This window comes from Ovis canadensis, chromosome 17 (assembly GCF_042477335.2).
Source record: "Ovis canadensis isolate MfBH-ARS-UI-01 breed Bighorn chromosome 17, ARS-UI_OviCan_v2, whole genome shotgun sequence".
Lineage (NCBI taxonomy): Eukaryota > Metazoa > Chordata > Mammalia > Artiodactyla > Bovidae > Ovis > Ovis canadensis.
The window spans coordinates 23028146-23172324 of record NC_091261.1 but is presented as its reverse complement, the minus strand read 5'-3'; the positions used below and the strand labels follow the sequence as shown (position 1 = coordinate 23172324).

The 144179-nt window shown below is 42.6% G+C and overlaps 1 protein-coding gene across 12 annotated transcripts; it reads left to right on the top strand.

Annotated features, from left to right (window-relative positions):
- The first annotated feature begins 36178 nt into the window (after positions 1-36178).
- Positions 36179-118711, top strand: SMAD1 (SMAD family member 1). 12 transcript variants are annotated; one of them, XM_069556766.1, is made up of 8 exons: positions 36655-38066; positions 40132-40205; positions 71982-72558; positions 98791-99048; positions 101796-101912; positions 107054-107275; positions 113079-113335; positions 117344-118711. In XM_069556766.1, exons 3-8 carry the CDS (start codon positions 72159-72161, stop codon positions 117485-117487), a joined length of 1398 nt encoding a protein of 465 aa, XP_069412867.1. In that variant the 5' UTR covers positions 36655-38066; positions 40132-40205; positions 71982-72158; the 3' UTR covers positions 117488-118711. The 12 variants fall into 12 exon arrangements, with proteins under 12 accessions (XP_069412866.1, XP_069412875.1, XP_069412867.1 ...); XM_069556769.1 differs by having other exon boundaries at positions 37344-37402; XM_069556776.1 differs by having other exon boundaries at positions 37367-37402; positions 101799-101912.
- Positions 118712-144179: the final 25468 nt, after the last annotated feature.

Sequence of the window (144179 nt, the reverse complement as noted above, 5' to 3'; positions counted from 1 at the left end):
GCCTGACGATGCCCCATCAGTCAGGACAAACTGCACTATAGTCCAAGGCTCTTCTTCTCTTCCCTCCCCTCCATTTCCTTCCTACCCTCGCTCCTTCCACAGATGCCAAACCCAAAGCATGGTCTGAAGGCTCTCCCTGCCTTCTCCTTCTCCCTCCCCCATAAATCTCATGTACATTTCATCTTAGCATCTGCTTCCTGGTGGACCTATACTAAGGCAAGTGTCATGAGAACGGTCCAAAAACCAGGCAGGAAGGTGAAGATTTGAGGGGCTGATTTACCTACTGCCCAGAACGGCAATCCACTCTAGTATTCTTGCCTAGAGAATCCCCATGGATAGAGGAGTCCAGCAGGCTACAGATCATGGGGTCACACAGAATTAGACACAACTGAAATGACTTAGCATGCACACACAGCAGGCAATGAGCGTAACATCCCAAATGATAAAGTGAGGCACCCTGCCACCCAAGGTGGCAGCTCAGTGGTTAAAGATTTTAGTGGTGATGACCTGGGGAAATGTTCTGAATGAGGAAAACAAACGTGCAGGGCAGTGAATCAGCCAGACATGGAATCTGACAGAGCACAGCATACACGCCAGAGGCCCTGTTCACGGGGCAGGATGAGAGTGGGCCCACAGCCACGGGGTTCAGTGGTCTGTAAGGTGCCATCATTCAGACAGAGACAGCCTCATGGAACAGTGGAATAACCTTTCCAGGTTATTCAATGCCAGCTCTAAGACTATTCTCTGGAAGGGTTAGGTACTCCTCTCCAGGAGATATCATATGTACCTAATCAAAGAGCCTGCTATGTCCCCATGAGGAAGAAGACACGGTCCTAGAAACCAAGGGGTGGAAGCATAATGACCCCACTTACCATGCTTCCCATGACCCAACTGAAAATCATCTTTCTGTTAATTTTACTCAACAAAAGGAAGCTCTGGACAACTACAACCTGCTGTTGAACAACAGCCACTGTCAGGCTTAGGACAACACTCCTGTTGCGGCGGTGAGGGCTGAGGGATGTGAGTGTGACTGTGTCCCTTATGTTAATATATCTGCATGTATGTCACGTAAGGCTCATTCCTTTCATAGGAGTCATGTTTTGCACAGTGATATCTTTCCAGCTTGCCCCAAACATGGACTATTCTAGACACAGAGGCTTTCATGGGCTGAACTGTGGCCCCTCCAAAATTCACACACTGAAGTCCCAAACCCTCAGTACCTCAGAATGGGGCTGCATTTGGAAACAGGGCTGGAGTGAAAAAGTTGGCTTAAAGCTCAACATTCAGAAAACGAAGATCATGGCATCCGGTCCCATCACTTCATGGGAAACAGTAGAAACAGTGTCAGACTTTATTTTGGGGGGCTCCAAAATCACTGCACATGGTGACTGCAGCCATGAAATTAAAAGACGCTTACTCCTTGGAAGAAAAGTTATGACCAACCTAGATAGCATATTCAAAAGCAGAGACATTACTTTGCCGACTAAGGTCCATCTGGTCAAGGCTATGGTTTTTCCAGTAGTCATGTATGGATGTGAGAGTTGGACTGTGAAGAAGGCTGAGTGCCGAAAAATTGATGCTTTAGAACTGTGGTGTTGGAGAAGACTCTTGAGAGTCCCTTGGACTGCAAGGAGATCCAACCAGTCCATTCTGAAGGAGATCAGACCTGGGATTTCTTTGGAAGGAATGATGCTAAAGTTGAAGCTCCAGTACTTTGGCCACCTCATGCGAACAGTTGACTCATTGGAAAAGACTCTGATGCTGGGAGGGATTGGAGGCAGGAGGAGAAGGGGATGACAGAGGATGAGTTGGCTGGATAGCATCACTGACTTGATGGACGTGAGTCTGAGTGAACTCCAGGAGTTGGTGATGGACAGGGAGGCCTGGCGTGCTGCGATCCATGGGGTCGCAAAGAGTCAGACGCAACTGAACTGAACTGAAGTTAAAGTGAGGCTGTTAGAGGGGGTCCTAACTCCACTGGCTTTCTAAGAAGAGGCCATTAGGATACCAATGCACAGAGCAGGGATTAGGCAAGGACACAGGAGAAGACGCCATCTACAAGGCAAGAGGAGAGGTCTCATCAGAAACCAACCTTGCCAACAGCTTGATCTTAGACTCCAATACTGAGAGAAAGTTAATTTCTTTTCTTCAAGTCTAATCTGTGGGACCTTGTTATGGCACCACGAGCACACTAATGTATGTGCTAACCTAGATTTTTCTGTAAAGAAACTAAATGTAACCTCAAGGTCTACCTCCTGTAAGGTTGTTCAAGGCTTACTTTTTTTTTGGCCACACTGCATGGCATATGGAATTTTAGTTTTCCAACCAAGGATCAATCCTGTGCCCTCTGCAATGGAAGCATGGAGTCTTCACCATTGGACTGCCAGGGAATTTCCAAGACTAGCATTTTAAGGAAAACCTATATTTTTAAAGATTTGGACAAGAAACCCAAATCCATTTTCCTTTTTGCAAAATATTTACACAATATATTGATACAGTAAATTATGTCATTTTAACTACAATTTGTACACACATATGGAACATTAAAAATGCCTGATCTGGACATATATGAAGGGCATTTTCTTTTGTCATCTATAAATTTATATATTCAACACTAGAAGTAAAACTCAAACTTACTAGAATGTGAAAGTGATAAAGATAATTGATTAAATCAATAGGAATTATTTTGACATAAAACAAATCAATGGCAACCCACTCCAGTACTCTTGCCTGGAAAATCCCATGGATGGAGGAGCCTGGTGGGCTGCAGTCCATGGGGTCACTAAGAGTCGGGCACAATTGAGCGACTTCACTTTCAGTTTTCACTTTCATGCATTGGAGAAGGAAATGGCAACCCACTCCAGTGTTCTTGCCTGGAGAATCCCAGGGACAGTGGAGCCTGGTGGGCTGCCGTCTATGGGGTCACACAGAGTCGGACACGACTGAGGTGACTTAGCAGCAGCAGCAGCAGCAAAGCAAATTACAACCAAAACCTTTTCAGATCACACCAAAAACCATAATGCATTGAGACTTACAGATCCATTTGCATGTCTCCCTTGGGAAACTGTCTATTCAGCTTCTCTGCCCATTTTTAAATATGGTTGTTGGAGTGGAGGTTGTTGTTGAGTTGGATGAGTTCTTTGTATATTTTGGATATTCACCCTTTATCAGATATTTTGCCAAAGAAGACATACAGATAGCCAACAGGCACATGAAAAGACGTTCAACATCACTAATTCTTAGGGAAATGCAAATTGAAACCGCAACGAGATGTCACCTCATGCCTATTAGAATGGCTATTATCAAAAAAGCAAGAAATACCAAGTGATGGCAAGGATATGAAGAACAGAGAATCTTCATACACTGTTGGTGGGAATGTAACTTGGTACAGCTACCATGAAAAACAGTATGCAGATTTCTCAAAAAATTAAGAAGAGAACTATTATATGATCTGGCTATCCCATTTACGGGTATTTGTTCCAAAGAATACAAAAACACTAATTCAAAAAAAGATATGTACCTCTGTGTTCACTGCCACATTATTTACAATATGCAGCCAAGACATGGAAACAACCAAAGCGCCCGTTAATAAGTGGATAAAGAAGATAGGATATTCATATTTAATATGCATATTATAAAAGATACATTATATATGGGCTTCCCAGGTGGTGCTAGCGGTAAAGAATCTGTCTGCCAATGCAGAGACACAAGAGTTGCAGATTCAATCCCTGGGTCGGGAAGATTCCCTGGAGTAGGATATGGCAACTCACTCCAGGATTCTTGGCTGGAAAATTCCATGGACAGAGGAGCCTGGGAGCTACAGTCTGTGAAGAGTTGAATACAAATAAGCAACTGAGAATATTATATATGCACACACAATGGAATATTACTCAGCCTTTAAAAAAGAATGAAATCTTGCCATTTGTAACAATACGGATAGAGCTCTAGTCTATTAGGCTAAAGTGAAATAAGTCAGATAGAGGGAAACAAATATATTATTTCACTCATATATAGAGTATAAAAACAAACTAAATGAACAACCAAACAAAAACTAGACACATAGATACAGAGAACAGAGTAGTAGTTACCAGAGGGTAAGTGTTGGTGGGAGACCAAAATGGATAATGGGGATCAACTGTATGGTGACAGATGGAAACTAAATTTTTGGTGGTGAGTACATCATAGTTTATACAGCAGTAGAAACATAATGTTATACACATAAAGTGTTACCTCAATAAAAAATAAATTTAAAAAAATTTAAAGAAAGAAAAATAGATCCATCTCAAACAGAAATAATGAATAAGTTCTCTGATTATTTGGTAATAAATTAATTAAAATAATGATATATACAAATACATGGGAGAGATATAAATTGCTGCTGATTTAACAAAATTCTGATTCCATCCAAGACACTAACAGAAAATCTGTATTGCTCTGCCTAAACAAGTGATCACTTTTCAGTGACAAACTACCTACTGAGTGCTATCAATTCAAAGATTATTTAAAAGTTGACCTGCACTAGAAACCTTGAACTACTCTGTTTATCTTATAGCCCATACATGAAAGAAACCAGATTAAGGTTTTCCCTCAATAATCATAAAAATAATCAATAAAATCATTAAAAAAGAGATGAGACCATATTGAAAAAAAGAAAAGAAAAATAAAATCCACATATACTTAGAAATTAACAGACTATTAAATCATAGTTCGAAAATAAATAAATAAATTTAAAACACTTAGAAATGAATAAAGCTTGAACATATAACTTGCAGAGTGAGGTGAAAATGGCACTTCCAATGAGGGAGTAGAAACGAATAGAGATTGAAAATGAATGTGTTAAATGTCCAACTAATAAGTTAGAGAAAACAGGATAAGTCTGCAGGAAGGAGATAACAATGACAAGAGCAGAAATGAACAGAATAGAAAAAAATTACCAAAGAGAAAAATCAATAAAACCAAAGTTGGTTCTTTAAAAATACTTACTAAAAGGTTAATCTCTCGTAAAAGTGATCAAGGAAGAGAAGGCGAGAGACAGCATGATCAATACTAGCATCGAAAAGGGATGTATCGTTTATCTCTGTTGTATCCATGGTTATAATATTAACAGTACTATGAACAAACATATTAATATAATTGAAAATAAAGACAAAACACAGAAATCCTTGGGAAATACATCCCAAAAGTAACTCAAAATAAATATCTATTATATATGCAGTAGGCAAATTCTACGAAATTTTATGAAATGAGTAATTCTAATCTCACAGAAGCTTAGAATTGTAAAAAGGGGGAAAACTCAGGAATATATTCTCTGGGGCATTTTTAACTTTGATACAAAAACTCAAAAAGATTGGTACAAGAAAAGTACAGGTCAATCTATTTTGGGAACATGATGCAAAAATTTTAAATGAAATATTAGCAAACTGAATCTCACATGTACAGAAAAACAAAATATACCATAACCAAGTTGCCTGTTTATCCCAAGATTGAAAGACTGCTTTAATATTAGAAAATCTACATATGTCAGTTACCACATAAAATAAAGGAGAAAAACTGTGATCTCAACAGATATAGAATAAAAATTGTATAACTTATTTTTGATAAAAACAACAAATTAGAAACAGAAGAGAATTTTCTCACCCTAATAAAGGATAGCTACCAAAAACTTACATAAACTATCATTTTAAGTGTGGAACATTGAAAATATTCCCTTTAAAAGTGGGGACAACACAAAAAGTTCCACTGATAGTAAACACTGTGATATATATCCAAGCCAGTGAAATAAAGAAATGAGACACAAGGAATGGAAAGGAAGAAAAACAGTCATTTTTCACAAATGCTGTATATATAGACATAGAAAACCCAAAGAAACCTATAGATAACACAATGGCTGATTTTATGTGGCCCAGATTTCGTGAAATGTATCCAAAAATTATTCCAAATTTAATCAAACTACCTGCAATTCAAGACACTCAGTGTCTAGGAATGAATGAATGGATAAACAAAATGTGGTGTATTTATACAATGGAATTTTATTCAGCCGTGAAGAAAAAGGAAATCTTACCATTTATGACAACATGGACAAACCTTTAGGATATTATGCTAGGCGAACTAAGACAAAGACAAATACCCCACGGAATCACTTGTACATGGAATCTGAAAGAAACTCAAAAAATGAACTCGCAAACACAGAGATTGGTGGAGGTGGGGAGTGAGCAAAATGGGTGAAGGCGGTCAAAAGGTACACAGCTTCACTTGCTTTCAAAGGACAAAAATAGGCTATGTTTCAAAATTTAGGTCCTGGGAATATAATGTACAGTACAGTGACTATAGTTAATAGTATATTGTATATCTGAAAGTTGATCAGAGTAAATCTTAGAAGTGCTCATCATAAGAAAAAAATTGTAATCGTGTGGTGATGGACAGTAACTAAATTGTGATGGTCATTTTGCAATACACGCAAATATTGAAGCATGTAGAACATATGAAACTAGTGTAACTGTATCTGTCCATTATATCTCAATATAAAGAAAGAAATTCAACAGAAGTTCCAGCGGGTTCTTTCTTGAAGCCCTTCAAGACAATTACTAGAAACTGCCAACACAGAGAACCTGACTTTTATGCATTCGTAAGAAGACGGCAGTTTATAGTTAACTGAGGGTGGGGATACACAGAAATGGCAGGTGTTTCCTACTTCTTCAAAACAGACTGCAGGTGATTTGATTCCAAATCACTGATGATTTTAGCCTGGGAACAACTGCCAGACATTGTCTTACCTATTTCCTCTGGTTTCACGTATACATACGAGAACTAAGAACCAAGCTGTTAGCCAAGTAAAATGACTTGTCCAACGTGATGTAAAGTGTTACAGAATTGCCACTGGCAATTCCTTAATGCCCAGTCTTGAAGACTTCCCAGTAAGTCAGAGGAAAAACTTTTTTTCCCCACTAATTCCCTGTACCCTGGTAAATCACAGGGTACTCACAACAAAGAGAATTGACCCAAAAACTTCTTTCGGAGAAGAGCCAAGAAAATGTGAATCTGGTTTGGGGGTAAAGAAGAGTTTAACTGGAGTGTGAGGATTCGTTGAAGAGACATGAGGGAGAAGGCATAGCATGGTTCTCAACTCATGGTCTGGGGACCTGGAACACTTTTCGTAGAGTCTGTGAGGTCAAAGCCATTTCCCATTTATACTGAGATGTGGTTTCCCTTTTCACTCTCCTTCTCTCTAAGCATACAGTGGAATTTTCCAAAGGGCTACATGACCTGTGATATCACAACAGACTCAGTGCAGAATCAGATAGGAGAATATAGCTGTTTTTCTACTAAATCAGACACTGGAGAGATTTACAAAAATGTGAAATGATGCCTGTCTTCTAATTTTTTTGAAAAATAGTTATCTTTTCATAAAATGTGTTAGTTAACATTATGCTAACATACACTTGTTATTGTTATTTTTAAATATATGTCAATATTTTTGAAATTTCTTCAGTCTTAACTTCCAATACAGTAAATGGTGACAAATGTTGCCTGTCTAAATGAAGGCTCTTTGAAGTTCTCAAGAACTTTTAAGAGGGAAAAGGGATCCTAAAACAAAAATGTTTGAGAATCACTGTCCTAGATTTCTAAAACTATGCTGAAGAATTTATCTTTCTTGTCACTGGAGGGGAGGGTTTTGATCAGGGAAGTGCAAGGTCAGAGGCAGGCTTTTGGGAAGACTTATCTGACTTACTTGTGGGTAGATGGACAATGAAGTGGGGGATAAAGATAAAACTATTAAGAGGCCATAAGAATGCAGTTGAAAAGCAGTGACACGGTGGGACGAGACAGAAGTAGGCAAAAGGATACAGTGGTAGGATTCATGGGTGAGGCAACCGATGGGACTCAAGGGGTTCTGCAGGGAACCTGATGGATGTGCTCCCAAGTTGACCAAGATTATGGTGGCATCCTTAACGGAAGTAGGGAAACGGAAGTAGATGTGTTTCACGGTGTTGAGTTTTACGCTCTGACACGTTCACCTCGAGGCAAAACTGTGACTCTGACGAGCAGATAGCTGGAAACGTGTAAGAGGAATTTGAGAGAGGTTTGTTCACGCTGGACATATGGAGTTGAATGGGTTTGAGATGAAGACATTCCCCAGTGAGACACGGGGGAAAATAAAGATGGGGAGCAAAAAACCCAGAGGGGCAGCAGCGGCGTGGTGAGGGAAGCTCGGATCCTAAAGGCAGAGAAGAGACTGGACTTTGCAATGTCTCAGAAGACAGGGAGGAACACTTCTAAAAGAGTAAATGGAACCCAGAAATCCATAGGGTTGAGGGGCTAAGAGAACTGGAAGACCCCCTGGAGGAGGGCATGGCAACCCACTCCAGTATTCTTGCCTGGAGAATCCCCAAGGACAGAGGAGCCCGGCGATCTACAGTCCTTGGGGTAGAGAGTCGAACACGACTGGAGTGACAGCATACACGCACAGGGAATTCGATATGTAATTTTATTGGAGAGGTGGCTGTGAGTCAGACCACAAGGGGCAGAGGAATGAGTATAGGTCGAGAAAGCCTAAAAAGAAGTATGGCAGCAAGAGAAGAGAGAAGGTGGTAGCCTGCTCAGAGAATGGAAAAACTCTCTGAGGATGAAGATATTCAGAGAAAAGAGCAGAGGTACCAAAGAAATTCTCTCTTTGGATGCAGTAAGAGGATGTCTGAAAAAAAGGAGAAAGACTGATTAGTATTGTAGAAAATGAGTGGACAGAATGTGAAAGAAAGAAAAAGAAGGTATGACAGTGTTAAAGGTAGCAGAAATGTAGGGCCACCTGAACTGGGAGAGATCAGCGCATGCCAGGATTCTACGCCTGCCAACAAAACACAAAAAGGTTCTCGTTCCAGCAAACTCCCGGAGCTTTGGCAACAAGAAACATTCAACTCAGTTTCCTCTGAAAAGTAGAACTCGGGGAGGTCTTATTTTTTGCATATTCTTCTTTATAACTGGAAAGTTATCAATTTTTTGATCACGAGTTTGTATTTCCTTTATAATTAAAAACATTCATACTTTTTAACACTGTGTCAAGGCCACAGTTTTATTTTTTATTTTTTTTAAGGCTGCACTGCTCAGCATTCGACTTCCCTGGTGGCTCAGATGGTAAAGCGTCTGCCTACAATGCGGGAGATCTGGGTTCGATCCCTGGGTTGGGAAGATCCTCCGGAGAAGGAAATGGCAACCCACTCTAGTACTCTTGCCTGGGAAATCCCATGGATGGAGGAGCCTGGTAGGCTACAGTCCTTGGGGTCACAAAGAGTCAGACACAACTGAGTGACTTCCTGATCATTCACAATCTCAGTTCCGCAACCAAGAATCAAACCCGTGCCCCCCACATTAGGAGCATAAAGTCTTTAGCCACTGGACTGCCAGGGAAGCATCAGGGCCACGGTTTTAAACAATCTATCCCTGAGGAATAGGAAGGAAATATTATTACTTACTACTCTATATATTACTTATTACTCTATACATATATTCTCACTTACTACTATATATATTTATACTTTAGAATTTCAAATGTGCATGAAATTAAAACATTTTAAGACTTTCAAAACACTGTCATAAAAGAGGAGAAACAAATAGTTGATGTTGCATTCTCTGATGTTCAGCATTAAGTGCCAGGCACAAGGATATAAAGTCCTTGCCCTTGGAGTGTAAAGAGATGAGACATAATGCAAAATCATTTCTAAGTGCTAACCCCGTGTACAAAGTAAAAATGTCATGGCACACGTTATAAGGCCCTTGGGACTGATAAGAAACAAAGTAATTTGATACTTTCTAGAGCAGTGTCAGTGGGCTTCTGGGGACAGGTTTTAGAAATTAAGGAAAGATTGAATGATGGTAAAAAGAGGGCATCAAGTGTAAACCACTCACCTGAAATCACTACTGGGACAAAACGCACTTTATAGTAAAGTGCTTAGGAGTCCATGCTCTAAAGTCATTAACATATGGGTATGAATCCTGTCTCTGTCTCTTCACATTGTGTAGTCTTCGGTAAATCACTTAATCTTAAAAGGGGATAACGGTAATATTTGCTACATAAAGTCTCACAAGAATTAACTGTGATGCTACATGTAAAACATTTAGTTGGGTACCTGGCATATTGTCAGTGTTCAATAAATACTTGTTATTTTCACTTGTCAAGTTGCATTTATGTCTGTTATAAAATATAAATGTAGCAAACATGGGCCTCCATAAATTCAATTAATATTTACAGTCTACTCCTAGTTGTTTATGCTAATATAAAATAACATAGCATGAAAATATTCATTACAATAAATGCGTTGAGAACACCATGCCTGCAGATATGCTACAAAATGTATGAGATATTATTCCTGCCTTAAACACTAATTTGCAAACAAGATTTTAAAAGATATGTAACAATACAGGTCAGCTAATGCCGCGTTCCAAACGCGTGATTTGGATCAAAGTGGTTCTGGAGTTCGAGGGTTAAAGAAATCACTGAGCACAGAAAGAACTAGGAAAGATGTTTCAGGAATAAGATTTGAATTGATCTGAAGAATAGGTAGGACTTACGAAAGTCAAGAAAGGAAAAGGGCATCCGGGGGAGGGAAAATGTGATAAACAGAGCTAGAAACAAAAAAATGCACCTCATCTAAATGAACATGGTGTCCTGGACTGTATCCTAGGAGAGCCAAAGGACATCAGCAGGGAAACGGGTGTTTAGTTAAGAGTAACATATTGATGTTGTTTTGTTAGTTTGGGAAAATGGCACATGATAATGTAAGATGTCAACATTTAGAGAAACATTTAGGTGAGGAGTACAGTCTATTCATCAGTATCCCAGGGAGACTGGTTCCCGAACAGTATTCCTGTGGCTACCAAAATCTGGGGATGCTCAAGTCCCCTATATAAAATAATGTAATATTTGCCTAGAACATAGGTACAGCCTCCTGTATACTTTAAATCACCTCTAGGTTATTTGTAATACCTAATCCAGTGGAAGTACTATGCAATTACAATTGCTGGCTTGTGAGAAGTTTTGCTTTGGGGAATTCTTTGGAATTGTTTTAAAAAGTATTTCCATTCATAGTGGTTGAAATCTACAGTTGCAAAACCCCCAGATTCAACGGGTGAACCATATGTAGAAACTCTCTCTACCATCTCCTTCTCTATAAATCTAAAATTACTCCAAATTAAAGCTTATCTTTAAAAATGAGTTTGTGGAAAAGTAAACAAATATAACCAAAGCTCAGAATTTGGTTAGGAAAATACTGGTGAATTTAAATGAATGGGTGGGATAAGGGACCAAATAGCAGATGACTATGCAAGCCTGGCGGGAGATTTTGGACTTCCGCAGTCCTTGGTCACTGAATGGAGAAGGATGGTCACGTGTCTGAAGGAGAAAGGAGCAGAGCCAGCCTTGAAACGGGCGCTCTGTCCCCATAGAGGCTTGAATGTCATCGTTATTAGTTTGTACTTGTTCAATCCCACACTCCCTGAAAAACAAATAACACACATTTTCGCTTTCATATTTTCCCTGGTTATTAAAATCCTAACGCTGGGTTAAATGGAACCAGAACTCACAGAACCTTTCAGAGTTCATAGAACAAACTCTAAATCAAAACGGAACCAGGACACACAGATCCTTCTGGAGTCCATGCCAAGACGTACAGATCCTTCCAGCAAACAACTGAACAAATTGATTAAATGGAACCGGAACTCACAGAACTTTCCAGGGCCCACTGAGCAAACTCAATTCAATCACAACTCACAGAATCTTCCAGAATCCACTGAGCCAACTCAGAATTAGATGGAACCAGAGCTCACACAACCGTCGGAAGCCCACTGAGCAAGCTCAGAATTCAACCGCACCAGAACACACAAAATCGTCAAGAGAACTTTAAATTAAACAAGCAGAACTCACTCGGAAGCTCTGGGCTCGCAGAACCTTCGGCACGCGGCCAGGCATCCCTCCGCATCCGCTGTGAGCTGCGCTGTGCTCGCCAGTCCCAGCAGCCCAGCTGCTTTGACTCCTACGGCCCCCGGAGACAGCACACACCGCACTGCTTTGCGTCGCTGCCTCTCACTGAAGTGGGGTCGGGGGCTGAATGCTCCTCCTCCTTGTGGACCACAAGCCCACCCATTGGCATCACCTGAACCTTGTTAAAGTCCTGCATCCTAGGCCTTTGGCAGCAGATGGTTAGAGAATCTGCATTTGACAAGGTTTCTCAATTATCTGTAGCTATATAACAAACCACTCCAAAACGGAGATGTTAAACCAGCAAACATTTACGATCTCACACCTTTGCCAAGGGTCAGGGAACACCTTCATTGGAGGGCTCCTGCTGAGTGCTTCCTAAGGCTGCAGTGGTGGTGCGTTAGTTGCTCAGTCATGCCTGCCTCTTGCGACCCCGTGGACGGTAGCCCGCCAGACTACTGTCTCCCTGGAATTTTCCAGGCAAGAATACTGGCGTGGGTTGCCATTTCCTTCTCCAGGGGATCTTCCCGACGCAGGAATCCAACCTAGGTCTCCTGCATTGCAGGCGGATTTTTTACCACCTGAACTAGGAGGGAAGCCCCTGCAGTAGGCCGTGGCCAAGGTTTTCCTCGGTGGCGGGGGGAAAGTCCACTCACTGCCTGGCCAGTTAATACTGGTGTGAGCAGAGACGACAGCTCTTCATCGCGGGGCCTCTCCTCCCAACAGGACAACGTGGCAGGTGGGGTCCCACGGCAATGGTCCAAGAGGGAGCCAGGAGGACATCCCAGCGCCTCTGAAGTCGCCTGTGTCGTTACACAGGTCATGTGTAATGACATGACCTGCCTCACTCAGCCTGGGAGGGACATCCAGGGCCGGGACTCCCAACCAGCAGGCTCACTGGGGCCGACCTGAGGCTACCGACCCTGCCCGGTATAGTCGGGGAAGCACCAGTTTCACCCAGAGCTCACAGCCCTGATGCGTGGGGGCTGGGAAGGCTTTTGAGATTCCTTGGCGCTGGCAGGATGCAGGGCCTCCTTCAGAGTAATGGGCTCCTCACACTGTCCAGTCTGGAAAAGCCTCACCCGGCCCTTGCTGCAGATGCCAGAAGGATGGACGCATCGAGACTCACTGACCTGCTGACACGAGGGCTAATTGAACACCATGGTGGCTTGTGAGCACCACTGTCTTCCCAAGGAGCCTAGGTGACCTGCTCTCCCACTGGCATCTCCATCCCTCTGCCTCCCATCAACACAATTTCTATGTTTTCCGTTTTGGTGGGTGTGAAATGGATCTCATAGTTATCATGTGAATTCTCAAGAGTAGTTACTAAGGCTTACTAGCCATTTAGAGTTCCTTTGTGTGACATGCCCATTTTTCTACTATGGGGTTTCTTTCTTGACCATTGACATCTTTTATATATTTTGGATACTAATCTTTAGCAGTTACATGTGTTACAAACAAATAACAATTCTGATCCTGGGGTAAACTCCCAGAGGCTGGGGAGATGCAGGTAACTGATTGACTCCTCCCCCGCCCCACCCCCCAACCCTAATCATTCAAGCCTTCATGACTTGGCCTCACTCAATAGCCATAGTCTTGGAGCGGACTTTTCCTTTATGAAAAATTAGTATTGGAATGAGGTGCCACTTCTGCTGTATAGCCAAGAACAACCCCTTGGAGGATACTGCTTCCTTGTAAAGAAGGATTCAAAATCAACAAAGCCCTAAGTTATGGAAATGTGAGGCAAACAGGCAGTCCTGCCAGTGAAAGTTTATGTGTAGATGTAGGCATGTAAAATGACTGTATTTGTTGCTTACCAACATTTGACTTTCTCCTTTAGGCGCAAGGGGAAGATCCCTTGTTGGGAGGAGTCGAGGTGGTCCCATCCTGAAGGAGTGAAGCTGGCTCTATGGGGAAGATTTATTTCAACACCTCAGGATGCTGGGGCTGGGTTTTTTCCAACATGGCCCGCCTGGCACTGTGCTAAGCGTTAAGGGGAAATGGCTGGGCGTGTGACTATGATGTTAAAGAGAAGTGTCCTCAGGGTTCAGGGGGACGCTACTGGGGTGATGGAAAGAACAGAGCTGAATCAATAGGAGTCTCTTAGCAAGCATGAACAGGTTTCCTGCCATCAGAGTGTGCAGGACCACCTGTAACCTCACATGGCAGAGACCCAAGGCCTGGCGTTCGTGGACTGGTCACGCTTCCTGGTTTTCTCTCTCTTCCTGGCTTCTTGCTGCAGAACCGATCCGCTTTGAACTAAGTTCTAGTGTCCCAACCCAAGTAAGGTGGTTGGGGGAGGCTTTGGGAAATAAGGAGACTTCCTGTCACTGAGGGCAGGTGGGTGCTCAAGCAATACACTGAATAAATAAAAGGTGAGGTGTTTATACTTCAAGCTAGTATGTGGATCATTCCAGATACACTACTGACACAGATTTCTACCCAGTGAGTCATTTCCCTTACGGTCTTTCTCTAAGTTTCTTAAGTGTATTCCCATAACACCTGCAGTTAAGCTCAGTGTTTCTGGGAATGTAAGAAGCAAAACAGATCTCTGAGAAAAATGGACCCACAGGGTAATAATGAGGGCTTTGAGAACGGGAAATCTGCATGTTCTGGTCTGGTTCTTTATGCTTCTTCTTGCTCACCTCCCAGCAGGCTGCCTGTCTGAATCCATCTGTAAGGACACTTGCAGGGTCCTCTAGGTTAGCCATTCCATGAAAGCAAGAGTTCTGTGCTCCTTAGTGACCTACAGGAGGGCCAGTTAGAAGCTCAGTAAATATTTATTTAAAAAGATGAATCTAGAGAGCTAAGAGACATGAAAGTATCTAAATACTACCATGTAGGATTGAAGATGAATGATGGTTCATTTCTGCCCATTGAAAACCCTATAGGGAGGGACCAGTTTCCTCAGAGAAGATTTGGTGCAAGGAAGGAACACATTAATACAGATACCCTGGGGAGAAAGCTTGTGTGATGGAAGGCTTCAGTCTAGGTCTCTCGGAGTTAAAATGAGCCAAAGAACATTTGCTTACTGACAAGTATCCATATCAAGAGGAAATAGAGAGCTTCAAAGAAAGGGAAGTAAACCTCAATATTCTGGGCCTGATGCCAGATATTCTAGCACATGAAAGATGACCGACAAAGGAGACAACACCTCGAGACCTATTCCAGACTGTATATTTTCCTCCCTTTGTGGGTCAGCCGCTGTTGAGTAATGTGTGTCCAGGAAGTAATAGAGAATGTGAGGAAAGATGTTTTCTGCCGCTCTCTCTGTAACTCTAGGAGCCACACTGTCAGGAAGGCTTGAGGTCCAAGTCATGTTGTGATGTCTAGACTATGTGAGAAGAAACAGGATGATGGTAAGATGTAGCTTATCCAAGGATACTTGTGGCTGAACGTGTATTAATAGTTTGATTCCCCTCCCCCCAGAGTGACTGGAAAGGCCAAGGCAGCCTCCGTGCTGTGCTGTGCTCAGTTGCTCAGTCCTGTCCGACTCTTTGCAACCCCATGAACGGTAGCCCGCCAGGCCTCTCTGTCCATGGGATTCTCAAGGCAAGAATACTGGAGTGGGTTGCCATGCCCTCCTCCAGGGAATCTTCCCAACCCAGGGATCGGAACCCAGGTCTCCCGCATTGCAGATGGATTGTTTACTGTCTGAGCCACCAGGGAAGCCCCAAGGTAGCCTCTACTTACTGGGAAAGAGGAATATTTTATCTTTTTTTTTTAAATTGTTGCCAGTTTAGGAAACTATTGTTGCAGGTTTTCTGGGACTTTGTACCATGTTTTTCTCCTTAGGCTAATATAGAGAATGATCTAGTAAATCACCTGTATCTTGCTACTTGTTCAGGTTTCCCTGGTGGCTCAGAGTCAGACATGACTGAGTGATTAATACTAGCTCTTGCTACTTGTAGCAGGGGAAGAGTTCTGAAAAATGTAGAATTTTGAAAAGGCACAGGGTTTATCTGATCTGAAAGGTTTATACCTAATTCAGGCAAAGTGGGGAGGCTTTCTACAAAGATGAGAATTGCAAAGCATGGGAGTCTGAAAGACTGAAAGAGCTACGGGCTCTAAAAATCTTGAGTAGAAAAATAAACACATTTAGGGAATGCAAACTAGGATAGCCACTATGGAGAACAGTGTGGAGATTCCTTAAAAAACTGGAAATAGAACTGCCATACAACCCAACAATCCCATTGCTGGGCATACACACCAAGCAAACCAGAACTGAAAGAGACACGTGTACCCCAATGTTCATCACAGCACTGTTTACAATAGCCAGGACATGGAAGCAACCTAGATGTCCATCAGCAGACGAATGGATAAGAAAGCTGTGGTACATATACACAATGGAGTATTATTCAGCTATTAAAAAGAATGCATTTGAATCAGTTCTAATAAGGTGGATGAAACTGGAGCCTATTATACAGAGTGAAGTAAGCCAGAAAGAAAAACACCAATACAGTATACTAACGCATATATATGGAATTTAGAAAGATGGTAATGATAACCCTGTATTCGAGACAGCAAAAGAGACACAGATGTATAGAACTGTATTTTGGACTCTGTGGGAGAGGGCGAGGGTGGGATGATTTGGGAGAATAGCATTGAAACATGTATATTATCATATATGAAACGATTTGCCAGTCCAGGTTCGATACAGGATACAGGATGCTTGGGGCTGGTGCACTGGGATGACCCAGAGGGATGGGATGGGGAGGGCGGGGGGAGGGAGGTTCAGGATGGGGAACAAGTGTACACCTGTGGCGAATTCATGTCAATGTATGGCAAAACCAATACAATATTGTAAAGAAATTAGCCTCCAATTAAAATAAATAAATTTATATTTAAAAAAGAGAAAATAAGAAAAAGAAACACATTTAGAAAATTTATTCATGCGGACTGGGTTCTCACTACTGTAAAAGTAGAGGTAAGATTTAGCAAGCCACAACATTTTTACAATTTATATGCTTTTCCTTATTAGTGAAAGGACCGTTTAAGAAAAGCAATTTTGGCAAAAGAATTCGTAGTGAAGCTGTTTTACACAATTAGCATTATTGACATTTAGGAAACCTAAGTAGAATAAAGTTAATAAAATTATAACAGGTATTCATCATGTTCTTCAGTTTTGGTTCAGTGTATTCCCTTATTAAATAAATATTTCAGCATAAATAGTGTATTGATCACTTACGAAAGGAAACCCAGAGCACAAACATCTGAGTTTAAAGTAACACTTGGGGAGTTGCTTCCTTTGCAAATGTGTGCTGAGCGCCTGTGATGGGGCCGACCCTGTAGCGGGTCTCTTGAACATGTGGCTGAGCGACATCCAGGCACTTGCCTCATGAGCGGCTCATATAATCCAGGCAGGAGATGCTCACACAAAGGCAATTCATAAAGTAGGGGACACTGAGTTCATGCCGAGTGGCAGCCTGCACTATACATGATTCTTACAGTCTTACCATAGAAGACCTATTAATCCATTTCCTAGATGACACAAAGAATGTCAGTACCTTGCCCAATCTCACAGGGCTAACCTGGCTCCAGAGCTCTTGAAGCTTTCCTCTGGTTATGTGTAATATATACAATGATGGGCCTGTAAGTGATGGACACAGGCACAGTGTTATAAAAGCACGGAAGTAGCACTTTTGACTAGGTTGGTGGGAATAATGAGGGAAAGCTTCCTAGAGGAAGCCAGGCCAGACGGAAATCCTAAAAGATGTATGAGTATTAATGTTACCAGCCAGGGTTCTCGGCCTTCCCCAATCGATAGAAATTGACTAGAGGCCAGACAAGAAATTCAGGCAAGGCTTTACTGGGGCCCCTGCTGCAGCAAGTGTGAACTCAGACAACAGGGTGCCTTGCTTGCTTGCTCCCTCAGGGGCCTGAACTTGTTCCTTATATGCGGTGAGTGGGTGCGTGGCCGGGCATCGGGCTGGAGGGGAGCTTAAGGTGTTTTGCCCACCCCTCTGGTGCTGTTGAGTGCAGGCAACAATAATGTGCTGTACCCTGCCTTTACTCCTGGCTCCTCAGAAGTGGCAGTTGGGGTTTTTGGTCTCTTTGTATCTTTTAGGTCAAGAATTTGCTCCAACTGTGCATATATGCAATTGTTTTTCTTCTCATACAGTTTCTTTGCATTTTGTTCTCGAGGAGCGGTGTGTCCAGGTGCAGCACTGCAGCACAGGGTCCCAGGTCCCACCCCGTCTCAGTAAGTTGATGGTTGAGGGGAGGTAGGCAGGAACTGGTCCTAGAGAGCCCTGTGAACCTTCCCACGGAGCTTGGACTTCTCCCTGTTTTCAGGGAGAGTCTACAGAAAGGTTTTAAGCTGGGAAACACGGCCAGACTTGCAGATCTATCTTCTCTGATGGCTTTTCAGAGCAGTGGATCTCAGAATTAAGCATTTCTCTGAGGGCTTTTGGGTTTCCCCGGTGGCTCAGCTGGTAAAGAATCTGCCTGCGATGCGAGAGACCTGGGTTTGATCCCTGGGTTCAGTCCCTGGGTTGGGAAGATCCTCTGGAGAAGGGAACAGCTACCCACTCCAGTGTTCTGGCCTGGAGAATGTCATGGACTGTACAGTCCATGGGGGTCCCAAAGAGACATGACTGAGCAACTTTTACTTTCACTGAGGGCTTTTAAAACAGAGGGCTGGGCCCCATTTCCTGAGTTTCTCATCCAGTCACCTTGGTGTGAGGCCTGAGAATTTGCATTCCTAACAAGCGATACTGCTGTGGCTGCAGGCACCACACTTGGAGACCTCTGCTATTGTTGTGCAGGATGTATTTGAAGGGGGTGAGGCTGGAGACCATTTAGGAGGCTAATATCAGTAATTTAGGAAAGAGAAAAGGAACATCTAAAGTCTAGAACTGGAGTGTAAGCTCTATGAGAACAGGAATTTCGTCTTTATTATTTAATTCTGTATTTCCACCATCAAGATTACTGTCTGAAAGTGAACGTGTGAGTCACTCAGTCATGTCCGACTCTTTGCTATCACATGGACTGTATCCCACCAGGCTCCTCTGTCTGTGGGATTCCCCAGGCAAGAATACCAGAAGGGGTTGCCATTGCCTTTCCTAAGGGATCTTCCCAACCCCAGGATCAAAACCGGGCTCCTACATTGCAGGCAGATTCTTTACCACCTGAGCCAACACAGAAGCCTCGATTACTGTCCAGCACATAGTAAGTGCTCAATAGGCGTTCACAGAAAAAAAGATGGAGTTCCAGGTTCCTAACCTGGATGACTATGAGTGATGCCGTGAATAGTGGTAGATACTACAGGATGAACGTCAGCTTTGGGATGAAGATGGTGATATGTTTTGGATATGTTGCATCTGAAGAATGTGTGAGAGCTCCAGGGGAATAAAATCATGACCGTTGGGTGTGAGAATCTAAAGCCCAGAGCGTGAGAGCTCTGGGCCAGAGAAACCCGTTAGGACCCCACTGGCAGTGGATAGCTGGTACTTAGAGCCAGGAGATTGGTCAGTGAACTTGCTCGAGTGGAACAGTTGGAGTGAGAAGAGCCAAGAGTAAAGAGTGAAGCACCACAATGTATGGAACAAGGAAAGAAAAAGGAAGACAAAGGAGATGGTCAGAGAGGCAGGAGAGAGCTAGGGGAGTGCAGTCATGGGAGTCAGGGGTTTTAATTATTTGCTTTACTTTTTATTATATAAAATTCCACACATAAAAAAGAGTGGAAAGAGTAATATGATTCCCATAGAGCCCTCAACAATGGTTAACTCACAACCAATCTTATTTTACTTATATTTCTACCCAGTTCCTCCTGCCAACTAAATGATACTATTTTTTAAACGAAAAACACACATCATATTGGTTCATTAGCAAATATTTCAGTACATGTCTCTAAAAGGGAAGCACTCTTTACACAAACAGCACCATTATGTTAATTCAACTAGTCCTCTAGTTGAATGGATATTTGGGTTGTTTCCAGTCTTTTACAAAGTTTTTGAGAATGAAGGAACAGCTTGTAGTGCCCAGTGAATCTGAGCCATCTAATGGAAGACATTAAACAATTCATTGGATTTTGCAATACGAAGGTCAGTGAAATCTTAACCAGGGCTAAGGTGTACATCACAAACCACCCAGCAGTATGCAGTACCAAGCTTGGCAAGGCTGACATCATGGTGCAAACAGATATCAGAATACAGTGGGTCACTGGGGGACTGTAAGAAAATGGAGGCATCAGGACGTACAAACTACTCTTTGAACAAGTTGGGCAGGAAAGGACACAGAATTGTAACTGGATAAGCATTTGGAAATAAGGGGTTTTATGGGGGGGGGGGCTCTGTTTTCTATATTTATGAATGTATTAGAAGATATACAGCATGTATGGAGATATAGAGTTAAAATGAAAAAAGAAATGTTGATGGCAGAGAAATGCTGTAATTCTTCATTTTTGAAGAGAAGACTTTCAGTTGTTGAACGTATGGTTGGACAATCTAAAAATGTAACAAGCATCTTTAAAAAAAAAAAAATTTCCTGAAATGTATAGGAACTCAAGTCGCCATGAAAAGGCAACTTTCACTGGCCTAATCGTTATCCCCTTGAAACTTATTACAAAAGAGGCATTTATCCTTACAACAGCATTCTATGATCTTTGCTACATTTCTATCACTACTGCCTAGCCGAAACCACCATCTTTTCTTGAGACCTCCATAGTAGCCTCTGAACTGCCAGCCTGCTTTCATTCTTTATTCTTATGTGGTTCCCCTTTTCTACAGAGGACCCAGGAAAATGTAACTCAGATCCTGCCTCTCCCCTGCTTTAAACCATTCAGTTCAGTTTAGTCTAGTTCAGTCACTCAGCCATGTCCGATTCTTTGCAACCCCATGAATTGCAGCAAGCCAGGCCTCCCTGTCCATCACCAAGTCCTGGAGTTCAGAAGTTCACTCAAACTCACGTCCATCGAGTCGGTGATGCCATCCAGCCATCTCATCCTCTGTCGTCCCCTTCTCCTCCTGCCCCCAATCCCTCCCAGCATCAGAGTCTTTTCCAATGAGTCAACTCTTCGCATGAGGTGCGAAGTACTAGAGTTTCAGCTTCAGCATCATTCCCTCCAAAGAAATTCCAGGGCTGATCTCCTTCAGAATGGACTGGTTGGATCTCCTTGCAGTCCAAGGGACTCTCAAGAGTCTTCTCCAACACCACAGTTCAAAACGCATCAATTCTTCGGCGCTCAGCCTTCTTCACAGTCCAACTCTCACATCCATACATGACCACAGGAAAAACCATAGCCTTGACTAGACGGACCTTTATTGGCAAAGTAATGTCTCCGCTTTTGAATATGTTATCCAGGTTGGTTATCACTTTCCTTCCAAGGAATAAGCGTCTTTTAATTTCATGGCTGCAATCACCATCTGCAGTGCTTTTAGAGCCCCCCAAAATAAAGTCTGATACTGTTTCCACTGTTTCCCCATCTATGCCATGAAGTGATGGGCCAGGATGCCATGATCTTCGTTTTCTGAATGTTGAGCTTTAAGCCAACTTTTTCACTCTCCTCTTTCACTTTCATCAAGAGGCTTTTTAGTTCCTCTTCACTTTAAACCATTCAGTGACTCCCTATTGCAGTTGAAAAAGACTCCAAAGTCCTTGGAAGAGTGTGCAGATGATGATCTGTAACTTTTTCCATCTCCTCTCTCTGTCCACATCTTAGCTCAAAGCTCTTCCCTAGAAGGGCCATCTCTGGCTGCCCTATCTAAAACAGAACCCTGCCCATTCCCCAAAGTCACTATTTATCACCACGTCCTGTTTGTCCCCCTGGCTTCAATGATCACATCTTCACTCACCTTGTGTTCATTGTGTGTCTCCCCAATTAAAACACAGACCAACCGAAAGGAAAAGCTTTTAGTTCATTGTAGTACCCCGAGGCTTTAAGCAATGCCCAGAACACAGTAGCCACTCAACAGACATTTACTGACTCTATTAATACTGTTCTTTGACTCTTGCAAGGACCTGTTATCTTTGTACCACTTATTTTCTCTCCTTTGCTTTTACACAAAGCATTTCAACTGAACAATTATGACTATGGGGAATCAAACTTTGAAATGGACAAAATGGAGTGTGAGTTCCTTAACAACAAAATGCAAACTTTAGGGAGCTTTATATAAGCAGAGTAGAGTATCCCTGAGTTAACTGGAAAAAAAAAATCCTGATCACCTTGCCTCAAGTGGAAAAGTGCAACATTAGCCTTCCTTTTGAAAGATGAGATAACTTGGAGTATGCGAAGATGCAGAGTGGAAGAATCCTTTAGGGAACCAGAAGAAGGGTGTTCTTGGTGAAGGAGTAACCCTTTTGATCCAGCTGTAGAGATAAATTGCAACCCACAATGCTAATGCCTGAGACTGCCTACTTTGGAGGCAAAGTATTAGCAAGCCAATTTGGCTACAGATCTATGGCTAAATATTCCAAGCTACTTTATGGATAATGAAGATTGTGTTTTGAGTTCTACGTCCCTGACTTTTGGGTTTGGTTATTGTTTGTCCCCATACTCAGGAGACAAAGGAAGTGTTATTTATCAGCTATCCTCCAAAAATTCTTGAGAAGATAGTGGCTTAAATGTGATTGATTCAGTTGGATATCCAAGCCTTATAGAGCAATTATTGCTGATCATTGTTTTAATTTTCAAATAAGTTTCCTCATCACAATGGCTATAGTCAGAAAACATTAGCTAGAGTAAATTATAAAAAGCAAGATTTTTTAAAAGAAATATCTCATATAAGAAAAAGGTTGACTGTATTTACACAACGGACTTTGAAGGTGATGCCTGTGCCATGCCATGCTCAGCTGTTTCAGTCACTTTCGACTCTGTGAGACTCTATGGACTGTAGCCCTCCAGGCTCCTCTGTCCATGGGATTCTCCAGGCAAGAATACTGGAGTGGGTTGCCATGCCCCTCTCAAGGGAACTTCCCAACCCAGGGATCAAAGCTACATTTCCTGTGTCTTCTGCACTGCAATAAGTTTCTTTTTTTTTTTTCCTCTCTTTTTTAAAAAATTATTTTAAATTGAAGGATAGTCATGTATGGATGTGAGAGTTGGACTATAAAGAAAGCTGAGTGCCAAAGAATTGATGCTTTTGAACTGTGGTGTTGGAGAAGACTCTTGAGAGTCCCTTGAACTGCAAGGAGATCCAACCAGTCCATCCTAAAGGAAATCAGTCCTAAATATGCATTGGAAGGACTGATGCTGAAGCTGAAATTCCAATACTTTGGCTACCTGATGCGAAGAACTGACTCATTTGATAATACCCTGATGCTGGGAAAGATTGAAGGCAGGAGGAGAAGGGGATGACAGAGGATGAGATGATTGTATGGCATCACCGACTCAATGGCCATGAGTTTGAGTAAACTCCAGGAGTTAGTGATGGGCAGGAAGGCCTGCAGTGCTGCAGTCCATGGGGTCGCAGAGAATTGGACACGAATGAGCGACTGAACTGAACTGAATTGCTTTACAATATTGGTTTGATTGCTGCCATACATCAACATGAGTCAGCCATAGGTGTATATATGTCCCCTCTCTCTTGAACCTCCCTCCCACCTCCCATCCTTTCCCACCCCTCTCGGCTGTTACAGAGCCCCGGTTTGACTTCCCTGAGATACAGCAAATTTCCATTGGCTTTCTATTTTATATACAGTAGTGTATACACTCCTTGCTACTCTTTCCATCTGTCTCACCCTCTCCTTCCTCTCCCCCATCGTGTCCACAAGTCTGTTTTCTATGTCTGCGTCACCATTGCTGCCCTGCAAACAGGTTCATCAGTACCATCTTTCTAGATTCCATATATATGCGTTAATATATGATATCTGTTTTTCTCTTTCTGACTGACTTAACTCTATATAATAGGCTCTAGTTTCATCCACTTCATTAGAACAGACTCAAATGTGATCCTTTTTATGGCTGAGTACTATTCCATTGCATATATGCACCACGACTTCTTTATCCATTCATCTGTCGATGGACATCTAGGTTGCCTCCATGTCCTAGCTATTGTGAATAGGGCTGCAATGAACATTGGGTACATGCATCTTTTTCTGTTTTGTTACTATGCCTAGAAGTGGTATTGCTGGGTTGTATGGTAGTTTTATTCCTAGTTTTTAAAGGAATCTTCCTACTGTCTTCCAAAGTGGCTGTATCAATTTATATTCTCACCAGCTGTTGGAAAGCATTCTCTTTTCTCCACACCCTCTCCAGCGCTTGTTTGTGGATTTTTTTGATGATGGCCATTTTGATCAGTGTGAGGTGGTCTCTCATTGTAGTTTTTATTTGCATTTCTCTAATAATGAATCTAGTCAAGGCTATGGCTTTTCCTGTGGTCATATATGGATGTGAGGGTTGGACTGTGAAGAAGGCTGAGCACCAAAGAATTGATGCTTTTGAACTGTGGTGTTGGAGAAGACTCTTGAGAGTCCCTTGGACTGCAAGGAGATCCAGCCAGTCCATTCTGAAGGAGATCAGCCCTGGGATTTCTTTGGAAGGAATGATGCTAAAGCTGAAACTTCAGTACTTTGGCCACCTCATGCGAAGAGTTGACTCATTGGAAAAGACTCTGATGCTGGGAGGGATTGGGGGCAGGAGGAGAAGGGGACAACAGAGGATGAGATGGCTGGATGGCATCACTGACTCGATGGATGTGAGTCTGAGTGAACTCCGGGAGTGGTGATGGACAGGGAGGCCTGGCATGCTGCAATTCATGGGGTCGTAAAGAGTCGGACACGATTGAGCGACTGAACTGAACTGAACTGAATAATGAGTGATTCTGAGCATTTTTTCATGTGTTGATTAGCCATCTGTATGTCTTCTTTGGAGAAATGTCTGTTTAGGCCTTTTGCCCACTTTTGATTCCCAGGGTAGGCCAGATGGCTTCACAAGTGAATTCTATCAAACATTTAGAGGCGAGCTAACGCCTATCCTTCTGAAATTCTTCCAAACTTGCAACAGAAAGAATACTTCCAAACTCATTCTATGAGGCCACCATCACCCTGATATCAAAACCAGACAAAAAGCATCACACAAAAAAAGAAAACTACAAGCCAATATCACTGATGAAGATAAATGCAAAAATCCTCAACTAATTCTAGCAAACAGAATTCAACAACACATTAAAAAGATCAAGTTGGGTTTATCCCTAGGGATGCAAGGATTCTTCAATATACGCAAATCAATAAGTATGATACACCGTGTTAACAAATTGAAAGATTAAAAACTTTATGATAATCTCAAGAAATGCAGAAGAAGCTTTCAACAAAATTCAGCACCCATTTATGATAAAAACTCTTCAAAAAATGGGCATAGAAGGAATCTACCTTAACATAATAAAGGCCATATACAACAAATCCATAGCAAACTTATTCTTAATGGTGAGAAGCTGAAGGTATTCCGAGATCGTGAATAAGACAAGGGTGCCCACCCTCATCATTATTATTCAACATAGTTTTGGAGGTCCTAGTATGGCAATCAGACAAGAAAAAGAAGTAAAAGGAAATCACATTGGAAAGGAAGAAGTAAAACTCTCACTATTTGCAGGAAGATTCTTTACAGCCACTGGGAAAGCCCTTAAAGGTGATAAAACAATACTAAAAATTCCAGTCCTTGAGTCCTTTCACTATTCAGCTAAAACTATCACAATATTGTTAATTGGCTCTACCCCAATACAAAATAAAAAGTTTTAAAAAATAAAATAAATTTTTTTTAAATAAATGAAAACCAAATTTTAAAAGATATCATCCAAAGAAATACAAAGTTAAAGACAAGTTTAATGGAAAATTTCAAAGGCTTCTCTGTCAGTCTTATTAGTTTATCATAAGAGAAAGATAAAGAAAGATCTAAAAGTACAACTGGCAACTCTAATTTAGATGTGACTTTGTTTCTGATGCTCATTTTGAAATACCCTAAATTGTATTTTTGAGGTAAAATCCCATAGGTGAGGTCATCATGTTCACCAGCCCTTGAGATTTACTTTCCAGTTTCTGGCTCAGCTCCTGAAATCATTCTTCTTATGTTCTCTCTCCAAACCAAAGGGAAGGCAGTGTTTGTGCCTATCAATGCTGTGTTCTCAAGGGCCTGGTTGTGTTCAAAAAGGACAGCAAAAACAAGATTTACCTAAGGAGTCTCCTCTTTAAGGGTGAAACACCATCAGTTCCTCCTTATGATCAGGAGAAGAAAATGTTCCCCTGTACTCTTTTTCCAGGAATGCATTTTGAAAGAAGAAATTATTTTAAGAATTTTTATACCTCAGTAGAGTTAGACCTTAACTCAAAAAATCTGGTCTGTCTTTGTGATAGCTTGATATGACAGATGTCTAAACACAAAATGCAGGAGCTGTTTCTGCACATGTGTGAGTCTTACCAGAACAGAATATTTTTACATAAAACTTTTTCAAGTTCCAGAACAGAAACTTATTAGTGTTTTATGACATCCTTAGCTTAATACCAAAGACAAACTTTTACAATTTCTAGGACTATAATAAAACCTAATATAAATGGATACGCCTAACATCTTTACACGGAGAAGACAATGGCACCCCACTCCAGTACTCTTGCCTGGAAAATCCCACGGACGGAGGAGCCTGGTAGGCTCCAGTCCATGCAGTCGCTAAGAGTCGGACACGACTGAGTGACTTCACTAAAAAGAGGGGTGTTGTTAATATGCCAAGTACTTCAAAAGATTATCTGCTGAAGTGTTCACAAGCCGCAACCATTACAAGGTCAGAGATAAATGACAAATACGGAAGGGCTTCCCAGGTGGCGCAAGTAGTACCAATGCAGGTAGAATAAGAGACGTGGGTTGAATCCCTGGGTTGGGAAGATTCCCTGGAGGAGGGCATCTCCACTCCAGTATTCTCACCTGGAGAATCCCAAGGACAGAGGAGCCTGGCGGGCTACAGTCCATAGGGTCACAAAGAGTCAGATACGACTGAGGTGACTTAGCATGCATGCAGAGTGTGGAAGATGAGAAGCCTTCTGCAGCAGGGACTTCTTTTAGCTACCTATCCAATATTCAGCAGGATGCTGGTGTATATGTCTAACAACAACAAAAAAGAAAGTCTTAATTTTTTGGTGTTTGTCAGTTTTTGTGGTGTAAATGTTCCCATTGTGACATACTTCAGGCTACCAATGTATTGAACAACCACCTTGTTAAAAAAAAAAAACAAAAAACTGGAAATTTAACCATTAGCTCTCACAAGCCAGAATGAGCTATTTGGAGCACATCACTGCATTCATCCTCCTCTTCTTCATTACTAACAGAACTTCCATTTTGTTGCACTGACAATTTTCAAAGATTAAAAACAAAAGAAAGGCATCTCCCAGTCATTTTTTTTTCCCCCAGTCATTCTTGAAAACACACCATAAGACATGCACTGATGAGAAGTGGGCACAAGTCATGGTGGCCGTGGTGCTAGTGGTGTGATCCTTACCAGAGCTTCAGAGTGAGTCACCCTTAGTGTCCTTATCCTTTCCTTTCTCCTGCCTGGAATGCAGACATGATGACTGGAGCTGCAGCAGCCATTTTATAATCAACAGTGAGAGAGGAAGGGCAAGGAGCTCACAGAGATCTTGGCCCTGACATCTTTGAGTTGCCTTACCACCTCTGAAATTCTTATTTCTGATCTTTTTGCTTGTTTTTGTTTGTTTGTTTGTTTGTTTTTCTTTACAAGAAAACATATTCCTATATTGCTTAAGCAACAGTTTTGTGTCAAAGGCAGCCAAAGCCCATCTTCTACCTTGGGCAAACTTATCAATGGATGTAGACCTCATGAAAAGACATTGCTACCAAAAGCAAACATGTTTAATTTCTTTTCTGGATATCACATAGCCATTAAAACTTTTAAAGACTGACCAATCCACTAAATATTTTGTTGGAATGAGCCTACCTAAAATAGTTGACTTTGGATGCAGAAATTGTATTCTCAACACAGCACCACGAACGTTCAGTGAAAAGAATATTGGCTATCATTATTGAACACCTCCAGTGTACCAGATACCACGTTAAGCTCTGCAGAAGCATCAGCATACTTGCTGTGTGACCTTGGGCAACTCACTTAACATTCTGATGCTTCATTCTTGTCTATAAAATGGAGATAATGTAATAACTATATCATAGTGTTGTTTTGAAAGATAAAGGAGTTAATAATATCTATGTAAGGTGTTCAAAGCAATCCCTGACAAACAGTAAACACTAAGTAAATGTTAGCTATTATTAGCATGATTATTATTCGCCACAAACGCTATTGGATAGGCACTGTTATTACCAGCAGATGAGGGTAAGGGCATCTGTTTCATAGGGAGGTTGTGAGACTACCAGAGGACGATGCTTCTCAAGTGTTTAGCATCGTGCCAGGCAAATGTTCAATAAACTCCAGCTATGATGCAACCCACTCCAGTGTTCTCGCCTGGGGAATCCCAGGGACGGGGGAGCCTGGTGGGCTGCCGTCTATGGGGTCGCACAGAGTCGGACACGACTGAAGCGGCTTAGCGGCAGCAGCAGGATGAATCTAATACAGAGCAGCACTCAGATGAGACTCTTCAGTGAGATCTGTGCCAAAAGAGTGTGAAGGAAAAAAGTAGTTTTGTGGGGATGGGCGTGGGTGGGGGGTTGGGAAGGGAAGGTTAGTGTTATTCATCTATCCCTATAACATACTCATGGTGCCTTGTGATAGATAATTAAGCTGTCAGAGAATGAGTGATATTTGACATGCAATAGATATGAAACAAATATATGGACATGACAAGAAGGAAAAGGAGCAAGAAGGCCTCGGGTTGGGGGCTTTGGCATAGTGAAGAGAGAACTCGGGCTCAGGGAACCTGGAGCTGGCCCTGATTCTGCCACTTACTGGTTTTTGACTTTGGGCAAAGTATTTAACTTTTCACTTCCCTCACTTGTTAAAATGAGAATTCTGAACTCGACGCACTCATCCATCCAACTTTTTGTTGTCTGTTAATTAATTCGTCCATGTATTTGGCTTCACCAGGTCTCAGTTGTGGCATGCAGGATGTTCAGTTGTGGCATTCGAACTCTCAGTTGCGCCATGTGGGATCTGGTTCCCTGAACAGGGACTGAAACCAGGCCCCCTGCGTTGGGAGCACAGAGTCTCAGCTGCTGGACTACCAGGGAAGTCCCACTTCAACCGTAAGTAGGAATTTTGTTTGTTTAGTATCTAGGAGGTGATGTTGGACCATAAAGAATATGCCAAATTTTGGAAACTGGAGGTGCTGGTTCATACACCAAGTATGGATGCTGCTGCTGCTGCTAAGTTGCTTCAGTCGTGTCCAGCTCTGTGCGACCCCACAGATGGCGGCCTATCAGGCTCCGCCGTCCCTGGGATTCTCCAGGCAAGAACACTGGAGTGGGTTGCCATTTCCTTCTCCAATGCGTGAAAGTGAAGAGTGAAAGTGAAGTCACTGAGTTGTGTCCGACTCTTCGAGACCCCATGGACTGCAGCCCACCAGGCTCCTCCGTCCATGGGATTTTCCAGGCAAGAGTACTGGAGTGGGGTGCCATTGCCTTCTCCAAAGTATGAATGCAGGACATAATATTTAGATGCATTGGGGTAATACTGTTGCAAATTTGCCAGCATTTTGCTTGAAAGTATGAGTGAGACCAGGAAGGAAACGTGAGTCAGGGTCATGCTTTGAGAACCTTGGGTACCAGGCCTTGAAGTTAGAAGTGTATTGGAAGCACTGCTAAACTATTGAACTTTTCTCTTTTTTTAATATTTATTTATTTGGTTATACCAGATGTTAGTTGCTCCATGGGGAATCTTTGATCTTTGTTGCAGCATTTGCATTTGGGATCTTTTTTTTTTTTCCCCTCGATATGGCATTAGGACTTTAGTTGCAGGATGTCGGATTTAGTTCCCAGACCAGGGATTGGACCTGAGTCCCCTGCATTAGGAGTGTAGAGTCTTAGCCACTGGATCATCAGGGAAGTCCTCATTGAACTTTTCTGCCCTTGGGAAATCACTCCCCTTGGGAAATTATTTCAGAAAGCAGAATTTTTTAAGGATCACCTGAGGTATGGAGGAGGGTTGGGGGACCACTCTAGAGATTTAGGCATGAGATCAAAGCAACTAGAGGCATGGGAAAGGAAGGATATGAGACAGTGTCAAGAAGGATGGGAGTATCACATGGAAGGGATGAACCCATGGAAATTCGCCCGCATGATTTCATTGGCAAGGCATTGACGTGACAGTTCAGCAGTTTACTGCAGAGCCATTCATTCTTGGCACGACCTAGGGGTCTGAACATTTTTTAGGTGAATTTGGAAACAACAGTTTGAACGGTAGGTGGTAAACTCATAAACTCAGGGATCAGCCTTTGTTAACAATGATTGAATTAACAGGTCAGATAAGCAAAGAGAACCCTATCGATTTATTATAGTTTTGGAATTCAGTAGCTTTAATATTCACTGTGAGTTTGGGGGGATAGCAATATTGAAATTCCTTGTGGTAGTAAAAGGGAGGAAGGTCTTCAAAGGCCTATCACTAGATGCAGCAAGTACTACCTGACTCAAATGGAAATGTGGTCTCAGAGAATAATCCTAAGCAAGGATTCTAGAAGGCCTCACACACTTCAGAAACTGTTGAAATTCTTCCAAAATTCTTCTGTCCCCGGGATATTTATCATCAAATGTCCACATAGAACTTTTACAGAGTGTACAGACTGTTTTGAAACTCTTAAGGCTAACAGCTTTTGGGAAATTCTTAGAAGTATCATTAGATCTGAAATTTAGAGTTGAGAGTAAGGACCATCATGAGGAAAAAAAGCATTACTGTGAAGTATGCTCTCCTCTGGGCTTCCCAGGTGATGCTAGTAGTAAATAAACTGACTGCCAATATAGATAGAGGAAACAGACTCATTCGATCCCTGGACTGGGAAGATCCCCTGGAGGAGGGCATGGCAACCCACTCTAGTATTCTTGCCTGGATAATCCCATGGACAGAGGAGCCTGGAGGCGGCAGTCCATAAGCTCACACAGAGCCGGACACGACTGAAGCAACTTAGCACGCATGCCCGCATGCACATGCTCTACTTTAAGAAAGATGCCCACTGGAATTTTCACAGCCATTCTATTACAGATTTCTTTCTTCAGCAAATATTTGAGTGTCTACCGCGATAGGTCTGTGCAAACTTTGGGGATGTAATGAAAAACAAACTAAATAGAGCTCCCACCTTCATATTACTTAGAAGGCTGTAGTCTTCCATGAATACTCAACAGCATGCCTAAATTTGTCTATAACTACAAGCAGTTCCAGGTTCTCTGGAGGGAAGGGTATGATGAGAGAAGAAAGGGATATTAACATCCAAAATGTATGAATCTCGCCACCCCATTATCGCTGGAACATGCCCCCCCTTCCTTTGCCTCCTGCTTCCTTTTTCCTTCTAGTTTTATTGAGATGTGATTGATACCAGCACTGTATAAGTTTCAAGTGTTCAGCATAATGATTTGAATGACATATATCATGAAATGATGAGCGCAATAAGTTTAGTGAACATCCATTATCTCGCCTAGATATAAAATGAAGGGAACTTCCTTTATTAATGTGAAGAACACCGAACCAGTGATCCTTGGCAGGCTCCTTCCTGGGAAACATTCACTTCAATTCACTTAAAAAGCTGATACACAAACTCTACATTGCATTTATTTTTTCTGTAGAACCATCTCTTAACATAAGCTTTTGGGTTCAAAGTTTGCATATATAAAATTTGCAGCATATATAAAATTTTAAGGGCCCACCTTTTGGTAAGTGATTAATGATTGATGGACAAACTGCTTACATAGCAGAATGAATTTGTCTTCTGTCCGATGATACCTGCTTTTCTGTGAGGATCTGGTTCACCTCCCTTGCTCAGCCCATCTACTTTCTCTGATCATACTGCTGAATCTTGTCATTATCCCAGACTCTCCCAGCTCCATGATTTTAATCTCCAGCATCCCATTCTCACACTGTTCCTCAGCTTTGGGAGTGGTTCCCAGCTCCAGCAATGGTTAGAGCCCTCCCCCACCCCAGACCATCATTCCTTTGATCTTCTCACCTTTCCATCATCAGCACACTCTCCTGTGTCTCCTCCCTCCTTATCAGTTTTTCAGTCTCTCCCTTGCCTACACCCTCTGCTTTCTGATCCTGGTTCCCTCCATCACATCTGCCTGCAAAACCTCAGCTCTGCCCCTTAGGCCGACCGAGGCTAGAGGGAAAGCCACAGCCATGCTGACTGGCCTTGCTTTCAATTCATGACCACTAACCTCAAACAGGCACTTAATAGCGCTGCCTGGCAAATTCGCTCTCAAACTCTTCCCCAGAAGAGAACCCTCTCAGTCTGCTCCTCTCTCCCAACCTCCAGCATCTCTTCCACCCTTACCAATTCTCAGGAAGTAGGGTCTGTGGTTATTTCACCAAGATAAGAGAAGCAGAGACAAGAGAACGTCCCTGTGTTTCCAGCTCTGCAGTCACCAGCCCGTGTGTAGCTGGCTTCACACACTTCCTTCCTCTGCTAGCTTCTCCCCGCTTCAGCACGGAGGCTCCTGGCTCTTCCGTGAAAGGGGAAAGAGGACTCAGCGTCAGGGTCCTTTGCGCTTAGAAAATCTCACTGCAAATCCCGTGGTAGACTCCTTCTTCCTTTAGGACTTCTTGACAAGAAGGTTTTCCCCGCTCCATGGACATAGCAGGGCTTCCCAGGTGGCACTAAAGGTAAAGAATCCCCCTGCCAAGCTAGGAGACAACGCAGGTTCGATCACTGAGTAGGGAAGATTTGCTGGAGGAGGCCATGGCACCCTACTCCAGGATTCTTGCTGGGAGCATCCCATGGATAGAGAAGATTGGCGAGCATTCTTGCAGACTGATTCATTCACTGATTCATTTCTCCAACAGTGTCAGGCTCTGCTCTAGGCACAGCGGTACAGCGATGAATAGACACAAAATCCTGCAGTTTTGGTGAGGGAAGTACTTAGGTAGTGATAAGTGAAGTGTCCACGCCAAGCAGGGAACGAGGATACAAAGTGTATGTATCTGGTGGAGATGTGGTGGTTGTGGGGTGAGATTTTTAAAGTGACCAGGGTAGGCCTCATTGAAAGAGGAATGTTTAAGTGAAGACAGGAGAGAGGTGACGGAGAATCCTGCGTAGGTATCTGAGGGAAGGGCTTTCCAGGGAGAAAGCAGCTGGTGCAAAGGTCCTGAGGTGTGAGTGTGGCCCAGGTGATTCCAAGACTTGTGAGGAAATCACGGTGACTCAAGGAAGGAGCAAGGGATAGAGCAGAACAGGTCAGGAGAGGAAAGGGAGGCAGGAAGGAAAGTTCATGAAGGGCCTTCTCCACATTGCGAGAACTTTTGAGTGAAGTGAGTCAAGGGAAGACTTGGGAGCATACAATGATATCAAGGCAACCCACATTCAAGTTTTCACAACTGTCTCAACAAGATCCTTTTAAAAATAGTTCAATTTTCTATTGCCATTGAAAGAAATAGCTGGCACCTGGGGCAAAATCAAATTTCATAGCATGTGTGGACATGAGTTTGGGTAAACTCCGGGAGTGGGTGATGGACAGGGAGGTCTGGCATGCAGTCCATGGGGTTGCAAAGAGTCAGACACGACTGAGCGACTGAAATGAACTATGCTATTAGTAATTATCATTTGGGGCTACTAGGCTGTGCTGGGAAAGGTCATCTATAGGTTAAACAAATTAACAGCTCTATGTCTTTTTATAGCTTCCCCCCAGAATCCAGGATCCAAACATGGATTAATTATCATGTCTTTTTAAAAAACAGCTTTATTGAAATAAAATGGACATGTCATGTAAGTTGCCCACTTAAAATGTACTGTTCAATGAGCTTTAGTATATCTGTATAGAGTTGAGCAATCATGATCACAGTCTAATTTCATTTTATTTATTCATTTATTTTGGCTGCACTGGATCTTAGTTGCAATATGTGTGCTAAGTCGCTTCAGTTGTGCCCGACTCTGGGACCCTGTGGACTGTAGCCTGCCAGGCTCCTGCGTCCATGGGATTCTCCAGGCAAGAATACTGGGGAAGGGTGTCATCCCTTCCTCCAGGGGATCTTCCCAACCCAGGGATGGAACCCATGTCTCCTGCATTGACAGGTGGATTCTTTACCTCTAGTGTCACCAGGGAAGCAGTTGCAGTATGTAGGATCTTCATTTGAGGCATGTCGGCTCTAGTTCCCTGACCAGGGCTTGAACGCTGGCCCCCTGCTTTGCGAGCATGGAATAGCAGCCATTGGATCACCAGGGAAGACCCAGACTAATTTTAGAACATTTTTGTCACCCCCTAAAGAAACTTCATAACTTTTGGTTATCACACCCCACCCTCAGCCCTTCCATTCCCCCAAACATAGGCAACTATCATTCTACCTTCCAACAGGAGCACCTGTCCCGGATATTTTGTATAAATGGAAGCTTACAACCTGTGGTCTTTCGTGTCTGGCTTCTTTCGCTTAGCATAGTGTTTCCAAGTTTCATCCATGGAGCTTGTGTCAGTGCTTCATTCTTTTTTATGACTGATGGGGAAACAGTGGAAACAGTGTCAGACTTTATTTTGGGGGCTCCAAAACCACTGCAGATGGTGATTGAAGCCATGAAATTAAAAGACGCTTACTCCTTGGAAGGAAAGTTATGACCACTCTAGATAGCATATTCAAAAGCAGAAACATTACTTTGCCAACAAAAGTCCATCTAGTCAAGGCTATGGTTTTTCCAGTGGTCATGTATGGATGTGAGAGTTGGACTGTAAAGAAAGCTGAGTGCTGAAGAATTGATGCTTTTGAACTGTGGTGTTGGAGAAGACTCTTGAGAGTCCCTTGGACTGCAAGGAGCTCCTACCAGTCCATTCAAAAAGAGATCAGTCCTGGGTGTTCGTTGGAAGGATTGATGCTGAAGCTGAAACTCCAATACTTTGGCCACCTCAGGCAAAGAGTTGACTCATTGGAAAAGACTCTGATGCTGGGAGGGATTGGGGGCAGGAGGCGAAGGGGATGACAGAGGATGAGATGGCTGGATGGCATCACTGACTCGATGGACATGAGTTTGGGTGAACTCCGGGAGTTAGTTGGTCATGGGCGGGGAGGCCTGGCGTGCTGTGATTCATGGGGTCGCAAAGAGTCGGACACAACTGAGCGACTGAACTGAACAGAATGTTCCATTGTATGGATATAGCATACTCTCTTTATCAAAGGAGGGTTTGAGCAGAGGAATGACCTGATCAGAGTGGCATTTAACAAGGCTCACTCCAAATATTGTTTCAAGGAGTAGAGAATGAAGAATTGTGTCAAATGTTGATTTTAGGGAAAATGAGATGAGGCCCAAGAATTGATCTGTAATTGCTCAAATCATTTAATGAAGAAATTAGCAGAAATAGTCTGATCTGTGTATAAACATGGTTTACATATTTCGGGGGACTTGTTGCATTTCCTTTGAATAATTAAACATGGAATGCGGAAATAATAAAATAGCTAATAAGAATTTTAAATGAATGTGCACATGTAAAAGTAAACGAACAATTGGAGAGTACCATTAATTTTCTAAAAATACTGGTGGTAATGGTTCTTTTGGTACACGTGAAATTTATTCCTCAGAATAATTATTCGCCTCTAAACATAATTCATCATTATGGTAATTATCCAAGATTTCGTGCCAGCTTACAGAGAGCTGGCCAAGAGAAAAATTAAATCTTACAAAAAGACACTGTCAATGTCTATGCAGATCAGGTTGCTGGGAGTTAGTTCGTTTTATTTGGGGAAGTTCGTGACATTTGAAAGACTTAGAAACTGGATGGAAAAATTGTTAAGTTATATTGTGGTATTTGTCATCTGGAGCAACGAGGTAACCAACTGGCATCATTAGATCCCGAACTGGCATAAAACACACGTATTGATTGATTCAAGGTTTGCTATAAACACAGGCAATAGTCATTAGGTTATCCAGTTCTGCGTACGAGCAACTTTTGGGGCTTGCAAATCACTGAGTAAGTGAAGGGCAAGGAAAACTAGACAGTAAAAAGGCGAGGCTCGAAAGGTAATTGTCAAAATGCACTCTGCGTTTCCAATGCGGTTCGGTGGGCACGGTGGGAGTGTAGATGAACATTTCGGAAATAAACACTGAAAGCGAAACTTCACCGGCAGGTAAGGCACAAGTCCGTTCCCCCTGGACTCAAGGAGGCAGGGGCAGTAGTGTTTTCTCCTTGGAACAAGCGGGGCGTGGGGCTGGAGGCGGGGGAGGCGGCGCGGGCTCAGCGCTCGCGTCGGCAGGGCCGGGAATTTGGAGAGGATCCCTGGTCGGGCGGCGGTGGCGCGCGGGTGCGCGTGTGAGCGAGCGAGCAGGCGGGCGGGCGAGTGCGCCGAGTATTGGCAGCCGAGGAGTGGAGGCTGGGCGGCTCCGACTCCCTGACGCCAGCGCGACCAGATCAATCCAGGCTCCGGGAGCGAGCGAGCGGGCGAGCGGGCGGGCGGAGGAAGGAGAGGCCGAGCCGCTGAGCCCGGGCCGAGGCTCGGGGAGGGACCCTGCGAGCGCAGCGCGGCGCAGCGCCCGGTCGCCCGGACCGGGGCCGCGGGGGACCCGGCTCGCCCGGCCAACTCGTGCGCCCGCGCGGATGGGCGCGCAGCCAACCCGGTAAAACGAAACAGACCCGAACCCAACTTTCCCCTCCGCCGCGTCCCCGCCCTCCCCTCGGCGCTCCGGGCTTTCCAGCGCCGCCGCCTCGGGCTGGGGCGGGCGCGGGCGGGCCGGGTGGCCGCGACGGAGCGCGGGGCCGGTGGCGCGGACTGCGGCGGGGAGGGGGTCTCTTCCCCGCGTGGGGCGGATCGGGGGACCCCCACCCCCGCCCATGATGGCGCCTCCCGGCCGCTCTAAAGGAGCAAACCTGCCACCTTTTGCCCTCGGCGCCGGACCAGCCGGGCTGGGCTCGGGCCGCGGTGCCCCCCGCGTCTTTGTTGGGTCTGCGGTGCGGAACCGCGCTCCGAGGCTCCCGGGCTCCCGGCCCTGGCTGCGCCCGGCCCTCTGCGGCCACCCTCCCCCTCCGCCCGTTTCCCTTTCCCTTCCTGCAGCCGGGCCTGGGCACTCGGCGCGGCCCGCGGGCCCATTGTGTCCCGCGCCGGCCCGGGCGACCCCTGCAGGAGTCGGAGGGCGGCCGCCGGCGCTGCCCTTTCCGCGGAGTCGGGCTTGCGCCAGGGGGACACCCGGTGCCCTGGGTCCCTCCGCGTGCGGGGCGGGCTCCCTCCTCTGCCCCCACTAGCCTCTTGGGGGTCGAGGTCAAGGAAAGTTCGCACCGAAATTCCCTCTAATTTATTCAAAGGTCTGGCGGCGGCGGCGTGTAAATTTTTTTTTTTTTTCTCTTCCGCCTACCCCCCCTCCCCCGCGCCAAGTCTCAGAGTGTCGTCTCATTCCTTTCCCTTTCCCGGATTCGATTGCCTCACTGCGTGTGTGTTTGTGAGTTCGCGGTGCAACAACTGTTCATTTACTCTGCGCTCGGTCTTTGTTAAGTGTTTCTCGGGGTTGTTGTTGCGGGAAGGTGGGGGTGGTGGGTGTGAAAGAGATGTGGGCTTGTTTTTCTAGTTGATTTATATATATTTATATATGAAGGCTTCCAGGGAGAGCGTTTTCTTGATGTACTTTGGGAAGGGCGGGGGAACCGATGCCTGCAGGATCTTACAACTACAGTAGCTGCGGCTTTTGTTTATTTTGCGGCGCGGACGTTGTTTCCATGCACTTGCAAGATCGCCGGTAAGGCACTTCCCTTTCTGAAAATCCGGGCGCGTCTCCCAGCCATCTCCCGAGAAAGCATCGTTGTCGAAAGGGCTGTGACAACCGGCCCCTGTTTGTTTCCCCTGAGGTTCTCTTGCCATTGTAGCTGAAGTTTCTTGAGTAGGTGGAATGACACAGAAGTTGCCTGATTTCTCGGTGTGCTGTTTCTGCTGCTGAAACTTTGAGCACGCCGCTCAATAGCAGAATGCCTTGATTTCAGAATATTTCTCGCTCTCGTGGCCTGCCGTGGATAGCGTGCTTACATTCAGGAACACAATGAGAAAACTGTTCTCTGCGCTCTGTTGATTTTTCATCTTGTTTCTAATAACCGCCTGATGCTTTATTGGAGGTAGGTGAGCTGTACTGGAGCCATGATTGAAAAAGAATCGGGACCGAATCAATGTTCACAGCCCCGGGATTTTTCAGTGGTTTAAATATTTTGCATCAGTGTTACTCTGTTGGAGGGGCCAGGCCTGAATATGCTGTAACTGATTTAAGTGTTTGTGCTCTCCTCTCCCTCCGTCCTTCCCGTTTGCAGTTATTTGATATTTCTGTGCAGGTGGTGTACATTTGTGCACTATTGCAATTCTTTAGGAAACTATAACCAGGGTCTTGGGAGGTGGTTTTCTAGAGGTGGGTGATGCCAAAGCCTCTGGAGGATCCGGGCAGGATCAGGTTTCTTCTGAGGGTAGGGATTTGTCCTTGATTTAGTTTTGACCGCTCCAGCCATAGGTATGTAACAGAATACATTTTTCCTTTTTTCAGTGTCCTTTGGTGTTATACCCCTGAGGAGCTGATGACCTTTGCATTTTAGAGAATTGACAATTCTTAGGCCATTTAAAATGTTAACTTATACCTCTTGGAATTCAGTTTTCTACTAAGCTCAATGAAGCATTAAAAGGAAGTATCTCATTTTTCCAAATACATTTATTAGTTGAAAACTAAATTGCAGTTTGTAATTTTGATTTCTAGTAATTCTGGGTTTAATAACTTGGTTAGATTGGAAAAAGAATAAACTTGAGTGTAATTAGATGAGTGTATTTAAGCTGCAGTCACCGCCATAATCAAGGCCAAGTTGTGTGTGTATAAAAGATCTCATTTGTGTAGTCTTACAAGGCTAATGGAGGCATCATTGAGGCTTTATAAATAATGTAAGTTGTGTATAATGTAGAGTCTCCAGAGACGGCACAGAAAGCATCATTACCAGCCTTTTCAACCTGCTTGAGATCTTAAATTGATTTACAGCACTGAACTGGTGCAAAATGATACATCAGGATGACATAGGGTCAGCCTGTAAAAGTCTATGATGTCAGCCTATTAGTTCAGTCATCATAATTAAACCATATTACAGGGGCAGCTGAGCAGGAGTCTGGCGTTATCCTTCAGATATGGGTGGTACATGGATTCTGTTTATAGCGGAAATGCGGAACTGGTGAGGAACGCTCGCATTTCTGGAAGAGAAGAAAGGCTTACAGAACTCTGAGTTTCTGAAAAGAAGATAAATTAAGGGATGTTAAGTCTGCGTTAAGCAGCTTTCCATTTGGTAGTGGACAAGCAGATGCTTTGGGGGTGCTGATAAGGACCTTTGCAGCTCTGATCCCTGCACTGAATCATGCTTCATGTGAGCTTGAATTTAACTTGGCCTAAGGGACTTTCTAAAATATCAGAGAACCACATACTTCGCATCTCTGATCCTTAACATGGAGTCGCACTATATTGATGTATCCGCTGGTATGTTATTTCTTGAACTAATCAGAGTTACCAGCTCTCTACTGGAAACAGAGACACTAATATTTGAATTGAACATATGAAAAGTTCAGGAAAAGAAGATCCTTATTTTTTGCTTAAATTTCTGGCGCTCCTTGTTCAGTGTATCTGTCATCGGGGGATGACAATCTGGTAGCCATATTGTGCTGTCCAATCTGGTAGCCATAACCACATGTGGGTATTTAAATTGGAATTAATTAAAATGAAATAAAAATTCATCTTCCCAGCAGCACTAGCCACATTTCAAATGCTCAACTAATGTGGCTAGTGGCTACCACATGGCACAAGGTATACACAGAATGTTCGCATCGTCACAGATGGACAGTGTTGGACACTGCCCCTCTAGAACCTTCGCCTCTCCTCGCCCTTGCTTTCTACCCATCTTTCAGCTGCTACTCTGCCTGTTACGTCTGTGGATGAGTTTGTAGGGTCAGAGACAGAAAGAGCTCCATCACTTAATTTTGCTGTTTTACTAGTTGCTTTTGTTAAAAAAAAAAACGCTTGGAAGTAACCATTGAAGCTGCTGTGTAAAGTGAGGTTGACTTTTCTGTGGATCCTATTTATCATTGGTGTCATGGACTCTAATTTGATTTGGAGCTTTGGGTAGGAGAAATAATGGTAGCTGATTTTTTTTTTTTCCCCCCCAGGTATCCTTGTCTTTAATGCTCGTATCTCATTTAAGCCTCAAAGCTTCCCTAAATACTGCTGTCACATTTTACAGGTAAGGAAACTGAGTTCAGAGCAATTCATTGTCTTGCCTCAGGCTACATAACTAGTGGTTATATTCTTAGCAGTGATAGGAACCAGGCAGCCTCACTCTAGATTCTGTCTTTTTTTTAAACTGTTCTCCCCCTTTTAACTTACTTTTTTAAATTGGAGGGTAATTGCTTTACAGTGCTGTGTTAGTTTGCTGTACAACAATGTGAATCAGCTTTAAGTGTATACGGGATCTTTACTCGTAGCTCAGTGGGTAAAAAGAATCTGCCTGAAAGGCAGGAGACCGGGGTTTGATTCCTGAGTCGGGAAGATCCCCTGGAGAAGGAAATGGCAGTCCAGTATTCCTTCCTGGAGAATCCCATGGACAGAGGACCCTGGCAGGCTACAATCCATGGGGTTGCAAGAATCAGACACGACTAAACCACCACCATAAACATATGCTTCTTTCTTGAGTCTCCCCCCACCCACCCATAGAGCCTCGCTTTTAAATATATTAATATATCTAGAGTACCTAACTCATCATTGTTTTGCTGGGCTTTATTATTCTGGTATAGACGTAACTTTATTTTTACACTTTTAGGCAAATTTGCCTTCTCTTACTGTGCTCTACTGGGTCATTTTCTGTTGTCCTTTAAGTGCTTAAGAACGGAAATAATAATGATCCTATGTATCTAAGCAGGACATAATTGGAGGAATAATTCTGGCATAAAAGTAATGCATTTCAAAGCCAAATTAGTTTTATCTCTGCTCTTCTGGAAACCTATCACTTTCTTTTCCCTTGCTGTTTTCTTATATAAATCACAAACTGATGGTGCTTAAAAAAATGTTCCAGGAGTTCTGTTCATCTCATTAAAATTAATCTTCCTTTAGTTGGTGAACACTGTATCTTGAGATGCAAATCATTCACTGCAAATTCCTTGGAAAACTTTTTTCTTTACATTTAATGTCTACTTTAGTGTAGTTTTGTAGTTCAGCCATTGTTAAATTTGGGTGGAGGGCAGGGCCATCAGGGCTGTTTAAGAAATCTGATGAAACCCTGGATCCTCTGTCTCACTTGCATCCTCTAATCCAAACATGCTTATTTGCTCTGGTAAGCTTGTGTGTACACAAAAGTACCCTAATTGCGTGATATTTCAGGTGAAGGACATCCATGGGCCTGCCTTGCCAAGTGTGCTTATAAACACAGGATTTGTAATTTCCTTTATAAAGAGTAGAGATACTGAGTGTTAAAAACTGCTCAGATGACTTTCTGCTCCAGTTGGTTCCTATCGAGTTGAGCGATCAGGATCAGGGAGGGAAGGCGGACTTGCCTGAAGTCACCAGCCAGTGATTGGAGGAGGGAAGCCCATACTTGGATGACTCTCACTGTCAAGTTCCCAGGTGTTTGTTTTTTATCCACCATGCCTGCAGTGTTTCTGGGCTTCCCTGGTGGCTAAGATGGTAAAGAATCCGCCTGTAGTGTAAGGAGACGCTTTATTCCTGGGTTGGAAAGATCCCCTGGAGAAGGGAATGGCAACCCACTCCAGTATTCTTGCCTGGAGGATCACATAGACAGAGGAATCTGGTGGGCTACAGTCCACAGGGTCGCAAAGGGTTGGACACGACTGAGCAGCTAACACTTTCACAGTGCTCCTGGGGCTTTTGGTCTGATCATATCCAGTGTTAATTGGAGAAGGGAGGAAAAGAATTTTTTGGCATGATACTGACTTTGTGTGCCCAATATTGTTTGAGATGGTAAGGGATAAAGTCTGATAGCCTCACAGAGACTTTTTTACACATTAAAATTGATTTTTTTTTAAGAGAAGGAAAAGAAAATACCTCATTTAATCAATGAAACCTTTCTAGAAAATGGGAGATCCAAGATACAAAGCTCAAATGAAATCAGCTCAAGATTGAGGTATTTAGGGAAGGAGCTAGGGGGTACTAGGGAGAGAACTGGAAGGTCTAAGGAGAAAAAGGATAATTTAAATATAACAAGGTAGAGAAATTTGACATTAGTTATAAAATGACATTGAGGTTGATGAAGTTTTTTCTGTTGTTGTACTTCTGTTTGTGGTTTTTCTTTTCTTTTTGGACCGCTGTTACCGGTTTATTGTAAAAGGGTATGTAAGTCAGGAACAGCCAGATGGAAGAGATGCACAGGACAGGGTACCAGAAAAAGTGCTCCATGCCCTCTGCAGGCACCCCGCTCTCATAGCATCTTTTTTTTTTTTTTTTAAACCGAGGCTTGCTATTTGTTTGGCAGCATCAGATCTTAGTTGCCACACGTCAGATCTTTGTGGTGGCACCTGGACTCTCTAGCTGTGGCTTGCGGGCTTAGTTGCTCCGTGCCATGTGGGATCTTAGTTCCCCAACTGGGCATTGAACCCGTGTCCCCTGCATTGTAAGATGGACTCTTAACCACTGGACCTCCCGGGATATTGTGTATTCACCAGCCTGGAGGCTCTAGTCTTAAACATTTTGGTACCAAGACGAGCAGGACATGCTTTGATAGCAAATAGAGGCATCTCCACTTTGCCTTGAACTGAAGTCTCTTGACTCTTTATATCCATTTTCTGTTATTACCTCGTAGTGCAGCTATTCTGCCTAATCTGGTGATCTGTCATCTGATTTGCTGCAAAAATACCTGAGGTATTTTTAATACTTCTTCTGGAGTTACTTTCTTTAAAAAGAAAACAAAAAAAGCTAAGCTAAGTTGCATGAATGTATTTACTTAAAATCTAAGTCTAAATCTTCACTTTGGTGTTCACTATTTTTTTTTTACATTTTAATAGTCATTTTATTAGTAACAGAAGAATCTCCACTAGTATTTACATAGTACAAAAAAAGCTGTTATTACCCCTAAAATGTGATATAGCAGTCATCCGTCATAACAGCAAAAGAACGAGAGGAAAATCCCTTCGTGTTATAATTCACACTAATTTTGCTAGTTTTTCATTCGAACATTACAATGAAGACCTTATATTATAAATTGATGTGGTATGTTTAGAAATTAAATTACAAAATAATACAAATCCTTTCAAAGTATAATGTGCCAGCAAAGTTTAGGATTCAGGTTTCAGATTAGGCAAACAGTTTGATTCTGTGAAGTGTGTAAAGTTTGGAAGGAAGAAGGTAGGAAGAAAATAAATTATTTCACAAACATTTTTAAAAGATCAAAAAAAGATACAGTGTTTAAACAGATAAGTTAATGTTCTACCTTGTTGGGTCCAACATACAGAAAATACTTACCTTTTTTTTTTAAGCAAACTGTGTTCCTTATTAAGATAGTGTCAGTTTTAAAGACATACTGCTGATCCTAGGCAAAAAAGTAACATTTACAGCTATTGCTGGCTGACTTGCAAAAGTAGCAGGCCCTGTAGAACATTCATTTGCATAATGAAAACTGCCTTTCAGCCGGGAAAAACCAATCTTTAATAAACAGTTCAACTCCAGTAACTGCATCAGGTTTTTAGGCAGATACTAGAAAGTGCAGTATTTGAGCAGTTTAACTTAACATCGTTGTGATTTTTTAATAATCTAAAATGAGAACTTTAGGGAACATCTTTGTGATTTTTTAATAAGCTAAAATGAGAACTTTAGGGAAGATTCCCTCTTGAAGATAAAGCTTCAGCCTCCAGTTTGAGGGAGTCCATGCCTGGCACTTCTCCCGAATTTCTGCTTGGTTCGTGTGCTCAGATAGGAGCCTTATTTAGAACCCAGGTCTATGGTGTGTGGATTGATTTCTTAACTAGTTTTCTTGAGACAGACAAGCGTGCGTTTCAAGGAACACATATAACACACACAACAGTTAATTATGCATTTATATGCTTTTAACCTCATAATGAAAATAAAAATTCACTAATGTCATGTTTGCAAAAAGGATGCAGGAGTCTAGCTTTTGATTCAAAAATATATGCATACTTATTTAATGCTTTATTTGTAGTTTCCTTTTAATTTTAGGGCAGCTATGTTGTATTTTTTCCTACAATCTCAAATAGTTAGGGTATAGTTACTCAAAGTATTCATTCATTTTACCTCTCCTTGTCTATCTTCTGTGGTTTCTTTGCGGTGTGCTTTTGCAAAGTGGAAGTTATTTCAGACCTCTATAGTTTTGTTTTATTTTGTTTTTTTAGTTTCGAATACCACAAGAGAAAAAAGGGAACTAATTATCTTTCAAGTATTATAATTAGGCATTAAATTAAGTCATTATTTAGTTAGCTAAATGCAAGATCTTTTTGTTTTTTTTTCAACTGAAAGAGAACATGTCTTTTTAATGAAGGAGAAGGGTATGAAATGTCTCCTTACTTGATAATTTTGATGTAGTATAGTAATGAGCATATGCTGCACTTAGTCAGCAAATCTTTATTAGTTCAGAGTGGCTCAGTAATTAGTGAGAAGACAGGAAAAAGTGAAAAATTAGATGTAATATTGCAAGAGTTGTTACATAGTGTTAATAATATAGGGGTAAGTTGTACAGAGAGCACACATGAGGTCTTCTGTGGTGTGGAAGGACCTGTAGGTTTGCATGGGTCAAAGGATGAGACATGGGGGCAGAGGAGCAGCTTGGAAGACTGGAGGGAACATAAGCGTTAAGAGAACTTTCTGCCGTGATAGAAATGTTCTGTAACTAATGCTGTTCGGTACTATAGCCGCTCATGACAAGTGGCTGTTGAGCATTTAAAATATGGCTAGTGCAACTGGGGACTACATTTTTAATTTTCGTTAACTTCTGTTTAAATAGCTACCTAATTAACAATGAGCTCTCTTTTTGGACAGCACAGATCTGGAGGCTAGCATGCAGCTCCAGAGGGTATTCCCACAGGGCGTATTCCTGACGGGGTCCTACAGGGCAGCGGTCCCCAACCATTTTGGCACCAGGGACCAGTTTCATCCAAGACAGTTTTTCCACAGACAGAGGTGGGGGTGGGGGATGGTTTGGGGATGGTTCAAGCACATTACATTTATTATGCACTACCAACGTAATGTGCACTTTCTGTTATTATTACATTGTGATATATAATGAAGTACATACAACTCACCGTAGTGCAGAATCAGATCATCAGGCATTAGCTTCTCGCAAGGAGCGTGCAGCCGAAATTCCTCACATGCCCAGTTCTCAGTAGGGTTCGCGCTCCTTTGAGAATCTAGCGCCATCTGCTAATCTGATGGGAGGCGGAGCTCAGGCCACAACTGGAGTGCTGGGGAACAGCTGTAAATACAAATAAAGCTTCCCTTGTTCACCCACTGCTCACCGCTCACGTCCTGCTGTGTGGCCCAGTTCTTCACGGTGGGTTGTTGTGCCTGGAGTTGGGGACCCCTGATGTAGAGTGATGTAGGAGAGGTGTTCCCCAAGGGGAAATTGGATGAGGATTTGAGGACCTCAGCATGCCTGAATAAGGAAGCATTGGGAAGTCACTGAAGGTGTTTGAACGTGCAGTTTACACTGGAGAGGGTAAAGCCTATGTACCAGCATGTTGATAAGAAAGCACTTTGAGTTCTCTCTCTGATGGAGTGGGTTTTGTGAGTGAAAAAGTTATTTGACTATAGAGTAATGGGAAAGAGAGATGTCAGAGATTATGCTTAAGCCTCCAATCTGTGCGTGCATAGTTACGTAGTCGTGTCCAGCTCTTCGACTCCATGGACTGTGGCCCTTTGGGCTCCTCTCTCCATGGGATTCTTCAGGCAAGAATACTGGAGTAGGTTGCCGTTTCCTTCTCCAGGGGATCTCCCTGACCCAGGGATCAAACCTGTGTCTCCTGCATCTCCTGCGTTAGCAGGCAGATTCTTGACCATTGGGTCAACTGGGAAGCCCTTCCAACATGAGTGGGTAGAAAATTAATAAAGCTTTTACTTAAGAATAGAGAAGAACTGGTTGTGGAAGGAAGGTTGTGTGAATGATAAATTAGAACTGACAGGTTGAATGTAACGTGGTGTACCCAAGTATTCTACAGGCAAGTTAGAGACACATAGCTAAGCTAAAGTCTGTGGAGGGCTCGGAGCTTTCTGAGGACTCCACATAGTAAGCTGCTGGGAAGGACAGTGGAACATCTAGGAATGGATGGGCATTCGGAGAGGGTCATGAACGCAGGAAATGGGAGCTGGTGAGTGGACCCTTCCACTGATGCCCACAATTAGGAACTGGTAGACAGGAGAGGCATGTTTGAAGTAGACCAAAGAAGGAACTGGAAGAAAGGTGTGGGGTCAGAGGCATTAAACTAGGAAGCCACAAGGAGAGGGATCCTAGAGGAATCCCTGGGGAGTGTATTGTATGGTTCAGGGTGAAGGAGAGGAGGTCAGCGTTCATCAAGTGAATGCAGCTGAGGTGAAGAAGCTGCGTATATTAAGAGAAATAGTCTTATATACCCTCAAGTGACTTACGTTTCAAAATTGATGAGACTTCTTCATATTTGAAGGTTGAGGGAAAGAAGTTAATGGACAAAGAACCAGCACAGATGATGGAGTAAGTGATCTGGAGACGGTGACAAAACCACAGTCATGGCAAGGAGGGAGACTGTGGAAGAGGCAGATTGGGGTCCATAGAAGAGAGGGAGGCAGATGGCAGCGCTCAGGCCAGCTTGCGCTGGTTTCCCCGGTAGTGAAGGAGACAGGTCAGTCCCTCCATTGGGATAGTGAGCGGGAGTGGAGGATCAGAAACCAGTACTGAAAGTGTGAGAATACTGGAGACGTTTGGGAATAACCATCATCGGTGGCATGCTAGGAAATCTATGGAGAACTTAAAGTTTGAACAGCCTAGGGAAGCCTGGGGTAGAGCTTGATGTGACTGTAGAGCGGACTAGTAATTGTTGCTTTTTAATGTTGATACAACTTTGTGGCCTGAAAGTAAGGTTGAAGAGTACTGGCAGAGATGATTCTGGCCTGGGGAGAGCAAACAGGTTAGGAAATGAGGCATTAGAGTCAGGTTGCCTGGGTTTAAGTCCATACTCCTAACATTTACTTACCTTTTTTCTTTTTTTTAAACTTTGAGAAAGCTACCATTAACTTTTGAACGTCAAGTTTCCTCATCTGAAAAAATAGAGATAGTAGTCTCAGCCTCAGGATTGATATAGTAAAATGAGTTATCCTTCCATATTTCATCCAAGATGCTGCTAGTCAAAGATGTTATTTCATATGCTGCTGAGGGACCACATACCATTGATTGTAAATTTCCTGGTTTGGAGCGGGTGCATCTTGCCGTCAGCGACGTAAAGAATACATGGAGGACTTAGCCTGGGACCTGGCACATAGTGAGCATTCAGAAAATGATAGTGTTCATTTGTAAGAGGCAATGTGATTTTGGAGTCTAGAATGTTAACGAGAGCAATATTGAATCCAATATAGATAAGGGGTCACAGGTTCTAAGGAGTCTTATGCATTAAACGAATTGAAAAGGGTTAAGCAATGAGAATCCTGATAAATGAAATTGTAAAATATCAGGTTTGGGAATTTGTAGAGCAAGTGTTTCCCTGACAATTCCAGATAAATCTTTTTAAGAAAAGTATAATTGAATTAAGAAAAGAATCTCCTTTGATGATTTTTTTAAAAGCTGTTTAAGTTGCCCAGAGCTTTTAAAAGTATTCTGAATTTATCTTTGTGCTTATCTTACAGTGTTCATCAGTGTTAAAAAAATTTTTTTTTGACTCAGAGAATGCATGCTCAGTGCAGAAAACTTCTGGCATGGATTCTTGTCGTAATGTCAGAGTGGAAGGGGGAGATTGATTCTTGATGGTCATTGATTGAGTGAATTGATTGTCATTTTCAAAAGATAGTGGAAGGGTAGTATTAATAGCTACCTATAGAGCTCTTCTTTTTCATCATGGCTTTAAAGGCAGAAACCATAAAGGAAAAGTTTATACATTGAACATCTGTGTGACCAAGCACACATTGATGAATGACCACACACAAAAACACAACCTTTCAAATCTGCAGCAAGTTACTTTTCTTTGTAAGAAACGTTTTAAATCAATAGGAAATACACCCCTGCAGAAAATTGGTACATGGACCTAGAGAGTATCGTACCAAGTAAAGTCAGACAGACAAAGACAAATATCACAGGATGTTATTTCTACGTGGAATCTAAGAACATAATACAGTGACCTTAACTGCAGAATAGAAACAAACTCACAGACAGAAGATAAGCTTACGATTTCCAAAGGTGAAAGTGAGGGAGGGATGAACTAGCGATTTGGGGTTAACAGATACACACTACTGTATATAAAATAGATAATCACTGTGTAGTACAGGAAGCTGTATTTCATGCCTTGGTATAGCTTGTACTGGTTCGTCGCTGTTCAGTCTCTAAATCATGTCTGACCCTTGTGACCCTGTGGATGGCAGCACACCAGGCTTCCCAGTCCTTCACTATCTCCCAGAGTTTGCTCAGATTCATGTCCGTTGAGTTGGTGATACTATCCAACCATCTCAACCTCTGCTGTCCTCATTGCCTTTTGCCTTCAATCTTTCCAGTGAGTTGGCTCTTTGCAGACTGTAGCCTGCCAGGCTGCTCTGTCCATGGAATTCTCCAGGCAGAAGTCCTGGAGTGGGTAGCCATTCCCTTCTCCAGGGGATCTTCCCGATCCAGGGATTGAACCCAGGACTCCTGCACTGCAGGTGGATTCATTACCGTCTGAGCCACCAGGGAAGCCCAGTTTATAATGGAAAAGAATCTAAAAAGAATATAATCGAAATCATTTTGCTGTACACCTGAAACACTATTAACCAACTATGCCTCAATAAAAAATAAATTCTGATAAAGTTGGTAAAGGGCATGAGCAAGCAATTCACAAACAAATGCAAACTAATAGCAGTGAGATGTTCTGCTGTGTCCTGGATGAGACTCGTCATTGGAATGGGGACAGTGTCTTCTCTTTTACTTAACTGTATCATTCTTGTGGACCAGGAAGGATCAGTCTAGGGAAACTGTACTTTTCTCCCTGAAGGAAAGGAAGCCAAAATTTCCCTGCCTCCTGAGAGAAGCAGGAGTACAAAGAGGTACCCAATAAATCTAAGTTGGCATTTTAAGAGACAAGTCAGCTCCATCCCATTTCCTTAGTGTTGCCCCACGCCCCTCGTGACTTTGGGCTCGGAGTCTCCTTGTTAGCACATGAGCTGTTCCCGGCACTTCGGGTCTGCCAGTTCCAGGCAGTGTCTCAGTCAGCTGGCATGATCAGTGCACCTTAAGGACGCCAGTGCTTCATAGCAAGATGGGCCTCTTTCTCTCCTCCCTGAGTCGTGGTCTTAGATTTGAGTCGTTGCAGTGTCTCCTTTTTCATATGAGACACAGCGATGGTCTTGAAACATGGTTTTGATTGTTGAGCTAGACTGGCTCATAAGGTGTTAAAAAATAACAAGTTCCGTCACATAGTAAAGCCTCGTATAAAGTGAAAAATATTTCAAGTTAGGCATCAGCATTTAATTGTCTCTTGAGGGTGATACTGTAAGTCTCCTACATACAAACAGGTTCTGAGAGCCCGTTCGTTAAGTCCAGCTTGTTGATAAGTCCAACAGAGTTAGCCTAGGTAGACCCAACTAACACAATCGGCTATATAGTAGTACTGTACTATAACAGATTTATAATACCTTTCACATAAGTAATACATTAAAAACATAATAAAGGGACCGTTTTTAATCTTACAGTACTTTGAAAAGTCCAGTAGTAAGGTACAACATCTGGCATGCAGGGGTACGCTTGCATCTCGAATGTCCACAGCTTGAAGGTTCATGTGTAGGGGACTTATTATAGTTAAGATTGTGGGTGTAAGAAAGGCTTTTCATGTGATACCAGTTGGTGGTTGGGTCTTTACCTACTGAAGTACACTCAAGTCTTATCTCAGCATTGAGTTTTTACCCGGCTGCTAGACAGAAGAGAATTTGTCAGCATCTTCTGCCCCACCATCTTCTTTCTTTTAAAATGATCTGCAAATATTTCAGCATTTGGCGGGGGGCGGGTAGGCTTTTGAATCTCACCCACAGGCTTACCCTTGGGCCTGTTGCCTCTCCTCTTCATTCCTAAGTCCTTTTGGGGGACAGTGACTGGGAGCAGGGGGCCTGAACCGGTAAGCATTAGGCAGACACATCCCTCAGACTCTTTCAACGAAGTTGGGGAGGGAGGAGCCATGCCAGCGCCAAGAGTCTTTTGATTTTATCAAAGTGTGTCTTTAATTTTATGGGTAGCCTTGCAAAGGGCGTGGTAACGCTGCAGTGAGTGTCTCTGTAGGAATTACACCCTCAGCCCTCTGTCGTCCCACCTGTTATAGCTTCCTGTTGTGCTGTGTCTGTTGCTGGCTTTGCAGTCTCGTATAATTAATAACAACCTCTTTCTTTACCCAGTGTTCGTGTTGTGTGCTCAGGACTTCTATTCAGTTTGTTCAAGCTCTAGAGAACATTTGATTCGTTTCAAATGGCCGTCTGTTAAACTGTGAACAAAATTAACTTGATTCTCGTTGAAATGATCGGTATTCAGACCGTGTTGATACCTTTTGTTTGCATGGAAATGCTGAAGACTTCTGTCTTGTCACGCTGTGCAGGCTGAGATATTGATCTGTAGTCCGGGAAAGCCTCCTTTAAAACTAGGTGCACCCTCACTTACTGGTTCTGCTTTTTGTTGAGCCGGTGTTAATCGATTCTGCAAGTATTTCACATGTCCAGCACTGAGTTCTCTCTCGGGGAGGGAGAGAGCAGCGTCTCAGTCAGTGTTTTCCCTGCAGAAGCAGTCTTAAGTACCGATAAGAGGAGACTATGATTCTTTGGTGGCTCAGAGGGTAAAGAGTCTGCCTGCAGTGCAGGAGACCCAGGTTTGATCCCTGGGTTGGGAAGATCCCGTGGACAAGAAAATGGCAGCCCACTCCCGTATTCTTGCCTGGGAAATCCCATGGATGGAGGAACCTGGCGGACTACAGTCCATAGGGTTGCAGAGTCGGACACGACTGAGCGACTTCACTTTCACTTTCATGATCATACAAAAAGTTGAATAACAAGGCATCATTATTCATGCTATAGCATCTTTGAGGGTATAACTCCAGTAATTGGGATGGCCTTTTAAAATCAAGGGATTGGAAAGAAATTGGATGCAGTTGATAGCACTGTGTCCTGCCCACTTCCAGCTTAGTGGATGGATTCTTTCAGCAAGTTTTTGAGAGTCTTTATTTATACTTCTGTTGGTGACATGAGGGGTGATAAATGTAGGATTTGCACCGAGAGCTTGTAACTTTGGGGAAAACATGAACCTTGTCTAGTTGGCTTCTGTTTTAATAGCTTTTATTAGAGTTATCTTAGAAGAGAATGGCCACCCACTCCAGTATTCTTGCCTGGAGAATTCCATGGACAGAGGAGCCTGGAGGGCTACATGTGGGTTGCAAAGAGTTGGACATGATGGAGCGACTAACACTTGCGCTTCACTTTCATTCAGTTTATAGACTGCGTTCCTTGAGGGTATGTGGACAGTGTCTTTATGATTTTTGTGTTAGCCCAGTGATTCTCACTTTGCACATCAGAATCCTGTGAAGGACAGCCACTGCACAAACACCAGGGCCCATCCCTGGGGGTCTGATATGGGGGTTATGCTTGGGAGCGTTTAGAAAAAGTATCACAAATGAGTTTCACATACAGCAGCATTAAGAATTGTCGGCCTGACACATGCTAGTTTTGAGTGAATTTTTTCATTTTGATGTCTTTAAATACGTGTCAGGAAATATGTAGGTCCCTTATGAGTGTGAATGATGTCTCGGTACCCAGCAGTGCTAGGCGCCGGGTGATACCTACCCTCGGTGCTCCATGCTCCCCAGGTAGTTCTGAGGGTTACTGCTTTCCACCCCCTTTTTTTCTCTGAGGAGAAAAGAGAAAGAATTATGTGTCTTTGAAAGCTTCCTCTCTCCCTTCTTGAAGAAATCAGCAATTCCTGGTGTGCTGGAGTCTAGAGGTTCAGTTCAGGTCAGTTGCTCAGTCCTGTCTGACTCTTTGCGACCCCATGAATTGCAGCTCGCCAGGCCTCCCTGTCCATCACCATCTCCCGGAGTTCACTCAGACTCGTCCATCCAGTCAGTGATGCCATCCAGCCATCTCATCCTCAGTCATCCCCTTCTCCTCCTGCCCCTAATCCCTCCCAGCATCAGGGTCTTTTCCAACGAGTCAACTCTTCACATAGCATCATTCCTTCCAAAGAAATCCCAGGGCTGATCTCCTTCAGAATGGACTGGTTGGATCTCCTTGCAGCCCAAGGGACTCTCAAGAGTCTTCTCCAACACCACGGTTCAAAAGCATCAATTCTTCAGCGCTCAGCCTTCTTCACAGTCCAACTCTCACATCCATACATGACCACTGGGAAAAGGTGGGGGCTCATAAAGACAGCAGTTGGGACCGGAGGCCCCAGGAGCTCACAAAGAGGAGAGGAGTATTAGAGAGTGGAGGCTGTCTGCGGAGTCTGGAGGAGCGCGGAGGCTGTCTGCAGAGCCTGGAGGAGAGCGGAGGCCGTCTGCGGAGTCTGGAGGAACGCGGAGGCCGTCTGCGGAGCCTGGAGGAGCGCGGAGGCCGTCTGCGGAGCCTGGAGGAGCGCGGAGGCTGTCCGCGGAGTCTGGAGGAGCGCTTGGGCGTCACAGCTGTGGGGAGGGCAGCGCTGTTACCACCAGCATCTCATGGGGAGAGGCCAGGGATGTGGCCAGAGATCCTGTGATCCCGAGGGTGAGAAACCCTGGACCAGGGGAGAACCAAGGGGACCAGGAGGCCGATGGGACCCAGAAGTGGTTGTGTCCCTGACCACTGTTGCTGCCACACCTGTCTGCTGTTGGCTGTGTCCTTACCCTCTTCCCCAGATCCTCCGGAGTTGAGAGTACCTGTTTTGCCCCTATCTCTAGACAGCATTATGACTGCCAGCTGTGTATGAGCCATTAAAATGAATATCTTAATATTTTCTAGAATAAAATGTGATAGTTTGCAGAGTCCTTTAGTTATTTTCCATCTCTACAGTTACTTGAATGGAACAGTGTTCAGTTCAGTTCAGTCGCTCAGCCGTGTCCGACTCTTTGCAACCCCATGAATCACAGCATGCCAGGCCTCCCTGTCCATCACCAACTCCTGGAGTTCACTCAGACTCGCGTCCATCGAGTCAGTGATGCCATCCAGCCATCTCATCCTCTGTCGTCCCCTTCTCCTGCCCTCAGTCCCTCCCAGCATCAGAGTCTTTTCCAATGAGTCAACTCTTCCCATGAGGTGGCCAAAGTACTGGAGTTTCAGCTTTAGCATCATTCCTTCCAAAGAAATCCCAGGGCTGATCTCCTTCAGAATGGACTGGTTGGATCTCCTTGCAGTCCAAGGGACTCTCAAGAGTCTTCTCCAACACCACAGTTCAGACGCATCAATTCTTCGGCGCTCAGCTTTCTTCACAGTCCAACTCTCACATCCATACATGACCACAGGAAAAACCATAGCCTTGACTAGATGGACCTTAGTCGGCAAAGTAATGTCTCTGCTTTTGAATATACTATCTAGGTTGGTCATAACTTTTCTTCCAAGGAGTAAGCGTCTTTTAATTTCATGGCTGCAATCACCATCTGCAGTGATTTTGGAGCCCCCCCAAAAATAAAGTCTGACACTGTTTCCACTGTTTCCCCATCCATGTCCCATGAAGTGATGGGACCAGATGCCATGATCTTCGTTTTCTGAATGTTGAGCTTTAAGCCAACTTTTTCACTCTCCTCTTTGACTTTTATCAAGAGGCTTTTTAGTTCCTCTTCACTTTCTGCCATAAGGGTGGTATCATCCGCATATCTGAGGTTATTGATATTTCTCCCGGCAGTCTTGATTCCAGCTTGTGTTTCTTCCAGTCTAGCGTCTCTCATGATGTACTCTGAATGGAACAGTGTTAACCTCATGAAAAAAAAAAAAAGAGCCAGTAATTTTTGTTCTGTTTTGTGTATATTTTCAGTAAAGGACCTGAAGTAAAACTGGAAGAAAACATTAAAAAAAAAAAATCTAGTCAGTCAGTCTCTGAGAAAATCAGAATGAAAGGCGACTTTACAATCTTAACAGAGGCTGGCTACTAAAAACTTATTTTTTAAAATGTTATTTCTCGGTGAGTTAAAGTTGCTCAGTTATATCCGACTCTTTGTGACCCCATGGACCATACAATCCTGGAATTCACCAGGCCAGAATAGTGGAATGGGTAGCCTTTCCCTTCTCCAGGCGATCTTCCCAACCCAGGGATTTAACCCAGGTCTCCTGCATTGCAGGCGAATCCTTTACCAGCTGAGCTACCAGGGAAGCCCAAGATTACTGGAGTGGGTAGCCTGTCCGTTCTTCAGCAGATCTTCCCAACCCAGGAATCAAACCAGGGTCTCCTGCCTTGTAGGTAGCTTCTTTACCAGCTGAGCTACCAGGGAAGCCCAGGTTATTTCTTAGAGCATCATTTATAAAGGAAAGCTTTGAGATAGCCCAAGTGTTTCCCTTTTAGGAGTGGATAAGAAAATACAGCCTGTACTTCTACTTTTTTAAAAAAGAAGAAACCTTGAAAAGTTCTGAAGATGACGGTTGTGATGGTTGCATAATGGTGTGAACATACTTAATGCTACTAAAGTGCACACTTAAAATGGTTAAAATGAAAATTTATGTTTTGTATATTTTCACCAATAAAAAAGTGCCATATGAAAGAGGAAAAAAAACCCACTACACAGTAATTGGTAAAAAAATAAACTAGATTTTAAAAAGAGAATAATCAGTGAGAATGTAAAGAAAATGAATTTCTTAAGAGGAGTTTAATTGTAATGTTCCACAGACTCATCACAAGAATAGAATATTAATAGTCAAACACATAACATGGGCTGTTAGTGTGAGGTAATGGTACTAATGGCCTTGTGTAGTTATAACTTCTTATCCCTACTTTAGGCTCTTTAGATTAAAATGGACTTAATTTCTTACTTGCTGCCCTGGTAAAACTCTTGGTTTTTCCATGTTCTAGGAAAGTGGCAAGATACCAAGAAGGAAAACAACACCAAAAACAAAAGTTGGGGCGGGAAGGAGCTAGAGGGATTAAAATAAAACTGTAAGCAAATCCTTGCTTGTCAGTTCCTCTCCTTTATGCATGAGACAAAGGAGGAGGTTATTCAGGAGAAGCAGGATGGTAGAGGGGTTGCCTTGGTAAGCCCTTAACCTTTCTGCACTTTGGTTTCATCATCTCTAAAACAGTGTTTACGTCATGGGATTCCTGTAAGGATTAAGAGAGTTAATAGGTATAAGAGCTTGGGACAGTGCTTGGTGCTTCATTGTGATGGTGGTGGTGGTGAGAGCAGAAGGCTTTTCTTGCTCTCTCTGAATACTTGAGCTGTGTTGGAAACTGACGGCACCATGGATACGCTCTTGCGTGATGTTTCCCATAGAACCACTGGCATGACAGCCCTTTGAAGTGGGTGGTGAGAGTTTATGGAGGCCTCGAACTGGCATGTTTCAGATATTCTGTAAAGACTGCTGCCAATACGATGAATTTCAAGAGGAGCATAGAGTGATTTCTGTGACGGAATAGGTTTTTAAGTTTTTATAATAAAACCATAGTTAACTCTGTCATCTGTATTTTCCACAGCTATATTAGAATCTTGAACAGGCATTTCTTTAGAATTTGGTACGTTCTCAAGAGTATGGAATAGTTTTATGATTAGTGTAATAAGCAGAATGTGCTAAGGAATGAAAAACTTCTTTGATAAAAGTATAATGCATATTTGAGAAGTAATGGTTAATTTTTATTAAGGCTGCTTTGGATGATGCATTCTGTAGTTCATCCCCACTGATGCACATGGTTGATAGCTTAAACTCGTTTGGATTTCTGCATCAGGGTAGGTAACAGAAAGCCCGGGGTACACAGGAGATGGAGTTGTGGTGAGGAAATGGCACAGGTTTTTGTCCACCCTCCCTTAGATAATTACAGAGCCTGAAGACGTCCTGCGACTCTTATCACAGTCAACCAGGTAATGTGGTTCTTCCACCCTTCACGCCTCCCCTCCACTTAGCAGCTGTGAGCTTGGTGATTCTGGAAACTGTAGCCTGCCCAGTTTTTTTCTACTGTACCTTTATGTAAGCCCTTACCGAATTATTCAGTTAGATAGTGAATTAGTGGAGAGTAAAGTTGCTTAGAAAGTTGAACATACAGAGGAGGAGAACTTGCATTCGGAAGCCTTCCAAGTGCGCTCTTGTTTATTGGGTTTTTCCACCCCCATTGGTAAATAACTGACTCTGGGGAGGCTAATAGGTAGAACTGGACTAAACAACTGACCTGAGGTGAAAGAGGTCTAGGTTTGTGGTGCAGGTCTCACCTCATTCTGTAGGTGATGCCTGCTCGTACCCATAGCATCCTTTCCCTAACCCAGTGAAAGACAAGCGCTTCTGCTGCTTTTTTGCTCTTAGCTGGAGGGAGCTCTTGCTGTAGGTGAAGCGGGCGGCCGCTCTCTGCTCAGTTTCTCCTCCTGAAGGCCTGTTAGTCCAGCTTGGGTTTTTGGCAGATTGAGAACAAGATGTCATTGATTGTGAAGGGGAGTGAAATCTGGCTGATCTCAATGTTTGTTTCAGCGGTTATGTAAACTTAGATTTTGAGGAGTTATTTTATTCTTCCAAATAACAGATTGACATACTGGGAAAGGACAGGACCGAATTGCTTTTGAGGTATCTGATTAATACAGAACATTTCTTTGGTAAAAAAATTAATGCATTGAAAAATGTGAAGGATATTTGAATTATTAATGGAAGGGGACTGGAACGGGGAGGAAACTTATTTTTTGTTATAGCATGCCATTTTGTAAAATTGAGTTTTTTGATCATGTGGTTGAATTGCTTAATAAAAAAGCATATTCCCATCAAATGTCCTATTCATCCAGAATTAGGTTGTATATCCCAAATCCATATATAGGAATACATTTCTAGTAATCCTAGTTTAGTGATAATTCTGTTCTATACAGAAACACTTTCATTGTTTTTTTTTTTCTTTATAAAAAGATAAATCTTGCCACCTGTTAGTCATAATATTGTCTTCTGGGGCCATGTAGAACAGATCTCTTAACCTACTTTCAGTATTTATTATTGGGGTTTTAAATTGGAAACAGTTATTGGTTGTAAGTAAAAATGGTCTGCTCTCCTCCTCTCCTCTCCACCAGCTCACTCCGTAAAGTAACTGCTTGTTCAGATTTGTTTCTTTCCTGGCTTTTCAAGGTACACGTATATTTTACATGTACAGGGTTTGTTTCCATTCGAGTTTTTAAAATGAGATTGTACTGTGTGTAGTGTTCTGCAGCTTTTTTTTTTTTTAAACTGAACAGTTATCATATGGTTTTTTTTTCCATGTTAGACGTGAAAGGCTGTCCTCCCCCTACTTTTTTACCGGTTAACATCATTGTCGGATGTACTATAAGTTAATCATTCCCTTATTGTTGGACCTCTGGGTTATTTGGTACGTGAATGGTCTTGAACATAGCTCTTGCTCATGTGAGGATGCTGCCTCCCTGGGAGCTGTTTCTCCAGCTGTTTCCCCCATAACTCTCATACCACAGGGTCTACAGGAGTGGGGGTCTCCGCACTGCCCCCTTCAGACCATTCTTCCAGCATCCTCCATAAAAACACCCAGCTCTGACTGTCACGTCAGACTGTGCCACACTTCCCCTCCTTATTATTCACTCCCCATCCTCCACCCTCATCACTGCAGGATTTACCGTCCTTCTTCCCTCTGTTGGGGCTACCTTGGTGGCTCAGACAGTAAAGAATCTGCCTGCAGTGTGGGAGACACAGGAGACATGGGCTCGATCCCTGGGTCGGGAAGATCCCCTGGAGAAGGAAGTGGCAACCCACTCCAGTATTCTTGCCTGGAGAATCCCATGGACAGAGGATCTGGTGGGCTACAGTTCATGGGGTCATACAGAGTCAGACACGACTGAGTGACTAACACACACACTCACACACACACACACACACACACACACACACTCTCACACTCACACTCTCTCTCTCTCTCCATCTCTCCCCCTCTCCCCCTCCTTTCTACCTCCCGTGATCATTCTTGAGAGAAGCCTGGTGGGCTACAGTTCCTGGGGTCGCATAATCAGACATGACTGACTCACACAGACCCACTCCCCTTCTACCTCCCATGATCATTCTTGAGCTACTTCTTTGGTGACCTTTGACTCCACCTCAGGTATGCCATCTCATAGGGCTGTGATACGGGATTTTAACAGATTCCAGAAAAATTAAACAGACATCACCAACTTTATGGTTAAGGATTTTCTTCGTGAAATGCATTTGTTCATAGCCGTAACTTCAGAATGTGTTAGCCATTCAGTTATATGACTCCATGGACTGTATAGCTCTCCAGGCTCCTCGGTCCATGGAATTTTCCAGGCAGGAATACTGGAGTCGGTTGCCATTTCCTCTTCCAGGGGATCTTCATCACCCAGGGATTGAACCCTGACCTTCTGCATCTCAGGCAGACTGTTCACCATTTGAGCCACCACAGCAGCTAAGGTCCGACCGTTTCTGCTGGACTTATCCAAACCTTTATCATCTTGACCCACAGCAACTGCTGCAGCTTCCTAACTGGTCTCCTTACTCCTTCTTGCCCCGTCGCTCCTCCTCCTCCTGCTCCCCCACCTTCCAGCCTGTTCTCAGCCCAGCCACACCATAGTTGCCCCATGAAGCTGGCAGTGGGCCCACACTGGCATCTCTGCTCCCAGCTCAGTTCAGAGGGGAGGAAGCTCCAGAGTGCTTGTGGCTTTGCTGTCTGCTCCTCTGCCTTCCCTCTCGCCATCCAGGCCGTGCTGACTCCGTGCTGCCCCTGGACCATGTCAGGCACATTCCTGCCTCTTGGCGTCTGCTCTTCCTTGCTCCCCCTCTGCTTGCCATGTACATCCTCAGACTGGCTCCATCTGGCACCTTTTTAGGCTTCTGTTGGAAGATCACCTTCTCAGAGAGGTGACCTGACCACTAGAATGTAGGTCTCATGAAGGCATGAACTTTTTTTTTAAAACTGTTTTTTCCCTCTTGTTCAGTGCTGTGTCCCCGTGCTTAGAATAGTGTCTAATAAAGGGGGCCCAGGTTTGATTCCAGGGGAAATCAAAAGGGGCCAGGGAAATAGATCCCATATGCTGCAGCTAAGACCCGGAGCAACCAAATAAATATTAAAAAAAAAAGAATAGTATCTAATATATTCTGGGGGTTTGTCACATGAGCTGAATGACTGCAGTGGTTATCAGCTTTTCTTTTTATCATTTTCTTTGTACAAAGTTCAAACTTCACTGGACAGACAAAAGCTAAGCCACAAACTTTTGTTTGTGTAAACAGAATATTAAAATTAGCTTACTGTGAACCCACTCTGTAAATATGTTACTTTTCTCAGCATGTTAGAATTTTCAAATCAATTTTACATATTCCCATTTAAGGCTTGGAGAAGGCAATGGCACCCCACTCCAGTACTTTTGCCTAGAGAATCCCAGGGACGGGGGAGCCGGGTGGGCTGCCATCTATGGGGTCACAGAGTCGGACACGACTGAAGCGACTTAGCAGCAGCAGCAGCAGCAGCAGCATTTAAGGCTGGTAACAACCCAGTGGGGTAGGTGGTGAAATCAAAATTTCATGGAAAAGCAAATGGAGGCTCAGAGGTGTTTTATTCAAAGAGCAGGTGCTAAGTGGAAAGCTTCCCTTTAGACCTGCCTTTCTTCATTCCAAGTGAAGCTCCTGTTTTCTCACTTAGAAATGTCTTAAAATGACAGAAACATGGTGGGGATCTGATCTGAAAGTCTGGAGACTGAGTCCTAATTTCTCCCTCTGGATTTTGGCCTGCCTTTTGTTTCTGCTTCGCAAGCACATGAAATAAACGGTTCGCTTTAAAATTCCTGACAATGACAGAGCAACAAGTTTTATTTCTCTCACCTGTGGAGGAAGTGGCCTCCACCCAGTTTTACTGAATTAGGAGGGAAGTGATTTTTTCAAGTGATAAAAAGAAATAAAATTCCACGTTCTTCCCAGAGGAGGAGTTAACAATTGGGAGAGTGGCGTGAGACCACATGTTGGTTTGTAAAAGGATATAACTTGTAAAGATGTTTCCTTTGATGCCTGTGATGAATATGGATGTGTTTCCCTTTTAGAGGGTTCTGATTAAATGACTCAATTAAGAGCAGAGCTGGAGGATCTAAATATAGGGAGAGGGCTCAGGCGGCCCTGCCTTGTGTATGTCACTCACCCCTACAGATGTGCGTGTTTGTGGTCATAAACAGCACCTGTGAGATCAGTGGAGCAGGAGCAATGTTCCAAAAACTGAAATACAGCAGGATTGGCACGTTTTTTTTTTTTTTCTTCAAGTAAAAAGGATAGTTTTTTTCCTCCTCTGGCCTATTCCATTTTCCTCTGTGAATTTAGTATTGGAATTACTTACTGTTTTAATCTGATGAATAGACTTCAGAATCTGTTCCTGGTTTAAATTATAGATCTACCACTTACTAGAAAATGATCTGGGAAAAGTTACTTAACCTCTGACCCTCAGGTTTTTTAGTAAAATGGAGATAATGATATGCACCTTGAAAAGTTGGTATAAAAAGTCAATATGAGTGTAAAAACTACCAGTACAATCCTTCCATAAGGTAATAGCCCAACTAAAATAGTTTCTTCCATTTGTTAATGATTGAATCATTCATAACAGGTCACTTAATGGAAATTTACCACATTTAGCATTCTTTGCAAGCTGTAAAATTGCTCTTTTATGATAACTTAAAAGACTCAAAAGAATTTTTTTCCAAGAGACAGCTACTGCAGACCTTTTCCTCCTATAGACAAGACAGTGAAGTTTGGAAATGCCTCTGCTCTGCCGTCTCCAGTGTTTGAGGAGTAAGCAGTTGCAAGCCAGTAACTCTACAGTTCTTGAGTTAAGGTGACTACAGATGAGATTTATCAGAGCGAGGTCTTTCAGTTCAGTTCAGTCACTCAGTCGTGTCCGACGCTTTGCGACCCCATGAATCGCAGCACGCCAGGCCTCCCTGACCATCACCAACTCCCGGAGTTCACTCAGACTCACGTCCATCGAGTCCGTGATGCCATCCAGCCATCTCATCCTCGGTCATCCCCTTCTCCTGCCACCAAACCCTCCCAGCATCAGAGTCTTTTCCAATGAGTCAACTCTTCGCATGAGGTGGCCAAAGTACTGGAGTTTCAGCTTTAGCATCATTCCTTCCAAAGAAATCCCAGGGCTAATCTCCTTTAGGATGGACTGGTTGGATCTCCTTGCAGTCCAAGGGACTCTCAAGAGTCTCCTCCAACAACACAGTTCAAAAGCATCAATTCTTTGGCGCTCAGCCTTCTTCACAGTCCAACTCACATCCATACATGACCACTGGAAAAACCATAGCCTTGACTAGACAGACCTTGGGACCTGGATGTCTTGATAGGCTTACCACATACAGAAGCACAGTTTTCCATTATAAGCATAAATTTGAGAGGGGAATTCAGGGGGATTAAAGAATGCTGTACAACTTATAGAAACTTCCCTTTAACTCATATGGTAAGGAATCTGCTTGCGATGCTGGAGACCCAGGTTCGATCCCTAGGTCAGGAAGATCTTCTGGAGAAGGGAATGAATACACTCCAGTATTCAACTTTTAGAGGAGATGTAGAAAGAAGCCAGGTTTCTTGGTTGAAGTTGAGGACAGTAAGGAAACTCTGCTTTAAGCATTTACCTAACTAGACAAGTATCATCTAGTGAAACGAAACCAAACTGACGCTATTCTGCAGGGATTATGTATGACTAAGAAAAACTGACCAGGTCCCCTGTCGGCAGCCTTAATTTGTCAGGATGGAAGCACTTGTGTAGCACCGCAGAACCAGAAAGAGTTCTTGTCTTGAAGAATTTTCCAACACAATGAACATACATTGAATAGCGTACTTAGTCCACTTGAATATGTAAACTACAGCACTGTCGGTTAGAGACACATCTAAGTGTGACATCCGCACATCCTTGATTCTTTTTCATTGAGAGGACGCTGCTTTTGAAATCATTTGGCTGAAATGTTACAGCCTGCAGTGAACTTCAAGTGGCAGGTAGTAAGCGCATCCTTTTCTTTCTGATTCCTACGATTCCCGCTCACTTAACACTTGGTTGAGAGAGACCACATCTTGGCAGCTCTTGCTGGCTTGTCCCTCTGATCACACCTAAGAGACTGGAAGAGAGGCTGTCGGTGCCTGTGTTTTAAAGGCTCCAGTACCTGCATGATTGCATGATGAAAATTAGCTTTCAAGAGCTGGTCCTCTCTCCCACCTTCACCCCCTAGTTTCTCCAGATTTGGAAATCTGGAGATTTTTAATCTCTGAAAAAAATTTTAATGAAAAGGAGGCAGACTAGCTATTCTATGTCATCAGTCTCACATTTAGAAAGTGAGGAAAGGTTTGGAAGTAACTGAAACAGGCTGAATAATAAGAAACTCAGGAAAGTTGAAGTCTGTCTTCTGGGTGTTTGGGCTTCCCTGGTAGCTCAGCTGGTAAAGAATCCGCCTGCAATGCAGGAGACCTGGGTTTGATCCCTGGTTTGGGAAGATCCCCTGGAGAAGGGAAAGGCTACCGACTCCAGTATCCTGGCCTGGAGAATTCCATGGACTGTATAGTCCATGGGGTCGCAAAGAATCAGATACAGCTGAGCAACTTCCACTTTTCTGGGTGTTTGTGGCAATAGGACATTCTTGCTGTTCCAAGACCAGCAGAATTCCTCTGTGATCTGCAGTGGATGTTCACGTTGCTTTCTTGTATAGGTTTCTTATATGTATATTTATAGCTTATATATATATACACCCATATATATATATATACACACACACGTATATATATTTACCCCCTAAGGACTCAGTCAAAGTAGAGTTCCTTTTAGCCCAACTTCTGAGCAAAGAAATAGGTGGTTTAAAAAGTGCTTTAAATCTATCAGAGAGATAGAGGTTTTAGTCATCTGTACTTTTTTCTTGTTCTAGGATTTTCTTTCCCTTCCTTTTGATTAGTGGCGAGCTTTATTTAGCTGCGTTTGACCTGTTTGAAATTGTTTGAATTGAAAGTTGAGGGCTAACTGCTTGTTTGATATATGAAAAAGAAATGCAAAGTGACTTACAGGACAAGGATCTCAAAACCACCTGAGTTCCTAGTTGGAGTAACTGGGAAAAGAAACATTTGAACAGATGATTTGTTGAAATCACAGACCATTGTTACTTTGGGGCCTTTTCTGAGACTGAGACAGCTGGAGAAAACCCTTCTCTCTCTCTCTTTCTCTCTCTACTTTTTCCTCTTTGGGATGTCATTGTACTTGTGTAGCAGTTTTAACTTTATTTTCCTCCCTCGTTTGCCTTAGGAGTAGACGATGGTGTCGCATTTTCCTTAGGGAGCTGTGTGATCAACGCTCTGTGATGCTTTTATTCAGAGCTGTTTGGAGTTGGTGCCGTTCCGGTTGTGTCCTGTGTGTTCCCTGAGTACTCTCTCTGCCTGTCTTCATTACTGCTTTTCCTTGGTCCCCTTCCTAGGGTTGGTTTTCCAGCTGGTAATGTGAGCGTGTGTGTGGCTTCAGCTTTCCTGTTCAGGCAGTCTGTGGGGTGTCTTTGGTTCTGCTTTTAAGTAATAGGTATTTTAGCTTTATCCAAAGCTTGGTAGTTTCCCAATTCTTCATAACTTTTCATTAATTCTGTAGCCTACTTTTATTTAGGCCTGTTTGGTATGGTTCTCCCCTTCTTTCTGTGAATTCTCCATCGTACTCTTCCCAGCAAAGCTCATGGCAGTTCTTGGATTCTTGGTTTAAAAGGGTTGCTCCTTATGTTTTAAAATATATACTAGCATCGAGTCTTTGGAATATTTTTATTTGCAGGTCTTCATCTTTTTAAGCATTTTCAACCCAAATCTGTAGTGTCTAGTCTGTGATTCTGTGGTTTCTGTGAGTGTCAGGAATGTTTGGGTGTCTGTTTTATCCTTCTTGGCAATCATGATTTGTTCTGAGGAGTCTGCTCTTGGTTAGGAGTATATATGGAGAAGGAAATGGCAATCCACTCCAGTATTCCTGCCTGGAAAATCCCATGGACAGAGGAGCCTGGTGGTATATGGTCCTGTTGGGTCGCAAAGAGCCTGACGCAACTGAGCAGGAGTATGTGGTTGACATTAGTACCTACATGAAATAAAGCAGGTTAAAAAAAAAAAAGTCCATTTTGAAGTAATGAAAAGTTACATTACAGATTTCCTGGTATGTTCACTTTTTGACCCTTTTTGATATTTTAATTTAAGCATCTCGGGGGAGGTAAGAGTTCTCATCAGGCCTTGAATCCTATCTAAAATTGGATGTTAGGCTAGAAAACACCTTTCCACAGTACTAATTAATATTGCCACCAGTCACTTTATGCAGTACACCTCTGAGGTACTTCCTGTTTCCATGGCATTCTAGTGAGGTGTATGGTGAAATGATTTAGACATGAAACCACTAAACTACAGGAATCATATAGTTTGCTTAGGATTTCTTAAAAGCCCCACAGTCGCTCTTTGAGAACTGGAGTCTTTTTCTGTTTCTTCACAAGATCATCAGTTTAAGAAGAGCTGGTGGTATGTCAGGAAATACACATGGAGTTTATTTAGTTACTTGGAAATACTTTCTCCAGCAAAATGGATCAGACTTTTTCGTAGAAAGATAATCTTTACAAAGTTGTCTGCTTTCTCAAGTAACTTATCCAACAGTTAAACAGTTCTAAAGCGAAGTTAATCAATATCCCGTACTTTTAGTTCCTTGATTCTTTTGATCTTTATGCCTTGATGTTTTACCATTAGAGTTAAGACAGCAATGAACCAAAGAGCAAGAGGTTGGGGCCTGGGGTGAGTCACTTGCTTCACTGACAATAGACCATTTATCTACTTTTTTTAAGGTACCTGGAAGGAGTCTGTGATACTTTTCCCCCAGTCGCTTTTGGAGCCTATATTTTATGCTGATTTGGTTGAACAATTTAGTTATTCCTCAGTATTTAAAGGGATCATTTATTTTGTCTAGTTTACTGAATTCATGCCAGTGCACAGATTGTAACAGTGCTAGTCTGAAGCTGCAGAGGGCGACTGGCCATCATCTGTCCCCTCTTCTTGTGCTTTTCTCGATTTGTAGTGCTTGGCAGCCCCCAACCCTCACCCCACCCCACCCCCATGTCTTTTTTTCGTATCTTCGGATACAAATTAGAATAATTTTCCTTTGAAACTTTCAGTGGGAATCTGGGATCTGAGGTATTGCATGGCAGAGAGTGTATTTTGTTGATACTCACACAGTTGGATAATGACATGTTTCTTTACTAGATGAGGCAGAGGTGAAGAAAACGCCCCTTGTGCGATTGGCTAATGAGGGTTCCTTTCAATGTAGAGCGAGTTCACACAGCAGTTAAAGTTAGTTTACAGCTTTTTGCTTTTTTTTTCTTTTAACATTAAGGAATACCACATAAGTTGCAGAATTCAATAGCCATGTCAAAAGGAGCATTATAAGCGTATTTTTCACATTTGGTTCTGGTAGTGCTAATAGAAATCCTTTCCATGAGTGAGACTCTATAGGGAAAGGTACTGACTTTAGAACCCTGTCTTAAACTGCATTTTTATGACGTCCTAAATCGGGTCCCACTGTAAGTCTAATCTGATTTATAAGTAGACTTTGTATGTGGCTTGAATTAATGAATTGAGGTGGTTTTTTTGTGTGTCATTTGCAAATATTTGTGTATAGAGGCTTTTAAAATTTTTTAAAGTTACAGATTTTCATTAAAGAATGTTTGAAAAGTTTTAACAAGTAAGAACGAGAGAGACTTAACCTTCCAAACCCAGCCACTGTTAATACTTTGATATATTTACACAGTTGTTCAAGCTATATACACAGTTTTATATTCTGCTTAAGGTTTTTTCCAAGTTATCATTTTTATGAACATAATTTTTAAGGACTACATAATATTCTTTTGAGTGGGCTATACTACAGCTTCCTTAACTATTTTCAAATTTTTAGATATTTATTTTTTTTCCTTACAGTAAAGAATACTCTGATGAAAATCATCGTGCAAAAACAGTTTTACGTTTTCAGTGCAGAATATTTCCTTAGTGTACCTTTCTAGAAGTGAAGCTACTGGAACAAATCTCGCCCTTTTTTTAAGACTTCTTGGGGGTTCTTTACCAGTTGAGTGCTTTTTCGTCTTTGTCAGTGTGAAATGTTTGTATTTGGAGAAGAGGGAAGGAAATCTCTGTTTGCTGACTCATGTTTTTATTTTGCACTTTAAACTGATAAGGCCACTTAGCTCTTGACATAAACTAAAGCAGGAAGTACCAAAAGGGGCAGAAAAAAATGAGTTGTCTTGCCAAGGCCATCGTGTCATGGACTCTTGAGTTCCTGATGGGAGGTGGGTTACTTGTTTGACTTGAATATAAAAAAAAAAAAAGCTTAACCCAAGGAGGCAAAAATCAGTCATCAACCTGCGTTTTGTTTCATATGCACATTTATATGCAAGAGTTTATGATCTTGTCCTTTTAATATTTTTAGTGGCATCAACTCCCACCGCCCCCTGTCCCCCTATGCCTGCCCCTCCCCCCCCCCCCGTCCCCCACAGTTGGCCCTAACAGTGTGGGTTTTGGTTGTTGTTGTTACTTTACAGGGAGGCCCGGCTTGCTGCGGTTCATGGGGTCGCAAAGAGTCGAACACGACTGAGCGACTGAACTGAACTGATTGACAATGTTGTGATTCAGTTTTTTGATGTTGTTTTTATTCCCTGGGTGGAGAGGCCTTCTATATTGAGGATGTCACCTTAGCTGTCTTTCTGAAACATGACTCTAATCACACTGATGCTCTGATTTAAAACCTTCCATTTGCCCACAGGATAATAGGCATCACAGGCCCTTCACAGTCTTGCCCTGCCCTTATTAGCCTTGAATCATCTACATCAACCTTGAACCCTAGCATTTCCCTGATGTCGGTTAGAACTACCTATTTAGAAAAGTGGTTTAAAATTTGAGGCTCTAGAGCCAGAAACATGGGTTCCCTCTCTGGCCCCACCACTTACAACCGTGCACATAAACCTTGAACAAATTAATTAACTTTTTCTGTATTTCACTTTCTTTACCTGTATAGTAAGGAAAACAGAATGCTCTCTTAAAGAGGGTTTGTCACAAAGTTTAAACCAGGTAATAAAGGGAACAACAGTGTCTCTCATGTAATGACTCCAAATATTAGTTCTATTGTTTTGCAAAATTCTGCTCATCCTGTAATGATATTTCCTCTTTGGGAAAACTTCCTGAAATCCCTGGAATTAATTGTTCCTTCCTTTTCTTCTCTCCTTTTCTGCTTTTCTGTATTGTCGGGCAGCAGTTTTCCATGCGGTAGAGCTTTTGTGACACGGTCGGTGGTTGGTTCATGGTCGGCACATGCGCAGTACAGGGGCCGCCTCTTCTGTTCCTGCGCTGAGTTCACCTGGTTCCACTCGGAACTCCTCTCCTGCTGAGACCTGCACTTGCCTCAAGACTGCTCAGCACAGTCCTTGAACTTGGCATACGGGGAGCCAGTTTCCTTTCCGAGAGCTCACTGTTAACACACTGGCTCTTCGGGATGGAGCCATCTTTGTCTCTGGCCTAAGTACTTAGGTACTTAGTTGGGTAGCCTAAGTACTTAGCAGGCACTCCGTGCAACTTAGTTGAATGAATGTCGATTGGAATAGCTAAAGCAAAGGTCTGAAATTGTGGTCCTCAGTCTCCCCAACTCCCCACCCCACCCCACCCCACACACGCCTTTTATGATAAATCTTATCAGTTCTGAGTTTAAAATAGCCCCAAGTGATTTTGATAGAAACTCACCTCCTCAATTTGAAAACTGTTGACTGAAATATAAAAACGCAGCTTTTGGAGTTAAAGAAAAGGACATACAGGATAAGGAGAAATGTATTCCACTGATAAATTGTTACTAGAGGACAAGGAAGAAAGTTGTCTTTCTTGTTCTTTTGCACAATTAACCTTTAGTAAAAGTAAATAATCATTTCAGGAGGTACACTCTGACCAAGTGTGACTCTTGATGATAGCATAGTGTTTTGTTTTCTCTTTTATTGTTAGACAAAAATAATGCCACTTTCAAAGAACTGGTAAATCTGAGTAAAACTTTACAGAAGGGAACAACTGAGCCCCTATAACCTATTGAGTAAGTAAAGCTCCACTCTTGGCCTTCTAATTCCTTCAGGGAGCTAAATCATTCATCAAACATTTATTGAGACTGATATGTGCCAGGTACAGGGCTCTGCTCCAAAGACAGGAAGACAGTCAGATAGAATTCCATTTTCCTCTTGTGAGGAAGTAACTGCTGGCATGTACAATTTGCTGTGATAGCAGTCCATCATTATTATCCCTTTCAGTTCTCAGAATCAGTAGTGATTTCCCCCTTTTATTCCTCTTACTGGTAATCTCTGCCTTTTATTGATTAGTTTTGCTAGAGGAATATCTGGTTTTATTAGTATTTTCAAAAAGTCAACTTTGATTTTATTTTCCTGTTTTATATATATATTTAATTTTTGCTCTCATTTCCTTTAACTGTCTTTGGGTTTAATTTTTGTTCCTTTTTTTTTTCTTTTGGTAGATACATAGAAAATTAGTTGCCAGCTGCTTTTATTTTCTAATTATGCACTTAAGAGTATAAACTTCCCTCTAAGCATGGATTGAGCCGCATCCTACAAGTTTGATGTGTCAGATTTTTATAATCATCCCATTTAAAACACTTTCTAATTTCCCCTATATTTTCTTCTTTGACTCACAGGTTATGTAAAAGTGTAATTATTTTCAATAACAGTATTTGGGCATTTATTCTTAGTTGTAGTATGATCAAAGCATATTCTGTATCGTTTTATTCCTTTGATATTTGTTGAGATTTGCTTAACGGCCCATTATACGGTCCTGTGTTTTTTAAAGTACTATGTATGCTGCAGTTGCTGGGTGCATACATGAACTGAGTCAAGTTTTTAAACATGCAATCTCCTAGATCTGTCAATTTTTATTTGCTTGTTTTGTCATTTACTCTGTTGATCTCCCACTAAGACTGTTTGTCATTTTAACTATTTCAGTTTCTACTTTATGTATTTTGAAACCATTACTACTTGGATAAAAAATTAGGATTGTGATATATTCATGGTAGAGCACCTCTTTTAACATTATAAAATGTTCCTCTTTTATCCTTGGTGATACTTCTTTCTTTGAAGTCTCTTTTGTCTGATTTGATAGCTCTGTGAACTTTTTTGTTTAGAATACGCACAGTACAGTTCTTTCCGTTCTTTTTCTTTCAACTTTTCTCTGTCCTTATATTTGATATGTGTCTCTTGTAAGTACACTGTATATTTTCATTTGGCTTATTTAGTCTCTTGATTTGTAAGTAATTCTCGAGACTTTGAGGATTATATCTGAATCTTACTGTTTTCTCTTTGACCCACCTATTATGTACTCCTTTTTGTCCTGAAGTTTTTTTGGTTAATCATATCTTTAAATAGAATTCCATGTTTTTAATTCCTCTATTACCTTTTTATTGCTTTTAAATTATTTTTTCAGTGGTTGCTTTATTATGACATGAATTCATAATTTGTATCTAATAATTTAATGCTTTAGCATTGCCTGGGTAGTATAAGGACCTTAGAAACTCTAAATTCATTTATCCCTTCTGCTTTTTTGTTATGCATTTTAATTCTGTCTTTTAAACACCACAAGATATTCCTGTAATTGTTTGGTAAAGTCAGTACCCTTATGGAACTCTTCATTTTTTCCTACAGTTTCTTGCTTTTCCCTTGTGCTTGAGAATTCCTCCTGGAAGCCAGTTATTTCAGATTTTGTTTGTTGTAAAGCACTTTTATTTCGCAGTCATTTTTGAATGACTTCTTTCCCTCTGAGTATCGCGTTCTGAGTTACCAGCTATCTGCTACATTTGGCAGGCTCAAGATACCATTTTACTGTGGTTTTGTTCTCATTGTTCCTGTTGAAATGTCAGCTGTCATTCTTATTGCACTCATTTGAAAGTATTGTGTCTTTTTAAAGATTTTTGTGGTAGGTTTTCAGCAATTATACCATGATATGACACATGAAAACCTGTGGATTTCTATGTCTCCTTCTTGGGATTTGTAGGGCTTCATGAATCTGTGGCTAGATGTCTGTTGCCAGTTTTGGAAAGTCTTTGGCCAGTAACTTTCAATATACCAAATCCTCTCTCACAGTTTTTCTCTCCTTCTTTCCTTTCATCTTGATCTAGTCTAGTATTAAGATGATTCTAGGCTGTTTCTAAACACTATCCATTTCAGTTTAGCCCTTGCACTAGGGCATACCTCTTCAGGGGTCTCAGCGGAAAACCTGGTATGTTTACCAGAATTTCTCCTTGGCAGGCCCTCAACTCTGTTTTTTTTTTTGGATGGGGGGACTCTCCTCAACACTGTGAGACTCCTGAAATCTCTGCTTGGTCCTTTAGCTTCTTTCTACTTGGCTTCTTACAATGTAGCTTTGGCAAATGCCTTGAGAAGAAAAGCAATGAAGAATGTTTAGCTTATCACTTCATCACTTTTCACATCTTTCCAGATGTGGCCCCTCATGTCCTGAGTACTTTGATTACTTATTGATGCCTTTAAAAAGTTGGGCTTCCCCCCCGCCCCGCACCTTGATTTATTCATTTGTATTTTATTCAACTTTTGTAGTTGTTTGGGGAGGAGGTTGATTGGATACCTGCTATGCAATCTTAGCTGGAGTTGGTGCAAAGTTATCATCTTTCATCTTTTTCACCATTTGCATTTTTATCTAGTGAAGAGTAACTGGAAGGTTTAAATGAAACAGCTTGACTAAAGTATTTGGTACAGTATGGGTTCATGCATTTGATTCGTTTCACGTCAATAAAAAGCATATTTGAAGAAGCAGAGAATGAATTTCCTACCTTAATTCCCTAATAGTCCAAAGGCATAGACTTATTTACTGAATAAAGACCCTAAAATGTTGCTACATTTATCTAGTATAAATATAACTAACTACCTTTTCTTTTAGCATGAGATACTTGAGCAAACCAAAAACAGATGTTAAGACTGTTGTAGTTCTGTTGCTTTTAGTTTTTGTTGATTGAGGTATATTTTGAAATAAATATTTTAGAGCCCATGAGTGACTATAAATATAAAATATCACAGTATCTGTTGAGAACTTGAACTTTTTTTGCTTCTACCTCATAACTCGTATAAAGAGTAGCATACTTCATTTTAAATTGCATCTCAGTTTATTCATCTATAAAATTGCAATGATTGTATTACCTAGTTGAAATAATTATTTAAAGGGTTAAATACTGTGCTGGTCTGCTGCCATAACAAAATACCACTGATGGAGTGGCTTAAATAAAATGTATTTCTTACAGTTCTGGAGTCTGTGAAGTCCAAGATGAAGGGTCCAACCAGTGTGGTTTCTTGTGAGAGCTATCTTCCAGGCTTGTAGGCAGCGGCCTTCTTTCTGTTTCTGCAGGTGGCCTTTCCTCAGTGGGTACACACATAGGGCAGGAGAGAAATCTCTCCCTTCTTATGAGGCCACTAATCCTCTCAGGTTAGGACCCCACCCTCATGACCACATTTGACCTTAATTACTTCCTTAAAGGCTCCAGGTTCCACCTCCAAATATAGTCACACTGAGGCTTCAATATGAGTTTGGGGGTGGGTGGGTGCATAATTCATTCCATAGCACACTGTAATACATAAAAGCGCTTAAAATAGTACCTGGCCCATGGTAATTGTTTAATAAATTGTGATTTTGTGGTGGAGATGATTTTAAACATCTTTTCCCCTTTTTTCTTTTCTAGGTGCTCGCTTTGGGTTCCTTTTGGAAACACCAGGAATGGTCATTTCTACTTTTCAGGACCTCCGCATGAAGAAGCTAAGGAGAATCTTATGTAGATAAGTGAAGCCTCTCTCACTGTCCTTCCGCGTTTGGGGACGTCTGTATTTCTCCCTCCACAAGGAGTGTGCGCAGCACCATCATGAACGTGACAAGTTTGTTTTCCTTCACAAGTCCAGCTGTGAAGAGACTTCTTGGCTGGAAACAGGGTGACGAGGAAGAAAAATGGGCAGAGAAGGCCGTTGATGCTTTGGTGAAAAAACTGAAGAAAAAGAAGGGTGCCATGGAGGAACTGGAAAAGGCCCTGAGCTGCCCGGGCCAGCCCAGTAACTGCGTCACCATTCCCCGCTCCCTGGACGGCAGACTGCAGGTCTCCCACCGGAAGGGGCTGCCTCACGTCATCTACTGCCGCGTGTGGCGCTGGCCCGACCTTCAGAGCCACCACGAACTGAAGCCGTTGGAATGCTGCGAGTTTCCCTTCGGCTCCAAGCAGAAGGAGGTGTGCATCAACCCCTACCACTATAAGCGAGTAGAAAGCCCCGGTGAGTGAATCCGTTCCTGTAGAGGCATTGAGCAGATCTGTGTTGCTTCTCGAAATCATCCCTTTCCATGTGTTTTTTGTTGTTGTAATTTCTAAGAATTAGGGGAAAAGTCATGTCTGTCAGTCCTTGAAAGGGTCATCCGTTCTAACAGCATAGTCTCTAGTTAACTTTATGCCTTGGGAGCAGGGCTGTGAAAACTGTCATGGAGGCATTAATACATCTACCTTTCCATAAATTGGTTTTTTTGCTAAATTTATTCTTTATGTTTCCCTTTGGTTCTGTGCATTTCTCAAGACAGAGGTAGCTATGATTTTATTGCAAGGGAAGAAAATCAGGAAAGAAGCATGATGTTGCTGTCTACATACTTGAGGGTGGTTGCCAGTGACTTATATCACTTTATCCTTAAAAATAGCGCTTTTTATCATCTCCAGTAGAATTTTGCGATGGCATACTCCGTGTGGAGGATATGAAGGAATTACGTTCTGCTGTGGAATCATCTGATACTATTACTTTATATGAGATACTCCTAGTTTTTACATGTGTGACCTTGGAGGGGGTGGAGGAAGCATAATAAAGGTTTAACATTTACTAGGTTTTGACTTTAATTAGAGCCCACATTCTAGACAGTGGCATCAGTTGGAAAGTGATTAGGCAATCTCAGGCGCTTAAATATCTCAGTGTCAGATTGGAATCAAATTTGTTGATGGATTAGTTATTAATAGCTGATGGTTACCAGGTGTTCCCAAATGAGGCTGTGTGTTAGATTCATGTGGCTCTCTCCCAGAAATTCTTATTCTGGCAGAGCCCAGTGATCCATGTTTTTGTTTTTTGGTTTTTGATCCATGTGTCACATGTACTCCAGATAGTGTTGATAGGGGCTATTGGGTTGGTGTTTGGGGACTATGCTATATCCCATACTAACCTGACTGTCAAATGAAAAGCATTCTGGTTTCTTATGGAATATTTATGACATTTCAAAAGGGAATAATACGCATCTTTGTATCCACCACCCAGTTGCCTTCAGTAACTACTGTTCCGAATTTGATGATTAGATTTGATGGACATCATTCCCAGGCATGCTTTTTACTGTTGTTTTGTATGTATGAATCCTTGACAGTATGTACTGGTATTTTGAATAGTTAAAGGTATTGTATAGTGATATTAGAGTATCCTTCTATAGCTTGCTGCATTCATTCAACATCATGGTTTTGTGATTTCTGTATTACACACTTCAGGGTTACTTTGTCAAGGCCTGTGAAAAATCCTCAGGAGGTTTCATTTGAATTTCACCGATTTCATGTGGGGAAGGATTGACATAGTTGTGCTCTTGAGCATAATATTTTTCTAAATTTATTTAGGTTTTTAGGTTTTCTCCTTGAAAGTTCTTGCACATCTTTTCTTAGGTTTATCAGTATTTCTAGATAACCAGGTTTTATTGTATCCTTTTAAAAGTTACATTTTGTTACAGTTGTTCATGGCTAGAACTGTACTTGATTTTTTTCCAACAATCTTGATGAATTCTCCTTGTTCTAATATACACATTCTTTCACTGCTTGTTAGATCCACCATGATGTAAATTTTAACATATAATATATACAACAGGGTCATTCAGGTACATGGCTTTTTGATTCCCATAGTAATTTTAAGAGGTACAGAGGGAAGATTCTAATCCCACCTTACAAACGGCGAAACTGAGGTCCCTATTAACTAAGTGACCTGTGTGTCAGACAACTAAGAACTGGATTGAGAAAACATTGTGGATCCGTTTTCTCCAGACCTCTCCCTCCATCCTATGTATGACCTTTCACCCTGTGCAGCAGCAGTTGCCTCCTGACTGGTGCCCCCTGCAGGGGGACTAGTGCACTACAGAGAGTGTTCTTCCAGGCTGCACGCTCTAGCGATGTAACCTTCCTGCTTCCCATTCCTGTACACACAGCTGTGTGTTCTGGTCCTCGCCTACCGTGCCAGCTTCTTTTCCCACCTTGATTCTTTCATGTACTTCCCTGGTGACACAAGTGGTAAAGAACCTGCCTGTCAATGCAGGAGAGGCAAGAGACACAGGTTTGATCCCTGTGTTGGGAAGACCCTGTGGAGAAGGAAACGGCAACTGGCTCTAGTATTCTTCTTGCCTAGAGAATCCCATGGACAGAGGATCCTAGTGGGCTGCAGTCCATGGGGCCACAGAGAGCTGAGCGTGACTGAGCACGCACACGCTTCGTGTGGTTGAGTCACGTGGGAACGCTTGGATGCACTCCTCCCACGTGCCTCATTTCTTCTCCTTCTCCTGAGTCTTCCTTGCAGGATAGTAAGTCAAGCTCCAAGGTGGCAGGAACCATGTGCATAATTAACATCTGTACTTTTAATAATGAGCACAATTCAGTACATTTCTGATACTAAAGGCAAACACTACTTTTAATTTCTCTGGCCATTTTCTTTTTTGACAGATGAGTTTTTGGTTTGTTTATACCCTCTGACCATTATCTTCCCTTTTGTTTCCTTTCATTGCCATTACTATCTGACATTAGATGAATATTAAAACATTAAAAGTTAATACGGAAATGATTTTGTTACTGTTAGTAATTTAGAGATCCTGATGTTGGGAAAGATTGAGGGCAGGAGAAGGGGATGACAGAGGATGAGATGGTTGGATGGCATCACCGACTCAATGTACATGGGTTTGGGTGGACTCTGGGAGTTGGTGATGGACAGGGAGGCCTGGCGTGCTGCGGTTCATGGGGTCGCAAAGAGTCGGACATGACTGAGCAACTGAACTGAGTAATTTACATGTAAAAGACTTGACAGGTAGGAGTTGGAAAACCAGCTAAAATAAGGCATTTTGAGACTCCATGGATATCACTTCATCCTCCCCTTTAGCCGAGAATGGGGAGCCATATGTAGACCAGTTCTCAAAACCTACAAGGCCAAGATCTGGTGAATTTGAACAGGTCAGGATTTTCCTTATATTTTTCATACTGTGAAGAGGATTGAGAACAAATGGACTTTTTCAGAGACCACCATGAAGCAATCCCTGCACTTTGTGGGGGAAAAGCCCCACTAAATCAAAGGGCTGGGGGGCCTTAGCCCTGCACACTCGCAGTTACTCAGGCATGCGGCAGGGCACACTCCTGGCTGTTTCTGTGAACTGGGAAACAAGGCGGAGTTCTGAGCTGCAGAGGCACAGCTCAGCACTGCATTCCTTTGAACCTTGTTTTTACCTCTGAACTGTTTTACTTCAAATACAGTATTTCAAAGAGCAGTTTAGCCGTTGAAGCATAAGTTAATCAGGTCTCCCAAATTTGTTGTTTTCTGCCAAGGCCCCTGTTGAGACCTCAGGAGGAAAGTCCAGGAGAAACTGCAAGTGTCTGGAAGGTTTAGAGCAGTGGTTTTTCAAAGTGTGTGGTCCCCAGACTAGCAGCATTGGCATCACCTGGGAACTTGGTTGAAATGCATATTTTTAGATCCTTGCACAGACCTATTGAATCAAACTCTGGGGATGGGGCCAGCAGTCTGTGTTTGGACAGGCTCTCCAGGTGATCCTGATTCAGGCTTAAAGTGTGAGAACCACTGGTTTCCAGGCAAGTCATCAAGTCCAGTTGACAAGATGAGGTCTCTTACTGAAAAGAGATGCTAATGAGTTAAGAGTTTGAAATCCCTCTTTATTTAGAAAGTTGCATTTTGTTAGGGGTATAAAATTGACTTGCTTGCTCTAGAATGTCCCTTCCTGCTGATATTTATAAAGTTTAGCATTCTGATACAGTGAGTCTTTAGGGGGGTGGGAGAGTAGACAGGGAGAAAGGAATGCTTTGTTATTTGACCCATAGACATTTTCTAATTGTTCTTTTCGATACCTTTTACTATCTCTGTTTCTTTGACCAAAAATAATTTTAATGGATTTAAGTAACTGCTGTTTTTCTTTAACCTATGCCATTTGTTTTGATTTTTTTAGACACAAAAGAGTCTAAAAATTGTAGTGGTCTGGGAAGAAACCAAAAGTTATAGGAACACTTTTATTCATCACAGTTAACAATGGGATTTACCTATGGCTGATTTATGTTGTGGTTTGACAGAAAAGAGCAAAATTCTGTAAAGCAATTATCCTTCAATAAAAAATAAATAAATTTTTTTAAAAACCCAAAAAACAATGGGATAGGGTGTGAGAGGCAAGAACCTTTTAGGCTTCCCTGGTGGCTCAGACGGTAAAGAATCTGTCTGCACTGCAGGAGACCCTGGTTCAATCCCTAGGTTTGGGAAGATCCCCTAGAGGAGAGTATGGCAACCCACTCCAGTATTCTTGCCTGGAGAATCCCTTGGGCAGAGGAGCCTGGCGGGCTGGTAGTCCATGGTGTCACAAAGAGTCGGACACAACTGAACAACTAATTTCTTTTGTTCTTTTTTGGTAAGTACTTACCAGAGCTAGCACCAAGGTCCAGGGTAGCTTGGCCATTAATGAAACATGCATCTTTGGGAAAAGTATTGATAGAAAGCAATAAGACTTGTGTGCAAGTGTGTGGACAGTTGTAGGAAAGAGGAAGTCCTTGCGGCTTCTGAAGACTCTGACCCTGTTGATGATGTAACAGGCGGCTGTTTACTTGGACTTTTGGTAATCTTTAGAGTCCAGGCTACTTATTAGTGGTTGGGTTAAATGGCGGTCCTCTCTTTCTTGACCAAAGAAAATGCTGACATGATGAAGTCAGTTGTCTCGCTGTGGAGTGAAAGCCATTCTGTTGCTATCTGCCGCCATTAAAATGCCTTGGTAGAGATTTCCTGTCTTTTTTTTTTCTTTTTCTTTTTTTAATGTTTTTCACATGGTTCCTGAGAATTATCTTCTCTGCTTTGAACTTCAAAGGCCATATCGAATCTGAGCTTGAAATTCTGACATTGCAATTTTGATTCGGATCTCTCAAGTAACACCCTGGTGTTCGCTTCCTGGTGCTGCTTTCATGTTCAGCATCATAGCTCCCAGCTGTTTAAAATTCACCTAAAATCCTCTTCAGGATTCACCTAAAATCTTCTTCACCTGTTGACTGAGTGCAGCGTTTGCCCCTTCAGCTGCCTCAGTCACCGGGTAGTTCCTAGCTCCGTAAATTTTGCCTTAAAATCTTAGAAATGGACAGTGCATGGGTGGTTCCTGGGATCTGAAGGGGAGTGGGCGTGGCTGTAAAGGCAGCCTGGGGGAGGGACCGTGGGGTGGATGGAAGTGTTCCGTGTCTTGGCTGTATCTGTGTCCGTGTCCTGGCTGATCCCGTGCTAGTTTTTCGGGATGTCACCACTGGAGGATACTCGGTACAGGGTAGACAGGATTTCTCTGTTATTTCTCACAGCTGCATGTGAACCTGCCATTATCTGAATCTAAAAATGGTGATCCGCGAAAGAAGCAGCTAGTCTTGAATCAGTCACCTGAGTGCCCCTCCTCAAGACACACCGTTGTGTCTGGCAGGCAGCAGAGGTGCTCTACGAGTAGTTTCGTTTTGTCACACAGAATATTAAAAAGATGTATACTGAAGGCTCAAGATTTAATAAAATTAATATTCAAAAATAGAATAAAAATCTGTAATGTGTTTCTTCATGTTGTTAATGTGATTTTTTTTCTTGAGCCAATGATGACAAAAACCTCTATGTAATTAAAGTGCCTTTTTTTACAGTCTTGTATTAGTATATCCATTTGGAGGATGGGGAAGGGTGGGGCGGGGGGAGTATTAACTCTGCCTCCAAGTTTATCTGAATGATGTGGATATCTAGGAGTCTGGTAACTGAAGCTGTAAGCCAGATACCTAGATGCAGCAGTTAGACGCAGAAGCAGTTGGAAGCAGTTGTGAAGATTTGGGATTAACTGTCAACAGTATCAACTATAAAGGTTAAAGCTTTATGACCTGTGCATCATACTCAGTGTTCTCTAGAGAATCAGAACCAATAGGATAGATACAGATCCTATGTATTTATGAGATCCTGTTAAATTTAAAAATTTACTAATTATCCTACTAATAAGGCTACTATTGGTACTTCCCTGGCGGTCCAGTGGTTAGGATTCAGTACTGTGTGATGAGGGCCTGGGTTCAGTCCCTGGTTGGGGAACCTCACATCCCACAAGCTGCATGGCATGCCCTCCTCCAAATAGATTTTTGAAAGGCTTAAAAAGAAGCCTAATACCTGTTATAGATTTATTATGGACGCTGGCTCACATGAGTGTGGAGGCCAAGAAATCCCACAATCCACTGTCTGCAAGCTGAGGAGCCAGGCAGGCTCTTAATGTAATCCCAGTTTTAGCCCAGCGGCCTGGGAACCAGGAGCACTGGTATGCAAGGGCAAGAGAAGACGTGCTCCAGGCTCTTTGTTCCCAATCAGCATTTGGGTGCAGTCCACTCACATTGGCAAGGATGGTCTTCCTTACTCAGTCTGTCATTTCAGATGCTTCTGTCCTCTGGAGACTCCCTCAAAAGACACAGCAAGAAGTACTGTCTCACCAGTTCTCTGCTGATCCTTTAGCTTAGTCAAGGTAACACACAGAATTAACCATCCCACCCCATGAAAAAAAAAACCCCGAATAAAATAGGAGCACTATTGTAGCTAATTCAATAAAGACTTTTAAAACGGTCCTTGTAAAAAAAAGAAAATTTATTTTCACTCAAACACCTACAATTCATGTACAGCTCCCCAGGAACTGAGTCTGCCCCAGAAAGACTGTAAAGAATCTGCCAGCAGTGCAGGAGAGCCAGGTTCAATCCCTGGGTCCCTGGAGAAGAGAATGGCAACCCACTCCAGTATTCTTGTCTGGAGAATTCCACGGGCAGAGAAGCCTGGACGGCTACAGTCCGTGGGTCGCCAAGAGTCAGACACCACTGAGCAACACACACACACTCACACACACACACACAGGAAAGACAGGCATGAGAGTACAGCACAGTGTGCTAAATTGAATGATACAAGTGTGTATGGGGGACACAACCAACTCTTAGAAGCCTGGAGGTGCCCCTAGAACTCAGCTCACCTGACTCTAATGCGTCGGACATTGTGTTCCAGTCTGTGCGGTAGTCCAGATATATATGTATTAACATGTGTGTCTGTATATGTTTCATTGTACAAAGTATTTAAATCAGTTTACGAGGAGACTTACAGTAGAGAGTATTACTAATAAAGTAGGCCAGGGGGAAAAAAACTTCATAAGGAAGGTCAAGACTAAGGAAAATCACCACACGGGTGCTCCAGGAATGACTGATACAGATGTATCAGAGTCGAGTTACTGTGTGTGTGCGGTCCTAGGCTGGATGGTTTGCTCCTACTTTTGGTGTGGGAGAGATATGTGTGTGACCCTGAGATGAAGGAAGAATGCTTTAAAGGTTGTAGAGCATTTATGCCTGAGTCTGGATGGTGGGTGAGAGCCACTGAGGCAGTATGCAGAGACTTCCTGCTGGAGGGGATCCTTGGGGCAAGAGCGGTGTTCTCAGCCTTTGAGTTCCTTTTCCATCGTCCACTCAGGGCTCTATTCTCCCATCCACGTGGAAGGTTTGTTTCGCAAAAGCATTTCGCTACTACTGCTTCCATCCAGGCTCAAGGCCCAGCCACGTGGACGTGGACTTTAGATGGCAAACTTTTTTCCCCTGTATTATCATTGGCATGTGGCTTGTGTCTGATAATTTCATCACTGTCATCTGCAGTTTTATTAGAAACGGATAAAGTAATGTAATCGTGTGTAGGATTTTATACCCAGATCTCTTAGTGGATTCCTTTATCTTAAACCCAAGACAAAATATGACGTTGATTGTTTTGCTCTTTTCTTCTTTCCTTGAGCAGCTGTTCTTAGTGCCTGATTTGGGGGCACTGGTTTTGTGTTATTTATGAATGGATGAACTCATGGTAAGCTTTAGCAGTTACTATGTATTATTTGTACATAAAATATAAAAGTACATGAATTACATAAGTTGAAGCAGATATCTAGATAATTATTATGTGACTTGTTTCTGGGCAGAGTTTTTTTATTGCCAGATCTTTCCCAACTTGAAGTTTTAAGACTGTGATCCGCAGATTGTACGAAGTATCTTGCTCACACTTTTGTTTTCCTGACCATTATCCTCTACTTCCTTCCGTCTCTGTCTCTGCAACAATTAGGTGGGCTGCTGCTGCTGCTGCTGCTGCTGCTGAGCCGCTTCAGTCGTGTCCGACTCTGTGCGACCCCATAGACGGCAGCCCACCAGGCTCCCCCGTCCCTGGGATTCTCCAGGCAAGAACACTGGAGTGGGTTGCCATTTCCCTCTCCAATGCGTGAAAGTGAAAGTGAAGTTGCTCAGTCGTGTTTGACTCTTAGCAACCCCATGGACTGCAGCCTACCAGGCTCCTCTGTCCATGGGACTCTCCAGGCAAGAGTACTGGAGTGGGGTGCCATTGCTTAGAGAAGATACATTCAGACTTTTTGGATTCACTTAAGGTTCATCGCCGTTGCATTGTTGTTCCTCCAGTTCATAAGGCTGTAGGAAAACTAGCCAGCCAGCAGCTATTAAAAACCAAGCACACACTCAAAGAACCATGGCTGATGGAAAAGCAATTTTGAAAACCACAGAGAAACACTTGTAATAAAGTAGTTCACTGATGGCAATTGTGAGATAGTAATGTTTTCAATCAAAAGGAAAAGCCTAGCTAATAACTTCCAAGACTAGCTTGGGGTGAACTAACATTAAGACCTGTGAGTATTGTGTTGGGGCTTTTGATCCCCACATGTGGCTCCTCCTCAAACAGCAATTTCTTGTGGGTCTGGGAGTGTTTTGTGTGGTTGTGGTGGGGACGCTGCAGGTGACCTGCCCTCGGTTGGTGTAGTGCCTTAGGCCCTTGATGGACCCTTGAAAAGTGAGAGAAATGAGGGGGAAGGTTAGCTTTTGTAATGATCTCGGGCTGATTCTCTTGGTTTTACTTTCAGCCTCCTTGGTATTAGAAGTTCAAAGCTTCAGAGCAAAGACTGGACATTTCTTTCTCCCGAAACTGTCCCATCTCCTTGTCTTTTTCTAATTTGAAATGCAGTAGTCTCTCAAATGACCCAGCATCATGCCTGATAACCCTGAGCTAGCCAAATCACCAGACCTCCGCCCTGATATTTGGAAAAACGAGATTTGTTTGGGGAGGAGATAAGGAAGGAAAGAGTGGAGCTTTACAGAGCAGGGCTGAGGGACTTCTGGCAGCTGGAGGCTACCCTGACTACGGTGTTAAAAATCTCAAGAGGGCCTGGAGAAAGGAGAACTGAAAAACAAATTTTGTTAATTTGCTAGCGTGGCACTGTTAGATGCTGGTCTCAGGACTGATTTGAAAGGCTGCAGACTTGTTTCGCTGTGTTTAGTCTGGTCTAGGCACTCATGACGTCAGCACCAGTTCTTCCCTGTGGGTGCAGATGTGTTAAGGGACTGAAACTGTCCCTTAACCCGTTTCACCTTCCTAATTACCAGTGCCCTCAACTGAATTTCTCCATTGTCGTGACCTTCAGCACCGAAGCCTGCCCTTTAGCATTCCATTCAGTCTGCTCTTCATGACACTGGTACGGGCCACGTGGGCTGTATGACTAGAAGTAATGTTAACCTCTCTGAGAAAGAAAGAAATCTGGAAACAGAGACTTTGTTTAAATAAAGAAATTTAGATCCACAAAGGACTGTTTGGCATTTTTCTCCCCTGGTTATGTCTTTATTTTTCTTTTTTTGAGAGAATCTAGTTTCCAAAATTGGTAAGCTTTGATTTATTAGCTATATGAGGAGTAGACTTTTTTTTTAATTAAAAAAATTTTTTTAAATTATTTTTTACCTCACCAGTGGGCATGTAGGATCTTAGTTCCCTATGTGCATGCTAAGTCGCTTTAGTCGTGTCCAGCGCTTTGCAACCCTGTGGACTGTAGTCCGCCAGGCCCCTCTGTCCATGGGATTCTCCAGGCAAGAATACTGGAGTGGGCTGCCATGCCCTGCTCCAGGGAATCTGCTCATCCCAGGGACCAAACCCCCATCTCTTGTGTCTCCTGCATTGGCAGGTGCGTTTTTTACCGCTAGTACCACCTGAGAAGCCCTCCTCAAACCCATTCCTTGCGCTGGAAGCGCAGTCTTTCCACCACGTTAAGTTCTGTCCTCCGCCCCCACCCCATTCTTTAAATGCTTGTTCTTACGCTCTGGAGTCCATTTAGTAGGTCTTGCAGTGAAAGATGAGGTTCACATCCTACTGCATTGTGATGTCATCTCCAAAGCAGCTCTCTGAGATGCTGCTGTCCTCTGCTCCCTGCTCTCTCTCACAAAGCAGCCGTTTCTTACCTGAGTTAAGAGTATGGCTCACCTGGTCACACATCACCTGACCCCCTGCCCACTTGCCTGGGTGGGCTCTTCAGTCAGGAAAAGGCAAAAGGAGAGACTGTGACTCTTGAGAATTATTTGGGCAGCTTTTTGTAAACTGAAGGTAAACCTACATATGGCAACAGAGTGAAATTAATTGCCTTGTATGTTTTTTCCTGTATGTTTCCCTATAATTCCATCTAGCTAGCTCTGTAGCAGACTCAGCAGTACTTTTTCTGTGATGGTGTTGTTTCTTTAAGCATGTAAAAAGTGTCTCCAGGGTATGGTGCTGTATTGGAAAGGTTTGTTGTTGTTGTTGTTGTTTGTTTGTTTTTTAAAAGAAAACATTAAAAAAAATTTTTTTTAATTGTAGGAAAATTGCTTTACAACAGTGTGTTGGTTTCCAGACAGGTATTTAGGTACAGTGGTCAAGTTAGGAAAGAATTGTGGGCAAGTGCTTTTGAAACATCTAACGACAGCTTTTCAATAGGAAAAAGAACAGCTGATGTTAAAATGAGTTATTTTTCAAAGAGAAAACTGATAGGAGCATGTCCTAAGGACTCAGGTCAGCTTGAAGGGGCTGTTCCTGGCTAAAGCAGATAGTATGACCAACAAGATGATTAAGGTCAGAAATGAATTATCAGCCACTGGAGGATAAAAACAGGGATCCAAGCGGATAGTGAATGAGGGAGAGGGCTGCCCAAGGTGGCTCAGTGGTAAAGAGTCCGCCTGCCGATGCAGGAGATGCACTTTCTATCCGAGTCAGGAAGAATTCCTAGAGGAGGAAATCCCAACCCACTCCAGTATTCCTGGGAAATCTCATGGACAGAGGAGCCTGGCAGGCTACAGTCCGTGGGGTTGAAAAGAGTCGGACACGACTCAGTGACTAAACAACAACAGTAAATGAGAGAGGAGGGCTGTTGCTTACAGTAGAATGCTGACTGGCAGATGTGGAGTTCTCTAGGAAATTCAGGACAAATGGGAACTGTTAAGGAGATACTTCTCCGTAGTTGTAAGTTTAAAATGTGGTGGGGTAGAAGCTTGGGTCAGAAGGCTTGGACTAAGATTTGGCACTTGGTAATTTTGACCTTGGGCTGGTTCCTTCTCTTTGAGCTTGTGTTTGTTAACCTGTGAAATGGGGAGTGATAATATCTACCTTCCAAGGTCATGCTGAGGATTAAATCATGCACTTGAACAGGCTTTCTGCACTCTGGGAACATTAAATTGTGGCTGAAACAGTGATACAAAGAGCATAACTTTTGTGCACATCTTCTTCAGAATAAAAACAAAATTCATGTTATGTTTTCACCAAACGCATCTTCAGAAGACTATAGTACAGTTGATTAATGAACAGCTTGGAGTTTAGAGCCCTCCACACTGTGGAAAATCCATGTATGAATTTAAAGTCAGCCCTCCATATCCACGGTTTTGCATCCTGGGTTCAGCCACCTGAAGATCATGTAGAACATATTTAGTGAAAAAAATATATATATCCATGATTGTGGATCTGTGCAGTTCAGATGTGTGTTATTCTAGGGGCAATATTTATGGTATTAATAACAGTAACAGTAAAAATTAAAACAGCTGCTTTTTATGTGCCAGGCACCGTGCTCATGGACTCATGCGCATGCTCATTTCCTCCTGACCTCAGCTGTAAGAGGTGCAGAGAGATGCCAAGCAGCTGGGCCTCTGAGCTGCTGTTCGTGTCACGTGGCTTTAAGGGGCGAGGCGGCATTCAAACTTCAACTTTACAAAGTCCATGCTGCCACTCACCACACTGCTGCTTCCCTAAAGGAGTCATTCCCCACATTTAGCCAGTTTTCTTTCTTTGACAAAGGAGAAAGGTATCCAAAAATTTCAGTAGCAGAGGATGTAATCCAAAATACATAATGTGCGCCAGCTGCTTAAGTTTGGGATTGATAGATCAAATCAGTCAATTCTAAAGGAAATCAACCCTGAATATTCATTAGAAGAACTGATGCTGAAGCTCGAATACTCTGGCCACCTGATGGGAAGAGCTGATTCATTTGGAGAAGACCCTGATTGATACTGGGAAAGATTGAAGGCAGGAGGAGAGGGGACGACAGAGAACGAGATGGTTGGATGGCATCACCGACTGTGAGTTTGAATAAGCTCCAGGAGATGGTGAAGGACAGGGAAGCCTGGTGTGCTGCAGTCGATGGGATCGAAAAGAGTCAGACACGACTGCGTGACTCAACAAAAAATGGTAAATTGAGAGTCTACACCTGTGCTTCACATGTTTCTGGAGGTTTTATTGGTATTTATTTCCCATCAGTCAGTCTTCATCATTATATAACAAGTGTCTGTTTCCTGGAATATATTTTACAGAATCAAATTTGATCTCAGAATGAGAACTAATTGCATGCTGCAAATGATTGCCTGCTGTGACACCTGGGAAATGACCAAGGACTTCCATATCAATAGCGGCCAATAGATGCTTAGGCCCACTAGGCCAGGGCTGACCAGAGCCCAGGAACTTGTTAAAACTGACCTGAGCAACATCAAGAGACACCTGTCTCCACTGCTGCCTGGTCGTATATTCATGGGCAAGTTAGGTAGTCTCTACCTCCGTGTTCAGAGTTGTTATGAGGATTATTACTGTTCTTCAGTTGCTAAATTGTGTCCGACTCTTTGCGACCCCATGGATTGCAGCACGCCAGGCTTCCCTGTCCTTCACCATCTCCCAGAGTTTGCTCAAACTCCTGTCCATTGAGTCAGTGATGCCATCCAACCATGTCATCCTCTGCCTCCCCCTTCTGCTCTTGCCCTCAATCTTTCCCAGCATAGATTAGTTAACATTTGGTACAGTACTTGACATAAGTCGGCACAATGTAAATGATTAAATACAAAGAAACCTGTGAGAAGTACTAATGTTCCCATTTCACTAGTAAGAAATGAAGTGTAAAGAGTAAATTCCCCATCCGTTGGCTCCTAAGTAACTGAACAAGACTTCCATCCAGAAGTCCAAAGCTAAAGCCTGCTTCTAACTCTTTTTAAACTTCCTGTGAACCTTAGGAAGGACCTTTTCCTCTCCTGATATTTTAAGCTGACACCTGACTTTTTTTTTTAATCTCTAACAAGCTATGAAGTCTCTGATAACATAGCACCTTCCTTCTGTGGGAGTTAAGCAAATACATATTGGGCAGAGGAAAGGAACCTGGAGTAAGGATGGAAGAGGAGCAGGAGAGAGGAGCCAGCCACGTTCAGCCTCCCAGAACGGGATCTCTAGCCCTGCAGGGAAACGGAGGCTCCTGTGCCTGAATTTACCCCACCAGGACCCTGGGCTTCTTAATCTAAAGCCATTGGTCTTTCTGTGGCTCAAAGCCTTCTGACCAAAACACCTGGACACTGAATTTTCTTGTCAGCTTAGTATAAAGCCATGCTGGTCTTCTCTGTATCATTCTAACTTAATCTACATACCCGAGGATTGAGACTGATGCTATATCGAGTTTTAGAGGTGGAAGGGATGCTGCTTAGACATCTAACAAGGTGAGAAAATTGAAGTTCAAGTTCCACAGCTAGTTAGAGATGGAGACAGGACAGGAAGCCCGGGGCTGCATTGCCAATAAATACAGGAACCCCTCACCTTCCTCACCCAGGCTGTGTTCATTCAAACCCCAGAAGGTCCTATCTGTTGTGTGGGATGAGGTAGAGGAATCTTCCTCGAAACAAGTGTCTTCCTAATTCACTGAGGACTGTGCCTCGAGCAAGGTCTATATTAGTCAGCTTATAATAACTAATCCAAAAATAGTAATATAATTCAGAAACATAAATTAATTGAAAAAATTTATTAGGGACCTATTATATACCAGGCGCTGGACAATACAGAAGAAAAAAAGCTCAGTTCTCCCCCGAAGGGGCTGGTGGTCTGAGTGAGGTAAAGTCAAATTAGTAGCAAAATGTTACTGATGCCATGATAGTCTAAGCCGCAGTGGGGCACAAAGAAAAGAGAAATTCATTTCCTCTGGGGGTGGGTAGAAAGAACAGGAAAGATACCCTAAAGGAAATGACACTGAACCTGAGATTTGGAAGTATATCAAGTGAGCAAAAGTACAGGAAAAGTACACTCCAGGCTTCCAGCAGGTGGAAACTGCTGGAAGCTTGGAGTGGCTGGGTAAGGAGTAGGGTGGGAGAGTTACCCCAAAGGGTAGGTTGCAGCCTGTATCTGCAGTAAGTCATGGAGTCTTAGAGGACATCCTGTGGGCACATAATCTTGTAGATAAGATGCGTTTCAAGGGGATCGATCCCCTTTGGTGTTTGGAAAGAGGGAATCCCCTGTTACTTAGGAAGTTGAGTTCTCAGAAGTTGATTTCGATTTAGGCCTTTTTAAACACATTATTGACTTTTGGGGATTTTTGCAGAAACTTAACACCGTGGCACAAATATGTGTCTGGTCAATAATGTGTTAAGTAAATTTAACCTTTTTTCACAGATACTGTTATTGAAACAGTTCACTTTGTTTATATTTAAGTTTTGTTCACATGTTCATCTTCTGTTCATGTATGTACTCAAGGGTGAGTTCTAATGAGGTGGATGAAACTGGAGCCTAGTATACAGAGTGAAGTAAGTCAGAAAGAAAAGCAGCAATACAGTATATTAATGCATATATATGGAATTTAGAAAGATGGTAATGACTATGCTATGTGCAAGACAGCAAAAGAGACAGATACAAAGAACAGACTTTTGGACTCTGTGGGAGAAGGCAAGGGTGGGATGACTTGAGAGAATAGCATTGAAACATGTCTATTACCGTGTGTGAAACAGATCACCAGTCCAAGTCTGGTGTATGAAACGGGGCGCTCAGCCAATGCACTGGGACGACCCTGAGGGATGGGATGGGGAGAGAGGTGAGAGGGAGGTTTGGGACGAGGGGACACATGTACACCCGTGGCTGATTCATGTCAATGTATGGCAAAAGCCACCATAATATTGTAAAGCAGTTAGCCTCCAATTAAAATAAATTAATAAAAAAAAGAATAATTGATACATTCCTCGGAAATAAATACTACAAAGTGAAAGGAAGTGAAGTTGCTCAGTTGTGTCCGACTCTTTGTGACCGCATGGACTGTAGCCTACCAGGCTCCTCTGTCCATGGGATTTTCCAGGCAAGGGTACTGGAGTGGGTTGCCACTTTTTTCTCCAGGGGATCTTCCCAACCCAGGGATTGAACCTGGGTCTGCCACATTGCAGGCAGATGCTTTACCATCTGAGCCACCAAGGAAGCAAGTACTGTAAAGTTGCTGTCTTTAGACAAAAATCATCTTAACTTTTAAAAAGATGTTCCCTCCAAAAACTAAGCAGAAGAATGAAAAGGGAATGTTAAATACACAATCTCTTTCCAGTCTTGCAGTACTGAGTACAGTCGTCTGGTGGTGATTATGAGCAGACCTTAATTCAAACCCTGGCCCTCCACTTAGCAGCTGTGTGACCTCAGACGTTGTCACAGAGCTGGGCTGAGCCTGCTTCTGTGTCTGCCATGAGGATTCGGGATCTGTTATAAACTCGGGCTGGGCAGGGACAGTGGCTGTCCCACTGATGTCTGCATCTGCCCTGTCCCCCCAGAGCCCGGCCCCGGGGTTCAGTGAGCATATATGTAGTGCCCAGTGAACATTAGCTAATGTTGCTTCACACCCTTCCTTGTGCCATGTCACTGCCAATAAGCACACAAGATAAAGTGCCCCTGTTCAGGGACTTGGGGCTCTATTTGTGTTAAAATTTAACCTCAATTAAGTGTCCTGAGAATCTTTTCTTCAGTGTAGTTTCCCTGACATATCCTGAGGTCAAGAACTTTATTTCATAATTGCATATACTATTAACTTTTAAGTAGTTTTACCCTCTCCACCACTCTCTCCTGGAAATGTTTCTATTTAGGAGGTCACGAACACACACCGAATCGAGGGACATCTGCTTGGTACAGTTATGATACTGGGCACAGCTGCTCTGGCGTTGACTACCTTCCCCGTCCTCACACCCCCCCACACCTGTTTTCAGATGAGAATTGAGGCCACAGGACCTGACCTCAGGGACCTAAGCTCCCGTTAGCCCTGGACCATCCTGTTCTTGGGTGACCTCACTGGCAGTCCTGAGCGAGGTGTGGTCCTGCATTTGGGTACCATGACGCTCCAGATGAGCACAGCAGCAGCAGATTTGCCCAGTTCAGGGCTAGAAGGGCCTTCAGACCCCTTGCTCTGCGGAGGGAGGAAAATTGAGACCCTGGGAAATTAAGTGACTTTCTCAAAGTCACAGAACTAATAATTAGCATCATCAGGCTAGAACTTGGGCATCTCCACTGTACCCTAAGCTCCTTTTCCACGTCTTCAGAACTAAAGAGTGTTTATGTACTGCTGGGTCGCAGCCAGCTTATTTGCCATCACGTCTGTGTGGACAGAGGCAACAGCCTGGCAGCTTTGTTATCAGAACTCTCTTGTGTGTGAAAAAGAAATTTTTGTCCATGAACATTTGGCATACCGTGGCCTCATCTGCCTTCATCTGGTTACAAGACTACTTTATGCAGATGACTTAGTGATAGAATTTCAAATACTTCAAAATCTTAAAAACGTTCACCAATCTCGAGGGTGTGCAAGAATACTTTGCACAGCACAGCCTCCGTCTCCAGGGTTAGCTGTTTCTCATTTTTGTTTTTTTTTCATTCCTTTTCTCTGTGCCCTGGTAACGCAGAAAAGCTGAGTCTGGTGGCAGAATCACAAATGTCTCCCTGAAACTTGGTTCTGGAAACAAAAATACATCCTGAAACTTTCCTAGTTTGGTTTCCCTATTGACTAGAAATGGGATTTTATTTCATTTTTTAACTGAATGGTGGCGGTGGTTTTAGTTGCTACGTTGTATTTGGCTCTTGGAACCCCATGGACTGTAGCCTGCCAGGCTCCTCTGTCCATGGGAATTTCCCAGGCAAGAATACTGGAGTGGGTTTCCATTTCCTTCTCCAGGGGACCTTCCCAACCCAGGGATTGAACCCACATCTCCTGCCGCTAGGGAAGCCCCAACTGAAATAGATGCATAAATACTTCAAAAGGCAGAAATTTGACTTTTTTCCTCTTGAGCAATTAGGAAAAGATACACAGTTACTAGGAATTTTTGAGTAGGTGGAAGGAGGTGTCATGAAATTATCTAGGAGCCTTCCCCCTCACCCCCAAACTAGAATCCACCTGAAGAGATAGTGTGAAAACAGCTCATGTTTTTTGTTTATTTTAACCAGGGTTGAAAAGTTGAAAGTTAAGTCTCTCAGTCGTGTCCGACTCTTTGCGACCCCGTGGACTATAGCCCACCAGGCTCCTCCGTCCATGGGATTCTCCAGGGTTAGGACTCTTAAAATACAAGGATGATACTACACATTCGGATTTTTAAATGATTCAATTCAAAAAGAAATTTATGGGCGTAAAGAAAGTGTTTAAACATTGGGCCCCTCTTTCAGAGGAGATTCTCATAATTCAACTGAACCAGTAGGAACAGTCCTTAAAGGGAAGCTGCAAACTTGAGTCGTTCTCTCAAGCTGCCAGGTAGGAGTAGTTTTATCAGTGTGCCGAGGAAAAGGGTTCCCGGAAGAGTCAGTGCTCCCCTGTTTCTCTATTCCCTAAACTAGAAATACACTGAAACGGAAAGAAATACTAAGAGGAGGACACGCCTCACCCTCTCTCCCTTCCAGTTTCTGGCCTGAGTCAGCTGTAGAGGTCGCACATCTCACTCCTCTCGCCTGGCTCAGCAGCCTCTCACCCAGGAAATAAGAATTTCGTAGAGGTTTGTTTACACATAGGTAATTGGTCTGAATATTTTTTCTTTTCTCTTCCCCCAATAGCAAACATAGCTTCATACTGAAATATTGCTGAAATGAAAGGAAGAGGAACTGGGGGTCGGAGAGACTCTGGGACAGAGCACACATCTCCCTGTCCTCAGGAGTCAGCACAGGCGAGGCGCCTGCCCTCATTTTAGAGCAGCTTGTGTGTGTAGACGTAACCCTGCCTAGCTCGCTTCCCCCCATCTCTTCTCTTTCGCATTAATACTTCATTCCAGGTCTAGCAGCTGTTTCAGACCCCCATACCATTCCTAAATGTAATCAGTTATTAATAGTTTGGATGACCATAAGATTTGCTGTCCAAACCAGAACCCTTTTGAGAGCGATGTGCTAAGTTGCTGCAGTCGTGTCCGACTCTTTGCGCCCCCGTGGGCTGTAGCCCGCCAGGCTCCTCTGTCCATGCGGATTCTCCAGGCAAGAATACTGGGGTGGGTTGCCATTCCCTTTGCCAGGGGATCTTCCCCACCCAGGGATTGAACCCGTGTCGCTCATGTTTCCTGCATTGGCAGGTGGGTTCTCTACCACCAGCGCCACCTGGGAAGCCCTTGTGGGAGTGACATTGGGTCACCTATTAATAATTCCATCAGAAAACAGCTGCAGGCTGGGACTGTCCCAGGCAAGCCAGAATATACAGATACTTTATAATTCTCAAGCTACACGAATCAGATTTGATAGTGACTCACCTATTAGCATCATCAAGGAGTTAGAAGTGTTTCATAATTGGACTTATTTGCCTACACTGGAGTTTTCTCCTGTCAGTTGCCTGACCTTAACTTTAATTTGTCCAGAAACACTTCTAGAATTTATTCTACTCACTTATCCCTTAAACGTCCCTTAAACAGACTATATCAGACAGAATTTAACATTCTTGGAAAGTTGGTCATCAAGTCAGCAGAACCTCAGGGGTTGAGAGTGCCTGTTGCCTTTGTTTGAATCCCAACTCTCCACCCTTTCTCTGGGACCTTAGGTAAGTTATCCCTCCAGCTTTCTTTTTTTGCAGGATGTGATAATGTGCTCAGCATGGTTCTAGGCTTAAAGTAAATAATTAAGTATTAAGTAAGGTTAAGTAAGGAAGAAATGGAAGACATTAAAAGATACAAATAGAAAAATCATCATATAACACCAATAGAAAACTATGTTTAGAGTTTCCTCTTTAAAAAACACAGAAGACAAATAATTACATCACATAGAAAAATATAGTAAATATAATAAATAACTAACAAAAAATAACATGACAGAGTTGATACCAAGCGTGAGTCGTATCAATAAATATAAATAGGCTTAATCACCTATTAAAATTAAGAGATTTTCAAATGGGTTCATAAAGCAAAACTCTATGCTGTTTTCAAGAGACAGATCCCTCCCCCCCCAGAAAAAGTGATTAAAAAGCTAAAAATCAAGGAATTAGTAAAGATATATCAGGCACCTGTAAACAACAAGGGGAGGATTATGATTCTGATATCACACAAAACAGAATTCAGAAGACCAAAAGGCACGGACCCAGAGAGACACTTCAACCCATTATTGACTGGGGCGCTTTTTGCAGAAACTGACATGTGTGGGTGATTGTTTTGTAAGTGAATATTGAAACACCCTTGTTTGAGTAAATAACAACTTTTTTTGCACTTAATGTGTTTATTTGAAACTTTGTATGTCTCACTAAAGCATTCTAATACTTCATTGGAGTGTGAAAGCAATATAGCTGACATCTCTGTGCAGAAGAGCAGAACGTCTGTTACAAATATACCATGTATCACTGCACTTTCCCTTAGAAGAGCAGACGCTACACTTTTGGGCAGCATTTTTTTTTGTCCTCTGGGCATTATTTCCTCTAGAACATGTTTCTTTTATTTTACTCAATAATCAACAAGGCGGATGTCTTCAGGGGCTCTTTTAGAAATGAGACATTTCGTGATGTGTCATTTTTAAAGATTTTAATGGTCATAAACTTGCATTTATAATATATACGCGGTTGGAACAAAGACCTAAGAGAGTGACATGTGAATGATTATGACAATCATAAGTTGTGTAATGAACGCTGGATCGACCTTAAGCTCTAAAACTTCGTGATATATATGGTCAGTGATGTGTTAAAGTGAACATATATGCACCAAATATCACAGCAGCCTCCTGTATAAAGTACAGTACAGCAGGAAAAAGAAATAGAAACACACCCAATAATAGGAACGTTAATACACCAGTCTAAACACATGACCGGTCATGTGGGAAAACCTAAGTAATCAGCAGCCAGAGATTGGAAAACCACCCACAGGCCAAGTCAGGTCTGTGAGCTGTTTTTGTAAGTAGAGCGTTTTAACACAGCCACGCCCAGCCGCTCTGCAGTTGCGGTGCCCAGGCTTCTCATTGCAGTGACCGCTCTTGTGGCAGGGCAGAGGCTCTGGGGCTCACGGGCTTCAGTAGTTGTGGCACACGGGCACGGTTGCTCTGCAGCATGCGGAGTCCATCTAGAGCAGGGATTGAACCTGTGCCTTCTGCATTGGCAGGCGGATTCTTTACCGCTGGGCCACCAAAGAAGCCCCATTCCCATTACTTTTGAACGTAGTATTGGCACTACTCATCAGTTCAGTTAGGCACAAGAAAATAATCTGAAAGGAAGCAGTAAAATTAGCTGTGGGAGACATGATCATTTGCTGGAGAACTAACTCTACAGTGAGTCAATGATAAAAATAACTGAGACAACAAAAGAATTCATCCAGAAAATAGAAACGTCAATAACCAATATATAAATAATTACCAGATAGAAGGTATAAGTGAAAGTGAACGGTATAAGGTAAAAGTGAAAACTCCATTTAAAATAGCAACAGAAAAGATAAAATACTTAATAAACTTAATAAGAAATGTTTAAAACCTAATACAGTGTTACAGGTTAAATTCTGTCCCCTGCAAAATGTATCTGTTGAAGCCCCAGTCAGAAGTACCTAAGAATGTGACTGTATGTGGAAATAGGGCCTTTAAAAAGTTAAAATGAGGCCGTTAGGCTGGACTCAAAACCGATTGGTATCCTAATAAGAGGAGATGGCGACATACATAGAGAGAGACACCAGGGAAGTAATACGGAAGAATCACAGCAAGTGGCCAGCTGCAAGCCAAGAAGACAGGCTTCAGAAGAAACCAGCTTGCCAAACACCTTACTCTTGGACTTCCAGCCACCAGAACTTTGAGTAAATAAATCTCTGCGGTTTAAGCCCCACGGTCTGTGGTATTTTGTTATGGGCAGGCCTAGCAAACTGGTACAGATAGTAGCTATAGGACGATCCTGAAAGACGCAAAAGTAGACTTGACCTTCCCGGTTCTTGAATAAAGTAGTATAACGTTATAAGATATTAATTCTTACTAAGTTAATGATTAAATACAATGTGATCCCAGTAAAAGGATCAATAATCTTCTTTTTCTGGAGGTCGACAAGGTGACCATCAAAGTTCATATGAAAAAGTAAGCATGTGAGTAAAACTGTGAAGTGGACTGTGAGAGGGGACTAGCCCTACAGACACTAGCATACACTATAAAGTCTCTACAGGGCTTCCCAGGGGGCTCAGTGGTTAAGAATCCGCCTGTAGTGCAGGTGATGCAAGAGACGCAGGTTCAGTCCCTGGGTCGGGAAGGTCCCTTGGAAGAGGAGATGGCAACCCACTCCAGTATTCCTGCCTGTAAAATTCCGTGGATAGAGGAGCCTCGCAGGCTACAGTCTGTGGGGGTCGCGTAGCGTTGAGCGTGACTGAGCACGCTTGCACACACAGAGTCTCTATAATTAGAGTGACACAGGGCAGCAGACCAGAACGGAATGGGATGGAACGTCTGAAAACCAGACCCTAACATACGCGGAAGCGTATGAGAAAGGTGGCATCTCTGACCACTAGGACAGAGGTGGGCTCTTTAGTAAATGGTATTGGGGCAGCTGGCTAGCCATTTGGAAAGATAAAATTAGATCTATTCCTTATGGTATAAATAAACTGAGCTCCAGATGAATCAGAGATTTAGATAAAATATGATACCTTACATGCATTGGAAGAATGCTTGGATGAATTCCTCCTTACAACCTGGGTGTAGAAGAAGACTTTCTATGACTCAGAATCCACATGCAATTAAAAGAAAGAAAAATTGACTACCAAAAAATAAACTTGCACAAAAGCAAAGTTAAGCAAACTGACACACTGTGATAAGCTATTTGGAACATAATATAATCATGGGCTGGTATCTCTAATATATATAAGATATATAGATAAGATATAATATTTTATATATAGATAATATATGATATTATTATATCTTATATAGATAATATATAATATCTATAATATGGATAAGATATTATATATTTGCCTATATATTTATGATTGATTTATTTTAATGAAAAATGGAAAGACCAAAAATGAGCAAAAGGTACAAGCAGACAGTTCACAAAAGAGACTAAAATAGGTCTTCTGAAGTACGTGAAAAGGTGATCAACATGGAAAGATATATAAAAGGAATATAAAAGGGCACCAAAGTGCCTACCATTTTTTCACCCATCCAATTGTCAAAAAAGTAAAAAACTTGACAGAATAGTCTGTTCAGGAGACATTTAGGGGGAAATCACTTTCATTTGTTGCTTGTAGCTATGCAAAATGGTACAACCCCTATGCATGGATACTTGATGATTACAAAATTATACCTTTATTTACCCTTTCACACAGTATTTCCACTTCGAGGATACACCTTTAACAGTACTACAGTATATGCCTGGAGTTATTCATTGCAGTATTGTATATAATGGTTAAAATGTTACAAACTACCTAAATGCCCAGATATTGGAGATAGGTTGAATAAACTATGGTGCTGTTAGCTATAAAAACAAATTAGGAAGATCTCTATAGGTAGTATGCAGTTAATTCTAGAATGTGCCAAGAGCCATGTCATTGGGAAAGATGCTGGGAAGGATTGAAGGCCAAAGGAGAAGAGGATGAGATGGTTAGAGAGCATCACAGGCTCGAAGGATGTGAATCTGAGCAAACTCCGGGAGATGGTGAAGGACAGGGAGGCCAAGCACAGTCCCTGGGGTCTCAAAGACCAGGACACGACTTGGCGACTAAACAACAACAAACAGTTGAAAAAAGCAACGTGCAGGGGCTGCCTTTATTTTTAGTGATAAAGATGAAATAAGAAAGCAAACATTTATCTGCTTAATTTCCTCAAGAAGATGCACAGGAACCAGAAAAAAAAATGAAATTGATTATCCTCTGAGGAGATTAGATGGGCAAACTGAGTAAATAAATTGTAATATATACATGTAATGATGTGTTACACACAGCACTGGATGAGTCATACAAACATCATGTTGAACTAAAGCCAGACACAAGGGTGTATATGATTGCGTTTATATGAAGATTTGTACATTTTACTATAGATGTGTGATACCTCAATACCTTTTTGAAGTTCATTAAAATATACCTGTACCTACATCAGGGGTGGCAAAATCATCTCACCTTTTAATTATCAGAGGTGAGAAAAAAGGTATTGATCTTGTCAAGTTCATCTGTAGAGTGCTGCTTTGTTGTAACTGGTGGTTCACTTCAGAGGTCACGTACAAAAGCCGGTTGATCTCGCCTGTGGTCTACACCAAGGGCAGACCTGTGCTTTAGAGCCAGACCACTGCACACCAGACAACAGGTACACGGGGACACGTGCGCAGAGCGTCCACCGGAGGTGCAGAAATACATTGCCTTCCCCTGCAGACAACGGGGAAGAAAGAAATGCCCAGTTGTAAAGCTGTTAGGCAATAGGAGTCGCTGAAACAGGAGCCCAGTAAGGTGGGGAGGGGAAGGCGAGAGAAGAGAGACGGAGAAGTGGTTTTTCTGTTGCTGTCTGTGCTCCTGTTGGTAGGAGGGTTTAGAGGCCAGTATTTTCTAGGTTTTAAAGGTAAGCATCAGAATGGAGAAGTTATAGTTAGGTGACTATAAAGTTATAGTTAGGTGACTATAAACACAAATAGGGAAGCGGTAATTCAAGTTGTAACAGCTGAAAGAAAAAGGGAAAGTGTTTGATTGTGTAGGTAATTTAAAGATATCTGCACTAGTTTACAGCATGTGTCTATTTTGGAATATATTGGGTTGACCAAAAAGTTCATCTTATGGAAAAACTCAAATAAACCTTCCAACGAACCCAATAGATTTCTGCTGGTGTTGGGAAAGTGCTCATGGCTATTGGAAACTTTTTCTTCAACCAGAGTAGTTTACATTTCAAGTGATTACTGAAAGGTAAAAGGAAGAATTATGTTTTTTTGTTTTCCTGTATTTCTCTTCATAGGTTTTTTTTTTTTTAATTGGAGTATTGATTTCAGTGTTGTGCTTGTTTCAGATATACAGCAAAGTGATTCTGCTGTATATGCATATATAGACACACATTCTTTTTCAGATTCTTTTCCATTATAAGTAACAATCATGCTTTTGATTTGGACAAACTCCATCACTTTGTGAAAAAGGAAATACATTTATTACACTAAAAAGATCTGTTTCTAAGGGATTAAGTTGTAGGGAAATCAGTGAATTTTATGGAGGATTGTGGAGACATTTAAGATGCAGCATATGAGACGTTTTAACACCTTCAGAAACCCGATTTTTACTTAAACAATTTTCAGCGTGTGAATCAGTTATAATCCAAGTGTTAAGAGCACTTTCTCCTGTAGAAATGATATAAGCCATGGATAGATTCACTGGAAGGCCCTCAAAAATCTACTTAATTCCTAATGCCACTAAATACGGTTTCTTGGGAAAACTGTATTCTGAGTCCTAACTCCTAGTAACAATAACAGATTTTAAATCTCCTTTCTCCTCTCGTGCAGTTTACCAAATGGACTGTTTCTCTCCTTCTAACCAAGGCCACAAGAGCAGTAGGGATTCCAGGGACCTTTATTTTTCGGGAGGAGCCATCTGGTGACGCTGGCAAGAAGCTTAGGGACAACCCAGTTAGGGTTCTGGTAGCTGGCCCATCCCTTCCCTTCTCATCGCCCTTGTAAGTGGCTTTGCCTCTGGAGTTTTCTGGAGATTGAGAACAACCCTGCTAATTATTGACTCCTTAGGTTCCTAACACACAGAGCTTTGGGGAGTGATTTGACTTGTTTTATTTCCTTCTCTACTAGTGGGTACATTTTTTTGACCTTTGTACCTTGAGTATTCAGTTGGTAAAATGCTGATTGTATTGCTTCCTTTTCCTATCTGGTAGTGATAAGGATTGCTGAGAAGTGGTAGATACATTCAGATCCTTAGAGGAAAGTGTTCATGAAGTGTGGCTACCAGGACACACTGTAAAGTCTGTCCCACAAAACATTGTATTTTTATCTAATTAATTATCTTCATTGGCGTTTGGATTTTATACTGCTCATTGTATTTATCCTCTCAACCTTAGTTACTATTGCTTTGGTTTAAAGTGAGCTAACGTGTCCATTTAAAACCTCTGTGGTGAGTGAGTAGGAGCCACCCCGGAGGTCCAGGGGCTGGGATTTTGCCTTCAAATGCAGGGGGCGCGGGTTCGGTCCCTGGTGAGGGAGCTGAGATCCCACGTGCCTCACAGCCAAAGAAATCAAAACATTAAACAGAAGCAGTACTGTAACAAATTCAATAAAGATTTAATTTTAAAACATTTATGGTGGATAATTCACAGCATTCAGTAAATAGTATTAGCTCTTAAGTGTGAACTCTTTTCCGCCAGGGAGGTAAACTGGAATTGTCAATGGCGCTACCTTGGTTTTTAGTGGGTGAGAAAATTAAGAATCGGGGAACTTTAACATTTTTCACATAAAAGAATGTATTTTGCAGTCTTTGCCTGGGCACTTTGTTGATGCTGCCGGTCTCGGGCTGAGCTGTCAGTGATTCTGAGCAGACCGTCGTTTTTACCGCATTTGTGCATTTGTTCCCGAGTGGGAAATGGCTTTTCATTTGAATGGGGCTTTTCATTTGAGTGGTGCTTTTGAGTTGGCAGCAGGACACGGTTCAAATAACTTGTTGTGACTTACAGATTATGTTTCAACTTTGTTGTATTTTAGTGTGACCTTATTAAAAGATTTTTCATCATTCTCATTTTGGCCCCTCTCTTTGTTTTTTCCCCTTTCCTCCTTTCCAGTTCTTCCTCCAGTACTGGTTCCAAGACACAGCGAATACAATCCTCAGCACAGCCTCTTAGCTCAGTTCCGCAACTTAGGGCAAAATGAGCCTCACATGCCACTCAACGCCACTTTCCCGGATTCTTTCCAGCAGCCCAACAGCCATCCGTTTCCTCATTCTCCCAACAGCAGTTACCCCAACTCTCCTGGAAGCAGCAGCAGCACGTACCCTCACTCTCCGACCAGCTCAGACCCAGGAAGCCCCTTTCAGATGCCAGGTAGGTTGCCGCGTTCGGTAATGTTCTGTGGTTAGTGAGACGCGTCATCACAGTGTCATGGAGAAGCCGGGTTTCCTGGAATGGGAAGAGCTCGCAAGCCTTGGGACGTGGCGCTGTGCTCTAAAACTCAGGATACAACTTTGAATGAAAGGACACACCTCGTAGCCAAGCAAGGCGGTGTTTTATTTGTCCGGCACAGATGCTTGAATACGTTTTTGTGTTTGATTTTTGAAAGGTTTCAAAACAGCTGCATCCTTCTGGGAGTGGCATGGTTGTTCCAGCCTTTGCTCTTGATAAAAGCGAGCGGAAAAAAAAAAATAGCACGCCGCACACATTTGCTGTTTTCATGCAAGGAAAAAGAAAAAACCCTGTCATAAGTGCAACCTCAGAAAAGATATTTCCTGGGGGATCTCACACACACACACCCCCACACACACTTAATTAAATTCGTTTAAGTGGTGATGTAATCCTGAGAAACATACACTTGAACAACAAAGGATTTGCAACAGAAGCGCTGCAAGCCATCTGCTTGTTTAACTTAGCAAAGACAAAAGACCATTATCCTTCTGTAGGCTTCTCTGAGGGTGTAATGTCTGTCAATTAAATGATTAATTAGGACATTATATTTTTCAAGTTACAGGTTAATAAGCCAGCATCTCAGAACAATAAAAATGATTAGTGCCAGATTTCTAGCCAGTCAGCCTCACAGAGGGTACATTAAGCAAAAATACACTTGACATCTATTAACATTTCAAGAAGGGAAAATGAGTGGGCAAGCATGTTTAACATATTGAAATCTTTGGGGGCAAATTTGAATTCAATAGCAGAGCTAGTGTCTTCTCAAAAAATTACAAAGTGGCCCATACTTGATATTCTTATCTTTTATTTATGTATTTAGTGCTTTTTTACATTTTAAGCCTGTTTATATTGAACTGGCTTGTTTTTCAGTCAGAAACTGTTTAAGATGAGGATGGGAGATAGATTTATTTCAAAATCCAACTCATATCATCTGGTGATTTCCTGTCCCCCTCCTGGACCCGTTGAGTTTGAGGAACAGGTTAGAGGCAAGGTTAGATGTTTTGGGTGGTTTTGAAGCAGTGGCAGACTCCAGGTAGCCCCAAGAGTGGAAAATAGTGAAGATCATTGCTTGAATTTACACCTTGTCCCTGGCTGTCAGGGACTGAGGCACAGGCCGAGTAGAGAAAACGTGGAGCAGAGAAAGCTGAAGGGGTGGGAGGAGGGCCTCAGGGAGAGAGCAGAGCATCACCCATAGTATGTGGTCCTTCCCACCGGAGCTGAGGCCACAGGGGCTTGATGAAGTTTTCACCAGTCTGCTTGCAGAAATTTATTGGATTTAGTCTCAGAGGAGGCTCTTTGTCTTCATTTTTGGCTGGAAATAAAACAGAGGCAGTGTTACAGCTGCAAGGAAGAAGCTGAATTTTTAAAAAGCAGTAGAAAGGGTAGAAAAGGCATCCGGGTCAGGTCCCCACGGTCCTGTCTCTGTGCTCGTAGTGGCTGAGGGGCGAGGGGGTGGGGGGTGGGGGAGACGGTGGGGGTGGCCAGGGAGCGATTCAGCTGGAGAGTCGGTCTGGGAAATCACTGAGAAACTCTGCGAGAGCCGCGTTAGCTTTTTCTGTCTGACGGTTGCCCCGAGTGGTGTCAAGCACTCATCCAGGCTACTGGTTAAGGTGAAGCTGTATTTCCTGTTCTGTCATATGTGCCAGATGGTACCATGAGCTCGCCATGGCCCTCGAGGAACTCATTTTTCCATCACAAAGAATTATTTGTGGGAAAGCCATACCCTTTATTTTACTTAAGAAAATACAAGACTGGGACTTCGCTGGTGGTCCAGTGCTGAAGACTTCCTTCCAGTGCAGGGGCTGTAGGTTTCATACCTGGTCGGGGTGCTGAGGTCCCACATGCATCGTGGCAAAAAAAACAAAACATGAAACAGAAGCAATGCCATAACAAATTCAGTAAAGACTTAAAAATTGGTCCACATCAAAAACAAAAGTGAAAAATGTGGAAGCACAAGATTTGTGTTAGTGTTGTTTCAAAAATCACGCTGTTTGCATCTTATTTGCCAGTTGATTGTGAGCTTTTCCAGAAGAAATGTATACAGAAATTCTGAAATAGAAGATAGTTGTGACAAACTGGTTTATTTCCTCTAATTCTGTTGCTAGAGGCTAGTGATTATTTGAGTGGATAGGAAATTAGGTGGTCCTAGCAGACTTCTTGAAGTCATGGGAAATTCAGAGTATGAGTCAGTAAGTTGGCTGTCGTGAAACTCAGTTGGTAAGTTCCTAAGAGCCCATAGATTTAATGCATGAGACCCTGAAGCTCCTTTTCTGAAGAAGTCCTGTGTAGCTTTCAAAAGTTTTCCATCTACGGGGGAAATGACAAAATGTGGAGGTCCTTTGAAAGTGGGTTGTCTGCAAGAACGTTTAAATGCTCTTCTGATTGTTTTAAAAAGGAATGATCCCGAGTAGGCAGACAGCTTCTAGAACTGGTATACGATACTTTTTTCCCACTGAATTTTCACTGCAGTCATCTAAGAATATGAGATGGTAGCCATCTTCAAAAAGCATACCCCAAGTATCATCTATCATCTAGATGGGGAGGGTGAAGTGGCCACTTAATCTCATAAGAATTTGGCATGGAAGAGAATATATGTTTTAAGCTTGTGTGCTTGCGTGTTTACTAAGGATAAACAAGTCTTTTTTTTTTTTTTAATCCAAATTTTGTAGCAGATACACCCCCACCTGCTTACCTGCCCCCTGAAGACCCCATGACCCAGGATGGCTCTCAACCCATGGACACAAATATGATGGCGCCTTCTCTGCCCTCAGAAATCAACAGAGGAGGTAAAATGAACTGCTGCTTATTCTCTTTTTAGAGTCTGAAGTTCTCTGTCCAAATGTTGCTCGCTCCCACAAATTTTTTATTAGTCTTGAAAAAGATAGCTATTTGAAAAGGAGCATTTATAATAAGAGAATTTCACTAGAAAGAATTCCTTGGTTTAGAAATAAGCCTTTTATATGAAGAACAGATACACCGATTTAGCTAATGAAAGTCTAAATATAATTGTGCAGCCATCTGTTTAGAGCCTTAGTACTTAATACTTCCAAATTGGTGATAAAAGAATATTTTTAAGTGAAAGACCAAGGGATGTTGAGCGGGGGTGGGAAGTGAATATAAAATTGAAATAGAGTTTTCACTGGGATTTCCAAAATGAAAAGTTCATACAACAAGGCGTTCCAAACGCTTCTTTTGTTGTCAGGATAAATATTCGTAAGCCTCATCTTCCTTCTGGCCCTCATCTAGAATAGTGGCAGCTGAACCAAACTAAGAGCATTTGTTCCCTGTGTGCACGCTTCAATTAAGGCAAATGGAAGGACTTCTCAGGTGGCACAGAGGTAAAGGATCCGCCTGCAATGAAGGACACACAGGTTCAGTACCTGGGTTGGGAAGATCCCCTTGAGTAGGAAATGGCAACCCACTCCAGTATTCTTGCCTGGAGGATTCCATGCACAGGAGCCTGGCTGGCTACAGTCCGTGGGGTCACAAAGAGTCTGACACGACTTTGTGACTAAAAGACAGCAACTCAAATTGAAGTTAAAATACAAGTTCATTATTAGGTATGTCTTATTTCATTCTTTCAGTTCAGTTCAGTCGGTCAGTCATGTCCGACTCTTTGCAACCCCATGAATCGCAGCATGCCAGGTCTCCCTGACCATCACCAACTCCCAGAGTTCACCCAAATTCACGTGCATCGAGTCGGTGATGCCATCCAGCCATCTCATCCTCTGTCGTCCCCTTCTTCTGCCCTCAATCCCTCCCAGCATCAGGCTTTTTTCCAATGAGTCAGCTCTTCACATGAGGTGGCCAAAGTATTGGAGTTTCAGCTTTAGCATCAGTCCTTCCAAAGAATACCCAGGACTGATCTCCTTTAGAATGGACTGGTTGGATCTCCTTACAGTCCAAGGGACTCTCAGGAGTCTTCTCCAACACCACAGTTCAAAAGCATCAATTCTTTGGCACTAAGCTTTCTTCACAGTCCAACTCTCACATCCATAGATGACCACTGGGAAAACCATAGCCTTGACTAGATGGACCTTTGTTGGCAAAGTAATGTCTCTGCTTCTGAATATGCTATCTAGGTTGGTCATCACTTTCCTTCCAAGGAGTAAGCGTGTTTTAATTTCATGGCTGCAGTCACCATCTGCAGTGATTTTGGAGCCCCCAAAATAAAGTCTTCTACTGTTTCCCCATCTATTTCCCATGAAGTGATGGGACCAGATGCCATGATCTTCGTTTTCTGAATGTTGAGCTTTAAGCCAGCTTTTTCACTCTCCTCTTTCACTTTCATCAAGAGGCTTTTTAGTTCCTCTTCACTTTCTGCCATAAGGGTGGTGTCATCTGCCTATCTGAGGTTATTGATATTTTTCCCAGCAATCTTGATTTCAGCTTGTGCTTCTTCCAGCCCAGCGTTTCTCATGATGTACTCTGCATAGAAGTTAAATAAGCAGGGTGACAATATACAGCCTTGACGTACTCCTTTTCCTATTTGGAACCAGACTGTTGATCCATATCCAGTTCTAACTGTTGCTTCTTGACCTCCATACAGGTTTCTCAAGAGGCAGGTCAGGTGGTCTGGTATTCCCATCTCTTTCAGAATTTTCCAGTTTATTGTGATCCAATCAAAGGCTTTGACATAGTCAGTAAAGCAGAAATAGATGTTTTTCTGGAACTCTCTTGCTTTTTCCATGATCCAGCGGATGTTGGCGATTTGATCTCCAGTTCCTCTGCCTTTTCTAAAACCAACTTGAACATCAGGAAGTTCACGGTTCACGTATTGCTAAAGCCTGGGTTGGAGAATTTTGAGCATTACTTTACTAGCATGTGAGATGAGTGCAACTGTGCAGTAGTTTGAGCATTCTTTGGCATTGCCTTTCTTCGGGATTGGAATGAAAACTGACCTTTTCCAGTCTTGTGGCCACTGCTGAGTTTTCCAAACTTGCTGCCCATATTGAGTGCAGCACTTTCACAGCATCATCTTTCAGGATTTGAAAGAGTTCAACTGGAATTCCATCACCTCCACTAGCTTTGTTCATCGTGATACTTTCTAAGGCCCACTTGATTTCCCATTGCAGGATGTCTGGCTCTAGGTGAGTGACACACCATCATGATTATCTGGGTCGTGAAGATCTTTTTTGTACAGTTCTTCTGTGTATTCTTGCCACCTCTTAATATCTTCTGCTTCTGTTAGCTCCATACCATTTCTGTCCTTTATCGAGCCCATCTTTGCATGAAATGTTCCCTTGGTATCTCTAATTTTCTTGAAGAGATCTCTAGTCTTTCCCGATCTGTTGTTTTCCTCTATTTCTTTGCATTGATTGCTGAAAAAGGCTTTCTTATCTCTTCTTGCTATTCTTTGGAACTCTGTATTCAGATGCTTATATCTTTCCTTTTCTCCTTTGCTTTTTGCCTGTCTTCTTTTCACAGCTATTTGTAAGGCCTCCTCAGACAGCCATTTTGCTTTTTTTGCATTTCTTTTCCATGGGGATGGTCTTGATCCCTGTCTCCTGTACAGTGTCACAAAGCTCCGTCCATAATTCATCAGGCACTCTATCAGATCTAGGTCCTTAAATCTATTTCTCACTAATCATAAGGAATTTGATTTAGGTCATCCCTGAATGGTCTAGTGGTTTTCCCTACTTTCTTCAATTTAAGTCTGAATTTGGCAATAAGGAGTTCCTGATCTGAGCCACAGTCAGCTCCCAGTCTTGTTTTTGCTGGCTGTATGGAGCTTCTCCATCTTTGGCTGCAAAGAATATAATCAATCTGATTTCCATGTTGACCATCTGGTGATGTCCATGTGTAGAGTCTTCTCTTGTGTTGTTGGAAGAGGGTGTTTGCTATGACCAGTGAGAATTAGCACTTTTTAAAGTAAAGGACTGGAAATAACCTCAGACTTTGTCAGAAGTCGCAGATATTTTTTTAAGTTTTTCAAAGTTGATGATGAACTCAGAGATCTTTCCTTCAATGTGCAGTGCAATAAATTGGAAGTCATACCTTTTTAAGGTGTAAACATTTCTTATATCTTTTTTATTGGCTATGTGTTTTATTTTTTTACTGCCTCTGGATTTTGATAATCTGTGAAGCATCCTCTCAAACATATAATTATGAGCTGACAAAGATTCTGGTTGGAGAAAATAACTCCTGTCTCACACACCTTTGGAACGTGTTTTTGGGGAACAGAAGAGAACAGGCACAGCCTGAAATGGTTACGAGCATGTGGACTTGCGGCCATGGTTGTTAAACCCAGAGTGTCTGATTTCAGAAAACAGACTTTTAATTGGCTTTCAGATTTTTCCTTTAAATGGCTAGAAATTGCTTCCCCATTAGAAAGTAAGTTTACAGTTAATGTTTTTCTAAGGACTGTCGGCTTTGTTGAACCTTGGTGGTTTTCCTGGAGCAAGGGGTCAGCACACTGCAGCCCACAGGCCACGTCAGCCTGCTGCCTATTTTTATAAATAAAGCTTTATTGGGACGTGTCCATGTTTATTCATTACATATTATCTGTGGATGTTTTTGCACAGCTAGGGCACAGTTGAATAGTGGCCATAGAGACTGTGTGGCCTCTAAGACCTTACTGGCCTTTTACAGAAAAAATTTGTCAGTCTCCAAGCTAGATGAATAGTACTTTGAATGATCCCGGTAGCTGATTAAAGCCTTCTCTTAATGATGTTGCAGCCTTCTTTAAGATTTGGTACCTGTAAATCTGAAAGAACCTTGCTGATTGACATAATAGCTGATTGACATGGAATGACACTTAGCAATCATGGAAGATGGTGTTTGTTTTCAACTCACCTGCTTAAATGTATAAAGCAGCTAATGTATGGATGGATTTTTTTTAATGATTGTTTTTCTTAATTTCTTTACCGTATTCTAAAGTAAGGGGCATTTTAATATTCATGGAGGTTGATGTTCAGAACACAGAGGTCATTCTCCTTTAACAGAGTTCATGCTTCCAACATGGATTTTCTTTTTTTTTTTTAACGATTATATACTCCAGGCTTCATAAAACCTCAGATCATTACATATTGGCACAGTGGAAATATATGGTTTATATTCCTGGAATCTATAAGAGGTTTTACTGCAGAAGGAACTTATCTTTAGAACCTTTTAGTTGCAAATGTTTAGAAGCATGTTCTGTTTGGAGATTTGTTAGTCTTAAGAGATTTGACTTAACAAGCTGCATCCTGTCAGTAAAGTTGGGTAATTTCCATTGTTGGCCCATTCTGGGAATGGAGAGACAAAACACACCTGCTCTGCATGACTTAAAGCAAATATAAGGAAGTTAGCATGAAATCTGGGTGAGAGAGATATGATTCATCCAGGAAGAATGGCCAGCTGGCAGGATTTCTTCCTGAGTTTGAGGACTGGAGCAAGGCTGTAACTGTGAGAGTTACTGGCAACATGAAGTCAAGTAACTTCTTATCAATAATTAGAAACTGATTTTTCATTGCTTTGGAAAAGCATCGGTGTGCTGAGACATTGTCCAGAGTCATTCCTTTTTTGTGCCAGCACCTTTGGCATATTTCCTGTCCTCTATTGTTCTCTCCCCACTTGTTTTTTTCACTTGCCACTTGTTGCCTTTCTTTAGATGGTGAGCCAGGGTCAGTGGTGGGGTCATTTCCATTTTGGCAAATTATAGAGCCAGCAGTGTCCTGGGAGTGTCCAGCACATACTGCTGGCGTGCTTAGCAGTTGTCTTGTTGATCCGATAGCCATCAGAGAAAACTGTCTTCCAGCGGAAGGTGAATGCCCCGCTTAGCAAGGAGCTGCTGCTTCCGAGATCAGAGGTAAACTCTGTACCTGATAATAGCGGTGGCATGTCACATCTTCATTCCACGACCCTGAGCCAACTTTACGCCACAGTTTCAGTTTTCGAACGCCCGGGGCACTCCCCGTGGTTGACTCTAAGCTTTCCTTTCTTGCAGATGTTCAGGCGGTTGCTTATGAGGAGCCAAAACACTGGTGCTCTATTGTCTACTATGAGCTCAACAATCGCGTGGGCGAAGCGTTCCATGCCTCCTCCACGAGCGTGTTGGTGGATGGTTTCACCGATCCTTCCAACAACAAGAACCGCTTCTGCCTCGGGCTGCTCTCCAACGTTAACCGAAATTCCACCATCGAAAACACGAGGCGGCATATCGGAAAAGGTGAGCCTTCGCTGGAGCTTCTCTTGAACATCTGTCTGTTGTGTTCTCCTTCCCCCAGAACTGACCGGCAGCCTTTCCTGGAGCCAACGCCAGATAATAAACACCTGCTGCAGAATCCCAGGGACAGAGGAGCCTGTTGGGCTGCCGTCTATGGGGTCGCACAGAGTCGGACACAACTGACGAGACTAAGCAGCAGCAGCAGCTCCAGTTTGTAAATACTGTTTCAATTTGTGTCATCAGGAAGTTCTTCATTTCCCAGTCAGTGATTTTTGTGGTCTACTGACTCATAATTGTTATTTAATTAGTTGAAATTGTGATGTGCTATTTGGGGATACTAATCTATCATACGTTTTGCTGCAGAACGAAATAGCTGTTAAAAATTCTTTACAACCTAAAACTAAAAGCAAACGCAAACAGGTAAACGCTAATGTATTTTAAGTGGAATGCATTAACTTACTGGGAAAAAAAAAACTTCAAAATAACTTATGAATATAGTAGTAATGCAAGAGACCTGGGTTCAATCGCAGGGTTGGGAAGATCCCCTGGAGTAGGAAATGACAACCCTCTCCAGTATTCTTGCCTGGGAAATCCCATGGACAAAAGAGACTGGTGAGTTGCAGTCCATGGGGTCGCAGAGAGTCGGACACAACTGAGCGACTAACATAGTATTTGCATATCCTTGGCCTGGACCAGGTAAGGTAGAGTGCCAACAAACATATCCTGAACTCTTTAGAGTAGTCTTGATTATTTAGTGGCAGAATGAAGGAAACAGTTACGAAACTTTAAGATGTATTCACATTATAAAATTAAGCAAATGACTGTATGTGTGGATGTTGTGGGGAACCTGGGTTTTCACTGTGGTATAAGAAGCATACAGGTGTGGAGGAGGGTAAAAAATAAACCCTGTGAAAGTTTTAGTGTGAAGTTATGATTTTAGTAGTGTGTATATGTGTGTGTGCATAACATGTTTGTGGTCTCCTGTATATGTGTGTGAATGAAGGCTTATGTATTGGGTTGGCCAAAAAGTTTGGATTTTTTTCCATGTTACAGAAAAAGCCAAACGAACTTTTGGACCAGTCCAATAGATGTGTTTCTGCATGCATATAGTTTCTGATTCATCTATTGGGTTTGATCTGTATGCATGTAGTTTTTGATTCATATGCTGAAAGGGTCAAGCGGCAACGATACCCAGCAGCACTAAGCACATACAGTGATCAGATCATCATTTCTTGACACCATGTTGCTAGAGAGGAACCCAGACTTTGGAGAAAGGGCTGACTTCAAGGCTGGAATAGGTGGGCACAAAATGAGCGTAGAATGTTTTGTTATGGCTGAAAGTAAAGAAATATGTACGCACGGTAGAGGCATGTCACAGGAGCCAACTTGGAGTGATTTCCACTGCCAGCTTGGATAATTGAAACGCTGAAATAATAAAATACAGCGATGAGTTTTAAACCACTGGAGAACAATAGTAATTCGTAAGTCCATACCAATAATAGATAAGTAAATGAATGGCGAAGGCTGATGGCTATATATAGTGTGAGTTGGTAGAAAGTTTCCATTTTGCAACCTGTCAGGCAAGAATCGTCAATGGATGCTAAGTATAGAGAAAATTTTTTAATGAAAATCAGGGTATTTGTATGATTTTTAAGTGTCTCCTCACAGACTGCCTATTACTTACAAGGGAGAGTAAAAATCAGTTATTGTTTCCTGGAGAAGCTGGAGAACAACTTGACTAGGTGATCAGAATTACCACCACCAGTGAGAGACAGGCGGCTATCATATGTCTGCAGCTGCGGTACCTTGATGAGGAGGTAACATCACCTACAGAGAATCCCAGTTGAGAATGCAAATCTGAATTTAATCACAGGGTACCTTCAGACAAACCATGGATGAGGAACATTCTATTAAAAAGGGTGAGGAGGGACTGTATTCTTCCAAAATATCAATGTCAAAAGACAAAAATGTGAAAATATTCCAAATTAAAAGAGGCTAATGAGATACCACAGCTCTGTAGTAATCTGACCATGGACATGATCCTATACCAGACAGGGAAAAAAAATACTACAAAGATTATTATTGGGGGTAGCAGACAAAGTTAGAATATGAGTGGTAGAAAGGATAGACATAGTGTATCAATGTTAAGTGCACTGGCGTTGCTAACTGTACTATGGCCTGTAAGAGAAAACTCCTGATTTTAGGAAATACACACTTAAGTGTTTAGGGGTAAAGGGCCATTGTGAAATGGTTCAAGAAGAAATTATATATATCTTTTATATTTATAGATCAACAGAGAGAGAGCTATCTATCCATCTGAGAGTCCTGTGTCAGAATATATGCACGTGTGTGTATGTATGAGGTTGTGTGTGGAAGAAGAGACGGAGGGCGGTACCCATGGGGAACATGTGGAGTAAATTGTCACAACAGATGAATCTGGATAATGGTTATATGGGTGTTCTTTGTTCTGTTTTTCTTTGTTGTTTGTTCTGTGTCTATAAGTTTGAAATTATTTCCAGGGTAAAAACTTTTTAAATGGCCTCTTGTGAAATTTAAACCAAATTAAAAGGTTATTTAATAGATCTTTAAAAGACATTGGAGATGCAGTTGAACATTTAAGCCTGAAAACAAAAATAACTCCTCATAAAGCAGGAATTGATAGATAGTTCCTTAGTATGGTTAAGGCAAAAAAATAAATCTAAACTACACATTTAATGATAGAATGCCAGAACTTAGGTTCATATCTAAGCATATAGATATCTTCCTGTGGTCTGTAAACCCCTGAAACTATCTATAAACACAGTTTTGCATACATTTGGGACAGAGGAACATATTTTTCATTATGTTCTAAAGTTGACCGTTACTGCACAGTAGTAAAAAGCCATTGTACTCTGGAACATTGCTAATGACAATTAGGAAGAAAACACGGATTCTGGGAATGCTGCTAAAATTGTTCCAGATGCCTTGACTAGAAGCGCTCAAATGAAGATTTATAAATAATGGAAATAAGCCAAAATTATCATTATTTGTAGATGATATGATTAACTGATTGATAACATTTTGGGGATCAGCTCTTGAAGTGAAATTAGAAGGCAAAAAATTCTTGATGTATTTTGCCAAATTACTTTCCAGGAAATTTTTATTAATTTTCACTCATACCGGAAACTTATGAGTGTCTTTCCGTTTTTACTCATTAAAAATTACTTACAATGATTGTGTCTAGTAAAATGATAGGATTGTTTACCTAGAAACTACTAAAGAATCTATTTTTAGAAATTGTATGTCAGTTTTCTTTAATCTGGCAATAACCAGTTAGAAAAATACAATGGAGAGAAAAAAGATCACATTCTCAGTAGCAACAGAATGCATAAGTAACCTGAACCAGTGATATATGAGAATTATATAAAGAAAACCAGATTTAACTGAGAGAGAAAGAAAATTTGAACAGATAAATGGCAGTCCATGTTCCTTAAAGAGAAGACTTAATATGGTGAGAGCATTATAAGGATATTCTAATTTTTCCTAATTTAATTCATAGTTTAAAACAATCCATGTCAGAATCACAGTGTGATGTTTTTTGAAAGTTGGAAGATGTATATCCTGCATATTACCTGGAAGTATGCATTAAAGGGGCTTCCCTGGTGACTCAGATGGTAAAAAATCTGCCTGCAGTTTGAGAGACTTGGGTTGGATCCCTGGGTATAAATTAGTGAAAATAGCTAAATTTTTCAATGAAGGAGTAAAGAAAAGAATCTTGAAGTGGGGGTTAATAAAAGATTATGAAGCTACAGTTAAATCAATGTATAGACAAAGCAGTAGAATAAAATAAATTCAGACTGTACTATATATAAAAGTTTAATGTGTGTTAAATAAAACAAATTGGTAGACTGTTTCAATGGTCCTGTAATAACAAAGTTAGCTTTACAGGGAGGCTAACAGTTCAAATCCTGACCTCATTCCACAAATGCAGGTAGATTAATGAGTTGAATTATTTTATGGCAAGCTGTTGAAAAGTTTGAAGAAAATAAACTGATCAGAGAAGCAGAGATTTTCTAAGCGTAAAAAGCAACAAAAAAGTTTACAAGAGATTTGTCTACTTAGAGATTTCAAACTTCTGTGGGTTAAAGAAAAACAGTAGCATGAACAAAATCAAAAGACAGAGGACTAGCAGGTGAACAAATAGGAAATAAATTATTTATATCTTTCCTATATGTGTAGCTCATAAAAAATATTAAAATACTGGAACTCCAGTGCGATAAATAGGTAAGAAATATGAATGGTAAATCCACAAGAGAAACACAGATGGTGAGGAAGCAGAGGAGCACATATTGAGACTCACGTGCAAATTAAAACAATATTGTTTTCCAGCTATAAATTAGGGGAATTTTGTTGTGTTTTAAACTCAGACTCAGTACTGGCATGGGTGAAATGAGACATCTACTGCTGGAGACATGTAAATTGATTACGAGCACTCTGGCAAAGTGAATCAAAAGCCTTCGATCCAATGACTTAACTTTCAGGAGTCTCTCTTAAGGATATTATCAAGAATTATGTGCCAACATTGATCATGACATTGTTATCATAACAGAAAATTAGCATTGACAAAATGGTCCAGTAATGGGAGAATCCTTTAAATAAATTATTGTATTCATTCAGTCATGGAAATGTGTTAAATGTTTGCAAAGAAAGTTTGGTGATACCCAAGACCCAAAATTATGTGTATTCATAGTTATTACCTCTGGGCCACTAAAGGAGTGATCATATGTTCTGCTTCATTATTTTTTGCTTTACTTTCTAAATTTTCTAAAATGAAAATTCCTCGTTTTTATAATCAGGAAAAAGTAAAAAAAACAAACACACACACCCTCAAATTGTTTTCTCTATATCAGACAGAAAAATGGGCTTCTGCTCCAGCGGCGGTTTAATTGTTACAGGAATCTTAGCCATTGTGTATACTTATAAACACAGCACACAGTATTTTGGATGAGACAATAGTTCTAGCACTGACTAAGCCTTGCCAGAGTTACCTGCAGGGTCTATTGTTGAAAGCCGCATGGGATGTGACTCTGTTTGCTGGGTGGCCTGTAATGATACCGGGCTTTGTCAGAGTGGGTTTTTTTTTTTTCCCCCTTTCTTTCTTTTTTTTTTTTTTTAAGGATTGGATAAGGTCAATTTCCTACAGTCCTGGCACTCAAGATCTCACCGGAAGAAGTTTGGAGCAGATAATAATTCAGCGAGATCATATTCTACACTGAATTAATTTTTTCTGGGCTTTTTCCCCTGGACCTTTCCTTCATTCCGCTCTCAGCAATACTTCCTCCACCTGTGGTTTTCTGGTTCTTTTAGTCCTCTTGATCTTCCCTTTCCTTACCCTAAAATTTTTTGAACAGCTTAGCTGCAAAATAAATACGAGAGAGCATATGTGATGAATATCGGTAGGATCCCATAATCAAATCCAGCTTTCTTATGCTGTATTTTTAAAGTGAGACTGTGCTCTCAATCCATGGCCAAATAGGGCATTAAATGCTTTTCAAAATGAAATTGCTATCCTCTGTTAACTGATTTTTAAGTTAACACACTTTGCCGTGTTATTAAATATTTTCTAGAAATTGTCTAGACATGCATGTTGACATATGGGCTTTGTATTAACTGATATTGTTAACTAAGATTTTATCAGTTGTGCAAGACTTAGGGAATGTTTATCTAATAACCGTGTACATTTACATTCTGACATTCTGAAGCTACCTCGATGCTCGTCAGCTGTGAAAAGCAGTAATAACCACACTGTATGCTTGCCTTCCTGCAGGAGTCCATCTTTATTATGTCGGAGGTGAGGTGTATGCCGAATGCCTCAGTGACAGTAGTATTTTTGTGCAAAGTCGGAACTGCAACTACCATCACGGATTTCATCCCACTACTGTTTGCAAGATCCCGAGTGGGTGTAGTTTGAAAATTTTTAATAACCAAGAGTTTGCTCAGTTACTGGCACAGTCTGTGAACCACGGCTTCGAGACGGTCTATGAGCTCACAAAAATGTGCACTATCCGCATGAGCTTTGTGAAGGTAAGTGGTTCTGGGTCCTCTGGTCAGGGTTTAATGCACTTCGGCATTATATGTAAATCTGTATCCTCTTGATATATGTGACACCAACTTATTATCTAGCCATTGTAACCTTTAATAAGAGGTCAGCTATTGGGAAAATATCATTGGAATGTAGGAGTGTTTGTGTTCAATGTTAATAATAGCAGGTTTTAAAAAACTTTTCCTTATTTGAATAGTGCTATTTTATCTATTGTAATATTATTAGAATATGTTATATATGTAACATATATACTCTAAGTACACGGTTGTCTTATGAGACCAATCGTGTAAACACACCCCTCTTTTTTTAAATTCTAGATTTGTTAATATTTTTATGATGATAAACACTTGGTACTTTTGTTTCAACAGTAAGCAAGGGATTTTTTTTGTAGAGTCAAAGCATTTTTTGAAAGTAAAGGTTTGCCACACTAGGATTTATTTTTGATTAGTCCAGGATTTTTTTTTTAGTGGTTCCAGCAAAGCTTGTGATTTTGTTATAATTCAAGAGTTTAATAAGGCCCTTGCCTCAGCACTAAGATTGTGCTGTTAGGTTTGAGGAGGGTCAGGGTTACAGACATTGTTCACTAGGAGTGACCTTTTTGCTGCCTCTTCTGCCAGTGAGAAGTAAAAATTTTAAGATGCCATTGGAGTATAAAAAAAAAGTTCAAATATCCGATTAAATTTATAAGTCCGTAAGTGGCTCAGTGGTAAAGAATCCACCTGCAACATAGGAGACGTAGGTTCGGTCCCTGGGTCAGGAAGAAACCCCGGAGAGGGAAATGGCAACCCACCCCAGTGTTCTTGCCTGGAAAATCCCACGGACAGAGGAGCCTGGCAGGCTTTAGTCCATGGAGAGAGTCAGACACGACTTGGCGACTAAACCACCACCAGCAACAGCTTATTGTGGCTGACTTGTCTCTGAATTCTCAAATGTAGATTTTCCCCCTCTGTTACCCTGAGTAGCAAAACTAATTATATATTTGGGCGAGGCAATCACCTTTCATGTCCTCTCCTCAGAAACTCACTGAACTTGTTGGTAGACCTGTTCTGTGATGAATTTATTACAGAGGATAATTTTGGAACCTTACTCTGTTAATCATCCTTTACATCAAAGATAACTTTCGCTGAAAATCATTTTTTCCCTACTTCTCTGAGTCATGTTAGGAGAGTTTTCACTGTGTTGTCTTAGTGTTTGTTTTCTTGAAACATAATTCAGCAGTTTCTTACAGCCGAGTCTGGTACCTTTAAGTATTAAAGGAGGTTTTCTACCTTTTAGAGAGGTTTTCCTATATGCTGTATACCTGTGAGACCACAAAAAGCTTTCTCATCCATTATTAATGTGCACGATTTAATTTTTTTTAACTTTATTTTTATAAAGATTTTTTTTTAATTGAACCATTTTTAACATCTTTATTGAGTTTGTTACTGTATTGCTTCTGTTCTATCATTTGGTTTTTTGGGTCACGAGGCATGTGGGATCTTGGCTCCCTGACTGGGGATCAAACCCATAGCCCCTGCATTGGAGGGCGAAGTTTTAGCCACTGGACCACCAGTTATAGTTCTTCAGTCACTAAGTTGTGTCCCATACTTTTCAACCCCTTGGACTGCACCTTGCCAGGCTTCCCTGTCCTCTTGTGTCCCCGAGTTTGCTCAGACTCATGTCCATTGAGTCGGTGATGCCATCCAGCCATCTCATCCTCTGTCATCCCCTTCTCCTCCTGCCTTCAGTCTTTCCCAGCATCAGGGACCACCAGGGAAGTCCCTAATTTTTGACTTAGCATTTTGACTAAAGTGAATTTTAAAATTAGGACGGTGACTTGCCAGCATTGTTTGTGTTTATTGTTTTTATTGATAGGGAGGAAATATAATAAATAAAACATGAAGATCCATGTTCTTATTCTGTCATGTGATTAAGGCCCAGAGATTCCTTCCTGATCCCCTGTTCATTATCTTTAAAATGGGTGGCTGTAGGTAGGGAACTGGGGTCCCTTATTATTATCAAAGGACCACTCTAGGAGAATTTATGACTGTAATGCTCCAATTGGCTTTCTTCTCAAACTTATCTCTTATTGATTACCCAATCAATGTTAATGATTTTACTTTTACAGGTTTTTAATTACTTACTTTTACATAAGTGAAAACCACCTTTACACTAATAAAAAGTATTTATAATCAAAGATAGGCATTAAAAATAGATTAGCATTTCATTCACTCAGCAAACATTTTTTAGCACCATTCCAAAATAGCAATACAAAGATGATAAAACACCTAAAGTCTCTAGCTTCAAGATTCTGATGGCTCAGCCTATGTTTAATTATAATATAAATTGATAAGTATTGGAATGAAGGGTTATACAAGCTATAAAGGACAAGGCTGAGAAGCTAGATTTGGAGAGTTAAACATTTTAACCTCTTGCTGACATGATAAAGGGCAGCTACTTACTACATGAGCCACAAAAAATGTGATCACTGTACAGCCTTGTTCTTTATTAGCATAAGCACTACATACTCTTCCCTCAGCATCTTAGAGAAAGGATGGAAAACATTTCAATAATATTAATAGCTGATTTTGTACTACTTAGTGAAAATGATTGATTTTGGACTTTAAACATGTATTTTATAAATTATTTGCACAGTAGACTCCCCATATGTGAAAATTCTAAGTCATTTCGGCTCAACAAGCATCTTCTGCTTTGTGCCAATCACTCTGCTAGATGTTTGAGAAAAAAAAAATAAGTGAGATCTGGTCTCTACCTTCAAAGAACTTACTGTCTAGTGCAGAAACATGCACTTAAACAAACCTTTCCATTAAAGTTAGCAGCATGTTGATACATTTACAGATGCGTGGATGTTTATACCTGTGCGGTTCATATATTTCAAGTTTCTTCTGAAAGTTCTGATATTCAGATACATTACTTGAAATTCCTGAGATGGATAAAGAGAACCCAGCCTTCTCTGACATCTCTCAGGAAACAAGGGTTTATCAGTATCTCATATGCCTTCATCCACCACACCTGTAAGGATTTGATGTTTGCAATAGCAAAATTATTTTTCTCTTTTTCATAGGGACTTCTTCTGTCAACTGTCATGTCCTAATTCAGTAATCCTGAAGGTCTCTGGCAAGCTACCCTCTTTTACAAATGATCCAAGTCACTGGTTAGGTGTTCCTAATAGATTTTTGGATACTTACGTGCTCCTTCCAGATTTGCTTAGAGATCAAAAGGTCAGGAGCTCTGTGTTAGCAAGGGCTGAATAGGGAGAAACAGAATGTCAGTTTGTCTTACATACCTTTTTTTCTTATTTTCTTGATGATAAGAGAAGAGTTTAACAATACCTGTCATCATAGTATGGGGACATAATGGACAGTGAAAATGAAAGTTACAAAGTGGCTATTACAGCAGCCTTGTAATGTAGTTTGGGCTTCTGTGGTGGCTCAGACCGTAGAGAATCTGTCTGCAGTACAAGAGCCATGGGGTCAGTCCCCTGCTTGGAAAGATTCCCTGGAGAAGGGAATGGCAGTCCACTCCAGTATTCTTACCTGGAGAATTCCATGGACAGAAGTGCCTGGCGGACTGCAATCCTTGGGATCACGAAGAGTCGGACACTTAATAATGTAGTTTAAAATTTTCATTCCCTGAGACTTATTCTCTGTATTTATTTATTTTTTTAAAAATTTTTTTGGCCATACTGCATAACATGCGGGATCATAAGTTTCCCAGCCAGGGATCCAGCCCGAGCCCCCTGCAGTGGAAATATGGAGTGTTAGCCACTGGACCACCAGGGAGGTCCCCTAAGACCAGCACTTCTTAATCTGGAATCCACATATGGCCTTTGGGGAGCTATGAAATTGTCTGCCAAATCATGCATACACATTTGTATTGTGAAGAGAACCGTATCTTTAATGGGAGTGTCTGGTTGTGTGAGCTGTTTTTACTCCGTAAGTTGAACCCCTGAGTCAAGCAGGTTAAATGACTCCCACTCTTGTTTCCAGGGCTGGGGAGCAGAATACCACCGCCAGGATGTTACCAGCACCCCCTGCTGGATCGAGATCCATCTGCACGGCCCCCTCCAGTGGCTGGATAAAGTCCTTACCCAGATGGGCTCACCTCATAACCCTATTTCATCTGTGTCTTAAACGCCTCAGGCTTCTGCCTCTGGAACACTATTGAGCCTTGCATGTACTTGAAGGATGGATGAGTCAGACAACCATCTGAACTGACAAAGGAGCCTTGACAATACTTGACCTCTGTGACCAACTGTCGGATTCAGAAATTGAAAAACCGGGGTAACATACTGTTGATATCAAGAACCTGTTTCGTTTACATTGTAACATTGGATTGTAAAATCAACTAAAATGCATACTTTTTAGCAGGACTTTGTGTATAGTTAAAGGAGAGAAGGCCAAGCCAGGGACAAATCACCTATTGGAAAAACGATCCTAAGAGAGTCTTTTGTGTTTGGCACTTTAAGGTCATCGTTTGGCAGAAGTTAAGCATTAATAGTCTTTCTGACGTGTGTTTTTATCAGGTTTAGAGCCTGCGTGGAGTCTTCTCTTCGTGGGTTTTCATAATATTTTAAAACTATTCGTTTAGTAAAGGTTTTTGTTTGTTTTTTAAGTAAAGGTTAATCTTGGTGATATACATAGTAATCTTTCTAAAATTGTATGCTGACCATAATGCTGTCAGAATAATGTTAGACATACGCTCTTTGCTAAATATATATGTACAGAATATTTGAAAGTTAAGAATTGATTAGACTAGTGGGTTTAGGAGTATTGAAGGGGGTGGGGGGAGAGGGAAAGGACAAATGTAGAATATACTGTAAAAATTCAGTTTGTTGCTTTAAAGAAACAAACTAATATCTGAATTTTGCTGTGTTTCAATTTTTTAGAGATTTTATCCTTTTTTTTTTTTGCATCTGCTATCTCATCCTCTCCAAAAATAAAAAGTTATGCAGCTGGTTAATTCATATAACTGTGAGAGCAAATGAATAATTCCTTCTGTTCTGAAATTGACTGCCTGTGTATTTCAGTACCACAGTTGAATGGAGTTGCTTGAATTTAATAAGGAGTTTTTATGGAGTTTACAATACAGAAATAGGCTTTAATTTTCAAGTGAATTATTTGCCAAACCTAGTAACTCTGTTAAATATTTGGAGGATTTAAAGAACATCTCTGTTTAAACCAATTTCAAACTTTAAAAAAAATTTTTTTGTACTATGTTTGGTTTTATTTTTCTTCTGCTAATCTTTTATATTCACTTACGCTCTCATACATTGAGTACTTTTATTCCAAAACTAGTGGGTTTTCTCTACTGGAAATTTTAAATAAACATGTCATTATTGCTTACTTTGATTAAAAGTTGTTTCCTTTCTTCACACGTAAGATGTTAGGATTCATAAAATTCACTGCTTTCTTGAGAGATTTTTCTCAAATATTCTTTGCCAAACATAACTAAATGACTAAAAAACGAAATTGCAGAGGCAGGGAGACTTAATCATGAAAAGAGCAGTGCGTGTCTACTCAGTCACTAAATCAGGTCTGACTCTTTGCAACCCCAGGGACTACAGAGGATCCCGCCAGGCTCCTCCGTCCATGGGATCCTCCAGGCGAGAACACTGGAGTCAGTTGCCATCTCCTCCTTCAGGGGATCTTCCCAACCCAGGAATGGAACCCCAGTCTCCCGGGTCTCCTGCGTTGTCAGGCAGAATCTTAACCATTGCGCCACTTCAGTTCAGTTCAGTTCAGTCACTCAGTCGTGTCCGACTCTTTGCGACCCCATGAATCGCAGCACACCAGGCCTCCCTGTCCATCGAAAACTCCCGGAGTTCACTCAGAGTCGCGTCCATTGAGTCAGTGATGCCATCCAGCCATCTCATCGTTGGTTGTCCCCTTCTCCTCCTGCCCCCAATCCCTCCCAGCATCAAAGTCTTCTCCAATGAGTCAACTCTTCGCATGAGGTGGCCAAAGTACTGGAGCTTCAGCTTTAGCATCATTCCTTCCAAAGAAATCCCTGGGTTGATCTCCTTTAGAATGGACTGGTTGTATCTCCTTGCTTCGCCAACACCACAGTTCAAACGCATCAATTCTTTGGCGCTCAGCCTTTTTCACAGTCCAACTCTCACATCCATACATGACTACTGGAAAAACCATAGCCTTGACTAGACAGACCTTAGTCGGCAAAGTAATGTCTCTGCTTTTGAATATGCTATCTAGGCTGGTCATCACTTTTCTTCCAAGGAGTAAGCGTCTTTTAAATTCATGGCTGCAATCACCATTTGCAGTGATTTTGGAGCCCAAAAAAAGAAAGTCTGACACTGTTTCCACTGTTTCTCCTTCTATTTCCCATGGAGTGATGGGACCAGATGCCAAGATCTTCGTTTTCTGAATGTTGAGCTTTAAGCCAACTTTTTCACTCTCCTCTTTTACTTTCATCAAGAGGCTTTTTAGTTCCTCTTCACTTTCTGCCATAAGGGTAGTGTCATCTGCATATCTGAAGTTATTGATATTTCTCCCAGCAATCTTGATTCTAGCTAGTGTTTCTTCCAGTCCAGCGTTTCTCATGATGTACTCTGCATAGAAGTTAAATAATCGGGGTGACAATATACAGCCTTGAAGTACTCCTTTTCCTATTTGGAACCAGTCTGTTGTTCCATGTGCAGTTCTAACTGTTGCTTCCTGGCCTGCATACAGATTTCTGAAGAGGCAGGTCAGGTGGTCTGGTATCCCATCTCTTTCAGAATTTTCCACAGTTTATTGTGATCTGCACAGTCAAAGGCTTTGGCATAGTCAGTCAAGCAGAAATAGATGTTTTTCTGGAACTCTCTTGCTTTTTCCATGATCCAGCGGATGTTGGCAGTTTGATCTCTGGTTCCTCTGCCTTTTCTAAAACCAGCTTGAACATCAGGAAGTTCACGGTTCACGTATTGCTGAAGCCTGGCTTGGAGAATTTTGAGCATTACTTTACTAGCGTGTGAGATGAGTGCAACTGTGCAGTAGTTTGAGCATTCTTTGGCATTGCCTTTCTTTGGGATTGGAATGAAAACTGACCTTTTCCAGTCCTGTGGCCACTGCTGAGTTTTCCAAATTTGCTGGCATATTGAGTGCAGCACGTTCACAGCATCATCTTTCAGGATTTGAAACAGCTCCACTGGAATTCCATCACCTCCACTAGCTTTGTTCGTAGTGATGCTTTCTAAGGCCCACTTGACTTCACATTCCAGGATGTCTGGCTCTAGATGAGTGATCACACCATTGTGATTATCCGGGTCATGAAGATCCTTTTTGTACAGTTCTTCTGTGTATTCTTGCCACCTCTTCTTAATATCTTCTGCTTCTGTTAGGTCTGTACCATTTCTGTCCTTTATCGAGCCCATCTTTGCATGAAATGTTCCCTTGGTATCTCTAATTTTCTTGAAGAGATCTCTAGTCTTTCCCATTCTGTTGTTTTCCTCTATTTCTTTGCATTGATCGCTGAAGAAGGCTTTCTTATCTCTTCTTGCTATTCTTTGGAACTCTGCATTCAGATGCTTATATCTTTCCTTTTCTCCTTGGTTTTTCGCTTCTCTTCTTTTCACAGCTATTTGTAAGGCCTCCCCAGACAGCCATTTTGCTTTTTTGCATTTCTTTTCCATAGGGATGGTCTTGATCCCTGTCTCCTGTACAATGTCATGAACCGCATTCCATAGTTCATTAGGCACTCTGTCTATCAGATCTAGGCCCTTAAATCTATTTTTCACTTCCACTGTGTAATCATAAGGGATTTGATTGAGGTCATACCTGAATGGTCTTCGGTTTTCCCTGTTTTCTTCAATTTCAGTCTGAATTTGGTAATAAGGAGTTCCTGATCTGAGCCACAGTCAGCTCCTGGTCTTGTTTTTGCTGACTGTATAGTGCTTCTCCATATTTGGCTGCAGAGAATATAATCAATCTGATTTCGGTGTTGACCATCTTGTGATGTCCATGTGTAGAGTCTTCTCTTGTGTTGGAAGAGGGTGTTTGCTATGACCAACGCATTTTCTTGGCAAAACTCTATTAGTCTTTGCCCTGCTTCATTCTGTATTCCAAGGCCAAATTTGCCTGTTACTCCAGGTGTTTCTTGACTTCCTACTTTTGCATTCCAGTCCCCTAGAATGAAAAGAGCATCTTTTTTGGGTGATAGTTCTAAAAGGTCTTGTAGGTCTTCATAGAACTGTTCAACTTCAGCTTCTTCAGCGTTACTGGTTGGGGGGGGCATAGACTTGGATTACTGTGATATTGAATGGTTTGCCTTGGAAATGAACAGAGATCATTCTGTCGTTTTTGAGATTGCATCCAAGTACTGCATTTTGGACTTTTGACCATGATGGCTACTCCATTTCTTCTAAGGGATTCTTGCCCGCAGTAGTAGATATAATGGTCATCTGAGTTAAATTCACCCATTCCAGTCCATTTTAGTTCACTGATTCCTAGAATGTTGATGTTCACTCTTGCCATCTCCTGTTTGACCACTTCCAATTTGCCTTGATTCATGGACCTGACATTCCAGGTTCCTATGCAATATTGCTCTTTACATCATCGGACCTTGCTTCTATCACCAGTCACATCTACAACTGGGTATTGTTTTTGCTTTGGCTCCACCCCTTCATTGTTCTGGAGTTATTTCTCCACTGACCTCTAGTAGCATATTGGGCACCTACTGACCTGGGGAGTACTTCTTTCAGTATCCTATCATTTTGCCTTTTTATACTGTTCATGGAGTTCTCAAGGCAAGAATACTGAAGTGGTTTGCCATTGCCTTCTCCAGTGGACCACAATCTGTCACCACTTGGGAAGCCCAAAAAGAGCAGAGTCACTGTAAATCAGAAAAGAAAGGATATAAAGGAACTTTAAATGTGAAGAGAAAAACAGACTTGCTCAACTTGGAATTCCGGATCTAAATGTATGACATTTTTTTATGTGAGGAATTTCAGCAGCAGCTGTTATTGGTGGGTACTCCTCAGTCAACCAGAAGTCCCAATTACTAAATTTCAGATGAGGATGCAAGGGTGACTATGAAAGGATGTGTGGGATACTGGAGGAGGAAGGAAAACTGAAATTGCAACTGGACAGAATGATCGCCTCTGCCATCTCCTGGGGACTGGGCTGATCCCGTTCTCTTTCTCAGCCCCACCCCACTCCCAATGCTGAGCTGTGAAGGACACAAATTTGGGGAGACTCAGGTTTTTCCCTGGCCAAACAGATCCCACTGCTTCTCTTGTACATTTTTATACCTCTTCCCCCGGGGTATTTATCAGCCTCATTTACTCTCCAAACTATGACCAAGCAGAAATTTCCTCTGCATCTTGCTGTCTCCAAACACATCATGATGTAGAGAGTCAGATGGCAGACCTCCGTCATAACACACATTGATACGTGCTTTGCTGGGTTGTTTCGTTGCTGTGAACCTCTGTGCCCTTATCTGTAAAATGGAGATAATGTTGTGTCCTTGCCACAAAGGTGAGGAGAGGATCTTTTGGAAGAAAAATACGTGTGAATGTACCTTGCAAACAGTTGCCATGCAAGTATGTGGTCAGTGTTTGCTTGGATCCTCTCTGTTTCCCCCCTTACCTACTAAGTCATTCCTGGCCCAGGTGATCTGGATACCCGATGGTGATTGGTATGCATTTGTGCTAAGTCCCTTCAGCAATGTCTGACTCTTTGCGACCCTATGGACCATAGCCTGCCAGGCTCCTCTGTCCATGGATTCTCCAGACAAGAATATGGGAGTGGGTTCCCTCCTCCAAGGGATCTTCCCGACCCAGGGATTGAACCCGCGTCTCTTACATCTTCTGCACTGGCAGGCGGGCTCTTTACCACTAGCGCCACTTGGGAAGCCCATGGTGATGAGTGAGCTATAATAAAGAGAAACTTCTCTAGTGGTCCACTGGCTAAGAATCCACCTTGCAATGCAGGGGACATGGGTTCGATCCTTGGTTGGGGAGCTAAGATCCTATATGCCGTGGAGCAACGAAGCCTGCAAGCCACCACTAGAGACTGTGTACGCTGCAAGGAGAGATCCTGCATGATGCAACTAAGACCTGACAGCCAAGTACATAATTAAGAAATGAAAAATGAACAAAGCTATCAGGCTTCAGCAATGACGTGTAAGTGGACACTGTCTGAGAATAAAGAGCTCAGGTCAGGGTGTCTCACCTTGTTCTTACTGGACAGCTATTTTTCACTTTCCTATGTTCCTGGGGCTGCCCATTGGGACAGTTTTGCAAGTGTGTCACCACACAAGCAGCCAGCTTGGAAATCTACCAGGTGAAACTCCCAGGTGTTCCAGGGCCCTAGGAGTTGGCAGTATGGAGCCTCTATCAGCCCTTCATGCTCAACTGCGAATATTTGTAGTTTTGGAAAAATCCTGGGACTATTTTCATCAGCCATGTGTGTGCTGAGTCATTTCAGTAGTGTCCAATTCTTTGTGACCCTATGGACTGTCGCCCACCAGGCTACTCTTTGTCCCTGGGATTCCCCAGGCAAGACTCCTGGACTGGGTTGCCGTTTCTTCCTCCAAGGGGTCCTCCTGACCCAGGGACCGAACCCATGTGTCTTTGCCACTCCTGCCACCTGAGAAAGCCTATGTCATCAGCCATGGAGGCTTTTAAGTCTCCTGGAAGTGTTTCATTAAAGGAATAAAAAAGTCAAGCAACCGTTTGTGTGGATTACTAGAAAAAAATGTAAACCAGTTCAAACAAAAAATAACTAATGTGAAGCGTTTCATGGTAGCCGTGTTTTCTGCCCCTAAGAAACCACTAGCTGGGATGATTAGAGGTGGAGGATCCTGGAGCCACTGCCTCACCCCACTACTTCACAGATTGGACTTCCAGCAAATTCTGAACTTCTCTGCCCTTGTTTTCTCATCTGTAAAAATAGAGGCAATAAAGTCTTATCTCACAGGGTTACTGGGGTGATTTAGTCAACCTCTCATGAGTATTAGCACTACTGGTTAAATCTGGCTCAGAAGACAATCTGAAAGGAATTCAGTTCAACAAACATTTGATGAAGACCTACTTACCATTAAGCCATTTAATAAGGACAGTGGAAAATTCTGAATTTAAGGACTTTAGAGCCCAGCAAGGGAAATGGGAAGAGAAAAAACTAGCAGTTCATGAGTATCTGCTGAGCCAGGCTCTGTGTCTAGAGTTCCCACACAATGTCTTCCATCCTCACAAGAACATGTGATTTACTGTGTCCTTGACTCCTTAACTTTAAAAAATAAATAAATAAATGAAGAAACTAGTTCAGATGTGAAATAACTTGTCCAAAGTCACCTAGCTAGGTATCGTCGTTGTTCAGTTGCTAAGTTGTGTCTGACTCTGTGACCCCGTGGACTGCAGCACACCAGCCTTCTCTATCCTTCACTGTCTCCTGGAGTTTGCTCAAACTCATGTCCTATGTCGATGATGCCACACAGTCATCTTATCCTCTGTCACCCCCTTCTCCTGCCCTCAATCTTTTCCAACATGAGGATCTTTTCCAATGAATTGATTCTTTGCATCAAGTGGTCAAAGTATTGGAGCTTCAGCTTCAGCATCAGTCCTAGCTAGGTAGCACAGATTTTTAAAATCTAGTTTCATTCCAGTCTAATTTTAAAATCTAGAGTTTGTTTTATTATATTCTGACTCTTGTCATATTGCGACATGTAAACTTACTATAAAATAAGGCAAAATGAAAAGCACAGGGAAGCACAAAGAAAATTTTTTAAAAAAAGTTCAGACTTGGCTAAGTGGAGATCAATGAAGGTTTTACAGAGAAAGTTGTGTTTAAGGTTGAACCCAGAAGGCTGGAAGCATTTTGAAATTTTGAGGCAAGAGAACAGTCAGAGTAAAAGTCTGTATGATAGCTACCTGGTGTTTGAAACACACCAGCATCTGTCTACCAATTTCTAAGACCAGCCTCCAACCCACAGGGTTATTGTGGGGTTTTCCATACAGTATAACGTGATATTCCTTCTGGTTACTATCACATGGTCCAGGTGGGGTCCTGTTCAGGGACTGGAAGTAGGAAAGTGCCTGGCTGAAGCTGTGGTAAGTCTTAGCGGAGTGGCTTGCTGCCATCTCTTGTGCTATCTGAGCTGGAGATGAGAAATGAGAGAAACAGGGTTCTCAGGGAATCTGGGTTTCCAGGTCTAGGATTTCCCAAGTGCTGCCACAGTCCTCTTCTTGGCTCTCCGGGGACACACCGGAATCTGTGGAGAATCCCCTCTTCTGCTTCATGTACTTTGATTTAGATTTTTGTTACCTGCCGATGAATGTGATTTAAGCAATTATTTGACTTTTTAAAATTAGGTCATTTTTATAAGTAATTTTGAAAGTGAAAGTTACTCAGTCATGTCCGACTCTTTGCAACCCCGTGGACTATAGTCCAGGCCAAAATACTGGAGTGGGTAGCCTTTCCCTTCTCCAGGGGATCTTACCAATCCAGGGATCAAACCCAGGTCTTCCACATTGCAGGTGGATTCTTTACCAGCTGTGCCACCAGGGAAGCCCAGGAACACTGGAATGGGTAGCCTATCCCTTGTCCAGGGGATCTTTCCAACCCAGGAATCAAACCAGGGCCTCCTGCATTGCAGGTGGATTCTTTACCAACTGAGCTGTCAGGGAAGCAAGGGTTAGTACAGATGACTTTAAATTCTTATTTACTCAAGATTTTAAAAGTCCAACAAAAAGAAGAAAGTGAAAGTCACTTGTACTAACCCTTGATAAGTAAATTGTTTTTCCTTGAACTGGGTGATTATAACTTAGCAAAGAGATACGCAGCAAGTGATGAGAAATTCAGGTCTGAAGATTGATCTTACAGAGATGATGATTGGCATTTATTAAGCAGTTACTGACACCAGCCATTGCACTGGGTATTACAAGTGAATATATCCTTATATTGGGAAAGGAGTACGTCAAGGCTGTATATTGTTACCCTGCTTATTTAACTTTAATGCAGAGTACATCATATGAAATGCCAGGCTGGATAAAGCACAAGCTGGAATCAAGATTGCTGGGAGAAATATCAATAACCTCAGATATGCAGATGACACCACCCTTATGGCAGAACATGAAGAGGAACTAAAGAGCCTCTTGATGAAAGTGAAAGAGGAGAGTGAAAAAGCTGGCTTAAAACTCAACTTTCAAAAAACTGAGATCATGGCATTCAGTCCCATCACTTCATGGCAAATAGATGGGGAAACGATGGAAACAGTGACAGACTTTATTTTCTTGGGCTCCAAACTCACTGCAGACGGTGACTGCAGCCATGAAATTAAAAGAGGCTTGCTCTTTGGAAGAAAAGTTATGACCAACTTAGACAGCATATTAAAAAGCAGACATTGCTTTGCAGACAGGGGTCTGTTTAATCAAAGCTATGGTTTTTCCAGTAGTCATGTATGGATGTGAGAGTTGGACTGTGAAGAAAGCTGAGTGCTGAAGAATTGATGCTTTTGACCTGTGGTGTTGGAGAAGACTCTTGAGAGTTCCTTGGACTGCAAGGAGATCCAACCAGTCCATCCCAAAGGAAATCAGTCCTGAGTATTCACTGAAAGGACTGATACTGAAGCTGAAACTCCAATACTTTGGCCACCTGATGTGAAGAACTGACTCATTGGAAAAGACCCTGATGCTGGGAAAGATTGAAGGTGGGAGGAGAAGGGGACAACAGAGGACGCGATGGTTGGATGGCATCACCGACTCAGTGGGCATGAGTTTGAGCAAGCTCTGAGAGATGGTGAAGGACAGAAAATGCTGCAGTCCGTGGGGTCGCAAAGAGACAGACATGACTGAGCAACTGAACAACCCGCTCTCAAGGAGCCTGCACTCTCCTGAAAGAGGCAGAGAAGTGAGTTGACAATAACACAGTGATTGGACTGCAAGAGGGTGGGGCGTGGCGCAGAAGGAGACTAAACCGGGGTCAGAAGAGTAAGGGGAGACTTCTCAGAAGACTTGGCGCCTCTGGGCTCCCTCGCAGTATGCTGACTAGGGATGATACCAGCACGGAATGGGCATGGGGGAGAATGTATACTGGCAGAAGGGGCAGGTTGAGGGAGAACTAGGCACATCTGGGGGCAGAAAATGCAGTGTAGCTGGACTGTAGGGCAGTTTGCAACGGTGAAGAAAAGAAAGGGAAAAGGGGGCCAGTCGTTAAAGATCTTGTTTACACTAAAAAAATGAGATGTTTTGCCCCTAGGATTTTAGCTCCTAGAGATCTCAACCTACAAGTGGTCCAACAGTCCAAGGTCCAGGAGAGAATTTACAGTGAACCACACACACAAGGGGATTCCCCAGTGGTTCAGTGGTTAAGAATGCAGGACACGTGAGAGACACAGGTTCGATCCCTGGGTCGGGAAGATCCCCTGGAGGAGCAAAAAGCTACCCTCTCCAGAATTCTGGCCTGGAAAATCCCATGGACAGAAGAGCCTGGCAGGCTGCAGTCCATGGGGTCCCAAAGAGTCAGACACGACTGAGCGATTGAACACACACCTACACACGAGGATGAGGAAGGAACTAACAAAGTACGAAAGAATCACTGAAGCCAAGCAGAGCCTGTCAACAAGGAGGGTTTAATGAACAACACGAAGAGAACAGACAGAGAAGGGTGAGAACTTAAGGTTTACAGTAGTTTCTCAGAAAGTCCCTGGTGACCTTTGAAGTTTTGGCAGGGAGGGTTCATAAAGCCAATAGATAAAGAGTTAGAGAGTCTGGACTGAAGAAGTGGAGGCAGAGTACTGATTCTAGAAAAGCTGAGTGGTGAGTAGGAGCCAGGGAGAAGTGAATATGGTGAGTGGAGACAGGAGGAAGTGAGGAAGGCTGTGTTAGTATGCAGAGCTGTTAGGTGCCTGCGAGATGATGTCGCCCCCACTGAGAGAGTCCCCTAAGGCTGGACTGAGGAGGCTCGGAAAGGTCGGAACCTGCTCTGAAGAGAGGATTCAATCAGCAATAAGTTGAGCTCCGGGGAGCGCATCAGTGGCACGGCTGAGGCGGGGATGTGAACGGGGAGTAGATCCCACCTTCATGGTTCCATAAGGCTCTGGAGCTGGGGGCAGGAGTAGGGGAAATGAGCGTGGTCACCTTCCCACATTTCCAGCAGCTGAAGGAGTAAGGTAGACAGGATGACAGAGGATGAGATGGTTGGATGGCATCACCGACTCAATGGACATGAGTTTGAGTAAACTCCGGGAGTTGGTGATGGCCAGGGAGGCCTGGCATGCTGCAGTCTACGGGATCGCAGAGTCGGACACGACTGAGCGACTGAACTGAACTGAAGGTAGAAAAGCTGCTTGCCCAATGCCATTTCTAGGGAGCATGGGTGTGGAACCTTCAAGCAAATTCTGGACTGGTACAATACTAGCTGAATCATTTACAACCATAGGTATTTCTTAAAAGAGTATGTTTCATGTGTTGCCTGCATTGGATCGACAGTGTTTTCTGACACTAGCAGAATATATTAACGGGGAACAATTTGCCCAGGGCCTTGCAAATGATTGTACTAGATTTAGGTTTCATTACTGTTTCCCCCAACTTAAAAGATGAGCTGTTAGCCTCAAGGTTAGTTGATTCTTCAATACATATACTTTTTTTTTTTTCTGGGAGAATTGGGATTGCTAAAACTGTAGGCAGTTTACCGAAAAGCCTATTTTTATTCAGTCCAGTGATTATGTAAGTGGTGTACTTTTATCATTCTTAAGAGGTTTCAAGGCAGTGGTCCCCAAAGAGGGTGCCCCTAGGACTTCTCAGGGCTGCAGTTTCCAAGCGCTAAAACTGGAAGCCTGTCAGCAGATCTGAAGCCCAGTGCTGGCAACTGAAAGGCTGTAATCCATGTCAGCTGAAATCTAGCATGGTATTTAAAAGCAGGGCCGTATTATATTTAAAAGCTTGGGACTGACTTTATGCAAAGCTGACAATGTATAAATGCCCCACCTCGGTCAGCAAACCAGTTAATCAGAGTAACACAGGGCTCTTTATCCCTTAACATAGAGTAAGTTTTAAAAAGAAAAAGAAAAAAAAAATGAAATTGAGCTGCTGTTCCCCTCTAGGACCAGATGCCCTTTGAAAACCTGAGAGAGAAAATGTTCTTCTTTCCCTTGATCTTGGGTCAGGTGGAGTCACTTCCACCTTATTTCCATCCCATGCGGATGTGGATCAGGGCACCTGAGTCTTAGGGACCAGTTTTCAATGCCAGCTCCGTCACTCTTGAGCTGTGTGTTTCAGGCAAGTGAATTAACGTCCAAGCTTTAGTCTCATCATCTGTAAAACAGGAAAATAATTGCCACGTTCTTGTAGGTTGTGTGATTTGCTGTGAATCACAGGCACTCTATGAACACTTAGTGGCTTGGTGGCACTGGGGATGCTCACCTAGCCAGCATCATAAATGCAGGCCTGTCAATAAAGGGGGGTGGTAGGGTTCTAAGTATCTCTGCAAGATGGGAGATAACTTAAAACTCAGAATTTTTCAAATCCCCACAAAATAATAAACATTCTAGTAAAGAAATGGCAACTTTCTAGTAAACAATGTTCTAGTAAATAACACTCTAGAAAGGAAATGGCAACCCACTCCAGTATTCTTGCCTGGAGAATCCCCATAGAGAAAGGAGCCTGGCGGGCTACAGTCCATGGAGTCACAGAGTTGGACACGACTGAGAGACTAAGTGCACACAAATAAACGTGTAGTGAGTTCTGGCAAAGAAAAAGCGAAGGAAAAAAACCGCAATGCCCAGTTAACCATAACTAATGTTAATAAAACAAATCTTGGTCTTTTTTTCTGATGCTTCCAACAAGAGTCCCATCTGTAGATTCTTTTTTGTTTTGTTTTTCTGCATTTTTTTCCTCTTTTAATTGCATGAAAAAGGTTCTTTGAATTCTATAATGCTTTACAGCTTTCCAAAGTTTCACACCCATGATTTCATATGTGCTCAGCCGTGGCCAACTCTTCGCGACACCATGGACTATAGCCCGCCAGGTTCCTCTGTCCATGGTATTTCCCAGGCAAGATACTGGAGTGGGTTGCCATTTCCTCCTCTAGGGGATCTTCCCAAACCAGGGATCGAACTGACCTCTCCTGCATTGTGGGCAGATTGTTTACCACTGAGCCATGGAGAAAGCCCTATGATTTCATATAATCCCATAACAACCCCCTTTTCCTCCACGCCTATGCTACCCTCTGCTTCTCTCTCCCCAGTGGTAATGGCGAGTTTGTTCTTTGTATCTGTGAATCTGCTTCTTTTTTGTTTTACTCACCCATTTGTTATAGTTTTTAGATTCCACATATAAGTGACATCCATCTATCGATTCTTGAATAAAGAATCTCGAGATGACTATACTGCAAGTTTTGTCTTATTTGCTAAAGAATTTTGCCTTCAAGGTGCTTATAACTACTGATTTTACATTTTTTTTTTCTCTTTGACTATGCTTCATGGCATATGGGGTCTTATTTCCCTGACCAGGGATCAAACCTGCGCTCCTTGCAATGGAAGCCTGGAGTGTTAACCACTGACCCACCAGGGAAGTTGCTGGTAACATGAAAATAGTGAAATAAAGTGAAAATATTGATTTTCATTTATATCGCTTCCTACATTACCCCTAATTTAGAGACTAGCTGCTTGTTAGGACATCTCTTACCCTGGCGATTTCCAGTTCTACAGTCCTCCTTTATTCCTGGCTCCCTCCTGGGCTATTTGACATGGATGTTTACCACACTGGATCTCAGACCTGTAACTTGCACCACCAGTCTCAGGGGGCTGCTAACCCCAAAGAGTTCGAGCCACTCTTCCACGCTCCCTTTCCCCCAGATTCTACTCCCTCTGCTGAAAGAATACCCCACTGGGAATTCTCACCCAGGGTACCCCTTAGCCACAATCCCAGCCGTTGTTCTTCTGCACAGCGCCACATTCCACATCCTTGTTTATCCCTTTGTAGGCAAGGCTTTATTTTGGTGGCGTAATTCTGTCTCCACCGGTCACGACATGGACGCCTGCTGTTCCCTACTTCTGGAAGATATGATTCCTAACTGGGTAAGTTGGCGGCCACTCTGCCCTGGGTGTCTGCCTAAGTACACAGCAGATTCTCCCCTTACCAGTCATCAGATATTAATAGCTCATTTGTATCTCGTAAAACCCATTAACTCAGGGCCCGACCAATTTTCCTACTCCACCCAGGCACTTGCCTAAATATATTTAGAAACTTCAATGAGCATAGGTCCTTTGGAGAGGAAGGTGACAAGATAAACCAATTTAACCTTTATAGGATATGTAATTCTACTTAAGTATAAGGCATTAAAGGTAACACCATTAAGAAATGTTTCTGAAGTTAAAAGCCGTAGGACAGTAAAACACTCTAAAATTTGAGCCATTGGGAAGCCAATCCCAATGGCTTGTGACACTGATCTATCTTTAAAATGTGTAGATGGTTTCTAGGTATATTCCAGGATCTAGATTCTGGCTTTCGGGAGACTGGGATCAGGATGAAGCAAGGGAGAGGGAAAGGCTTTGAGTCAGAGATTGCATCCCCATCCTGCCCCTGATCTCCCCTCATGGTGGCCTCTATAAAGTTCTCCAAATTTTCACAGGCCATATTTTCTCTGTAAAGTGGAAAGCATTCCTCAGAGATGTTGTAAAGATCGGGAACAATTCTGTAAAACGCTGCTTGCCCTACCTGTCACCCGAGTTGATGCCCAGTAAACAGTAGTTGCCATCCTTATGTTTGCTTAAACCAGTGGGGTAATCTTTTTCAATGGAGGTATAATTGCTTTACAAAATTCTGTTAGTTTTGCTGTACCACAAAGTGAGTCAGCTGCATGCACTATATGTACAGACATATCCCCTTCCCCCTGGGCTTCCTTCCCACCACCCACCTCCCAGCCCAGCCATTTAGACCATCACGGAGCACCGAGCTCAGCCCCCTGCGCTGGACGGCGCCTTTTAACGCGCATGTTTACTTGACAACTCACGATAACTGTCTTCAAATTCAGAACTGTTAGAGTTGTATGGCATGTATATGCGTGCGTGCGTATATGCGTGCGCGCACACTCGTGTCTGACTCTTCGCAACCCCCTGGACGGTAGCCCACCAGGCTCCTCTGTCCATGGGGTTCTCCAGGCAAGCACACTGGAGCGGGTGGCCACTTCCTCCTCCAGGAGATCCTCCCGACCTAGAGATTGAACTCATGTCTGCTGCACTGGCAGGCGAATGTTTTACTGCTAAGCAATGCAAGCTGTATACACATCTCAATAAAGCTACAAAAAAAGAAAGGTTTTTAAAATTTAGAAAATGGAGTCTATCAAGTTCCATTAGGAAATATACAGGTGATTTTTAAAATGAAAAATCTCGGGACCTATTCTGCAGGGGACCTGAAGTACATTGATTAATGTACTTCATCTGTAGTTTTTCATGAGGATACAAGCCCAAGTTCTCCCTTATATAGCCTGCCCTTAATCCAAACATTAATGACTATTTTTCTATCATAAGATTGTTTTGATAATCAGACTTTACTCATTGGGAAATAATTTGAAATTCAGGATAAAATACATCCTCATGCTTTGATAAATGAGTATAGTTGGTTTCCAAACTTATTGTTCATGAGCCCAAAGTGGTGTCATCAATCATTAAATATTCCCATTTAAATTAATGGGAAACATCTGTTTCTCCTAATAGAATAATTAATACAGTGCCTCATTTAGCAGTGTTGGAGGACCCCAAGGCTCTGTCCTGACCCCACTTCGTTCCTCCACCAATCCCTTCCTCCAGGGAGACCTCCTCCACTCTCCAACCTCATGGCTTTGGTTGCCCTTTATGTACCACAGACTCAGCTCCGGCCAGGGCATCTCTCGGAAACTTATACACCTAACTGGTCACCTGATGTCTCCATATGGGTATCACTGTAAACTTAACATGGTCAAAACCAAACTCACGATTCTCAGACCACTTCCCCACCACCTATGTCTTCTTCTCCTTCTTTGTAAACAGCATCACTAATTTTCATTCTGAAAGAGATGGGAATACCAGACCACCTGACCTGCCTCTTGAGAAACATATATGCAGGTCAGGAAGCAACAGTTAGAACTGCACATGGAACAACAGACTGGTTCCAAATAGGAAAAGGCTGTATATTGTCACCCTGCTTATTTAACTTTTATGCAGAGTACATCATGAGAAACGCTGGGCTGGATGAAGCACAAGCTGGAATCAAGATTGCTGGGAGAAATATCAATAACCTCAGATATGCAGATGACACCACCCTTATGGCAGAAAGTGAAGAGGAACTAAAAAGCCTCTTGATGAAAGTGAAAGAGGAGAGTGAAAAAGTAGGCTTAAAGCTCAACATTCAGAAAATGAAGATCATGGCATCTGGTCCCATCACTTCATGGGAAATAGATGGGGAAACAGTGGAAACAGTGTCAGACTTTATTTTTGGGGGCTCCAAAATCACTGCAGATGGTGACTGCAGCCATGAAATTAAAAGACGCTTACTCCTTGGAAGGAAAGTGATGACCAACCTAGATAGCATATTGAAAAGCAGAGACATTACTTTGCCAACAGAGGTCCATCTAGTCAAGGCTATGGTTTTTCCAGTGGTCATGTATGGATGTGAGAGTTGGACTGTGAAGAAAGCTGAGGGCCAAAGAATTGATGCTTTTGAACTGTGGTGTTGGAGAAGACTCTTGAGAGTCCCTTGGACTGCAAGGAGATCCAACCAGTCCATTCTAAAGGAGATCAGTCCTGGGTGTTCTTTGGAAGGACTGATGCTAAAGCTGAAACTCCAATACTTTGGCCACCTCATGTGAAGGGTTGACTCATTGGAAAAGACTCTGATGCTGGGAGGGATTGGAGGCAGGAGGAGAAGGGGATGACAGAGGATGGGATCACTGGATGGTATCACGGACTCGATGGATGTGAGTCTGAGTGAACTCCGGGAGATGGTGATAGACAGGGAGACCTGGCATGCTGCGATTCATGGGGTCACAAAGAGTCGGACATGACTGAGCAACTGAACTGAACTGAACTGAACTGAAAGCTAAAACCTTTTTCTCATTCCACAGCAGTTCAATCAGTAGATACCGTTACCTCTCCTCTCAAAACACATCCTCAGTCTATCCATTTCTTTCCACCTTTGTTCCTTCCATCCTAAGCTCAGGCAGTATCATCTATTGCCTAGGATACAGCCATCCCTTCCTGACTGGTCTCCCCACATCCATTCTCTCCCCTGCTGCAATCGATTCCCCACATGGCATCCAGAACAAGCTTTTAAAAATGCTAATGGTTTTTGTCACTTCCTAGCGCTTTCAGTGAGCTCCCCCTGGGCACATAGTATCAAATTCAAACTCCCTCCACTGAGGGCCTGCCTCAGTGGTTCTTGTTTCTGGGAAGTGATTGGAATTGCATAGGAGCATTTTTGATTGTCATACTGATTAGGAGGGGGGCTGCTACTGCCATTTAATGAGCAGGGTAAAGTAATCCCATGGACAGGATTTTCCCAGCAAGAATACTGGAGTGGCTTGCCATTTTGTTCTCCAGGGGATCTTCCCGACCCAGGAATTGAACTCAGATCTCCCACATTGCAGGCAGACTCTTAACCCTCTGAGCCACCAGGGAATCCCTAAAGTATACCAGGTGTCCCATAATTGTGGGACTCTTTATTCTGCCTGCTGATCTATATCTGGGCCTGGATGCAGACTCAAAGTTATTTTTATTTATTTATTTATTTTGTTATTTTTGGCTGCAGTGGATCTTTGTCACTGCTTGTGGGCTTTCTCCAGTTGCAGCTAGCAGAGACTCATTTTTGTTGCAGAGCATGAGCTTCTCCTTGTGGTGGTTTCTCTTGTTGTGGAGCACAGGCTCTAGGCATGTGGGTGTCAGTGGCTGTAGCCCTCAGGCTCAGAAGTTGTGGTGCAGGGGCTTATTTGCTCTGAGGCATGTGGAATCTTCTGGAAACAGGAATTAAACCCCATGTCCCCTGCATTGGCAGACGGATTCTTATCCATCACACCATCAGGGAAGTCCCTGACTCAGTATTATACATTAAACACAAAGTAGAAAGGATGTGCTTTGCTTGGCTCTAAAGTTTATCAAAAGATGTTAACCATTTCAGAAAGTCATCCATTTCTCGGAGAAGTCACTGGCTGTGTCTGAGTCACTATGGCAAATTTCCTTCACGTGCACAGTGATCCTACTTAGGTGGGCAATCATTCATTTACTTCATATCTTCCAATAGAGCTGTGCCTAAGCACTTACATGTTGAAATACAAAATGCTTTATTACAAATTCCTTTAGCACAAATTAGATTGGTTGATTATACCAGTCCAGGCTTAACAGTAAAACTTTTGGACTAACTATGTTCACCCCTTGAGGGACGAGATGAGGGCCCTTAGATATGAGGCACAATTTGTTTCCCAGTGTGTAGAGTATGGTGGTCATAACAACCTTATAACCAAATAAACAGTAACTGACATGGGACCTGTAGGAGTGGCCTTACTCTTCTCAGGAGAAAAATTGCAGATGAGGTCCATTAATCTATGGACCACCCACAAACTTGGGGCTGGAATTTCAGTTTTAATATTTCTTTTGTTTCCTTGGAATTGGATAGATTTTGTCTTCTCAATATGTTTTTAAATTTAAAAAACAGTTAAGGTGAACTTGAAAGTGAAGTCGCTCAGTCGTGTCCGACTCTTTGCAACCCCATGGACTGTAACGCACCAGGCTCCTCCATCCAAGTAATTTTCTAGGCAAGAGTACTGAAGTGGGTTGCCATTTCCTTCTCCAGGGGATCTTCCCAACCCAGGGATTGAACCCAGGTCTCCCACACTTCAGGCAGACGCTTTACCGTCTGAGCCACCAGGAAAATGGTCTAAGGTGAAAAAAGATCCGTATTATCTGGGAGTTTCACTTTAGGGCAGGTCCATGGGGTCGCAAAGAGTCGAATAGGACTGAGCGGCTGAACTGAACTGAACTGGAGGACCACTACAAAACATATTTTTTAAGGAAGCATCAGGTCTCAGGTTTGAGAACCACTGTCCTGCGTGGTTCCCTGGGCTTCCCTGGTGGCTCAGATGGTAAAAAAAATCCACCTGCAATGCAGGAGACCTGGGTTCGACCCCTGAGTTGGGAAGATCCTCTGGAGGACGGCGTGGCAACCCACTCCAGTATTCTTGCCTGGAGAATCACATGGACAGAGGAGCCTGATGGGCTACAGTCCATGGGGTCACAAAAAGTTGTGTGCAACTCACACACGACTGAGTGACTAAGCACACACATCCTGTGAGCCCTGGCTTCCGCTTACCTCTCCAGCCTTGCTTCATCCCACCCCAACCCACGTCCCCAAACACACCACACCTTGTTGCCCCTGAGCACCTCTGCACCAGCCGCTGCCTCTTCCCCCGGTGTTCCTTCTCCTGCTGTTTGTACAAGGGTAGGAACCTCCTTGAATTCTTCCTCCGGGGTCCTTCCTGACCTCCGGCAGGCGTGGCCCTGAGCCACTCGGCACTCACCATCACATCACCTACTTGAATTCTCTTTAGCCCTTGTCATCACCTGATGAGGAACCTTTTCTGTCTTTTCCCACAATGCGCAGTAAGTCCCCTCTTCAAGTTGCAGACTTTCAAAGATGCGAACATGTATTCCATCAGCGTGAGGCATGAGTGAAATTGCAGCTTGCCCGCCATCTCCTCCTGCTGACGATCCTTCAGCCCCACCATCTCCCACCTCCTCTCCCTCCTCCAGTCCTTAACTCTTCTTGCCTGTTCACTCCATGCCAGCCCCTTATGCCAGCTGCTGTCCTCTACTACTGTACTTTTCACTGCACTGTAAGAGTAAAAATGTTTTCTTAATTTTTTGTATTTGTTTTTTATGTATTACTTGTGTGAAAAGCAGTATAAAGCTATTACAGTGCAGTACTATATAGCCGATTGTGTTAGTTGGATACCTAGGTTCTGTGTTGGACTTACGAATTGGACTCGTTCATAGGTAGGGGCTTCCCTGGGGGCTCAGATGGTAAAGAATCTGCCTACAGTGCAGGAGATCCAGGTTCAGTCCCTGGGTCGGGAAGATCCCCTAGAGAAGGGATTGACAACTCACTCCAGTACTCTTGCCTGGAGAATTCCATGGACACAGGAGCCTGATGGGCCGAAGTGCCTAGGATCACAGAGTCAGACACGACTGAGCGAGTAACACACACGCATAGGTAGGGGACTTATTGTATTCTCTGTGCCTTGAACATTGTCTGGGATAAGGTAGGGGCCCAGTAAATACCTGTGGAATGCAAGAATGAATAAGACACTGCAAGATAAAGCAACTTGGTGGTGATATGTACAGAGCATTCGTCATTTGATCATGTCTAAAATGTTAAGGCACTTGAACCCATATTGTGGCAGAGGTGGTACCCAGACTCACCATTTCAAGACTGCACGTTAGTGCTAACTGAAAGTGATGTTCACAATATTTTGCACGCTTTTATTTTCCAGTTAGGTGTGGTGCTTCATGTGCTCAGTTGCTTCAGTTGTGTCCAACTCTTTGCAACCCCATGGACTGTAGCCACCACCACCACTACCCCCGACCTCCCCCCCCAACCACCCTCCGCCAGGCTCCTCTGTCCATGGGATTCTCCAGGCAAGATTACTGGAGTGGGTTGCTACACCCTTCTCCAGGGGATCTCCCTGACACAGGGATTGAACCTGTGTCTCTTGTGTCTCCCTGCGCTGGCAAGTGGGTTCTTTACCACTGGCACCACCTGGAGAGCCCAGTGTTTCTTAGTTAAATTGTATTTGTGGGCACGTGTGGAGGACATAAAAGCTCATATATGTGAGATCCTGTTCAAACTGGGGTGGAAAACAACATCGTAATGGGTGAACATGCTGCTGCTGCTACTGCTGCTAAGTCGCTTCAGTCGTGTCCGACTCTGTGCGACCCCATAGACGGCAGCCCACCAGGCTCCCCCATGCCTGGGATTCTCCAGGCAAGAACACTGGAGTGGGTTGCCATCTCCTTCTCCAATGCATGAAAGTGAAAAGTGAAAGTGAAATTGCTCAGTTGTGTCTGAATTCTAGCGACCCCATGGACTTCAGCCTTCCAGGCTCCTCCGTCCATGGGATTTTCCAGGCAAGAGTACTGGAGTGGGGTGCCATTGCCTTCTCCAATGGATGAACATGAGGTTAGGTAATTCCGGAAAATGGTTGTGTGTGTGTGTGTGTGTGTGTGTGTGTGTGTGTGTGTATGAGAGAGAGAGAGAGAGAGAGAGAGAGGGAGAGAGAGGAGAGAGAGTCATGTCCGACTCTTTGTGACCCCATAGACTGTAGCCTAACAGGCTCCTCTGTCCATAGGATTTCCCAGGCAAGAGTACTGGAGTGGAATACCCACTCCAGCCATTTCCTTCTCCGGTGGGTTGCCATCTCCTTCTCCTTCTTCCCGACCCAGGAATCAAACTCACATCTCCCTCACTGACAGGTAAATTCCTTACTACTGAGCCACCAGGGAAGCTCAGGTGGGCTTGCTGATTTCACTAAATTCTCCAAAACTTTTGTGGCCAATAAAGGTTAAGATACAACCTGCTCTCAACCCCTGTCCCTTTATGAAATAAACTGAGGCCTGAGCAGCTGGGTGATTTGTCCAAGGCCTGGCAGCACCTTTATGTCTTAGCTGCATCTAGAACCCAGTCTCCAGGGATTGTTTCACCCCTTAACCATGTTGCTATCCTATCAGAGAGGGCTGATGCTCTGACAGTTTTCCTAGCAAGGTTTTTTAAATTCTTAAACTGATGTCAAGATCCCACTTGTCCTAAATTAAATATAATATAAAGAGGTACCACTGTAAAACTAGGGGTAAATGTCTGTTACATTGGTCTCTGTTTTACGCCAAGACTACATAACCGTACTACAATTAAGTGCTATTGAATACTCCATTTTTTTCCCTACATGCATTTTGGAGACACTGTAAAATTTCATTTAAATTTGTCTTACAGGTCAGAATGCAAATTTTGTAATAAAGTTACTGAGCTGTGTTTGAGCTTTAAAACTGCAGTTGCACAGGCTCTTGGTTTCTAAAATTGAAATGACTTGCTTTATTTATACATGAACCAAGTTATTTAGCTCTTTTAAAGGGACTATGAATTTTATTACTTTGTTTTCTCTGTTGGAAATGACCATTAGAAGTTCCCTGGACAATTCTTATGTTGACTCCATTTTTATGCTTTAGAAAGAGGAGCATCGCTGCTCTTTGATTGGGGAAGGTAAAAAGAGGTTCTGTGTTTCCATTCCTTGTGGAATGGGACCCTCTTTAGAACTACCAGCTTGGGGCAATTGCTGTCAAAAGCGACAAAAACAGTCTATTTTCACATGCCTATTTTCTTAGCTTTCTTAAAAACTGGAGTATAGTTCATTTACAGCGTTGCTTAATTTCTGCTTAATTTCTACAGCAGTGATTCACTTGTGCATATGTGTGTGCTGCTCAGTTGCTTCAGCCATGTCTGATTCTTTGGGACTGTAGCCCATCAGGCTCCTCTCTATCCACGGGATTCTCTAGGCAAGAACACTGAAGTGGGTTGCTGTACTTTCCTCTTCCCAACCCAGGGCTCAAACCCACGTCTCCCATGTCTCCTCCATTGCAGGCAGATTCTTTACCCACTGAGCCACCTGGGAAGTTATACATACATAAGTATTATACATTCTTTTTAAAATTTCTTTTCCATTATGGTTTATCATAGGATATTGAATATAGTTCCCTGTGCTATACAGTAGGACCTTACTGTTTATCCAGGCTATATATAATAACTGATATCTGCTAACCCCAACCTCCCACTCCACCCTCCCCCAACCCCCTTTCCTTTGGCTTTTAAAGAACACTAAAGAACAGGAGTTTCTTCCCAGGTTGCACAACTGCCTGTGCCTGCGATGATTCTCCTGAGATCTTGGAATTATTGCTGAAAAAGTCTCACTTAGAGGGCTCAAATCAATCAGGGGTGGAGAAAGCTCTGGGTTGCAGGAGAGCTCTGTGAGATATGTCCCTATCATTCTGAAACACCTGTCCTCTCTCTGAGATCCCCAAAAATGACTAGATGGCATGGAAGAAGAAAGGCTGGAAAGGAAATGATAAGAACCTTATGTAAATATGGAGAAATGAAACATTAGCATCACATCTGTAGTAGGAAGAGCTGGGGGTACATTGCAAACATAGAACAGAATGGAGGAGAGCAGGAGGGGCCCCCAGAAGCCTAGACCAGGAGAAAAGCCACCCAAGGCAGGAGACAAACAGGAGCAGAGTCCAGAGCTGAAGGAAAAAGAGGAAAAGGAGAAGACTGTAATCTGCCCTCCACTCCCCATTCCCCTCAACACTTGCCTCACGTGCTCACCGGCACCCCCACCCTCACAGAGACACCCTCAGGCGCCCACTTGCTGCCCTGCTTCTTTCCAAACCCCACACGCCAGCTTCTTCCTCATTCGTTCATGTATGTGAGCATCTACCTAGCAAATGTTTGCTGAGAATGGCTTCTGGTAAAAGTCAAGATTTCATCTAGCCTTGGAACAGGGCTGCCAGGAAATTGCAAAGAGGAAGTAAAACCTGGGATGGTTCCAAGGAAAGCCTTAATCAACTGCAGTATGGGGTGACACTCTGATAGAATTGGGGTCACTGGCAAAATGACCCCCCCTCCCCAGGTTCCATCACACAGGAGTCAAGTAGTCGTTTGTTTTGAGCTGACCATAAGTGTGAGCAGCCAACAGGCAGATGACCTGATGAAGCCTGGTGATCAGAGAAATGCCCTCTGATAGTGACTAGGGGTCAGATGCCAGGTGGTGTTAATGATAAAGAACCTGCCTGCCAGTGCAGAAAATGTAAGAGACGTGGGTTCGATCCCTGGGTTGGGAAGATCCCCTGGAGGAGGACATGGCAACACACTCCAGTATTCTTGCCTGGAGAATCCCATGGACAGAGAAGCTTAGCAGGATGTCCACGGGGTTGCACAGAGACACAGCTGAAGCGACTTTGCTCGTTATGGTATTGGGCTTCCCAGGTGTCTCAGTGGTAAGGAATCCACCTGCCAATGCAGGAGATGCAGGAGACCTGGATTTGATCCCTGTGTCGGGAAGACCCCCTGGAGAAGGAAATGGCAACCCACTCTGGTATTCTTGCCTGAGGAATCCCGTGGACAGAGGAGCCTGGTGGGCTACAGTCCATGGGGTCGCACAGAGCAGACACAACTGAGCATGCACACACGTTTTGTTATCACATTATACTTGACTTATTCTCTGGTGTTCTTCCCCAGTCTCCAGCCCAGCTGTGTGCACCACCATACTGAACGTTGGCCCCCAAAGGTGAATCTTCAAGGGCCTTCACTGAGGACACAGGCGATAGAAGAGTAGGTGGAAATCCTGGATTCCCATTGTAAATACTGTGACCACCACTGTTCCCTCTTGTGCCTACCTTTCACCTCTTACAAACCTCATGTGACCATTTGCTTTGGTTTGAGATTTTGTTTACAAATACAATTATTTAAATTCTTCATAAAGACAATGTACATGTGGTTGGTTAACAATCAAAGAGTAGAGAAGGACTCATCATGCAAAGCAACTGTCTGGACTCTGCTCTCCTCTTGCTTCATTTTGCTGCCCACAGGCAACCATTGTGCCATCTGTTGTTTCCTTTTGGTTGCCATCTCCACAGCTCTGAATAATAAACTTCTATGTCTAGGTCCTGATTTATCAATTCTGGACTTTGTGTGTTGATTCCCTCCTGTGATAGAAGATTTAGCTAATCTGTGTGGCTCCCACATCCCCTTCCTGCCTTCTGCTGTCATGGATTCCAAGTTTGTGCTTCTCTCTGCACTTAGTTCCGTTCAGTTCAGTTGCTCAGTTATGTCCGACTCTCTGCAACCCCATGAACCACAGCACGCCAGGCCTCCCTGTCCATCACCAACTCCCGGAGTCTACCCAAACCCATGTCCATTGAGTCGGTGATGCCATGCGACCATCTCATCCTCTGTTGTCCCCTTCTTCTCCTGCCCTCAATCTTTCCCAGCATCAGGGTATTATCAAATGAGTCAGCTCTCCACATCAGGTGGCCAAAGTATTGGAGTTTCAGCTTCAACATCAGTCCTTCCAAAGAACACCCAGGACTGATCTCCTTTAGGATGGACTGGTTGAGTCTCCTTGAGGTCCAAGGGACTCTCAAGAGTCTTCTCCAACACCACACTTCAAAAGCATCAATTCTTTCGCATTCAGCTTTCTTCACAGTCCAACTCTCACATCCATACATGACTACTGGAAAAACCATAGCCTTGACTAGGCAGACCTTTGTGGACAAAGTAATATATCTGCTTTTTAATATGCTGTCTAGGTTGGTCATAACTTTCCTCCAAGTAGTAAGCACCACAAGCCAATAAATTAAGAGACAAGTTGTTGAGGGCAAGAACAGTGACATTATTCAGAAAGCCAGCAGACCAAGAAGATGGTGGACCAGTGTCCCAAAGCATCATCTTGCCCAGGTTTGGATGCTAGTATCTTTTCTAGAGCAAAGAGAAGGGAGTGAGGAGATAAAGTAGACGAGGTGATGTTGTTTAGTCACTAAGTTGTGTCTTAATGTTGTCTAAGCTATAGGCAACATCCCTTTAGGGACTGCATGCATGCTTAGTCGCTAAGTCATGTCCCACCCTTTGTGACCCCATGGACTGTAGCCCTCCAGGCTCCTTCTGTCCAGGAGATTTCTCAGGTGAGAATACTGGAGTGGGTTGCCATTTCCTTCTCTAGGGCATCTTCCCAACCCAAGGATCAAACCCAGGTCTCTTGCATTGGCAGGCAGGTTCTTTACCACTGAGCCACCTGGGAAGCCCTGTTTACTGATTAACTTGTAGAAAAAGCAGTAGCACACAAAGGTTAAAATAAAAGAAAGGGATCCAATATGGAGTCAGATTTGTTCTTCCCCAGTACACTCCCAGTGTAGCAGTTTCACAATTCTTATCTCTTTCACTTTGCCCTCAAATTCTCCTCCTCCCAGCCTTGTAACCTGAACCTCTGTTTGTACAATATCAAGGTTGAAGCATTTATGCTGTGTTCCTTAAACAAAGTCAAGCCTCCCGTGATTTGCCCACAGGTTGATTCCACATGTTCCAAGCCGGTAAACAGAATTTACTGTCATTACCAGGTAAACAGTATCCATGTAGAGCCAAGTCCTGAGTGTAGTCGTAAGACTGCCCAGCCTCCTCAATAGCTGCAGCATCACAACCATGCCCCTCAATGGAAAGTGTTTCTATGGTTACGTTCAAATGGATTCTCCTCCTCCATGCTCTATCATGTAACCAAAATAACATTTAATTTTAGTTTGCTTTTTACTTAGACATTCTTTTTTTTTGATTATCAAAATTTTATATTGTTAAAAATTTGTATTGGAGTATAGTTGGTTTACAATGATATGTTAATTTCAGGTGTACAGCAAAGTGAATCAGTTATACATACACATATATCTCTTCTTTTTCAGATTGTTTTCCCATATAAGTTAATACAGAAAATTGAATATAGTTCCCTGTGCTACACAGTAGTGGACTATGACTTTCTGATGATGGAAATTTTTTCTTGTAGTTTCTGATTCCTTTTCTTCTCTTTTCTTTTGCCTATGTGGGATGAGGTTTTTGATATGTCAGCTTGTCTAGTCTGCTGCTGCTGCTGCTAAGTCGCTTCAGTCGTGTCCGACTCTGTGCGACCCCATAGACAGCAGCCCACCAGGCTCCTCCATCCATGGGATTTTCCAGGCAAGAGTACTGGAGTGGGGTGCCATCGCCTTCTCCGTTGTCTAGTCTAGAGTTCTGATATTTAAACTCTAATCACGGTGTTTCTGTGAAGAGCTTTTGGTAAT

Excerpts from the sequence above, each read along its gene's own strand:
- SMAD1 (XM_069556765.1), top strand. The coding sequence starts at position 72,159 with ATGAACGTGACAAGTTTGTTTTCCTTCACAAGTCCAGCTGTGAAGAGA. Across the intron at positions 99,049-101,795 it reads AAGCCCCTTTCAGATGCCAG|CAGATACACCCCCACCTGCT; the intron begins GTAGGTTGCCGC and ends CAAATTTTGTAG. Across the intron at positions 107,276-113,078 it reads GAGGCGGCATATCGGAAAAG|GAGTCCATCTTTATTATGTC; the intron begins GTGAGCCTTCGC and ends GCCTTCCTGCAG.